Source organism: Megascapheus bottae, chromosome 8 (genome assembly GCF_031878675.1).
Source record: "Megascapheus bottae isolate mThoBot1 chromosome 8, mThoBot2.hap1, whole genome shotgun sequence".
Classification (NCBI taxonomy): domain Eukaryota; kingdom Metazoa; phylum Chordata; class Mammalia; order Rodentia; family Geomyidae; genus Megascapheus; species Megascapheus bottae.
The window spans coordinates 45,048,711-45,156,117 of NC_143516.1; the positions used below are offsets into that span (position 1 = coordinate 45,048,711).

General features: G+C 41.5%; 1 protein-coding gene across 1 annotated transcript; it reads left to right on the forward strand.

The window, feature by feature from the left end:
* The first annotated feature begins 21,604 nt into the window (after positions 1–21,604).
* Positions 21,605–93,142, forward strand: Sim1 (SIM bHLH transcription factor 1). The gene is made up of 11 exons (XM_090337697.1): positions 21,605–22,025; positions 31,138–31,220; positions 34,189–34,278; positions 34,530–34,638; positions 34,784–34,869; positions 35,695–35,894; positions 36,119–36,225; positions 37,245–37,392; positions 63,476–63,644; positions 89,253–89,655; positions 92,409–93,142. The coding sequence occupies exons 1-11, from the start codon at positions 21,851–21,853 to the stop codon at positions 93,140–93,142; spliced, it is 2,304 nt and encodes a 767-aa protein (XP_090193823.1). The 5' UTR covers positions 21,605–21,850.
* The last annotated feature ends 14,265 nt before the right edge of the window (positions 93,143–107,407 follow it).

Consider the following 107,407-nt stretch of genomic DNA (forward strand, 5'->3'; position numbering starts at 1 on the left):
TCCAGATGACCTGGCCGAGTCATTCCACTGACACTTGAGGGCAGAAGGACAGCAGGCTCTCAAAGGTCTATTAATTCCAGCTGTGCAAAATGCATATGCAAGAGGATTGTGGTCAAGTCTAGGTCTGTCCAATAACTTCAAGAGAGAGCAAAAAGTGGTAGAACACTTGTCCTGGGTTCAAACTCCAGTACAGCCAGGGGCAGAGAAATAAAAACAAATGAAGAGATGCCCTGTTAGGAGAGATGGGAGGGAGGAGAAAAATCTAAGAAGTCCATCATGTACAGCAAAGCGAAATATTTTGTGTCCCCTATACTCTAAGCCCTATGCAAAACAATGAATGGTAAACCCATATGAGATCCTCCCCAAATAAAAGCACCCTATGCCAATTTAGTGTGTGTGTGTGTGTGTGTGTGTGTGTGAACTCAGAGCTTTACTTGCTCAAGTCTAGTGCTCTGCCATTTGAACTACAGCTCTGTGTCTGATTTATTCTTCGTAGTTTATTGAAGGTGAGAATCTCATGGACTTTTCTGCCTATGCTGGCTTTGAACCACAATCTCAGATCTCAGCCTCCTGAGTAGCAAGGATTATAGGCATGAGCCGCAGGTGCCTGGCTCTAAGGCCAATATTCTTAATCTCTGAAAGAGATTCGAAGATAAAATTCAAAACTCTAGCCATTTTCCCAAATACAAGAGTCCAGTGCTTCTCTTTTGGAAACAGTATTTTGGCCACATCAATAATCTGAACAGTGGATGCTGTCCTTTATTTACTTGCCAAATGAAGAGTCAGAATAGGGCCAAGGGCAGAGAGGCATAGTGGCAGCTGGGGTGGTGAAGCCACTCTCCACACCTTCCCTGTGCATTGTGACCTCTTGTCTCTAGTGAGCCTCCAGACTATCAGCTTCTTCCTGTTATCCATCCCTGCTCTCCATGTCACTCACTCCAGAACCATTTCTAACTCTACCTGCTGTGCCATGGGCTCTGCCACCTCTTGGAATCCATTCTCCTTTTCTTTCATCCACAGCTACTCTAGCCAGTAACCCAAACTAGACACCCAAAATGGTAGCCACAGGTCTGAGGAGTAGGAGACCAAATCTAATCCAGATGGCTTCTCTGTTCTCTCCACCCCAACATGGTCAGACTTGGAAGAGAGGTATCTGTGAAGGGCAATGGGAAGGTAAATATTTGGTTCTGTTGGGAGAGAAACAAAGATTCTATATCCCCAATTAAACATACCATTGACTACAATTAAACCCAAGGCAAAATTAGAGCAAGCAAAACAAGATCGAGACTTCACCAAAGCCTATGAGAGGCTCAGCTCAATTCCTTGGATTTTTCTTTACGTTTCTCTGCCACCTAAAAGTGACACTGGTCTTTCCAAGCGTCCAGTGAACTGACAGATGATCTGGGCCATGGAGCCCAGGCCACACAGCCTGTGTGTGCCTCATGCACAGCAGATGCAGGGTTGGGGTATCTGAGCGAGAAGGAAAGTTGAATACCCAGGGGAAGGGATAATAGCTGATGCCTTGGGGGTAAAGACAGTTCTTAGGAGCTCCTTGAGTAAACAGGAGGTGAAGACCCATGGAGCCATTGAAGACCTCTGCACCGAGGGGATTCTGTGATCCTCTCATCCAGGAAACGCCATGCTGCCTTGCTCGGTGCCTTCATCCCGTCTTCCAGCGTTTTCTCACTGACTCCAAAGACCAACCTCTCTACTTACACCTTCCTACCTCTCCACTTACACCATCCCAGATCTTTTGGCTTCCCACACCACTTTGCTCATTCCACTGCTCCGGGAGCACTTTGATTGTGGTGATGAATCTCCTTTCCTCTCCTCTCCTCTCCTCTCCTCTCCTCTCCTCTCCTCTCCTCTCCTCTCCTCTCCTCTCCTTCTCTTTTTTTCCCTTGTGGGTCATGGGGCTTGAACTCAGCCTGGGTGCTAGTCCTGAGCTCTTCAGCTCAAGGCTACCACCCTATCCCTGGCCTGGGCACTGTCCCTGAGCTCTTCAGCTCAAGGCTACCACCCTTGAGCCAAGCCCCACTTCCCATTTTCTAGAAGTTAATTGGCCTTTTGTGCCGGGGCTGGCTTTGAACCTTGATTCTCAGATCTCAGCCTACTGCGTAGCTAGGATTACAGGTGTGAGCCACTGTACCTGGCTTCTCTTCTTTTTCTCTTCTCTTCTCTCCTCTCCTCTTCCTCTCCTCTCCTCCTCTACTTCTCCTCCTCTCCTCTCCTGTCCTCTCTTCTTCTCCTCTCCTTTCCTCTCCTCTTCTCTCCTCTCCTCCTTTCTTCTCTTCTTCTCTCCTTTGCTCCTCTTTTCCTCTTCTCTTCTTTACTTCTTTCTCCTTTCCTCTCCATTTGCTCTCCTTTTTTGTCTTTTCTAGATAGTGTCTCAACATATTGTCCAGGCTGACCTCAAACTTGCAATCCTCCATCCTCAGCCACCCAAGTTCTGGGATCCTTGGCATTCTTATTGTCAAGATGATATACGGAGAGTTTATAGTTATATATGTAAGGCAATGAGGGCATTTCTTGTCAAATAGTGTTACCTCTCCCTTGTTTTTTCCCACTTTCCTCCTTCCCCCACCCTCCCCCCCAAAGTTGTAAAGTACATTTCCAACATAGGGTCTTGTGACTATTGCTGTATCACTGGTTCACCCTTTGTCTTCTGTCTCACCATTTTGTTGTTCCCCTCCCCTTCCCCAATTCAGGCCATGACAAAAGCTCAGATATCAAACAGGGCCTGAGTTCTTTTCTCTACTAACTAGCAACTTCTAAACATGTGAAATGCATTTATAAAGTCACAGACCCATAACTTATATGCAGAATGAGTTCAACTTTTTATTTGTTTTCAAAATACAGCACTTGTATTATAAACTCCTAACCATCTTGACCAATGAGGAAAATGTAATATAACATTTAATTGTTCATATAGAGAAAAAATGGCACTGATTTCTAATTACTAGCCTCATGGTTACTGATCTGAAATAGTTAAAGCAGCTCTTAAAGGAACAATGTTTTGCATTCATTGTTCAGAGCTCTATCAGGGTCACAGGAAAATACTTGTAATGAAAATGTCCACCTATAGGTGGCAGACTTGCACTGCTGGCATTCTGTCCTTGAGTGCCCTTGCAAACAAACCCCACTGGGGATGGAGCAGAAAGTGAAATTTAAAGAACAAAAAATTTAAAAAAGAATAGGATTCAGAAAAAAATCACACAAATTGAAAGCTGAAAAACAAGAAACCACACACAAAAATTTCATAGAATAGTTAGATTCATCTGCAACATGTCTTTGTGGAATTAGATCAAATCCGTTTATTCAGAACCTATTTACAGAGTTGCTACAGCATAGCACCCAATCCCTGGGTGGGAATCGGTGGGAAAGAGACATACACCTACCCTGGGACCCATGGGCCTGAGGCCCTGAACCAGCAAAGCTGAAAGTTCAGCTTACCTCTGGCCAAGTGTTGTCCTGACTTGCAAAGACAGACACAGAAGGGCAAAAGCCCCTAGAGTGAAACAGACTGGAGCCCAGCTCTTTAGATTCCAACTCTTGCCTCTGCCACAAAAGGCAGAGAGTGACAAAATGATCTAGGGCTTAAGGGCAGGAGTTAACACATTCTTTGGGGATGTCTCACCACAGAGAAATCTCAGCAGTCTCTCCAGAGCCTCTCTGAGTGCAAGGACCTTGACTTTCTGAGACTCTGCCCCTTGATCCTCCAGGAGATTCGGCCTGATTTTCTAACTTCAGGGCGGGGAGGGAGAAGTAGAGTGAGAATCATGGGAACTTAAGGAAAATAGAAAAGAAATTTAGCTTATTCATTAAGAAGAAATTTTTCCATCATACTTAAAATTCTTTTGGATATAATAATCTTGTTAAATATGCTCTATTAAAGTAAAATACCTTTATGTGAATTTAACCAGTTTAAATATATATAGGATCAGAAAAGCTGTGTCTTCTTTTATCTATTCCTTGCTCTTCGAAGAATTTCCTTCCTTCTATATTATTTCAATCCTAGCCTTAGGTGTTCATATGTATGTGAATAAATAAGTATAAGTGTGTGACTTGTGTTACTCCAGCCCTCCACGTGGTGTTCAATGTGGTATGACCATGTATGGATGTCCCATATGTAAACCTTCTTCCTCTTGTGGATGTTTAGGTTTTATCTGTTTCTCATGAATATAAACAGAAGTTCCAAAGTGAAGTCTTTTTACATATAACTGTGGAAATGCCCATATACACATCTGAAGCATTAGTCTCTAAAAAAAAAACTATTTTACCATAGCAAAGATATGGAACCAACCCAGATGTCCCTCAGTTGATGAGTGGATCAACAAGTTGTGGTATTTGTACACAATGGAATTCTATGCTGCTGTCAGAGAGAATGACATTGCCCCATTTGTAAGGAAATGGAAAGATTTAGAAAAAATTGTATTCAGTGAAGTAAGCCAGACTCAATGGTTTCCCTCATTTGTCACAATCAGTAGAAACCTTGGACTCTCCTAGCAGAGATTTACAATAGAACAAAACCTAGATACATAAGGCCATATAGGAAATTTTTTAGTTTAATACAGTCCTATTTATCAGACCTTTCTTTGATTTGCAGTGCTTCTGGATCATTAATCAGTAAGTTCTTTGCCATGCCAAGCAGTACTAATGTTTCTCCCATTCCTGCCTGTAATGGTTTCATGGTTTCCGGTCCTACATTGAGGCCTTTGATGCACTTTGAATTGATGCTAGTGCAAGGTGACAGATAAAGGTCCAGTTTCAGTTTTCTCCATGTGGATATCCAATTTTTCTCAACACCATTTTTGAAGGGGTTATATTTCTTCCACCCAACATGGAGATTCTGCTTCATTCCAGGTAGAATGAAGAAATCAAGAAAACAAATGATTACAGATGCTGGCAAAGATGCAGCCAAAAGGAACCCTAATATACTGTTGGTAGGAATAAAAACTTGTTTGACCACTCTGGAAAGTAGTATGGAGGTTCCTCAAGAAATTAAACAGAGAATTGCCTTCTAATGTAGCAATTCTACTCCTGGAAATTATCCAAAAGATTACAAACCAGGATATAGTAAAGCTACCAACACAGCCCTATTCATTGCAGCACTATTTACTAGAGCCAAGGTATAGAATCAGCCTAAATGTCCCTCAATGGATGGATGCATCAAGAAAATGTGGTATATAGCACTTAGGACTCTCCTCGCAGATGAATACAATAGCGCAAAACCTAGATACATAAGGCCATAAAGGATGAGGCCAAATGAAGGGTCTCTAAGATATGCAAACAAGAGCTTTATCCTGTGTGATTGTTTTTCTATGTTATTTCAATTTTGTTGCCCTTTGGTTAATCTCATATTGTTACTGTATCTGACTTTGTTATTTGTTTATTTGAAATAGGAAAGGGAAGGGGGAAAACAAGATGATTAGGAGGGGTTGGGGAGAGGGAAATGGGGACAAAAACATGAGAAAGGGTATCAATGTGTCAGAAGTAATGCACCTACTATCTGGCAAATATAACTGTAACCCCTTTATAAATTACCATAAAAAAGAAAATGTGGCATATATACACAAAACAATTTTATTCACCCATTAAAATAATGATATTGTACCATTTGTAAAAAAAAATGAAAGACCTGGAGAAAATTATGTTAAATGAACTAAGTCATGCACAAAGAGACAAAGAACGCATGTTTGCTCGTGTGAAAGTTAGATTTATCTTACATCCTTATAAGTAAATGTGTTGGCTGGTTTGCAATTGTAGAAAAATGTGTTTGCTGAAATATGGTAAATTCAAAAGAGAACTTCAATAATGTAATTCCCTAGAAAGGCAAAGTTCAACAAAATAAACCTGAGGAAGTGGGTATGCGAAAGGGGTTGGGTGAAGTCAAGGTGAGAAGAGTATATAAATGAAGAGGAGAAGAAAGGGAAGAATGTAGTCAAGAATTCAGTGTATCCCTACAATGTAAAGAAGAGTGAAGGAAGGGGTGCGTAGGGGCAGAATGGGTGACAGTGTTGAAACATTGATCAAGATGCATTGGCTTCATAGGCTGCTTTGTTAAAGAAACAGCCTGGTGCCATGAAATCCTTGCACTCCAGAGTGGAGATCCATGGACCGTGTTTCAAAGCCAGCCAGGTCAGGAAAGTCCTTGAGACTCTCATTTCCATTTAACTACCAAGAAGCTGGAAACAGAGGTGTGGCATGCTAGCCTTGAATACCAAAGGTCAGGCACAGTGCCCAGCCCCCAAGTTCAGTCCTAGAACAGGCAAATAAAATAGAAGAATTCAAGTTATACCATATGTGTGTACATGCCAAGAAGAAACTCCTTTATAAAAATAAATGATGTAAATTAAAAATAAAAATGAGCAAGCCAGATGGCTCACTCTTATAATCTTAGCTACTCAGAAGGCTGAGATCTGAGGATTGTGGTTCAAAGCCAGCCCAGACACGAAAGTCCAAGAGATGTTTAACTCCAATTAACAACTAAAAAGACAAGTGAAACATTGGCCCAAGGTGGCAGAGTACCTACCTGATTGTCTTGAACAAAAAAAGTTAAGGAATAGCATCCAGACTCTGAGTTCAAGCCCCAGTAATGGTACCAAAAGCAAACAAACAAACGAACAGGGAAGGGAAACAGAATTTGATCTTTTTGGTCATTTTGGTGGTTCAGAATAAACTCTGTACTCTGGCCCATCCAGCCCTCTGTGAATGTCCTATGTTTCCATGGCCCCTCTCCACTCTAGTGCAGACATTGACCTTGCTATTCCATGAACACCCTTTTCTGGGTCTTTGCTCCAGCAAGCCCCGTCATCCTGGCAATTCCTTGGGTAACTCCTTTACCTCCTTCAAGTTGGATCAAAATGCACCACTGTTTTAAACCTTGAACCAGTCTAACACACTTAAGTAACCTTGCAAATTTCCCTCCCTATGCTTTCTTTCTCTTTTCCCACAGCTCTACAAGCCTCTTACTTGCTGGGCAATTAGCTGTTTTTATTACATTCACTGTCAAATTCCCTCCATTTGAATTTAATTGTTACACAAGTAGGTTTTGCTGTTCCGTTCACTGAAATATCCCAAGTGTCTAAGAGCAGATCCTAGTGCATGATGATGCCTAATAAATATCTACCGTGTGGAGTTCCATCCCTTCCCCGCTGCACTGTGTGGGAACTGTGCCACAGACCTGTGGTTTTCACACTGAAACATCCCTTTCTGGGCAGTAATTATTCTGAGACTTTCAAATGCAAGTTTCAAGAGGAAAAGAAAAGAAAATTGGACACATTTTCTTTTTTGCTGAAAGAATGTAAAGAAAATGAAAACACAATCTAGAGACTGGGAAAAATATTTTCAAATCACAAGTCCAACAAAGGATTTGTTCATATATATATTTGTATATGTATATGTGAGCATATGTGTGCATATATACATATCTGTGCATTCAGCAAAGGTAGGTATATATCACATATATATACATATATATACACACATGTATATAAAAGATTGCAAAACTCAAGTCAAATTAAGAAACAAGTGATTCAATGGAAACACACAAAAACATGAATAGATATTTTTTGACAAGGGAACATAGATGCATGTAAGGATATAAGAAGATATCCAATATCACTACTTACTAGAGAAATTCAGTTAAACCATCATGATACCAATTATATCAGAATGACGGAGCAAACAATGACAACATGAGTGCTGGTGAGGACGGGGAGAAATAAGTCTCATACATGCTGGCGGAGATATAAAATGGCATGATTACAAAAACAGTAGTTTGTCCATTTCTAACCAATAAATAGACTTCTCATATACCCCAGCAGTTGCATTCTTGGTATCTGTCCCAGAGAAATCAAAACCAATGTTCACGCAGAAGCATATGTGCCAGTCCTCACGAAGGCTTTAGAAATAATAAATTCAAACTGGCAACTACCTAAATGCCTTCCAGTAGTAAATGGTCAAACAAATTGTGGAACATACATACCTTTGAAGATTCCTTAGCAACGAAAGAGGAACAAATTATCAATACCAAGAACTAACCTGGATAGATCTTTAGGGCATTTGCTGAGTAAAAATAATTTCAAAAGCTCTGTATTATACAATTTCACTTATATATAATTTATTATTTAAAAAACAAAAAATATGGAGACAAAGAAAAAGAGTACTGGGGCCAGGAGTTTGGCCTAGTGGTAGAGTGCTTGCCTACCATGCACGAATACCCGGGTTCGATTCCTTGGTACCACATATATAGAAAAAAGCCAGAAGTGGTGCTGAAGCTCAGGTGGTAGAACTCTAGCCTTGAGAAAGTCCAAGGACAGTGCTCAGGCCCTGAGCTCAAGGCCCAGGACTGGCAAAGAAGAAAAGAAAAAGAGTACTGGTTGCCAGGGTTAGAGATAGACAGAAGAAAAAGTGTAGCTCTAAGGGGTAGTAAGAGGAAACTCTGCAATGAAAGGACAATTTTGTACATGCCATGCTTATCTGATAAAATATGTGTGCATGCATACACACACATTGGAGTACACACATAACTGGAAAAAATAGCCTGTGTGAACTGTGTCAATGTCAGTTCCTAGTATTTATAAACACTATAGTTACATAAGATGCTACCAGGATAAGGGGTGCCCCATATTTCTCTGTACATTCCTTTGCAACCTCCTGTGAATCCACAATTATTCAAAATGAAAAGCTAAGAGAAAAGGCTCCAAGAAGCAATCCAGAATAGCTCTCAGGAGCCTCTGCTTTCAGTTCACAGATGCTTCTGCATCCTTGCTTGCACACAGGATGTTTCTCCTTTGCTTAGTCAATTGTCAGAACCACTACTAGCTTTCACTGTTTGATTTTCAAAGAAAATCCTGATGCCTCTGTTTGGGTGGTCATTAACCCACTATGGCTCTAAGAACGTGACCCCATTCCCCTTCTGTTTAGAAATGTCATCTGCCTCCTTCCTCACAGAAGTCTGGACTATAAAGTCATAGAACCTCAAGCTCACTTCTGTTATGAAATCAATACAGTAGGGTGGATAAGCCTGGTGACTGGATAGGATGCTTTGAAGTCACTATTCCACTGGTCAGGCTTTATCTCCTTCTAAAAACAATGTGTATGTCCTGTACAAATGTTCTTCTGGTGGCTGATCACTGGAGAACTGACATTTTGCATGTGATGCTCCACTACACTTATTCCTCTCCTCAAATTTCCTGGTAGTCAAAGCATGGGTGATTTCTTAAAAGTTACTTTCAAATGAACAAATAAATTGCTTCATAGTGTTTTCAAAATAAACCTGTGAAGAATTTCTAGAGTTTTCCTTTTTAGAATGGACAAGGAATTACCAAACTATTTGTACTTTCTGATGTCAGATGTGCTGAAAAAATCTGTAAAATACTCTCCACCATGCTTCTTACTTCCCCATGTCCATTCTCCCACCATCTCTGAAATACATCCTCAAAAAGCACACTTGCTGTCATTTCTATTCTTTCAATACCCTAGAATGAAAGGTATTTGCTGGTCATTCACTCAACATTGAAACTCCTGAATGGTTATGTAGAGTGCATCCTGACAAGCCTTCTTTAATATGTGTCCCACAGCAATCAACAATGAAGACAGCCCCAGCAGGACTTGATCTTTGTGTAAACTCCCTCTGGATGAGACGGAGGTGTAAACCAGAGTGGAATTTCAGTCCTTGTCTGCACACATGAGCCACCCTTTGCAATGGGACTCAAACTCTAGAATTTGTCTCAGAAACACAGTGTTCATTCTTGCCTTTGTAGTCAATCATTGACTTGTATTTCCAAGAATGATCCCTTGACTTACTTTTGACATAACTTCTTTTTCTTAGGAAAAAAAGAACTGTAAAATAGTTAAACACAAGGTTTCACAAACCTCTTCTGGTACAAGTTTTTTTTATTATTATTATTTGTTTGTTTGTTGTTTGTACCAGTCCTGGGCTTGAGCTTAGGGCCTGAGCACTGTCCTTGGACTTTCTCAATGCTAGAGCTCTACCACTTGAGCCTCAGCACCACTTCCAGCTTTTTTTTTCTATGTGTGTGGTACAGAGAAATCGAACCCAGGTCTTCGTGCATGCTAGGCAAGCACTCTACCACTAGGCCAATCTCCCAGCCACAAGTTTCTTTTTTTAAACTTACTTTTTATTGGCATGTTTTGGTTGTACCAAGGGGTTAATGATGCAGTCACATGAGCATACAATGTTGTCCAACCTAACTTTTGACCTCTATTATTCTTCCTCTTTCCCCCTCCCCCTTTTTTTGGTACAGGTATTGGGGTTTCAAGTCAGTGTCAGACCACTGTCCTTAGGCTTTTCTGCTCAAGACTAGTGATCTACCACTGGAGCCACAGCTCCACTTCAGGCCTTTTGCTGGGTAATTGGAGGTAAGGGGCCCATGGACTTTCTTGAACCTTGATTCTTAGACCTTAGCTTCCTGAATTGCTAGAATTACAAGTGTAAGCCACCTGTATCAGGTCCCCTCTGACTTCTTAAATCAATTTCAACAAGGTTTATTGCTCTACCTTCACACTAAAGCAGAGCTGAATTTCCGTCCTTACCTTCACAATTGGACTAGGACATGTACCCTCTCTATTTCCACTGGTATCCACCCCAACAGAACTTACCATACATTCCTGTCTTTTTCATGATGACAAAGGAGTCAATATTCACTGGACAACTAACCAACCACTGGACCTGGGACAAAACCACACAGTCTTGGTTTTCTTTCATTAGAAAGGGGAACATAGGCTATTTCTGTTCATGTTTAGTTTTCCTCATCCACTGCAGTGGTCTGGGACAAGAAGCCCAGAACTCTTGGCTTGCTGTCAGGGGCTTAATCCATGCATGGACTGCAGTTGAATGAGAACATTTGACTGTCTGTCAAATGGAACGCACCTCCCAGATTTTCTCCACTCTGTGGTACCCAGCTCTGGACATTTCCCATTCAGTGTTCATCCTGTCAGCTTGTCTGAAAATTGGAGCCAGAAATACCTGACAAATCACCAGTGGCCTCATGGTTACAGGTGGTGACATATCTCCACCGCTGCCTCTGCTTATTCATGAAACTGGAGGTTAAGACTCTGTGTCTGAGATGTAAACTAGGGAGAATCCCACATAAAGCACCAGCGTTGGACAGAATATCAGACAGACAATTTTCAACTAAAAAGCCAGTTATTAGAAGTCATGTGGAGTCAGGAGTTGCCATGGAATCCATTTGTTTCTAAACCAGCTCCTCCTGCTGGAATGGTTTCTCATTATCATGTCTTTCTGAGGAGCAGGGTAGGGAAGGGGAAGAAAGAGAGTGTGCTATCTAATCTACTGTTTTACTGCTGAGATACTCAGAACCCTCAAAAGGAATATGGAATTAAAATCTTAAGAATAAGTTCAGATTAAAATAGAATGCCTGTTGTCTGGTTTGGAGTCAAATGCTCCCACTTCTTCAAGCTTTCTTTTTTTCCCCCATGGCTTTTGCTTATTCTGGGAAAATATATGATGTCTTAAAGTATGACATTTATCATCACAAACAAGTTATTGGATCTCCAGGAGTAAAAATGAATATCAAAACAGATCTAACCCATCATAGGCTGTGCATTTGTAGTTCACTTGTTTTCCTGTTTTCTCCACTGTATCATTTTTACTTAGATTCTTAACCAAGCCATTATGGCTTTTCCTGCAGTGAAATAGCTGCGAGGATGAATCTATCCCCTTGTTTCCTCTACATTTTTTGTTCAAATCATGAGAAGTGATCGACCGGCATATGTGAATCCTTGAGTTGTTTTGGTGGTGATGTCCCCGTATGTTTGCAGGCAAAAATATAGAATTAGATTGGTTGGGTTGACAGAATTTCAAAACACGGAATACTACAATTAACCACTGTCTTAACATACCTACAATATAATTGATTCTAATTAGTCAGGAGAGCTGCTGGATGAACGTCATTGAGATTACATTTCCAGAATGTATTTTCTTTTCTGTGTTTTGCATAGGGATTGTTAAATGTTTTACATGAGGGGGAAATAGTCTCGGTAGGTAACTCCAGAACATTAAGTCTGTGTTCCTGATTATTTCCACTGATCAGGAACTAGTAAGCTCACTTGAGGGTTCCTCCATCTGAGAAGCAAGACATCCCCACTATGAAATGTCCACAATAGAGAAATTCGTTTGAGCCTGAATCTTCCTGACAAATGAAAGATGAATTAAAACTAGGGGCTGCGCATGTGCACCTACCAGATTAGATGAAAACAATTACTGTCTGCTTCATTGCAAGCCCATGGAGAAACAATCACCCTGGCTGGTACCAGTGTAAATGATCACAACTTGCACAGAAAACAACCTAGCAAAGCAGGGTGCAGTGACTCACACCTGTAATCCTAGCTACTCAGGAGGTTGAGATCTGATGATCATGGTTCAAAATCAGCCTGGGCACAAAAGGACCTGAGACTTATCTCCTCTAGAAAACAGGAAGTGGGGCTTGGCTCAAGGGTATGGTGGTAACCTTGAGCTGAAGAGCTCAGGGATAATGCCCAGGCCAAGTTCAAGCTCCATGACCCACAAAAAAATAAGAAAAGAAAACAACCTAGCAAAGTCTCTCAGAAGTATTAATCCATGTATTCTCTGCTCCACCAACTTTTGTCATTGTTGTTTTTGTTTTGTTTTTATTTTATTAAAGAATTTATTAACATTGATTTTTTTTTGCCAGTCCTGGGCTTGAGCTCAAGGCCTGAGCACTGTCCTTGGACTTTCTCAAGGCTAGAGCTCTACCGCTTGAGCCTCAGCACCACTTCCAGCTTTTTTCTATGTATGTGGTACCATGGAATCGAACCTGGGTCATCATGCATGCTAGGCAAGCACTCTACCACTAGGCCAAACTCCCAGCCCCATTAACATTGATTTTTACATCATATTTCAAATGACGTGTTTAACAAACAAATATTCAAGAAGGGAATCTCTATATACAATCACTGACACTTAGATTTTAGAACAGAATTAAAATTAGGCTGAGGGTTTGCATGTCATATATACATATTAATCTATGTAATAAAACATGTCTATAGAGTCATAAATTTTTATGTCTATGTAGTTGTGTTTATATTTCCAATACCATGTCCATAGCATTGAGTAGGCAAATATTGAGTCCTTGCTCTTGTACTGTTTGGATCTAATAGCCACGTATTAAGGATACCATGCACTCCACCAATGTTTTAAACTCCACTTTTTAAAAATTTCTCTGAGGAGGCCATGTACACAGGTAACAATTGCATGCACTTTACTCATTGAAGCATTGTTAGTGATGACTATAAGAAGAAATGCATCCATGAATGTAAGCGTAACCCCTCTCTACACATCACCTTGACAATAAAATCTTTAAAAGTGTAGTCATCACGGAGTGATGACTACATTCACCTTGCATAGCCTTAAAATAAATTTTAGAAAGGAAAGGTTGAAGAGGGTCTCCAAATTATGACAAGGAAAGTAAAGAAGGTTCAGAACAGTGTACAAAATATCCATCTTAATGTTTGTTTGAATATGCATTAAGAAACTCCAGAAAGATATTAAGAAGCTAAGTAGTTGTATAACAGCAGACAAAGAGCCGAAAGATGCCTGGCTTGCATACTGTTTTAAAATTAGATTTTGTTTAGTAATCTGGATTTCTAGGTAAAGAAAATGAGTGAAGCAGGCCAGGTGTTAAGATAAAAAAAAATGATGTGGATAAGCTAATGTGTCTGGATTTTCTGCCTAGCTCTTGGGTGGAAAGAATCTGTAGTGAGAATACTGAGGGACTGATGGATCCCCTACCACAAGCAGAGCTGTTACTTGGATAGATATCCTTGTCCCAAACCATTTTCCTATTCTTCCTAAGGAGACTTAGGAATCACATCTGGGCAGAGGCTTACCCAGCATCCTCTTCCTTTCAGGTGTGCCCCAAAGCAGTGCTCACTTATCCATTCTACAAAACATGCACAGTGCCTGGAGCCCATATGGTTTTATAAGTCATGAACATATTTGCATTTCAATTTATTTGATAGTCAGAAGTAAAAAAACAAACAGTGGAACAGTAAACAGATGATGACTAATTTAGTCCAAGTGACAGCCATCATTTGCAAACTAAAATTTCTAGTATCATTGTATAAAGGAAGAAGCTTATAAAAGAAATAACAAAAGTGCTAAAGGGCCATTGAAGTTATAATGCCATATAATGTAGCATGGTGACGCATAGAGGAGGGAGGACTTACCTGTAACAGAGGAGATCTCCACCTCCCAGGTGAGCTCCATCCAGATGGAGCCTTTTCCTCTGGAGGCAGGTTCCTTGCATCAATACCACCTTGGTGCTTTTCTCCTGCAGCTTTCTGTAAGCCCTAGGAAACCGAATTTGAGCCAACAGAAACATCAGTGCTAACCTGCTGTCTTTCAATGTGTCCTACCTGGTCCTCTGCCCCCCACCCCCAGTCTATGAATATTCTTTCTGGCAACCTAATTTGGAACTCTGGATCATGAAACATTCTAAGGCACCCTGAGCAAATATTTCAGTTTTCTGAGGCCACACTCCCCACAGAAGAGTCTAGCTGGGCTCTAGCTTCTGCCCTTTATTTTGAGTCCATCTTTGTTTCCCTAAGGAAGCAAGAATGCGTCATGTCTAAATACCCACACTATCATGGAGCCATGCCCTCGCAGCTGGACCTCACCTGAATAGCCATGCCCTGGTAGATCACACCATATCCTACATCAGACTACCACTGCGAGGCCAGCACTTCAAATCTTTTCCATCTTTACTGTCTTCACTTCAAAGAATCTGGGGAAAAGCAGCAGAACGTTGGAAGTGCCTTTACAGGGACCCACTCTAGGTCTACTAAATCCTAAACTATGGAAATGTGGCCCTGTGATTTGTGTTTTAACCAACTTGCCAGGGGATTCCCATACACTATCAATTTCCCATGCTAAGGGCCCAGATTTTCAAGAGCAGATAAGCCATGCCAGGGATCCGGGGGAGGGGAGACACAGAATATGCTCTCCAGGCCCTAGGTACTTTGTCTCTGGCCCACATGAAAACAGAAATGGTTCTCTAGGATCCTGGGGAGACAAGGCAGGGGCCAGTGTGGGCCTGCACTACCCGGGGCCCAAGCTCTGAAGACTGAACACTCTCAGTAGGGCAAGGTTTCAAACTGGATAAACTGCAGAAATCAAAGCTGTCCAGGCCTGGCACATTGGGTCACCAGAGATGGTGCCCACTATTAACTGACATCATCACTACTCTGCCCCTCAACCCTGCATATGTGTTCTAGACAGCCTGAAGTTGAGTCTCTCCGGAGGTCAGACTCCTCAGACTTCTCTATCTCCAGTCCAGAAGGAACTCCCGATTCCTATATCAGGTCAGGGCCCATATTCAAAAGCGTCTCTCTGCCCTGCCTCCACTCCATGTTACCTTGTCAATCCTCTGGGCAGGTCTAGAAGTGGATCAACAGTTCTCAAACCTTACCACCAATTCTTCACCCACTTTCTTTAAGAGTGCAGGCTAGGCACTGCAGACATAGATGGGGATGTATTAGGACCAGGAGCAAAAGTTGAGGTGTAAAGAAAAGGAAACCTAAAAACCTAGTCCATAGACTCTGAAAGCTAGAGGGGTGAGAGATTACAAACCTCTCCTTTGGAGATACCGAGGCTGTACAGGTCCCTAACATTTCTCAATACTACCAGTCCTAGACCTAATTCAGTTCCCTTCTTCCCATCCCTACTCCCCTCACCCCAATCCCAACTTAGCCCTGGTGTTACTTGTATTGCCAAGAGTTTAGTTTTCCCTGAAATTCAGGAAGGGATCTACGCATCAGTCTTTCAACCTGAAATGATATTGTGTACCCTCCAAGTGTCTCAGTACTGTTCTCCCTTTCCTTACCAATTATGTCTACCCACTGCTCCCAGCTCCATTCCTGTAAAGAGGAAAATGTGGAAAGTGCTGTACAGTGGAAGGCATCCATCCATTTGGTTTTCTGAGCATGCAGATCTGTTTTCTTGAAGCAACCACTGTAATAAATATTTCATTTTAAAGCCTAAAATTGGTGTCTGCCCATAGAATGCTTGTGCAATGTTTCATCCCAGACACCACATCACAGTTATATTGGAGACTATAGTTTCAACATCTGGACAGAAAAAAATGATTCAGAACATTTAGAGAAACTTACAAAATCCTTATTTGTATCCCTTACACTAATTCTTTATGGAACTAATTTCTTTTAATATATTTCATGATGCAATTCATGCAGATACTTGAGAAACCGCTTATGGAAAAAAAAGATGGGGGATTTTTTTTTTTGTAGAAGTTACACCTTTTAAAATAATCTGATTTGGGGTTGAGAGTTTGGCCTAGTGGTAGAGTGCTTGCCTAGCATCACAAAGATCAGAGTTCAATTCCTTGGTACCACATACATAGAAAAAGCTGGAAGTGGAGCTGCAGCTCAAGTGGTAGAGCTCTAGCCTTGAGAAAAGCTGAAAGACAGTGCTCACAAGCCCCACAACTGGTTAAAATAAAATAAAATATTCTGATTAGAGCAATATTTATAATTATTTCTAAAGTAGTAAGCTTGAACATGTTTTCTGGCTTTTTCCTGGACCTATGTTTTAGGGCAGGCTTACCCCAGAAGGTCAAAGTGGCAAGGGTCTCTGAACATCACATTACACTCACAGAGATGTGTCTAAATGTGATTAAAACGTGGGTCTAACCGTGTATTTAAATTAACTTGAATAGGTGAAAGAAAATTGTCAACATTTCCTGAGACTCTAATATTTCCCTAGATGTCCTGTTCAGTGGTGGTGGGAACATTTAGCTATAACTGAAGAAGACACTGAGGTGGCCATCTTTAAATATTTTCATCTTGATTATGGAAGCGTCCTTTATTGTGACCTTGGCTATTGAGTACAACCTGAGTCTGTGTTCTCTATACATCTCGAATATGTGATGTGAGAGCATGTGCAAGTGTGTGTATGTCCGCATGAGTGCATGTGCATGCACGCACATGCACATCTCTAACAATCTGTCAAAAATGACTGTAGCTTTGACAAGATGTCCAAATAGCTGACAGGAGAGCAGAGTTATTGGGAGATGGGAAGGAGGTTTATGTTTGAGCAATGGTGGTCCTGCCTTAAGCCCAACTTGGCAGTTTATAGAAGGAATCTGATCAGCATTCACTTGTTCTTTTTTTTAAATTTAATTTAATTGTCAAGGTGATGTATAGAGGGGTTACAGTTACATATATAAGATAGTGATTACATTTCCTGTCGCTTTTACAATCCCAGGTTCAGCTAGATATGTTGGCAAAGGTGAGAGGGCCCTTAGAGGTCCCCTCCCCACTGAGCTTTGAACGTTTCTGGCTCTGGCATTTGGTAGTTTCCCAATCCCCAGTAGCTAACTCACCAAGCCCATCAGCCACCATGCTTCGCGACCCGCGACACCAACCGCCCCGGGCCTCCCAGAAGGCAAAAATCCCTGGGGACGCTCAGAGAACAGAAGTGGTCGTGCCCGGAGGCTGTCCACACGGAAACGGTCGGTGGATCCCGGGGTTGCGTTCTGCACCCCTGCCTTGCCGTGGCCTACCCCCTGAAGGTCTGGTCCTGGTGGCTCACCTCGTGGCCCAGTGTTTCCCCGTCTTCTTACGCAGGGAAAGAGGTGGAAAAGGTGAGCCTGCCAACCTCCAGAAAGTTACTTAAAAATCCCCCACGCGAGAGGCGGACGCAGAGTCTCCGATCACGTGGGAGGCACCTGAGGATCTGGCTCACGGTTCAAATCCCCAGCTGGAGGGGCTCGCGTGCAGGGCTGGCGGGAGGAGGAGGGGTGACCGCGGGGGAGGGGCAGGGGAGGGAAGGGAGTCCAGTTCCGGCTCCAACCTGAGTTCAAAGATTAGAAAAACAGGTGTTGAGTCGCTTTGCTAATTCACTCTCTCGGTAAACCGAGGGGGAGACAGATGTGTGCAGAGGATTGGGAGAGGGGGCAGCGCTCTCCCCGGCCATGCATTCGCTTTGTTTAGTGAAGGACTTCTAAGGCTCTGTGGTTTATGGAGAACCCAGTTGCCCAGGGGCTCTGGAGACGCCAGTCAGGGTCTCCTCTGCACCCACTTTTCCGAGAACACGTTCTCGTTTTGCCCATCTTGCTTCTGAGGGCAAGCGATTGCATTTCTTCCTCTTAGGGTTGCATTTCTTCCTCATATGTGAAAACTGGCCCCTCCAAACCACGTCCTCCCCCTTCCTCACAACGAACACCACCAAGTTCCAGACCCTAGAAAAATCACTTCCACCACCTTCTTATTATTGTAAGTAAAAACAGGGTTTACAGCCACTGCCGACTGGTCTGACACCCTCTCCGGACGCTGCAGGGCTGGCGTCTGTTCCTTCACGCTGAAGTGTCATTGCTTAGTCTAGTGGATCCAGCTTCTTCGGAGACCTGTCCAGGTTGCCAAAGAAAAGAGAGCAGGGAAGGGTTTCTCCACACTACCCTCCTTTGTCTTTCTTGAAATAGCTGACCTGAGCTTATCTGCTCTTTTGTGGAATCTTGTGTGTGAGCCACAGCCCTTCTCTGTCTGAGATCTCTTCCTTTCTTGTTTTCTCGTGTATCTTTCCTGAACCAGATCATCCAGAACCATCGAGAGCCAGGTGTCTTAGCCACTGAGGGAAAATGACTTGTCCATGACAGCCCAGTAGCTGGTTTCAGTCTTGAAACACCTACAGACACCGTTTAGTTCTGTTCTCCCTCCTGACCCCCTCTCCAAAACATTCCCAGATGTGTCAATGACCCATCCGAAAGCTCCACTGTCCTGGGAGCTTATTGTCATTGGTGCAGAGAGGAAGTGGCACGTGTGTGCATTTTTCCTTTTCAAAACACCCTCTTAAAGGTGCCCAAATAACAGCAGAATGACACACGCCCCTGTCTGTCGTATTTCAGTCCCACAGGAGATGAGTTTTCACATACTTTCATGGCGAATGAACCTCTCGGTTCCCAAATACACCTGCAGGAGCCGAGCTGGGGCTGGGCGAGAACCCCGCTTCCAAGCGGGTGGAGGAACGGGTCAGAAAGGGGGCAGAATTTCTTCTGGAGGCAACTTCACTTTGGGTTTTCTGATGGTTTTTCTCCTCGTTGCCATCTGTGTTCTTTTCTCAAATGATAGCAGAAGATGGCGATTGAGATTACCGGGTTGAGTGCATTAAAAGGAGGCGAGGAATTGTGACTGTCATCCTGAATCAGGCTCTGTCAAGGAATGTCAGTGCTGAATCCCTGCTTCCCGATACAAAGCCGCACCAAAAAAAAAAAAAAAAAAAAGGCACAGGTTTAAGATAACGGATCATTCCCAGGCCTCTGTCCGCATCTGGATCAACTCCTATTTTGTCCTGAAATGGAACCTCTTCTCTACCTCCCGACCCCATCCCTACTGGCTTCTTCCCAGTAGGAAATCTTTCTATAGGAAACCATTCAGCCCTCAATCAAGAATCATTTTGTGTGTGGTGGTGGGGGGAGGTCTCTTTGGGGATATAATTAAGGCAAGTTTTGGGTCTATGTCTTCTGGAGAGTAATTCGGCATTGCTAGTTTCAGGGAACCATGAAAATAAAGTCCACCACCGGCGCGTCACGGGTCCCAGGATCTGTCCTGGAGAGGGGCGCACCCGCCAGGTCCGCCTTCGGGCCACGCCGGCTCACCGTCCCGGGGATTTTCGCTTCTCCAGCCCGGAGCCCCCATCTACTCGTCCGTCCCGGGTGGCGGCCTCCCCCAGCGCTCCCCGAGCACCGGACTGAGGGTTCTAGACACCCGACCCCAGGGACCTCACAGAGCGCGACATCCCGCACCGCATCCGGAAGGCCCGGGACGTCCGGAGCCGGGCAGCGGCCACCGGGCAGCGTCGACCCCAGCGCCCGGGGGGCTCATTACCCTCGCGGCGGCCGGGCGGGCGGGTAGGCTCCAGAGCCCGCAGCTGAGACGCTGGGGAGGCGAGGGGAGGGGGCGGTGCAGGACGGACACGTCACTCACGCGCATCGGCCAATTATCACCGTGCGCTTGGGCGCGCTAGGCCAATGGTAAGCCAGAAGACCTGTGAGTGGCGTGGCTGGAGGGCGGGAAAAAGGCAGCCCGGGAGTGAAGTTGAAGCTAAACCCTCTAGACAGAAGTTAGAGGGGTGGGGGTGTGAAAGAGTCGGGGGGTGGGGGGGAGGTCTTTCGGCTTCCAATTAGGAATAACACTGGCGTGGTAGGAACTGCCGAGGAGGAGGATTCTAAAAACCGCCTCGCTGGTCCCGTAGCCCGAGGTCCTCCTCCAGTCGCCTCCGGACCCCTCCCCCGATTCCCCACCGAGAAAAGGCAGCCGGGGGAGCGCACTGCGCCTCTCTGCGAGTGGGGAGCGGGCGGCCGGCGAGGCGGCTCGGTCGGGGGGCCCCGTTGGCGTGAGTACCCTTCAGAGGTCCCCCTCGACAGCCCTGGAGGACCGGAGGTGGGTGGTGCAGAAGACCCCGCCGCCAAGTTCAGCGGGTCGGCGCGCGCGGCTCTGCTGCCCCGGGGGGCGAGGCGGGGGGGGGGAGTGCGGGGGTCGGGGCGCCGCCGTCCTACCCGGTGCCCTCCTGCCAGGGGGCTGTCGCGCGTGCCACCTGTTAATCTGGCGCGGTCGGCCCAGCGTGTGGCCGCCCCTACTGAGCGTGGGAGAGTCCAGGGTCGCCACGGTGGGGAGAGGGACGACGGGGGAGGGGTGGCTGGCTGGGTGGGGGGCGAGTCACGAGGTTGTGTAAGTGCCACTTTTTATTTTATATTTTTATTTGGAGAAATCCTTCAGACTTGAGACCCGCGCGGCAGAAAGGTGGCCCAGCTCCGGTGTTGACCAGGTCGGGGTAGGGTGGGGTGTGTGTTGGGGGGGGGGTCCCCCAGTGGTTCCCCGCGACACTGTGGAGGAATTCTGATTTGCTGTGCTGGGGAACGGTGCCCAGCCTGGGCGAGGCGACGGGGACCGGAGACCCCGAGTTCTCACTCGCGGGGCTTGGGACCCCCCCAAAAAAAAAAGGCGTTTGGGTTATTTGGACGACCGGAGGGGAGGGCTGGGGGCTGAGGCTGGCATGGGTGAGGAGGGGCGGATGTTATTTGCCAGGGCAGGAGGGGGGGCGGCTCAGTCTTGTGGATCACTTCTCTATAGCTTAGGAAAACTAACCACACCGAACAGGAAAAGGATTTTTTTTTTTTTTAAAGAGAAAAGAGACCTCCTGGACCCTGGCAGCAAGGCGGAGGCGCCTTGAGCCCCGTCTGGACCCTGTTTCTGTGTTTGTCTTTCCGGGACTGGGGTGAGGGTTTGAGTGATGGTGGGGTCGCAGGTTTCTGACGCCCGGATGCTGTTTTTTCTGCAGGGGTTTAGAAGAGTTCGCCCACCGCCCCGCCGCCTGGCCCCAGCCGGCCCCCAGCCGCCCCATTCGGTCCCCACATCGCCTCTGAAGAGCAAACAGCGTCGGGGATTATTATGCCGAGTTTCCCAGGAGCGGGGTTCTCAGCTGCGAGCGGGTGAAAACGCCGGTTCCCCTCGGGTCCCACCAGCATTTGATGTCACCAGGTCTTCAGGATTGTCCAAATTCTCTTCCATCCGCAACGTTCTTATACCTGCGACTCCGATTTTTATTTTTTCCAAAGAAAAATATATTGTGTGCTGTCCCGGTCTTTTCCTACAATTACTATATTTCCCACTGGTGCAGACTTCAGCCTCTTCCTTCCAAGCATGTTTTACGTTTTCACCAAGTATGATTTCTAGTTGAAAGTTTCTGATTATTTTTTGTTGTTGTTGTTGCACCCGTGTTGGATGATTCTGTGGAGTTTACGTTGTAAGAAGAAAGGGAGAACGGGACACGATGAAAGAAAAGTCCAAAAATGCTGCTCGGACTAGGAGGGAGAAAGAAAATAGTGAGTTTTATGAACTGGCTAAATTACTGCCTCTGCCCTCGGCTATCACCTCGCAGCTGGACAAAGCATCCATAATCAGACTCACCACCAGCTATCTCAAAATGAGGGTGGTATTCCCCGAAGGTAAGTAAGTGCCTTTGCCCGGAGAAAATGTCAAAGGGAGGAGAAGGTGTGGATTTGCTAGGCGGGGGAGTCCAGAAGTTGGCTAACGTGCCAGTATTCCCCAAAGGGAAGTTCAGCTCAGCTCCTTGACCAGCCCTCGCTGAATTCCCAGTTCCTTTTCTAGGCTTCACTAATACTTTCTCTCCAGTCTATCAGATCTGTTTGGTTGGGAAGTAGCCCAACAGTGCTTTTGTCAACACTTCAGATACGGGGGGCTCAATTGAAAGTACTACTAATCCAAACACGCCTTTCTGTTTTATTCCTTCTGTTAGAACTGCAGCCAGCGGGAGAGCAGTAGTGCCGAATTTGGTAGTTTTGTTAGCTATAGCTAGACACATGCACAACAAGCTAGATAAGTTAGATAATAACTCTTCTGTATGTCTGTCGTTCTGCACAGTAATAGCAGGAATATTTTGGAACAAGATGTCCTGAATTTAACCAATCTCCTCAACTTCATATAATGAATTTACTCTAAATTTTTTAACATGTTCGCTGAGTCTTAGGCTAACTGTGGGGACTCAGTGATTTGTAACTCTGGCCCTCAGATTAGCTGTAAAACACAAGGCTAGTCCTAAAATATAGAAAATTAAATTAAGATAGCTGGTCCATTTAGAAAAATCCCTTCTCAGTGGCAGGTTGGCAAACTGAGGCTGGGAGAAAATATTAAATAAGACCTATAAATTAGAATAGCTTGTGGATATGATTTTAGACTGCAGTTAGGTGAGTAAGAATCTACTGCAGGAGGGCCAAGACTTGGCTCTGACTTCCTAGAATCCATCCTGTGAGTGACCATTTGTGCTCCCTTTTCCATTTCTCTGTTCAAATAAATAGATTGTCCAAAAATATTTCAGACCTGCCTTTGCTAGAGATTTGGAAATATGAAAAGGTAATTCCTAGAGAAGCAAATGAAGATTTAAGAGAAAAGACCCTGTTTAATTACAAAGGGGAACTTCTTTCTTATTTGGCCTTGTAGAGGTTTTACCTTGATGATTTTTCTTTTTAATGTTTTGGGGCTAACATCCAAAATCAACAAGATAAAGTGTTTGGAGGGAAAGGAAGTAGTCGCTATTGGGTTTGAAGTTTTGCTTTCCTTGCTCTTGATGTAAACACTTGTAAAAATATCCTCCAAATTAGTCAGGGCCACTAAGGGAAAAACTTCCAAACCAAACTGTAGTCCACTTTGCCCTCAAACTGCAAGTGGTGATAAAGTCAGTTCTTTTTAAAACGGTTCTTTGAGGAGACTCATTCAACTGTGGAAATAGAGAAGGATCAATGTTTTGAGTGCCTGAACAGTAGTTTTGGTTGGTTGTTGTTAATGGTGATGTTTCTTGTGTTTTTAAAGAAGAAAGGAAGGAGGATCTATACACTAAACACCACATTTCCCATTCACACCGTGCTGAGAATTGCTGATGGAAAAATTACCATTAGGCCACACTGCCTTCTGTTGAGAGAGAGAGAGAGAGAGAGAGAGAGAGAGAGAGAGAGAGAGAGAGAGAGAGAGAGAGAGAGAGAGAGAGAGAGAGAGAGAGAGAGGGAGAGAGGGAGGGAGAGAGAGAGATCTCCTTGTCTTTTATACTGTCAGCGCCTACTTTATAAAAATGAAGCTATTGCGAACTCGGCTGGCCGCGCTCTTCCTAACGGGATTATTAGCAGTGATTTGTCAGCTCCCGCGGTCTCAGTGGGCTCCCTTTCTGCGTGATTTCTAGCCGGTCTCATCAATTATCGGCGCCAATGTCGCTGGCTGCTTGATCAGAAACAGCATATGGTGCAGCTTGTGGAACTGAGAGTAATAGCAGGAGAAGAATAGCGTTCAGCGAGCGGGCAGACTCCACACCGCACCTACCGGAGAGCCCGGGGAGAAGCTGGGCCAGGGATCCTAGTCTGCTTAGAACAGGCCCTGGGCTGGGGCTGCAGGGAGAGGATGAATGAGTCTCTCTCTCTCTCTCTCTCTCTCTCTCTCTCTCTCTCTCTCTCTCTCTCTCTCTCTCTCTCTCTCTCTCTCTCTCTCTCTCTCTCTCTCTCTCTGTCTGTCTGTCTCTGCATTCCAGTTTAAGTTGCCAACTTTACAAATTATAAATTATATCACAAAACACAGGAAGAACAAAAAGTAAACTTTCTATAGACAAAGGTCTTGTTTAACAGTGAAGACAGGACCCCAGGTGGTCAGGCTGGGCCTTCTCTAGCCACTTTGAGCTGTAGTTTCTACACATCCCCACCTTTTCCCAAGGCCCGGGCCCAGACCCCTCTGGCTGTTCCCTTCTTCTTGGGTGAGTGTGAGTTTATAGGAGGAGGGGATGGACGATGTGTGAACTCTGGGCACATCATTTATTCCTTCAGCTACTGTCAAGCCCATAACTCACTCTCAGCGTGCACTTGATGAGTTAGAGGCGTTGGAACAGCTGGCTCCTAGGAATAAGGTTTTACGTTTGAGAATAAATGCTTATTTTGTATATGTTTCAAAAATCACAAAGCCCAGCCTAGCCTTTTAAAGTATAAAAAGAAAGGACAAGAAAAAATAGTAACAACAACAATAAAAGTAAAACCCAAAGCAACTCTTTTGAAAGGAGCACTACCAAAAGGAGTGGTGGTGACAAGTGGCAAAGCCAGGCATAACCGTAGGGGTGCCAGCTTTGGGTTCTGATTGAATTTAGGGCAGTGGATGCACAAACTTGAGGTCCAGGGCATACAGAGGAAACTGAGGACGTTTTATGGCTAGCATCCTTTGTTTCATAAATGTGAAGATAAAATTCCAAGCTGTCCTAGCTCATAGTGGGTCTTCAACAGAATTTTGTTTTAGGAATGGAAGAAATTATAGCTACTTCATCATAGCAAATATTCTATTACATGTGACTTGGATTTTGCAAGATATATGGTCTCAGATAATTACAAATCTGGTGACATAGCTGTATGTGTAACACCATTGTCAAAATTTAGCTTTTGCTCACATTTAATTTATGCTACCCTGTAATGCTGTTATATGGCAAACACTGTCACACTTACATTTGACAAAAGGAAAAAAAATTAAATATAGATCATTCCTCTATAGAAAAGGTCCCCCCCCCACACACTTGCTGAATACAATTTTTACCTCCAGGATCTAACAGGCTTTTAAAGGGCATGCTTCAACTTTTACTGTTTTACCTAATTAGGCAATATTAGAGAGAGAGAGAGAGAAAGAGAGAGAGAGAGAGGAAGAGGGATGAGATGATACTTGTATTTAAATAATTAAGGATAAACATTAGATTAGTTATTAAATAGGAAAAAAGGAAAGGGAAGAATACTGTAAAATAATGAAAAGAGCATATGGTCTCATTTATTTATAATATATTCTCTTTTAATATGGTCTTGCAATGGAAAAAAAATGAAGTGTGGAGTTGTTTATCAAAGCCAAATAAATTGGATATTCAAAAAGAGATGGAATGATCTTATTTGTGGGCAAAATAAGACACATTCAACCTAGAAGCACACATTTATTAGTTAACTCTAACACCAGTTTGAGAGGATAGTGATGAGCAGAATGCACAGTGAAAGGATCTGACGTGCTTTTGAATCAATGACTATTCAGAATCTTGGGAACACCACTCTGTATTTCATCATCAAGGTGTCTTTGGAAAGTAAACATAACCATAGAGTTGAAACTAGTAACTATTCAGGAGAGAGAATCTCTTCAAAGGCTAGGAATGATAAAACAAACCCGTTCTGTAACATTTCCCTCAAGATTAAAATTCCTAATCGTTGTATCTTTTGAGGCAGATAACTGGGGGGGGGGGAAAGAAAGATGTTCCCCTTTCCCACGTGGGGTGATGATTTAGGGTTGTTTTCTTGGCTGCTCCGGGAAATGATTGAGCATTAGGTTTCCATGTTTATTTTCTTACAGAAGTTTTTCTCATTTAAAGGCCTTTAAGCCCAGTTTATGGTCCACGCTGATTATCTGTGTTTAATTCTAGTTTTGATGTTCACTAAAAATATAAAGAAAAACAATCATGCAGAGCATTTTCTAGCCAGATTTATGTACTGGAAATTGTATATTCCATCAATGAAAAACAATGCCTTATTTGAGAGAGAAGAGAAGAGAAGAGAAGAGAAGAGAAGAGAGAGAGAGAGAGAGAGAGAGAGAGAGAGAGAGAGAGAGAGAGAGAGAGAGAGAGAGGGAGAGAGAGAGAAACCACAAAAGGAAGGCACTGATAAGTCACAAATCTGAGACTCAAGTTAGGCTAAACTTTCAGAGAACAACCATGACTGTTTAGGGGAGTTTTTTGTTTGCTTGTTTGTTTTGTTTTCCTTTCTGGGGAATTTGAGCAGCTTCAAACTTAAACAAACGGAGATGCACAATGCAACCCCCCCTGCCTGGATTCCCCCTGCTTTTCCTCTGTGGACCCGACTATTTCTCACACAAACAAGGTTTGGATCCCAATAACACTAAATGAACTTAGTTGGACGCCGCTACTAGCCTGGGATTCGTGGAAGTTTTAATGAAAAGGAACGCCAGTGATTTCGGCGTGATCTTGCTAATCAAGAACGCACTACCCCTGCCTCTTGAGCGGAGCAAACTTCCTCCGACCGGAATTCCTCACCCCACTTTGGTGACTGGGGTCAAACCCAGGCCTGCTAGGTTCACCGAGGGACCCGCCGCGCGTCTTTTCCCGCGGTGAGACTCCGCCGCCCACGAGGCTGTCACGCAAGTCCCAGGCTTTGCGGTGGTTCTTCTGGGTCACCCCTGTGTGACAGCAACCACCCTCCTTGCTGCTTGCGCCACTGTCCCCCAGCACGGGAAGTAATCCCACACTTAAAGGGCCTTCAGATCAAATCATGCCTGTCTGGCGAGGCCAGGCGCGGTGCGAGAGTCCGGGTCTCCAAGCCAAGCAAACACAAAACCCGCAGCCTCGGCTGTGTCCGCCTGGACCGCGCGGGTCGCCAGGGCGGTGGGGTCGCCACGTCCCGGTCATGACGGAGGTCCGAAGTCTAAAACTATCTGGCTTGCCCCGTTTGCAGCCCTCGTCCCAGTCGTTGTCTGGGCCGTGCTGAACGCTGCCCTGCCCCGGCCACCCCTCGCTGCGCACGGGGAGTTCGGTTCCCAGGCTCCGAGGCCTCCGAGAAGCCGGGACTGAGCCCGGGGGGTAGGGGAGGGTCAGCGCCGCGACCATAGGTGTGCACCCCAGATTTACACTTACGGGGGCCCGTGAGGGCGCAGAGGCATTGGGCCCCCGAGGACTCCGGCCAGGCGGGTGGGGCGAGGCCTGGCCCAGAGGGGTCGCTGGCCAGGTAGCCTAAGCTGCAAATGAGAGGAGGGGGCCAGTGCGACTGGGTGCCTGAAGGGACTTTCTGCTCTGAGAGAGTTCCTGCAGTCTGGTTCCAGTGGGTGTCACCTGTTCTTTCTTGCTCCCTCTCTTTCTCAAACAGCCCAGCCCGAGACCCGTGTCCCCAGCTCTGCACAAAGGCGGCTGGCCGGGCACCAGCCTGGGGAATAAGTGGACTTTGCATTCAGTAATGACCACAGGCCTTGCAGAATTCAAAGGATTTGGGGGCTTTCGGTAAAGTGGGGGGGGGGGAGGAAGGGAACTTATGTTCCTAGGCCTTCCTCCTCCCTGGTGCTTCTGGGCCTCTGGTGGCCCGGGACCCAGGTTAGCGTTTTAGGGACCCAGTGCTAAGAGTGGGGGCAGCTCTTGCAGCTTCCCCTTTACCTAAAAGGTGAGGAGGCAATGAAAGAGAGGAAGGGAGGGAGAGAGTGGGAGAGGGGGAGGGAGCGAGAGGGAGGGAGAGAGAAAGAGAGAGAATCTGTTCTTTTTCTCCCTGTCTGAGTGTGAAGGGGGGGGAGATGATGCTGAGGGTCTGTAATCTATATTTTGTCAAGGGTATGAAATTCATTCGAAGGAAAAGCGCGATCAATTTATTTTTGCTCCTTGCAATAACACAGCTGGATGATGCTTTGAGCTCCAGCTAGACTGTGGCTCATCATTCATTCGCCAAGAACGGGCCTAAATGGTGCCTGTGGGATTAGGTCAATTTTAGTGGATCTACTTCGCCTCATTTGGTTACTAATTGGTTTCTTGTTTTATAAATCGAAATCTCATTTTCAGGAAATTACAAAACCCGTACAGTCAGTCCATTGAGGTAGTCCTTGGGTCAGGGGGTATTTAAATGGAAATGGCTCAACCCAGCACCAAGGGTAAAGCCGCGGGTGAAACTTGCCCGGGGTTTTCACATGAAATGTGAGCTAGCCCTTTAGATTCATAAGAGATACATCGCTTCTAATGCTACTTATGTAAATATAATAAACCAGACTTTAAGGGAAGGAGGAGGGCTAGGAGAAGCGAAATTTATCTGCGAAGGTTAATGTAGCATATCTTGGAAATCTTCCAAAATAGATTATGTTTTTCTTTGTGTCCGACCACTTTAGCTGGGGAAAATCCTTTTGTCTCAAACTCGATTTCATTCTCTCCTCCTTCTGCGGGCTTCTTTTCTCCTTTGGAAAACCGGGTTCCCTAGGCCCTCGCCAAATTACAAGAGAATCTTTAGATCTTGTGCCCACTGTAATCCCGCCGCAAAAGGAGCTGCTCTCCTCCTCATTTTAAACAGACAATCAAAGGATTTGCGAATTTTCTGCGGTAGGTCAAGTGCAGAAATGGAATCTCAGCTTACCTCCCCCCCACACACACACACTTCAACAACTGAAATTAGGTACTTCTCCAGACACTGAAGGCGAGAGGAGAAGGGGTCCTGGGTCAGGGGTGTCCTCGTTTCTTACTGGGGAGTTTGGGGGGGCGGGGGTCAGGCTCCTGATCCAGGATGTTGGAGCTGGGCGAGCTCAGCCCTAGGCTTACATTTGGAAGTCCCGACAGGTAGACGGAGGACAGTCGGTTCCTTACAAAACATTAACTCAGCCTTAACCGTGTGACCGGGATTCCAGAACACAAAGGAAAGGCCAAGCTGGGTGAAAGCAAAAGCACGGTGGTAGTGTTGGTGGTGGTGGTAGCAGGGAGGGCGAGGGGGGCCCCGGTGAGTCCGCAGCAGGCCGGGCTGCTTATTAACCTGGGCTAGGAGGAGTCTGGTGTTCCCTGCCCGCTGCAGGCTAAATGAGGCCGCTAGCGGACAAAACACTCAGGCCCCTGCCAGCGTTCCCAAACCAGTGTCGGACCCTCCACCCCACCCTCTCGCAGACCCACAACTGTTTAGATGGAAGACATTTATGGATCCATAGTTGGGATCTCGCATCCTAGGTGAAGGGCAGCCAGAGGCCGGTTTCCGACCCAGCGCAGCCCTGGGGCTCACGAGTGGCGGCCACGGGCTGGCCGAGCTGTGCGCTCCGGAGACGCTTTGGGGGTTTGGGGCTTTTGGCCCAGGGCGAAGGGGTCCCAGAGGCGGGCACAGCGGGGTCCTGGGCGCTCTCAGAAAGGCTTCTCTCCTTTTCCGCAGTGGCCCCGGTGGCCGGCACCTGCGGGTGTGGTGCAGTGGGCGAGGGCGTCCTAGCCCGGATCAAAACCAAACAAACCCGGCCCAAACCTGCCCTGGCTAGACCGGGTGGGTCAAGAATGAAACGCAGGTGACAGACGCCGAAGTGTGTACAGGTTGCTGTGACAGGTCCCTCGAGTAAACGTCTCGGGAGGACGAGCGGGCTGAAGAGTCCGGAGAGGAAATCTGCAGAGAGAGGGGGGGGACCCCATTTGCAGGCAGGGGAGGGGGCACCGGTGTTTGCCCAGCGGCGGGGCAATCGTTAGATTTATTTAGACGTGCAAACACCCAGAAAGATCCTATTCGAGCTCATCGCTACTCGTTGCCGGGGTTTTGATCGTTTAAGGAGCAAGACCTTTTTAAAAATACGCCTCGACGTTTTATCATGAAAGATTCTTTCTAGCCCTATATGATAATGAATGAAATGAATATTTGTCATTGTATACATTATGATGTATTTGCTCCTCACGAAACAGGTCACCTTAAAAAAAAACTAGCCACGTTAAAATCCTGTTCAATATAAGAATCAAAAGATTTAACGAAGTAGTTAAAAGATTTCAGCGTCAGCCTTGTTATATGATCTCTCAATATTTAATGTAGGTTTTCACAAATTCCTTCTGGCTTATGTTGATTTCTTTCTGCACACATAGCAAAGTCCATATGTTTTGATCTGACAGGAGAGTCTGAAGTGTTTTATTTATTTGGAGGCCATCCCCACAAAATGGTTTGTGGCAAAGACCTTAGTGTGTAATAAGAAGAATGGGCCGTCTTTGCTAACAGGAGATGTTGAGATATATAGACGAAGTAATGATTCCCTGGGTCTAGAAATAGAATGAAAATATTGCTGAGAAGCGATTCCCACCTCAATGTAGGAACAGACTTCAGAGAAGCTCGGCCGGATCTTTATGGTTTTGTTCCTCGTGTTCTTCTTTTTCCTTTCTTAATTTCACGGGGGTGGGGGAGGGTGAGCTGTGTGCTAGGCTGGTACTTGGATGGGAAAGGAGAAAGAGTTGTGAACGAACCCTCTGGAAGTCACCCGCCACCATTTTTTGCCCCCATAAAGAGGATTAAAATCAGAGGCCGAGGGAGAATGGCTGGGAAGCCACACAGCCAATCAGAAAGGCATCTGGGTCCAGATGGACCTAGGGGGTTGTCTCAGCTCTCTCCCGTCGTGTTTTCTGGGTGTGGGGACACCCTCCCGTTTTTTTTTCAACGCGGCCCATGAAGAAAACTGTTAAGTGTCCCTAGCCTCCATAGAAACACAAATGGACCTCACGGGGTGGGGGGGCGGTGGGTGCAGGGTGCTGACCTTCAGAGCAGGCGCTTATTGGTTCTCCCTGAGAAACTGGGTTGGCAGCTGGAGTGGGGGGACAGGGGGTGGCAAGTGCAATTTCTGCTTTGAAGCCAAGGGGGCGGGGCCAATATTTCCACTCCCGGACACGCCCCCTCCTGTCCCCCAGCAGCTTGGCGCTGGGCAGGGGTATGACCTGGGGGGGGGAGGGTGTGATATACGTGGTACTCCCTAGCACCGGTGGCCTCTGTGTAACAAACCATTAAAACGCCAGCTAGCCTCCAACAGCCAACTAGGTGTGGTTTTGTCACTAAAGACAGTGTGCTTCCACAGGGCTCGGCGAGGCGTGGGGTCACTCCAGTCGGACTAGTCCCCTGGACAACGTTGGCCGAGAACTAGGCTCCCATCTACTCCAGGTACTGACTCCGTTGCAGTTTGAGGGGGGTGGTGCAGAGTTCAAGGTGCTTGCTCCCTTACTGTGTCTCAGGAGGGGAAAAGTAGGGTGGGGGTGGATCTTGCCTAGACATAGCTTACCCTCAGGCCAGCAGCTCCCCCAGTGTTAAAACTTTCAGCTCCTCTGCTCCAGGATGGGTGATGGCAGCTCACTGGGCTGAGAATGAAGCAAGGGGCGGCCTAAAATTGGGATTTGGAAAAGATCCATGAGAGCAAGGCCCCATCAGGGCTCTCAGGCCCAGGGAAGGGGCACTACCGGTCAGTTTTCAGCTGAGGGAACTGGAAAGCCCTGGGCCACAGAGCCAGGCCTGAATTGAAGGCTTTGCAGAGGAAAGAATCTGAATCTGGTAGAAATACTGGTTAGTGCTTGAAGCCCACACATTCCGGACCCAGCTGTGTCTGCAACTCATCTCCCTGTAGTTCTCAGGCTCCCCTGATTCTCCAATGAGCCCTAGCCTCAGACCAGTCCAGACTGGCCAGAGAATGAACTCTCTCCCCTGCCCACATACAGCCCCTTAGGTAATGAGTTTAACCAATGTGGGGCGCCACTTACCTTGTTATTTGCAGTGCACACTGTTGTAAATAGCTTGTTGCCCCCGTATGTGGAAGAACAAATATTTTAAATAGTAAAACTCCCAGTGGCACTTTTAGGTTTGACACTTGTCCCCTATACTGCACCCTCTTTATTATTACTCAAGTCCACTGGGAGCTCCTGGACTTAGAAGAAGCTCAGTGAAATCAGCCAGTTAGCTCTCTCCCTGCTTTGGGCCTGAAGAAATGGCATCTATTAACAACATACCACAGGTCTACAGACTCATTCAGTTCCCTTTTTTCTTTCTTTCCCAGAGACCTAGTAGAATTTATGGGTTTATTTATTTTATAGAATTTGAATTCATAGCTGCTTGTATTCTACATCTTGCATCACACGTGTAGCCCCTTTTTCTTTAGTTAATTTTCATTCGGGTAGGCCTTCCTACTTAGGCCTCTATTGCAGCCATGTTGGGATTACAAGCATATAACACCAGGCTGAGGTTTTTGTTGTTGTTGTGATAAAGTCTTGATAACTTTTTGCTTTGGACTGGCCAACTAGGATCCTTCCCAATCTGTCTCTGGTAACTGGAATTACAGGTGTGAGCTACTATCCTGGCCTGAGACCAATGAGATTTTACTGCCCCCCCTGGACACAGCTAAGTAAAAGTCTGCTTGTACCTGAAGCTTAGCATATGCTGTCCCCTCCCCCAAGGCCTCCATTCAGGCAAAATCTGTTTCTCTAAATTTTCTTTTTTCCTTTTCCTTTTTTTTTTTTTTTTGCTGGTCATGGGGTGTAAACTCAGAACCTAGCTACCCCTGACCTCTTTTGCTCAAGCTAGCACTCTACTGCTTAAGCCATAGTTCCATTTCTAGGTATTTTGATTTATTGGAGATGAGTCATTGACTTTCCTGCCCAGTCTCACTTCAAACCTCGATCCTCAGATCTCAGCCTCCTGAGTAGCTAGGATTTCAGGTGTGAGCTACTGGTGCCTAGCTGTTTCTCTAAATTTTTATCTTGGTTAATGGTGGCATTTTCTGTTTAATATCCTCACCGAAATGAGGAAATCAACCTTTAGCCTTTCTGCCACGCACCAATCAGCATTAAGCCTAAAGCCATTATCATCTTAAGTTAGAGTCTCCCTGTCCTTCATTCCCTTGGTGAAATTCTCAGCTTGAAAATAAAACTTCTACTGCAGCTAGCTCCCTCCTTCAATCTCTTGATCTTCATTCCTTTTTCCTGCAAGTTGTTGTCCACACACTTTGAACCCCTGTGCCCTCTCCCCAATGTCACAGGACATTTTAGTCCTGCTTAGAAACCTCAGATCACTAGACAAGCAAATTCGGATTCCTTGCTGTGCTGCTCTCCAAAATTCCATTAGAATCATTTCTGGTAGACTGAACTCATCATGTCAGAATATACCAGCTCCATTCTCTTCGCACCTCGTGTCTTTGCTACACCATTCCTTCTGCATGGGGTGCTCTTCTTCTCCTCTCTAGTGCTCACTTTCCCTCCAAGGTGCTGTGCAAACATCAACTTCCTTAAGACCCCTGTGATTCTCCATCAGGCCCCTGGTTTCTCAGCTTCAAGTTCTCTTGCCTATTCAGCCTGGTCCATCCAGCATTAGGTTATCTTCAGGCCAGTTGCCCCTCTGATTAACAACTTCTGGAGAGCAGGATTTGACCCATCCTAATTATCCACAGTCTCCTCTGTGGATGCATTCACAGGGATGAAGGGACAGAGGGAAATCTAAGTCATTTCTTCATGAAGAGCCCATGTTTGATGCAACACATACACTGTACAAGATTACTCTATGGACTTACTGCTTGAAAAGCCTCTCCTCCCCTGAAACTCCCTCTCCTGGATTTTTTCCAGAGCCACTGGCCAGCTTCCTTCTGTCTGCAAACTTTATACTGCCTTGTCAACCAGTTCCTTCTCCACTGGATCATTCCCAAACCCTGCTACTCCTCTTTTCACTATAGAATACTGCCATTATGGAGTTCTCCTACACTGAGGCGAGAAGTGTTGATTCTGTCAATGATAATCATCCCAAGAACCTAACTTATCTTTGCTTAAAGGCTATGAGCCACCCCCAATTCATACAGGCCTGTTACAGTTGTGTCTTTCCTTGGTGAGCAACCTGTGTGTTCCAGGGCATTAGGCTCATCTCTTGCTCCCCTGCATCTCTCTCAATCTTCTACATGCCCCAAATGTTTACAAATTTGTAGTGACCCCAAGAGTGGACATTGGTGGCTGGTTCTCCGTCCTCCTCCTTGGCAATCTCTCTCCAAGCCTTCTCTTCGCACTTCTGGCTGAACTTCTTATTATCTCTAATTTATAAACCCTCATTTATCCAGATGGCTCCGAGGTCTCTCCATTAACTCTGCTTTCTGCCTCCCCAGACCCTGGACGGCTTCATCTTTGTTGTGGCTCCGGATGGGAAGATCATGTACATCTCAGAGACAGCCTCAGTTCACCTGGGTCTTTCTCAGGTAGGTGAGTGGTCCTCATTTCCAGCCTGTGGTGTTCCAGCCAGAGCTGGTAGAGGGAAGGGAGGGCATGGTTTATGGAAGAAGCAAAGTGTAGCAAGCTCTACCCTCTGTCCCCATTGCCAGAGGCAGTCCATAGCAGCTGACCTGTCCTCATGGTCCTGCAGACTCCCTGGCCCAAGCAAGCCTTCAGCCTCTTCCTGGGGGGGCCGCTGTATCACCGCAGAGACCCGGTGATCCCCTCCTCTTTACAGGTAGAGCTGACTGGAAACAGCATTTACGAATACATCCACCCTGCCGATCATGACGAGATGACGGCCGTGCTCACCGCCCATCAGCCCTACCACTCTCACTTCGTGCAGGGTAAGGTGGACAGACCGGTGCCCCGAGCCCCTTGGTGTCCATGAGAATCCATGTGGGATTTCTACTTGCAATTCCTTATAGCTGAGAGGTGGTTGCCACGCTGCCAGTCTCACCTGCTGAGCTTCTCTTTGCTCTTCTCTCCCAGAGTACGAGATCGAGCGCTCCTTCTTCCTCAGGATGAAGTGTGTCTTAGCTAAGCGGAACGCTGGCCTCACCTGCGGAGGCTATAAGGTGTGTGGCGGAGCTGGAAGACAGGTGGAGGGGGCGGGGCAGGATACCTGATTGCCCAGCAGCCATCCCCCCCAGTTTGGATTCTGCCCCAGTTGAGTCCCCCAAAAGTTTTAAAGCACCTGCAGGGGTGTTTCCTTAGGGTCCCTGACCTTTGAGAGCATCTGTGGGCCAGGCTGAAACCACCAGGTGTGATTAAGCTGCAGACAGCCCTGTGAGACGAGCTGGCTGAGTTTCCACTGATGGAGATGTCCTAACAGCCGGTTTTGACCCTCAGATAGGTTAAGAACCCGAGCCGTAGTTACAAACTGTGCTTCTTACGTCTAGTGGGATTAAATATTAGGAAGCAGATTGGCGACTTGATTTAGATGGGTTAAATGCTTTGCAAATAAATATGCCTATTATTTTATTATATTACTTCAATTTTGTGTCAGTCCTAGGGCCTGGACACTGCCCCTTAGCTTTTTATCACCCAAGGCTGGTGCTCTACCACTTGAGCCACAGCTCCACTTCTGGCCTTTGGCTGGTTAATTGGAGATAAGAGTCTTAGGTTCTTCTGCCTGGTCTGGTATCAAACCCGGATCCTTGGGCCACCAACAACTTGCGTATTTTTTTAAAGTTATTATTATTGTAGAACAAACTCCTAAGTGAACTCAGTATGGGTTCCAGTGGCTGACCAGTAACTCTGGACCCCGCAGAAGGAAGGGCGTGGTTCCCACAGAGTTTGTGGTCAAGTGGAATCTTCCTGAGATTCCATTCCTTGGCACATTTTTGTGGGTTCTTCCTGATGGGGCCGAGTCTCACTCACCCTCTCTTTATCCACCACAGGTAATTCACTGCAGCGGCTATCTGAAGATCCGCCAGTACAGCCTGGATATGTCCCCCTTCGACGGCTGCTACCAGAACGTGGGCCTGGTGGCTGTGGGCCACTCGCTGCCTCCTAGCGCCGTCACGGAGATCAAACTCCACAGCAACATGTTCATGTTCCGAGCCAGCCTGGACATGAAGCTCATCTTCCTGGACTCCAGGTGTGTGGACGCGGCTGAGCAGGGCTGTTCTTAGAGGAATGGCGGCCTTCTCGGCTCGCTGAGGGGCAGGTTTCCTTGCCTGTCAGGGGCCCATTTTGCAGGTGACTCCACTGTCTGAGTGCCGGGAAGTCAGGGCGTCCCCTCCCCATCTGAGACCACAGGGGAGGTGAGGTAAACGGCCTGGCACTCAGCTTTTTTTGGGGGGGGGGATTGCTTTTCCTCAGGGTGGCAGAGCTGACGGGCTACGAACCTCAGGACCTGATTGAGAAGACCCTGTACCACCACGTGCATGGCTGCGACACGTTCCACTTGCGCTGCGCGCACCACCTGCGTAAGGGCCGCACCCCTCTGCCCTTCTCCACCTCCCCCGGGTCCCAGGGGAGGATCTCAGTCACCAGGCTCTGGCAGAGTAGGAGTTGCCATGGTGGGCCCCCCGCCCCCAGGCCTCCTGGGACCCTGAACCCGGCCTGGCTTCTCCTCACCCTCCCCCCTACCCCCCGCTGCTAACATTGGGGGTGGAGAGGGAACATTTCTGGGCTGTCCCCCCACCAAAAAAAAAAGCGGTTTTATTATGCTACGAATGCTTTTTCACCTGGACACCACATTAAACAAATGCCAGAAACCAACACCAGTGTAGTCCCCACAGGCGAATCTCCTCACCTGTGCTTTGGAGTTTTGAGTTTTATTTCCCGGAAGAGGGAACTTGAAAATCAGGAGATCCCTTGAGCAAACTCCTTCCAGGCTTACTTAGAAAAGCCAATCGGAGAGGCCAGGCGCCAGCGGCTGACGCCTCCAATGCTACTTATTCATGGAGCCTGAGATCTCAGGACCACTGTCCTAAGCCAGACTGGGGGGAAAAAAAAGAAGTCCCTGAGACTCTGACCTCCAGCAAAAAGCCAGAGGTGGAGGTGTGGTTCAAGTGGTAGAGCGCCAACCTTGAGAGAAAAAAAAAAAGTAGCAGCAGCAGCAGCCGTGGCTGCTACAGGGGTTCAAGCCCCAGTAAATCCCTCCTCCCTCAACATACACACGGGAGGGGCGGGTAGTGAAACGAAAAAGCAGTCTAGGGGAGCCTCACAACTTACCAGCGTTTTCCTGGCAGTTGAAACTGAGGTCCAGTGGAGGAAAGCCCATTAGCAGACCCATTAACCCCCTGCCCGCCCCCCTGCGCGCCCTGCAGTTGAACAGAAGGATCGTTTCGACCGGGAGTTTGCCTGTTGTCCCTCCCTCCTGCGGGGCGCCCTTATTAGGGTCCCCAGGGGGTCGGCGCTCGCCCCCCCCACCCCGACGTTGGGGAGCCATGGGGAGGGAGGGGGACTGGCTCACCTCCCCGCGCTTCTGTCTCTCCACCAGTGTTGGTGAAGGGCCAGGTGACCACCAAATACTACCGCTTCCTGGCGAAGCACGGCGGCTGGGTGTGGGTGCAGAGCTACGCCACCATCGTGCACAACAGCCGCTCGTCCCGGCCGCACTGCATCGTCAGCGTCAACTACGTCCTCACGTGAGTGCAAAGCCCGGGACCCCCGTTTCCCACGCCCAGGAGGGGGACCCCAGCCTGGGCTGGCCCGGCCGTCGGACCCCCGGGGGCTGGCGGCGCCGGCGGGGCGCAGGGGGCTCTGTCAGCTCCCCCAAGAGCCTTCCTTCATTTTCTAGGGGAAGGTTTAGGAGTTTTTCCATTCCACTCCGTTCTGTGTGTTCTTCTCTCTCTTAACCTCATAAACGAACTGTGCATTAAATAAAACAATGCGGGGAAAGGGGGAAGAGAGTCAGAGAGAGAGAGAGAGAGAGAGAGAGAGAGAGAGAGAGACAGAGACAGAGACAGAGACAGAGACAGAGACAGACAGAGAGACAGAGACAGAGAGAGACAGAGAGAGAGAGAGACAGAGACAGAGACAGTGACAGAGAGAAACAAAGACAGAGACAGAGACAGGACAGAGAGACAGAGAGAGAGACAGACACAGAGTCAGACAGAATGACAGAGACAGAGAGACACAGAGAGAGACAGAGACAGGGAGACAGAGAAACAGAGAGAGAGAGACAGAGAGAGACAGAGAGAGAGAGATATAGAGAGAAACAGGGAGAGACAGACAGACAGAGACAGACACAGAGAGAGGATAGAGATAGAGACACACAGATTGACAGAGAGGAGAGAGACACAGATTGACAGAGACACAGAGACAGAGAGGAGAGAGACACACAGAGAGACAGAGAGACAGACAGAGGAGAGAGTCACACAGAGAGACAGACAGACAGACAGGAGAGAGACACACAGAGAGTCACATAGAGGAGAGAGACACACAGAAAGAGACAGAGAGACAGAAAGTCAGAGACAGAGAGGAGAGACAGTGAGAGGGGAGAGAGATAGAGACACACAGAGAGACACCCAGAGAGAGACAGAGAGGAGAGAGACACAGACACAGACACAGAGAAAGAGAGAGAAGGAGAGAGAGAGAGAGGGGAGAGGAGGATCCCACGTACAGACCCATTTATGGTTAACAAACAGGACATCTGTTTCACTTTTTCAGATCTGGGGTTTGAAGTTCTTAATTTTAACCAGAGTCTCCAGTCAAAGTTAAGGGTTCTCCGCGAGCGCCTTTCTCCCCGACCACAGCAGGGCGGGAGGCCTCCGAGCACGGGCGCCAGGGCCTCAGAGTCGCTGGGAGCACTCCCGGGGGGCTGAGCCCAGCTCTGGGGTGTCCCTTGAGGGGACGACGTGGCCTCCGAGCGCCGGTGGGGAAAGCACACCTGCCGGAGCCCCCTAAGAAACTCCTGGGGCCCCAGGGGCTGTTGCGGTTTTGTTGGAAGGGGTTGAATCTTCTGGGGACTTGGGGATGGGGTGACTTGGGGACGGGGCAGAAGAGACGGTTCTGATCTCAGAGTTGCTGAGGGGATGGTCTTTGGAATCGCTTATATTGTCGTGGTCGATGAGAACTGGATCCATTCCACCTTGTTTTTAATCGCCAAATTAACCACCTAGTAGCTGGAAATAGGCTTAGCAAGTAAGGCCAATGTGGGCACTGCTTCATAAGGATATATCATTCAATGGACTCTGGAAATGAGTTGGGTTGAGGCGAGAATTCAGCCTCAAGAAAAATACCTGGTTATGATAACCTCTCGCTTTTCTCCTATTGTAGTAAACGATGTGACTATTACTATTGGATTTGGGCAATAGATGGAAGGCTATGTGTTATGCTACAGAGTGAAAACCTATCCTTATTTGGGGGGATCACGGAATGAAGCCATTCGTCTTATGGACATAGTTTATCATATTATTAAATACACATAAGAAGATGGCAGGGCATAACTTGTAAAATAAGTCAGTCTGTAAAGCAAAATATTAAAGGGTGAAAAATTGTGTCTGCTTAGCATGGAAAGAAATCAGACATTCTTTAAGAAGGTGCTTTGTATGTCTGAGACATCACAAGCATTAGACATGCACCCTGTTCTCTGGCGGGTGCCTGTGGCTAGAAATCATTCTTTATCAAACACCAGGATATAGAGTCCCACAGTCCCCTACAAATGATCTGAATGCAAGTTAGACCTCCCAATGGGTAAACTTAATTTATGTTTGAAGTCGTTTTGAAATATTCTGTTTTGTTTTCCAGTGGGGAAGTGTTCTTTTTCCTTCTGTTGGCTTTGCCATTTTCTACACACTTCTTCAGAGCCGCTTAATAAGACCTTCCACTTTACATTCAATTAAAAAAATACATAATTTGTAGAAAGAAAAAAAAGCCTGGCACCTATTTTCTGAACTTTCTGTACATCTCATTGAAAAGAGAAATAAACAGACAGAAGCATACAAGGTGAAAAGCTGAAGTTGATTACTTTTTAAGAGGCCCTGCTCCAGTCCCTGGATAAAAAATTCTTAGAACAATTTTTATGGCTGCAAATGTGGAAACTGCTTTAAATGAAATGCCATCAAGTGGCTTGTGTGTGTCAACAGGATTTTCATAATGAACAGGTTGCAGTTTGTTTGATGTGTATATCACACAGCTGGCAGGGAGTTACTAATTTACATTGTCTTAGCAAATTAAATAGAAGGGTATTGATTCTCTAGGGTAGTAGTGAACTAGCACATGCATTTGTCTTTAGGACTACTTTTCTATGATGTCAGAGAAGTGAATTCTTTCCAAATGCCCCACCCCAAATAATGTACTTAAAAACTAAGCTCTGAAATAATTTGACATGCCATATGTTTTTCAAACTTAAACATTTTTTATGGTCAAAGTATGACTTTGAAGGGAATTTTATGCCATGAAAGGACAGAGTATTTTTAAATAAGCATTGATCACATGAAGGTATGGTTTTTTAAAATTAGGTGTTCATTTTTCTAATTTCTGAAAGGTAAAGTTTATTGCCCACTATTATCTAATAAAAGCAACAATGAGTAGAATTATTCAACAATCTTATTTTAATAAGCACCTGGAAACAGGGAAATGTGGATGATTTTAAAGTCAGGTGGCAAAAGTCTTGATGTGTTTGGCTGGGTTTTGTGAGATATTCTATAAATCCATGGAAGAGGGGTGAGAAAACAAACCTAACTTGTCTCTTAGTTTCTCTGGTCTCTGAGTTTCAGTGGAACTTCTATAGCTTTTTCTTCCCTCCCCACCTCCTCCTCCCTCCAAAAAAAATTAAAACTCAACACAGAACAGTTTGTGATTTTCCTACCTTACACACATACTGTCAGAGTTTTATCTTCCAAGTTAAAAATATCTTATATATCTTGAGTATTCACAGGCTTTGAAGTAAATGCTACATATGGCAGGATTGATCTTGGTTTTAAGAGGATAGATGAATGGAGGCTGTGTCTAGTTTTAGTGGATGTGGGGAAGGTGTGGCAAATAGGGCTGTGTATACCATTCTAAGCCTTGGGTGGTTTTCTTGCATTCATAGATACTTGACTTTGATTGGTGGTAATTATTCATAGTCTGTTCAGATGGGAAACATTAGTAGCAGTGTGAAGAAAATTGAAGTAGTGGAGCACCTAATAAGCTATGAAAAGTAGTTTCAAGGGAAGTGGAAAGTAGTCATTCTTTTTATGATTTCAGGCTTCATATATTAAAAAATAAGCAATATTTCTCTTTGTTCAAAGATAAACCTTCAAAAATGAAGTGTAAACCTTCAATTTTGAAACATTTTAGAACTTCAAAGTTTTCAAACACAGAAGCTGAAAGAACCACACAACAAAGATCCTTATACATATCATCTACATACATCAGCACTGCTACCATGTGCCATGCTTGATCTCCAACCACTTGTTTACATGTCCATTTTATGTGTATTTCCCCCTCACTAGGTAATTTCAAAGTAAGATAAAGACTTCATAATATTTTATTAATACCCCTATTTAGTTATCATGCTATATATATATATATATATATTTATTTATTTTTGCCAGTCCTGGGGCTTGAACTCAGGGCCTGGGCACTGTCCGTGGGCTTTCTCAACGCTAGGGCTCTACCACTTGAGCCACAGCACCACTTCTTTTTTATTGTAATTAATAGAAGGGTTACATTATATTCATTATATATATAGAAGGTACATTATTTATCATTGCTACCCCTTCTTATGTTTTTGTCCTCATTTCCCTCCCCCGACCCCTCCTCTCATTTTCCCCCTTCCCTATCCTATTTCAAATAAACAAATAAACATATATACAATATATCAGATAACAAGGTAAGATACTGTAACAATATGAGATAACCAAGGGACAACAAAAGAGATGAGAAATAACATGGTACATTAAGAACAACAATCACACGTTATATGGCTCTTGTTTCTATATCCTGGAAATCTTTTCATTTAGTGTCATCCTATATGGCCTTATCTAGGTTTTGCCCTATTGTAAACCTCTGCTAGGATAGTCCAAGGTTTATACTAATTATGACAAATGAGGGAAACCATTGAGCCTATGTTCCTGTGAGTCTGGCTTACTTTACCTAATGTGATGTTTTCTAAGTCTTTCCATTTCCTTACAAATGGGGCGATGTCATTCTTTCTGATGGCAGCATAGAATTCCATTGTGTATAAATACCATATCTTTTGATCCAATCATCAACTGAGGGGCATTTGGGTTGGTTCCATATCTTTGCTATAGTAAATAGTGCCACAGCACCACTTCTGTCATTTTCTGTGTATGTGGTACCAAGGAATGGAACCTGGGTCTTTGTGCATGTTTGGCAAGCACTCTACCACTAGGCCAAACTCCCGGCCCCTATCATATCATTTATAATGGACATTTGTAATGTTCACAATTACTATAAGTCAAAGTTTGCAAAGATATGGTAAGCACTAGTTTCCTGATGTCTTAAAAACAATCTGCTAGTAACATCCATCAAAGGCCTCATTAATGTAAGATGTCAAGTATACTGATTGATAGATAATATTTGGTGTGGGGACCTCTATAAGGTGTAGTTCTCAGTGTTAGCATATTTTAAAGTAGGTTTCTCCATTGATCAAGATACACTGAGCTCACAAACTGACATGTTGAACAGAAACTTCTTTGTACAACTACTGCAGGACAATAAAATGTACCAACACATTTCTATGAGAACTATAAACAATTTTGCAATTCTATTATTGTGCCTGGAAAGTCAGAGATTAATTAGATTTAGTGATTGGCAGATTTAGTATTTTGGTCCTTTATTTTTTTGTTTGTTAGTAAAGATAGGTACTTTTTGTATTTTTCTCTCTCTTCCTCCCTCTCCCTCCCTCTCTCTCCCAGTCTCTTTCCCCCTCTCTCTCTCTCCCCTCTCTCTCTCTGCTGGTACTGTGGCTTGAACTCAGGACCTCATACTCTTAACTGGATTTTTTTGCTCAGAGCTGGCTCTCTACCACTTGAGCCATACTTCCACTTCCTCTTATTTCTTAAATTGAGGAAGGAACACTCCGTTAATGGAAAATGTCACATTATGTTGCACATTGATTTCCAGAGAACGTAAAAGGAAGTAACACTTGAGACCTAGTAAATGTTCCTTTCCTCTTTTCTGGTTCTAAGAGATTTTTTTTTTCTATTGTAGTGTATAGTGGGGTTACAGTTATATTCAACAGATAGTAGGTACATTTCTTCTCACACATTGATACCCCTTCTCATGTTTTTGTCCCCATTTCCTTCTCCCTACCCCCTCCCAATCATCTTGCTTCCCTCCCTTCCTTTGGTTATTACAAATGAGGAAAACCATTGAGCCTGTGTTCCTTTGGGTCTGGCTTACTTCACTTAATATGGTTTTTTTTCCCCAAGTCTTTCTATCTTTTGAATTTGTAGAAATGTCAGGGCAAAGGTGAAACAGCACAGACATCCTTCATATCAGAAATGAAAGGTGTCCATATTGGAATTATTGTTGTAATGATTATGTTTTGTTTTTGTTTGCATGTTATTGTATGTTCTCACAATTATTGTGAGAAATACTGTCATTTCACAATGGAAAAGCATTTAAAACTGTTAACATATTGTGTGAGTATACTTATACTTACTGCAACAAACATTTAAATAGGCTCATAGGTGTTTGTTTTTCCAAGTATACTATGGAACTAAGCGAATGTAGGTGTTGCAGGGTTGGTTGCTAGTGGTATATGACTGGAATGTCAGCTATGAGGAAGGCATAGGCAGTTGAATCATGGTCAGAAGCTGGCCTTCACAAAATTGTAAGACCCTATCTGAAAAACGAGTAAATCAGCCAAGTGCCAGTTGTTCCCACCTGTAATCCTAGCTACTTAGTATGTTGAGATCTGAGAATGAAGGTTTGAAGCCAGCCTAGGCAAGAAAGTCCATGAGACTCTTATCTCCAATTAACCACCAAAAAGCCAGAAGTGGTATTGCTCAAGTGGTATAGCCTTGAGTGAAAAACCTAAGAGACGGCATGCTGGCCCAAGCCCAACATCAGCATAGCACAAAACAAAACAAAGAAACAAACCAATAAAACAACAACAAAAACTAAAATAAAAAAATGTTGGAGGAATAGCTAAAGATTGGTGCCTGATCGGTGCAATGGCTCCAAATTCAAACCACAATAGCAAAGGAAAAAACAAAAACACCTCAATCACGTCTAGATACAACACTGCAACAAATTTATTTCTGAACTCTATTTAACATTTTACATTCTTATTAAACAAAAGCCTTAAACCAAATCCCAGGACATTGATAAGCCACTTTATGCTTTTTCACATAAATAACCTCTTGTGGCATTAGCCTACCTGGTGTGTGTGTGTGTGTGTGTGTGTGTGTGTGTGTGTGTGTGTGTGTGTTGGCCCTTTTGTGCCTTTCAAGAAGAATGGAGCACAGTTTTTGGTAGCAGAAATTATCCATAGGAATTCTCCTCAGTGGTTGGGATGGGAGACTTCCCAGCATTCTCTGGGCTGCTGCTCTATCCTCCGGCCTTTTTAGTACTACTGCTCTTTGGCTGCTTCTTCTACTCAGGCAGCTCTGGTCCTGCTCCTTTCTTCATTATTGTTTTGAGTGGTAGGGCATTGACTCATAGAACTTTCCTTGGGGTCCCCAGTGATGACCAGTGAGGGACTAAGTGTCCAGCCTGACTCCCCCTCCTGGGACTCTTTTACCTTGCCTGTTGGGAGGAAAGTGTTCTGATCTTTGAGTCATGTCATGGAAAAGAATGAATCACTGCCTCATTTAAAGGCAATGTGGTATTGCGAATAGATGGAGAAATTCAAATGAGGCTTTAGTTGAGCTCTAGGGAAATGTGGTTTTCTCTCTCCTGACTTGTCTATTCATTTGAGGAATGTTGTTGTATTTGGTACTAGATGTGTGTGTGTGTGTGTGTGTGTGTGTGTGTGTGTGTAGTATACAAGTCTTTATGTTTTAGTAAATGTATGCAACTGCTTTTCCCTTGTGCAGTGTTTCTCTCAGTGTACTTTTCTGGCTTCTGCCCTTTAACTATGAATGAACAGGTGGTGCTAAAATTTTTTTGCTGGCTTAAAGCATGAATGTTTGTGCTTTAAGCAGTCATGTGAAAAGGATTGATTAGAATTTAACTGAAATCTGATGTGCTTGAGTGCTTGTCAATAGAGAAACAGAACACTCTGCCTTGCCTCGGGATGATTTCCCACCTCATTTCCCTTTCCCCCATTGCAGGCATTCCAAGGTGCTGGCAGCATGGAGAGGGTGAAGGCAGAGCGGAGTGAGGTGTAGGATCCAGCTTTTGCAGGATACTAACAGTGTTTGGGCTTGGGGGTCTGGCCGAACCTGAGTCATACCACCTATGACTTTTACTCCACAAAATGATGTTATAGTGGGATTGTGATTTTGTTGTCATATAAAGACCCAAAGAATCCTTCTAAGCAACTTGTAAAGGCAAACCATGAGTTTTGGCATCAAACTCCAGAGTTTGGATCTTCATTAGAATCAAGATGGTCACAAAGTATCTGGGACACTTTGCACACATCACTGTATCCATTTGACCCATCTGTGAGATGTAGACATTTATATTCAGCTTTAGAGATTTATGGAAGAATAGATGAGTGAACACACAGAGAGCAAGGGAGGGAGAGGGAAAGAGAGAAACAGGCAGATACAGAGAGCTAGCACAATAGCTAGCAGAAAGCTTGGTTGTTACTATTAGCATTTGTTGATTGTAATGCCAATTAAAGTATTTTGGGGAAAAAAGGAGCAGTTTTTAACTTGAATTTCTAAATCCTCACACCCACAAATTTTGATACTTATTTTCTTCTTCCTCCTCAATTCTTCAACTCAGTAGGCCCCCAGAACTGAATGAAGTCTTTGCCTGTGGTGATTTCCAGCAGTTCTGTTAAGATCTGGATTTTTCCTGTGATCACCATGTACTCTTCAGGGCTCTGAGCTGTCTATGTAGAAGGATGTTAGCCAGAGTTTCCCCCAAATCTCTGTTTGGGCCAGGGATGGTTTAAGGTTCTTTACACAAGGTATTTTTCCAGGGAAGAAAAACATTTCTAAGAAGCAAGGCTTTTAGGAAATTTCTCATCATTGGGGCCAGTAACTTGTCAACCATACTTAGGTTACTAACTATAATTAAGTCTATAAAACATGAAACACTGGCCTTTTTGATGGTATTCAGTGGAGCTTTATATCTCATCGTTATGCATGGACTGAGCAAGGCTGTATAAGAAGCAGAAATCTTGGTGCCTCTTGAGCAGATTATGGTTCCCTGGCAAAATAGAAGAGCCTTACTTGATTATGAAAAAAGCCAGGTCAGCCCATATCAGAACAGTGAGAGTGCTTGTACTATTTGATAAGGACGCGAAACTCAAAGGAGCTGAAAGTGAGGATGCAGGTCTCAGGAATGGAATGGGATTTTTAAGCGTTGGAGACAAGTAGGATCTTCTGATATGGACGAAAGACATGTGTCCATATGCCTCACCATTCACTCTTTAGTATATATTCTAATACAATTTGTGTCATGTTCAAATTAAACCTAAGCTCACTGCTTTTGTTGAAGCAAGAATTTTCTTTCCCCTCTATGTGTGTGTGTTGTATGTGTGGTGTGTGTGTGTGTGTGTGAGAGAGAGAGAGAGAGAGAGAGAGAGAGAGAGAGAGAGAGAGAGAGATTAAATAGAGATAATAATCTCACGACTTTCCTGCTTGAACTGCTTTCTAAAAATTATTTTTGTTTGTTTGTTTGTTTGTTATTGTAGAGTTGATATACAGAGGGGTTACAGTTACATGAATCAGGTAATGAGTACCATTCTTTTTGAGCCATGTTGTCCCTTTCGTCACTCTCTCTGTTTTCCACAGTTCATTTTCAACATAGTATTTAGTGAATACCACTGTTGTATTTGTTCACCCATGTTTGCCCTTTTCTGTGCCCCTCCCAACCCTCTCCAATACAACCAAACAAATGAACAAGACAAAAAGAAAAGAAAACAAAAACAGCAACAATGGCAACTAAAAATGTCTCTTGATCCCCTTTCTTGGAGTTCATTTCATAAAATATTATTTTATATGATCGTATACACATAGGTATTGAGCCTTTGTCACCCACTCTGCATATCCTCCTTTGATCTCTGTGCGTGAATGTCTAGAGTCCTGTATAATTTATCATGTCCCAGTGTGTGTATACATAGATATGTGTATGTATATATTAATCATTCAGTGTGTTTACTTGTAGATTTATAGGCACATTCTAGGTAACACAAATGAGGGAAATCTTGCAGCTTATGTTTATTTGGCTCTGGCTTACTTAACATAATTTTTCCAACTTTTTCTATTTCCTTCTGAATGGTACAATATCATTCTTTCTAATGGATGAGTAGTGCTCCATGGTTCCATATATATTTCATATTTTCTTGATCCATTCCTCCAGTGAGGGCCATCTGGATTTATTCTATATCTTGGCTATGGTAAACAAGGCTGCAAATGCCTGAGCTGGTTTTGAACCACAATCTTCAGAATTAAAAACCTCCTGAATAGCTAGGATTATAAGTGTGAGCCACTAATGTACAATTTCTTTCCTTTTTAACTGACTTGCTTTGCTGGTACTTAGCATGTTTCATCAGGACTGGAAACTTCCTCCAGGGCTCTTGTCTTTCCTAAGTTAGTACTGACATGTTTTTAAATGTGTTCACTCAACTTTGATCAATATTCTGTAAGTACCTATCCATAGGTGAACCTCAGATTTTAAAGTGTTTAGAGATATCAACATTCTAAATCAAATGTAAGTCCTGAAATGAGTATACAATACTACTGTATGTATGCTAGTTTTACTTTAAAGTTTGTTTTTAGGGAGAAAATCCTTAGGGCAAAAGTTTCAATATGACTTCTTGCAGATTTACAGAGCCAAGTGGTCTTGTTTGACACCATCATTCTGCTCTTGATAGAATATGATATAGTCTAACCTCCAGATTTCTTGGTTGGATACTTTAATCTCTGAGGAACATAGGGATGGATACAGGGTATCTGGAAAATGTGTTATGAAACACATGCAAAAAAGCATTTTGCTTGAGTCTGTTGATGTCCACTGCTGTTTTTCACTAGCATTATGACTGTGGGACAGTCCCATTTCTGGGGGCCTGGGTACTGTCCCTGAGCTTTTTTGCTCAAGGCTAATGTTTTGCCATTTGGGTTACAGCTCTATTTCTGGGTTTTTGGTGGTTGATTTGAGATAAGAGTCCCAAGGATTTTCTTATTCAGGCTGGTTTCAGACCATGATTCTCAGATCGCAGTTTCCTGAATAGCTAGGATTACAGTTGTGAACCACTGGCATCTGGGTAATTCTTCTATGGTTTAAAAATCTGTAATATGGAGGTAATATAGCTGGTTCTACCTCAAAGAATCATTCTGAATATTAAATGAGAATGTGAGGTTAGTGGTACTTTGCCAACACAAAGTGACAATGCATAAATACAAATTACTAGGTGGTTATTTTAGTGAAGTAAAATGCTTTCTTTTAGTAAGCCTGGATATGCAGGTCTTTGAGCTGAAGGAAGAAAAGCCTGATCCTTAGGAAGGTAGGAGAGTAGCCAAGAACAACAAACCAGAAGTCATTCTGATGTATCTTAAAGGGATTGTTAGCTGGCTTTCTAGGTTCCTAGGTCTAATAGGTCTTTAAGCATTTATAAAAGATTAATTCAGCATTCTCATGTAGCAGGCACTGCTCAGTAAAAAGAAGTTTGCAAAAACACCAGCATAAGCAAATGTAGCTTGGTTTCTCTAAGGCTGATGGCTAATTCAGCTTCACTGAGGGAAAATAGTTCCATCCATGGTAGAAACAGAAGGGACCAATGTGCCTGGATCCTGGATTGGTCACTTCTGGGAAATGAACTCTGACTAGGTGGGGAAGTAAGTGGAGGCAGTGGTAGGAGCTGGGGCAGGGTAAGGAAGTAGCTAATTGGTGGGGGTCAAGGAGGTTGCGGGTTGGCAGCAGAGTAACTGACCATAAGTTAAGGAGCTCAACTTGAAATTTCAGGGGGACATTGTTGTGGGTCGTCCCCATGTCTCTCACTATTTCAGGGAGGAATTTGTCCTGTGGTTATGATGTCGAGCTGATCTTCTACTCACATTTTGATTTTGATATTTTTTAATTGGGTATCTGATAGGATTCTGAATCTCAGTGAATGTTGATATTGAATAATCATTCTGGATCTGTATATCTGTTATATTTCTTTGAAAATGCTGCTTACAGTTTTAGATTTGTATTGTAACATTAAAATTTTTCCCAGGCTGGGTATGTGGCCAGTGGTAGAGTGCCTAGCATGCATGAAGCCCTGAGTTCAATTCCTTGGTATCACACATACACAGACAAAGAAGAAATGGTGCTGTGCTCAAATGGTAGAATGCCAGCCTTGAGAAAGCTCAGGGACAATGCCCAGGCTCTGAGGTCAAGCACCAGCACTGTAAAAAAAATTCCCTAGCAGGGTTAATTTGCAGGCATTGCTGGAATTTGATCATAAGGAAGAGTGGCCACTTAGCTGCTCATTCCCATGCTTAGCACACTCACATTTGAGGGGCAGCTATTTGGTGTGAGAGACTAAGTTTCGTCAAGTGACTTAGTCAGGGCCACACAGTTAGCTAGAGTGGGCCAGAAGGCATATTACACTGGAGTCCTGACTCAAGGGTCTACCTTGTGTCTTCCTTCTTTGACTTCAAATGAACCCTTGTGTTGGAGAATGCCATGGGGAATTGTTATTTCTATATGTTAAAGCAGCCCAACGTTGGTGATTTTGTATGATTACCCCTGGTATTTATGAAGCAATTTGTGACATATAGTAGGTATTTTGCACAGGACTATGGAAAGGGTATTCTCTTGTTCAATAAGGGGTCTGCACAATGTGAGTCAGTTTCTTCATTGCTGTGGTACACTTGGGGCACATGGACTCTCTGATATCTTCACATCCCAGACTCAATCCTAGCTCATCAATGTATCAACAATAATATCACTTCTACAAAAAGCCATCGATTAGTGTTCCCTATAGACCATTATTTTATTTAGACCATCTAATATTTTACTAGGATTTAAGTGTGAATTGCTGTACTGTCATTACAGGACAGATATTTTTCCTTTGATTGATTGCTAAATGGACAGGGGCTGTAAAAGGATCTCTGCTCCTCCCCCCACCACCCCAGGGATTTCTTGTTCAAACAGAATTTGTTGTATCCACATCAGTAAAGCCATGCTAATATGGGCTGCTGGCCAGATCTTGGAAATAGCCTCATTATATGGAACTGGATGTCATCATGGTACCCATTAAGGTGGGATTCTCTCTGTGTTTGTACTTTGAAATCCAAGTCCTTTGTCACCTTTTTACATCTCACCAAGAATAGCAGCCTTCTTCAGTAAATGCAACCTTAGAATCTGTTGGCTCTCATCTGTCTCATGCTACTGAAAACCATTACAAAAGTAGAATCCTTGGTTGTGAGCTTGCCGAGGGGTTTGTGGCTTACTGCTGTTCTTTAGTCATTCATTTTATTCTCTGAGATTGTAATGATTGTAACAGATCCTGGTGATTGAAGGAAGAAAGCCAAGAGATTCTCAGCTTTCAAAAACTCCCTCCTAATTGAATAGCTGTCCAAATTTTTACATTTAAAGAGATTCAACAGAGTTCTTCATTTTAAATTTTGCATGCATTCCCATTAAACATTTTTACAAGCCAACAATAGGCTAATAGTGTTGGAAGTCACAGTACTTAAGGTTCATGGTGGAAACCTTAACTGGAGTCCTGGCAAAGGCTAGCATTTGCTATGCTGGATTTGGTAATGGACCCCTGCAGGTTTACAGCTCAAAAATGCTACAAGAATGGGGCCTACAAAAGGGGAAGCTGAGTGGTTGTCAATTTCACTCTTCTAATTACAGCACTTAAAGAAATAGCAAAATGCAGGGTAGCATTTTATTGGGAAGGCTAATTGAAAACTAAGGGAAACTATTTAGAGATGTTACATGGTATCTCCCTGTATAATCTCTCTTCTGTTTATGTGTCTTCTTAGTGGACTCAACAGGACTTTCATTATAAGCAAATGTCTAGCATTAAACTCAGCTTTTTTTTTCTTTCTTTCTTTTTTCTGTTGCTGCAATTAAGGGGATGGTTAGAAATATTTAGAGGGTGGCCTGACCACTGGCAAGCTGTGGATGTTTTGTTCATTTGCTCAGCAGGTGTCTCCCCAGTGTCTCCTGCTTGCAGGCCTTGTGGGAAGGCGACAGTGTAAAAGTGGAGACCATATCCCTGCCCTCATGGCTTATCAGTGTTAGTGGGAAGAACCGGAAATGATAAACAAATAATACCACATAATGTCAGAAAGTGACAGGACACAATTAAGCAGGACATAGATACAGATGAGTAATCATAAACCTCTCAGAAGACTTATGAAGGAAGATAAAGAGTTCTCATAAACTTTCTGATAAAGGGATGCAAATACAAACTGAGGAGAAAAAATATTATTGATCCAAGCACCAGTGGGTCACACTTGTAATTGTAATCCTAGGTGCTCAGGATTGGAGTACTGTGATTTGAACCAAGCCCTGGCAGAAAATGTCATCAGACTATTTCCAGGCAACTCAAAATCTGGAAGAGAAGTTGTGGCTCAAATGATGCAGTGCCAGTGTTGAGCAAAAAAAAATCTAAAGGATAGCACCCACATCCTGATTCCAAGCTCCAAACCAGCACACAAAAACATACACATATGTTATTTAAAAGTAATGGCATAAACTAATTACATAAAGGGTTTCATTGTGATAATTAGATACATGCATAGAATGCACTTTGATCAAATTCACACTTTGAAATTATTTATTTATTTATTTATTTATTCATTTATTTTGCCAGTCTTGGGCTTGGGCTCAGGGCCTGAGCACTGTCCTTGGACTTTCTCAAGGCTAGAGCTCTATCACTTGAGCCTCAGCACCACTTCCGGCTTTTTTTTTTTTCTCTATGTATGTGGTACCGAGGAATTGAACCCGGGTCTTCGTGCATGCTGGGCAAGCACTCTACCACTAGGCCAAACTCCCGGCCTGAAATTATTTTTTTAATATGATTCTTTTATCCCTCTTTCTCCTTCACATATTTAAAGTCTCTAACTAGGTTTCATTTTGCTATGTTCATATATACAAATAATAGACTTTGATAATAATCATCGCCATAGTCTTCTCCTGTCCCTCACTTCCCATTTGCCAATTCTCTGCCAAACAGCTTATTCTCACAACCATGTATTATTTTTATTACTACTACTACTACTACTACTACTACTACAATTTTAGTTCTAGATTTTGCATGAGTCAAAACATATTTGTCTTGCTGAGTTTGTCTTATCTCACTCAACATGATGACTTCCAATTCCACCTAATTTCTTCCAAATGATGCAGTCTCATGCATGGTATGGAAAGACTTCTGGCTGGCTTAAGAATAGGCTTTGGGAAGAGGAGAGGATAAAGGCAGGAAGAACAGTGGAGTAATAATTGTAATCACCTGGTGAGAGAAAAATGAGAGCTTGGAAGAGAAAGGTAATATGAAGGCATCACATTTAGGATAGATTTCAAGGCAGAACTGGTAGCATTTGCAGACCACTGGAGATGGAGTGTGAGAAAGTGAGGAGTCAGGAGCAGCACCTGGAGTGGGAACCTGAACGACCAGTGCATGGTGGGAAAAGCAGCTCAGCAAGCAGTGACAGAAGTCAGAGTTGTGAGGGATGTGTCTACTTTGAAATGCAATTTGATGACATCTGTCAGAGTGGAAATACAAAGTAAAGAGCTGGCCTTAGGTGTCTGTGGGAAGGTGGGCTAAAGATTAAGGGGTCATGTACTAGGTGCCAGTGGCTTATGTCTGTAATTCTAGTACTCAGAAGGCTGAGATCTGAGGATCACAGTTTGAGCCAGCCTGGGCAAGTCCATGAAACATTTTCAGTGTCTCCCATCTTCTCTGTGATCAGACCTCATTCCTTTGGAGTTTCTCATCTAGATAACAATTACTCTAATTTCCTTAATTAGAGTCTGTCTGTCCCCATATCCTCAGGCTTGATCAGCACCACCTCATACTTCATTAAAAAAGCAAATGGCTGTGTCATGCAATCTGCTCAGAAGGCTGAGATCAGAGAGATCGGAGGACCACAGTTCAAAGCCCACTGTGACAGGAAAGTGCATGAGATTCTTTTCCACATTTCATCAGCAAAACAAGATGGAAGTGGAGCTGTGGCTCACGGGGTAGAACACCATCCATGAGCAAAAGAAGCTCAGGGACAGTGCCCAGGCCCTAAGTTCAAGTCCCAAGACCATCACCAAAAAAAAAGAAGGCAAATGGTTGATATCCACCTGCAAGTAAGAACCCCTTGGGGCAGAACCCAGCAGGTTGTATCTTGCACTTGTATTTTGATGCAAGTTGCTTTCCTGGAAGGAGCTGATGGACTGAATCAAAGAGAGAGGGCAGATGAAACATGCTTAATTATCTGTCTCTGGGTCAACCATGTAAAAATCAAAGAAATAAATAGATTTTAAGCTCAGCCCATAGACCACTATTGAGATATCATCACAGGAGACAGACAGGGAAGTTTCTTCAGTACAACAAATTCTAACAACAGGCAGCTACTCATCCTGTCCTTTGCAATGGGTTCTATTGGTAACTGTGCCATATTTTGAACTCTCTCTGACTCTTAATTATAGAAAAGCATTTTTAGCACTTTAGTGGCCAATCCAAAATCCCTGGCAACCAGAACTTGTTTTGATTCAACATAAACTTAGTTATCAGTCAATTTTAAAGGACTCCTGTAGAACATGATACTAATGATGAAGGTAGAACACTCACAGAATTGTGAATTTTTATTCATAAAAGCATCTCAAATTTACTTTAGCCATTTAAATAATAGAGTTTAATGTATATTTAGCCAAGCATTACTGGAATGAAGGCTTAAGAGATTAGAAATACATGAACCCAATTAAAGAACATGTCTCTGAGATTTGATATGGCATAGGTATGAATGAACTGTTTGCGTAGCAACTGTAAAGAAACCATTAATGATTATGTAGAAGAGGTTTAATCAAGAATCAATGTTATAGGACATAATTAAGAATATTTAAATTAAACAAATGATTTGTATATGGGAAAACTGAATCACACCATCTTTTTTTGTGGTATCTTTTCCTGGGGAGTTCAGAGTCTAAGGGTCTACATCTGTATAATCTACAGAAATGCCAGCAGCTTTTTATTGGGTGGAAAAGGACTGAACCTCAAACCATGCCCTGAATATGGGGAACTTGAGATTATTGTGGTGTTGGTAATTGGGTCTATTTTACCAATGTGGTGGGAAAATTAATTTTGATTAATTTTGTAGCTGTTTCTTTTCCATTGGGAAATTTGTCTGGAGCCAAGAAAGAAAGAAAGAAAGAAAGAGAGAGAGAGAGAGAGAGAGAGAGAGAGAGAGAGAGAGAGAGAGAGAGAGAGAGAGAGAGAAAGAAAGAAAGAAAGAAAGAAAGAAAGAAAGAAAGAAAGAAAGAAAGAAAGACAGGCAGATATGCTCCTTTTACTCATTCTGCCTGCAGATGTTCTTAGGGTTTAGGAATCAGCTTTGCTGATCTGAAGGATCTGAAGAGCCAGATAAAGTTGTTTCTGTGAGAACAGAGTCTTAGCCACAGCTAAGGTCTGAGGTCACAGAATGCGCCATTGTGCCTCTGAAGAACTTCAAGAGCTCTGAATGCACGGCACATTGGAAAGGCATCAGCTTGATAAACATCCACATAGGGCCTAGTGTGAGGGATGGACAGACAGGTAGATAAGTTGGATGGAATCATAGAATATGGAAAAGAGAGGCCAGAAGAATGCATGTGTATTATTGACTCTTAGTTGAAAGGTTTTAAAAAGCAACAAAAGTGGACTAATACGAACATTGCTTTTTCTTTGTTTATATTTGAGTCCTTGCTAGAAGAGCTCCATATTAAGGGGTTCATGTGGAGAGGAGAATGGTGTGTGTGTGTGTGTGCGCGCGTGCGCGCGTGCGCGCGTGCGTCCAGTTCTAAGGCTTGACCTCAGAGCCTGAGCTTTTTGCTCAAGATTTGCATGCTACAACTTGAGCCACAGCTTCATTTCTGGCTCTTCAGTTGCTAATTGAGGATAAGAATCTCATGAATTTTCCTCCCCCAGTTGGCTTTGAAGCATGATACTCAAATCTCAGCCTCCTGAGTAGGATTGCAGATGTGAGCCAGAGGTTACCTGGTGAATGTATCCATGTTTTGAAATAGGAGACACATTCTGTCTGTCTGTCTGTCTGTCTGTCTGTCTGTCTGTCTGTCTGTCTATCTATCTATCTATCTATCTATTGGACTAGAGGTTCAACTCAGGGCCTAGTGCTATCACAGGGTGTGCTCACTCAGGGCTGGTGTTCTATTGCTTACTTAGGCCAAGCTTCTAGTTCAGTCTCTCCCTCTTGATTTCAAAATGTAATAGTAGACTCCATGCCTAAACCATCCATTGCTTATGAGGTGACATCTGCCTCACAGAGATACATGAAACCTTCAACATGTAGGGGAAAGATGGTTTCTAGCTAGAGGCATTCTTTTTATTTTCAGCTTGGCAAAGTTATTTTATTTTTCACATATATAACATATACTCTCATGCTCACTTCTCAAGAATGTTGCTGAGATTCAGGAAGTGACCATGTACAATGCTTACAAATAGGAAGATCGCAAACATGAAAGTTATTAGAAAAGGAAGGACTAAAAGCTATCATTGAGTTGGGCTCAGTGGCTCAAGTCTGTAATCCTAGCTACTCAGGAGGCTGAGAGCTGAGGATCTCTGTTCAAAGTAGAGGCATTCTTTAAGCAAAATCAAAAACGGGGAGAATAACTCTTAGAACATAAATCTACTTTAAGAATGAGATTGTTTCAGAGCAGATTAGCCTAATTTTCTGGCAGATTGCTTTAGTGAATGAGTTCCTCACAGTATGGAGTTCTCCTTATCTCTCTGTGCCTGGCTCCAGGAGAGTCTGAAATGGAAGCATACAGGTCTCTTCGCTGCTGACCTTTACCCAGTGACAAGGCAGTCTCTCTGCCAGAGTGTAAAGAAGGTCATGCATTTGTTGTAACGGTGACTCCAGAATCCAATCAAAAAGTTTAGTGTAAGGCCCAGTCATTCTTACTTAATCCAATCACAGTTTAATTCAATCCTCTTCTTATTTCAATCAGTGCCCTTGGAGCCAAATCAGTTTTGTGTTTTGGTTTCCACATTTTGCTTGCATAATTTGATCATCTTTAGCTCAATTGGGGAATCTGGCAGCATCATTTAAGAATAGTCACTTAGCATCCAGTCAACCAAGTAGCTCCCAAAGTGATCACAGATCCCAACAAAAGCAAAACTGCGTCTGTCTAATCTTTCTAAAATGAAAGGGGGAGAAAGTGTGTGTGTGTGTGTGTGTGTGTGTGTGTGTGTGTGTGTGTGTGTGTGCGCATGTGCACTTGAACTCAGGGCCTAGGTGCTCTTCTTGAGATCTTTTGGACAAGGCTAGAGATCTACCACTCAGCCACATCTCCACTTGCTATTTTCTGGTAGTTAATTGACCATAAGAGTCTCATGGACTTTCTTGTGCTGGCTGGCTTTGAGCTTTAATCTCAGATCTCAGCCTCCTGAGTAGCTAGGACTACAGGCATCAGCCACCAGCATTCTCATATGGGGTTTGGTGAAGAAAAAAAAAATGTTACAAAGAATTGTGATTCAACTTGAACTGATAAATACTATTGATTGCTTCATTGTACATTCATTTCAACCCATATAAAGGTTACAGTATGTTAATATGGATGTTAGCATTAAGACTATTTGAGGTGGAACATAAAGGTACTATTAATACATTTCTCTGAAGCTGGGTGGTGTAACCTCTGGTGGTAAAGATCCTTTCAGTTAGCGTTGGTTGGGTGTTGCCCCGAGCTTTTTCTATAACAAGATGGATTTGACCTCACAAGTGGTTGTGGCATGATGTACAATTTTTTCTATTGGAATTTGAATTATTCCAAATATGTACATGAATATTATACAGTTGGAAGTCGACTCTGATGGTTTACGCTGCAAATTGAATGATTTCTGATCGTCCATAATGGTTTTAAGAGGATTACTTTGGCCTATGCAAATATGGGTGAGACTAGCAAGCTTCGAGCCTTAGGAACTGCTATTACTCATGTCATATTGCTTTCAGCACTGAGGTTCCTAAAGATGTCTGTAGACTTTGCACACATCTTTCAAAGGAGAGAAACCTGAATGTAGATTGTTCTCACTACTATTTTGAAAAGGATGCCAAATGGTATATGCCATAGTTGCCCTTTCACTGTGTCAATTATGTCTGGAAAACAGCTTGCACTGCCCTTAATAATATCACCTGTGGAGCTCCAGACTGACGCTGTGTGGCCCTTCTCAAGGAAGTGCTGTGTCCTTTGTTTATTAAAAATCAGTTAGGCCATGTTTTTCACAGTGTCCATTTTAAATCACTGAATCCTTTCTGACTTTAACTTACTGGAGAATCCTTTCCTTCTTTCCCTCCCTCCCTCCCTCCCTCCCTCCTTCCTCCTTTTTCCCTGCATTCCTCCCTTTCTCCTTCCCTTCTTCTTTTCCTCTCTCCTCTCCTCTTTTTTCTACATAGCTAGTGCCTACTTTTCTTTCTTTCTCTCTCCCTAAAGTTCAAATTCTGTCAACTGATTTTTATTTTCTCCCAGTTCATGGGGGAAGCATGAATTGAATGGCTTCACTAGGTATACAGGAACTTTGAGGGTATATGTAAGGCCAGAATATACTTCAAAAAGTCAGGATGAGAAGCAGGCAAGGTCTTCTGTGTGCCTAAGTTTGGAAAAAGGAGCTGGACATGCGATTGGTAAATGCGATTTCCATCGGCATCCAGCCCAACAAGCTCTACAAATGAAATGCTTCATTTCATAGCATTCTAAAACAAAACAAATGCTTTGTTCTTTTTGAATCCATCATTTGGAGCTGCTCTTGGCAGCACATCAACCACACTTGAAATGTCACTAAGAAAGTGTATATGAAATGCTTTTCATCCCAACGTATCTGTAGAGCTATTGGGGTATTGAACAGTGAAACAGGAAAGCTGTATTCCTGTCAGAATTATTGTGTTTCACTAAAGGTCTGCATTTGCAAACTTAACAATGAAGAACTTTTCTTGATAACCATTTTGACCATGCTGTACATTTTGTAGGTTGAAAAATAATATAACAAATTAAGAGAAGTTTGGAAGTGAAAGGGTAAGTAATAGAGCACAAAGAGGTGTTTATGATGAGCTAAAAGGTGTTACAGTTTAGAGGTTAATAGATAGTATGGCTATTGTGAATTCCCTGTGTGCTAGGTATTGTGCTATGGATTTTTCATACACTATTCAGACTAAATTTATCACATCCCCATGACTGTAATTACAGAGTGGAAAGCCTAATTTTCATCTTCCTGACTTCATAGTCTTTGGAGAAATTTTGATGGAATACATACATATATATGTATGATTATATAATGCTTGTATGATTGTATATATGTATGATTGTATATATAAATGCTTGCATGAATGTGTGTATGCATATTTATACTGGTTCTTAGGTCTGTCACAGTCCCTGAGCTCTTTTGTTCAAGGCTAATGATCTACCACTTTACCACTTTGAGATTTCGCTTCATTTGGTATTTTTATATTATTTGAGGAGCACCAAATGGTTACTATTTTAATCAATTCATCAACTCTCCTTACATTTAACAGCATTTTCATGTGCATATGTGGAATTTTAAATCTGATATTGGCTTTAAAATCATATTTAGACATTTAATTTGTAGTTTTATTGCTGGAAAAAATATAAAAACTTTTGAAAGACTGAAGGAAAAGCTTCTTTCCATAAAATAATTGCAAATATTTACAGGGTACACTGTGATATTTTAACACATGTATATGATATCTACTGTTCAAATAACAGTAACTGGGATTTTTAAAACTCTCCTTATCATTTCTTCCTTCTACCTTCCCTTTGGCACTATTGGGGTTTGAACTGAAGGCTTAAGCTTGCTGAACAGGTGTTCTACCATTTGAGCTACCTGTATGGCTTGGGTTACAGGTTCATGCTCTCATGTCTGGTTTATTGATTCAGTTGAGGTATCATTAAGTCCTCCCCACCCCCGACTGACTTTGAATTTTAGTACTCCCATCTCCACTTCCCAAATATCCAGGCTGACAAGTATAAGCCATTGTGTCAGGATTTCCTTACCATTTCTTTGAAGCCCTTGAAATCCTTTCTTCTAATCCTTCATAAAGTATCATTTATTAAAGAGTATGAATATTCTCAAATGTATGCTTCTGTAGCTTTGTGGAAAATTATTTTACAAATGTTTTTCAATTTTCATTGCAGAAGTTGTTTACTCCTTGGTTAAAGCTAAATTTTTTTTATACCAATGAACAAGGGGATTGCTTTCCCTAGATTTCTCTTCTTATCAAGTTCATTATTTTTGTGTTAAAAATGCTAAACTAATTTTTATATGTTGATTTTTTATTTTTTTTTATTTTTTATTTATTTATTTATGTATTTATTTTTTTGCCAGTCCTGAGCTTGAGCTCAGGGCCTGAGCACTGTCCTTGGATTTTTCTCAAGGCTAGAGCTCTACCACTTGAGCCTCAGCACCATTTCCGGCTTTTTTCTATGTATGTGGTACCAAGGAATCGAACCCGGGTCTTCATGCATGCTAGGCAAGCACTTTAACCACTAGGCCAACCTCCCGGCCTGATTTTTTTTTTTTACCAGTCCTGGGCTTGAGCTCAGGGCCTGAGCACTGTCCTTGGACTTTCTCAAGGCTAGAGCTCTACCACTTGAGCCTCAGCACCACTTCTGGCTTTTTTCTATGTATGTGGTACCGAGGAATCGAACCCGTGTCTTCATGCATGCTAGGCAAGCACTTTAACCACTAGGCCAAACTCCCGGCCCCTATATGTTGATTTTTGTATCCTGAAACCTTCCCGAATGTATTTATCAGTTTTTTCAATGATTTGGTGGAGTTTTCAAGTTTTTCTCTATTAGGATCAAGTGCTCTGAAATAGGAATAATTGATCTTTTCCTCTTATTATTTTTGGATCTTTTATTTCTTTTCTTTATTGCTTTTGTTAATATTTGCAGTACTGTGTCAACTCTTGAGTGTGAAGGTGGGTAGCCTTACCTTATTCTAGATTTCAGAAGAGATGCTTTCAGCTTTCCACCCATCCTTATCCTGTTAGCTGTGGGTTTGTCATACGTTTTGTTGGAATATGTTCTTTCTATACTTAGTTGAGAGTATTTATCATAAATAATATTTAATTTTACCTAATAGTTTTGCTGCATCAATTGAAGAAATGGTCATCTAATCCTTGTCTTTGTCCTGTGACTGTGATGTGTTACACGAGCGATTTGCATGTGTTGAATTGTGCCTGCATCCGGGAATAATTTCTACTCCATCAATGTATGTGCTCTTTCTCATGTGCAACTGGATTGGATTTGCTAGTGTTTTCTTTTTTCATATATTTTTTACTGTAATTAATAGAAGGGTTACATGATATTTGCCAGATAGATGGTGCATTAATTCCCATACATTGATACCCTTTCACATGTCTTGGTCCCCATTTCCCTTCTTGAGAATTTTACAAGTGTGTTTAGCAGGGATATTGGTCTGTTGGTACGTGTGTGTGTGTGTGTGTGTGTGTGTGTGTATACATTTTCTTCTCTGGTTTTGGTACCAGTTTCATAGAATGAGTATGGAACTATTTCCTTGGAAATATTTTTCAATAGCTGAGATGCATACCTTCTGAAATATAAAAGTGTAATAGAGAAAAACAAATCTTTATTTATGAAGCTTTTCCTTCAGTCTTTCAAAAGTTTTTATATTTTTTCCAGCAATAAAACTACAAATTAAATGTCTAAATATGATTTTAAAGCCAATATCAGATTTAAAATTCCACATATGCACATGAAAATGCTGTTAAATGTTGATGAATTGATTAAAATAGTAACCATTTGGTGCTCCTCAAATAATATAAAAATACCAAATGAAGCGAAATCTCAAAGTGGTAAAGTGGTAGATCATTAGCCTTGAACAAAAGAGCTCAGGGACTGTGACAGACCTAAGAACCAGTATAAATATGCATACACACATTCATGCAAGCATTTATATATACAATCATACATATATACAATCATACAAGCATTATATAATCATACATATATATGTATGTATTCCATCAAAATTTCTCCAAAGACTATGAAGTCAGGAAGATGAAAATTAGGCTTTCCACTCTGTAATTACAGTCATGGGGATGTGATAAATTTAGTCTGAATAGTGTATGAAAAATCCATAGCACAATACCTAGCACACAGGGAATTCACAATAGCCATACTATCTCTTAACCTCTAAACTGTAACATCTTTTAGCCCATCATCGTCAACACCTCTTTGTGCTCTATTACTTACCCTTTCACTTCCAAACTTCTCTTAATTTGTTATATTATTTTTCAACCTACAAAATGTACAGCATGGTCAAAATGGTTATCAAGAAAAGTTCTTCATTGTTAAGTTTGCAAATGCAGACCTTTAGTGAAACACAATAATTCTGACAGGAATACAGCTTTCCTGTTTCACTGTTCAATACCCCAATAGCTCTACAGATACGTTGGGATGAAAAGCATTTCATATACACTTTCTTAGTGACATTTCAAGTGTGGTTGATGTGCTGCCAAGAGCAGCTCCAAATGATGGATTAAAAAAAAACTTGACAAATTATTTGTTTTGTTTTATTTTTTCCATATATTTTTATTGTAATTAATAGAAGGGTTACATTATATTGGCCAGATAGAAGGTACATTAATTCACATACATTGATACCCTTTCTCATGTCTTGGTCCCCATTTCCCTCCCCCAGCCCCCACCCCTGATCTTGTTTTCCCCCCTTTAGGGAAGGGTTTTGTATAGCAAGTTACTTGAGTTTATTAGGGAAAACAATCCTTAGTTATTCTTGTTATCTACCTCCTCATCCATCTGTGTGATGTTCTAGGCAGTGACCCTTGAAATATAATAAAATAGTTCTTGTTTTTTAGGAACTTAGACTCCATGGGGAAGGACATAATCACTTGAAAAATAGTGTTAGAGAAGCAAACAAGCAAACAAACAAAACCCATAATTTCTGGTTTCTACTTCCCTCAGGAACCAGCCCTAGTCTTTTTCATGAGGCCTTCTGTGTATCAGTGTCTGCTTAGCCTCCAGGGGACAGCCCCATATAGGAGAGATCAATTCATACTCATCAAGGATAAATTGGGTGATAATGGTTAGTGAGGAAAGACATCCCAGAGACAAGTGGGATCTGAGCTGGTTCTGTAGAAGAGTAGTTGTGTAGGGATGTGTTCAGGGAAGAAAAAAGTTAAAAAAGTATAAGGTCAGTTGGGGAGGATACTAATTGTATAAAGCAAGGGCAGATAAAAGAAAATGTGTGTTTTTCAGAAAAATGGATGGGAGCTATAATATGGATGGAGGACTTTGACTTTCTGACTGAAGGGTGTTCTTCATCTCAGTTGTCCTCAGAAGGTAGTTAGAATAGTTCAGCAAACAGTGACACAATCAGACTTCCTGAGCCTGGAAGAAAACAGGCATGTCTTCCTTCTAAGTGTTGTTGCTCTTTCTGTGGCTAAAACTGCTGCCTGCAAGGGGGGAGCTGGTGGGATTATGCCCATGAGCAGGGACAGGGCTGTCATCTGATGCCCAGGGCTACCATTTGTAATGTTTTTCCTAACATAAGCTCTTTATCCCTTCCAAACCATGCCCTGGAGTTAGTTTAGAGGCCTATTTCTTTATTATTTCTTCCCAAATGCATTATAATTAGAAAGAGCAAGATTATAGATGGCTAATGTATTCTCACATCTTCACATAGTACCTAAACTTAAAAAAGTGCTCAGTAAATGAATCTAGTGGTAAAATGTACCCTGGTAAGGAGCTGGGAGTTTGGCCTAGTGGTAGGGTGCTTGCCTAGCATCATGAAGATCCAGGTTCGATTCCTCAGTACCACATACATAGAAAAAGCCAGAAATGGTGCTGTAGCTCAAGTGGTAGAGCTCTAGTCTTGAGAAGCCCAAGGACAGTGCTCAGGCCCTGAGACCAAGCCCCAGGACTGCCAAAAAAAAATGCACCCTGATGACCTGTAGAAAGAATTTTTAAAGCCTAGTTATGCTTATATTTATATATTAACTACATATAAGCCTGGTGATGCTACTTAGCCAGCTATAAGAATGTGTCTAAGGTTTATCAAGATAGTTGATCTTAGAACCACTAATAGAAGGATTCTTGCCAATAGGAAGCATGAGCGGTCTGGTTGTCTGTTGAGTTCTCCTCATACAGGAACCCTTTTAAGCAAAAGCTCACAGGAACTGAGTTAAAGGTTACTTAACAATAATGAAAAAATAAAATACAGACTGCTTCATGTAATATCATGTAACTTGGTTTGGGTGTGCATGGCAGCCACATTCACAAACATTACTTAAATGTTACATTTTCCAAGAATAACCCAGCCACTGTGAAAATGAATTATACAGCTAATGTTTGCTTGCTTCCCTTTTCACATATGGATGGCTGTCATTCCTGATGAGAGAAGGCATGAATCCCTTTCCTGCAGTGGTTAATTAAGAGTTTTGCTCTCCCTCTCCACAGAGACACAGAATACAAAGGGCTGCAGCTCTCTCTGGATCAGATCTCAGCCTCCAAACCAGCCTTCTCCTATGTCAGCAGTGCCACACCCACCATGACTGACAGCAGGAAGGGGACAAAGGCAAGGCTCTCCAGCTCAAAGTCAAAATCCAGGACTTCTCCATACCCTCAGGTGAATGCTTTGTCTTTGTAACATCTCTCTTTTGTGTGTATGCACAACTGAGCTTGATCTGAGAGTTGAAGAAATATTCAAACTGTTTGGAATTAATCATCTGGCTTTAATAGATTCAATACATCTATAAATCTGGAAGGGTTTCCAAAACCGATTCCTTGAAAAGAATAGCACTAGTAGAAAAATAATGGAAATGATTTTGTGGCTCACTGCATTTATATAAAGATCATGAAAGTCTAGTTGTGAAAACCACAACTTCTTTGCTGTTTCAAGGGCATTGATCCTAGTCTTCTTCCCCCTATAATGATAAAAAGAAAGATACAGCCATCATGGAAAAATAGAGAAAAATAGAGCTTAATGCAGAAACCAAGAAAGAAGAAAGCTAAAAGGTGAAAGCAAAGAATGAAGGTTGTATTTCACTATGGACTTTGAGCATAGATTGAGTATTTGCTTGGTGGAATCAGACAGGAAGGAGCTTCTAGATGGGAATAATGGACTGAGAAGCATTCTATTCACATCTTTGCAAGGTAGTGAGATGAAACATAAAGGAGGGCTTCTAGTAGCACTGCAAAGTATAAAGAAAAGTCCTCGATCTTAGAAGGAAAAATGTTATCATTCTCATCCATCATGCATACAGAACTAGACTGAATCAGGATTTGTATCTGCTCTGGCCTCAAGGAAGTTGGGATAGGAGAGTGGATTTCCCACTGCTGATATCTTTCTTGGGTGGGGTGGGGGAGGTGTTGGTCCTGGGGCTTGAACACATGCCTGGGCACTGTCCTTGAGCTTCTTTTACTCAAGGCTAGCACTCTACCACTTGAACCACAGCTCTAGTTCTAGTTTTTTTCTGAATACTTTATTGGAGATGAGTCTCATTGACTTTCCTGCCAGGTATGGCTTCTAACCATGATCCTCAGATCTCAGCCTCCTGAGTAGCTAGGATTACAGGAGTGAGCTATCTGTACTGGGTTTAACTGCTAGCATTTTTTTTTTTTGGGTCACCTCTCCTCCATTCTTTTTTTTTTTTTTTTTTTTGCAAGAGTATCATGTCAAACTTCCTGAAGTTCATGAGGGTAAACTAAGAGATGATTCTGGGGATAGTTGAAAACCAAACTGGCTTTGGAACCATTTACTTAGTCAACTCTTTTCCCTGCTTGTCAGAGGAATTTTTTGTTGATACCTACAAGCTTATATTATTTGAAGAAATCTTCATTGACCCAATGGTTAAAAAATGACGCTGCCAGCTTATCTGTTAGGAGTAATGTAGTCCTTTGAATTTTGGATATATTTCTCATTTGAAGCAGGATAGTCATAAATTAAATTTGCTGAACATATATATGTCTAGTAAAGGTGATTTTCAAATTTTATTTACTTTAGATACTCATCCTGCTAATGTCCTGTATGGGCCACTAACACATGTGGATCAGGGACAAAGCACACACCTTTTGCTTTAAAAGTGCCCGTTGGTGGGCTGGGAGTTTGGCCTAGTGGTAGAGTGCTTGCCTAGCATGCACAAAGACCAGAGTTCAATTCCTCTGTACCACATACATAGAAAAAAGCTGGCTAAGTGGTAGAGCTGTAGCCTTGAGAAAATCCAAGGACAGTGCTTAGGCCCTGAGCTCAAAATAAAAAATTTTTTTAAAAAAGTGCCCACTGGTTTCAGCAGATAAATGAAGAGACATTTGCAATGAATTGTCAAGTTATGAGGGTGTTCTCCATAGAAAAAGGCTGACATTCAAGAAAAATTTAGCACTATTTCTACTGGAACAAAGCAGCCAAGGAATTCATCCATCTTGTGTTTATCTCTATCAGAAATTTTATTTTATTTATTTATTTATTTATTTTTTGCCAGTCCTGGGCTTTAGCTCAGGGCCTGAGCATTGGCCTTGGACTTTCTCAAGGCTAGAGCTCTACCACTTGAGCCTCAGCACCACTTCTGGCTTTTTTTTCTATGTATGTGGTACCAAGGAATCGAACCCGGGTCTTTGTGCATGCTAGGCAAGCACTCTACCACTAGGCCAAACTCTGGCTTCTCAGAAACTAATATTTGATACTAATTCTCATTAGTGGATGACTGACCTAGTTTTGATAATCATTGCTCTTCTATGTTTTGAACTCATCAGTCACTGGCAGAATGTCTGCTTTGGAAAGATGCTGCTTATGATCCTTGTGGGTTTATGTGTTGTGTAAATGGGATTTGACTAGAAAGTAGTATATTAAAATGCCCTGGAGTTTTGCAGTACATTTCAAATTGGTAAAGTATAGAATAAAGTAGTACGTAAAAGTTAATGGATACAGAGGGCTTTGTGAGTGGATTGGTAACATGGACTCCAACCTGGCTAAGGAAGGTATGGGGAAGTTGTCTTTGAGGATAGGGGTTCAGGCATTTGGGGATGAGGGCAAAAAGTGGGGATTTCAGAACCTAACACATTGTTGGTGTTACTGTATCTTTGAATGAGGACTGGTAGTAAGATGTTGGAAACAGATTAGTCCCAAATATATATTGAATTAAAAGAGTTTAATTCATTTTGCAGGGAATGAGTGAAGAGTTTTGAATAGGATAGGAAAGGACTAATCTAGTGAAACAAGGAAAACTATTTAGAGAACTAATTGTAATTGTTTCTGAGGTACATCTATGAAGATATAAATTAAAGTTCTTTCCTCATCTAAAAATAATGTAAAGGAAGAAGTAGATAGAAATCTTTTTACCTTTGGCTTCTTGTCCTGTCTTGTTATAAAGTGTTATCATTACAGAGAATTTTTTTTTTTGGTGGGTTATGGGACTTGAACTTGGGCATTGTCACTGAGCTCTTAAGCTCAAGGCTACTGTCATACCCTTGAGCCACAGCACCACTTCCAGTTTTCTAGTGGTTAATTGGAGATAAGAATCTCATGGACATTAGTGCCCAGGCTGACTCTGAACCTTGATCCTCAGATCTCAGCCTCTTGAGTAGCTAGGATTACAGGCATGAGCCACCATGCCTGGTTCAGAGGATTTTTTTTTTTTGCTGTTGTGGGGCTTGAACTCAGGGCCTGAGCACTGTCCTTGGACTTTTCTCAAGCTAGAGCTCTACAACTTGAGCCACAGCACCATTTCCAGCTTTTTTTTTTGTATGTATGTGGTACCGAGGAATCAAACCCAGGTCTTCATGCATGCTAGGCAAGCACTCTACCACTAGGCCAAATTTCTGGCTCTCAATTTTTTTGTTTTAACTCAGAGCCTGGGCACTGTCTCTGAGCTTTTTGTTCAAGGTTAACATTCTACTACTTTGAGCCACAGCCCCAATTCCTGTTTTCTTGTGGTTAATTGGAGATTAGAGTCTCAGGGATTTTTTGCACAGGCTGGTTTTGAACCCAGCATTATAGAGTGATTTTGAAATGACTTATACAACTTTCTTTCAATTGTTTAACTTATGTTGAACTCCCTCATATGAATTAACAGATATATAATACATTTCTTTTTACTGACTGAATGAAGAAAGTTTTATTTGTACATATTTAACTTTAAATACTTCTGCGTATTTGTACTAGAGTTTGAACTCAGGACATGGGAACTGTCCCGTAGGTTTTTTTGTTTTTTATTTTATTTATTTATTTTTTCATTGTGATTAATAGAAGGGTTACATTATATTCACCAGATAGAAGGTGCATAACTTCACAAACATTGATACCCTTTCTCATGACATGGTCCCCATTTCCCTCCCGCCCTCCCCCCCTATTTTTTTTTTTAATTTAGCCTGATTGGTGCTTTACTACTTAACGCACAGCTTCACTTCTGTCTTTTTAGTGGTTAATTGGAGATAAGAGCTACATAGTCTTTCCTGCCTGAGCTGGCTTTAAATTATGATCCTTAGATCTCAACTTCCTTACTAGCTAGATTACAGGCATGAACCACCAGCTTGCAGCTCAAAGAAGTCTTTTCTTCTTTATTATTTTTGTGAATGCACATTTCTGGCATAATAATACTCATCAGATTTTTCAAATGTCGCTTTCCATAGCCGAACTGACTGAGCTCAGAAGGCACTATTTTGTGCCTCTTATTTGTTAAGCAGATTGTGATTTAATAGTTTGTGTTTGCTTAGGGTATGCTGTTGTTTTTCTTTACAAAAATTTGTAGCAATGGGGATTGAACTCAGAAAACCATACTTTCTCAGCAAGCAATCCACCACTGGAGCCATACCTGATGTCCTTTCTGACACATGGGATCATTCCTCAGTTTGCTTTGTTGTTGGTATTCTTCTTTACTTTTAATAGTCCCACTCATCCAAGGCACTCTTCTGCTTTTACAATGTTCTTCCTTACTTCAGTGCAAGTTAACATTCTTAAAGTAGCAGCTGTTTGCTAAGACTCTGTGTGTGTGTGTGTGTGTGTGTGTGTGTGTGTGTGTGTGTGTGTATGTGTGTGTGTGTTGTGTGTCCCAGTCCCGGGGTTTGAACGCAGATCCTGGGCACTGTCACTGAGCTCTATTTTGCTCAAGGCCACCATTCTACACTTAAGCCACAGCTCCATTTCCCGTTTTTGTTTGTTTTTTGATGGTTAATTAGAGATGAGTCACACAAACTTTTCTGCCTTGGCTTGCTTTGAACTGTGATTCTCAGAATTCAGCCTCCTGTATGGCTAGGATTATAGGTATGAACTACTAGTGCCCAGCTTAAGATAGTATATTATTAAATAAAATGAGATATTCTGAAGATCCACGGCAAAAATATCTAAAACTTTTAACATCACAAATACTAAAGTGGCATCATGAAAGGCAAGTATTCATGTGAGCCCCATGAAAACACTGAGTAAAATCCAGTTATAATTCTATGATTCTCCTGAGCACCATTAGGAATTGATTTTTGGCTATAAATGGGACATTTCCCAAGGTTTCTTGTCTAATTTTAATTTGTTGCAAAGGGAAAGAATTTGCCTGTTACTCTTGAGCCACTTCTTGGAGATCTGAGAAGAATTCCAAATCTGGAACTTCCCAGTGCCAAAGCCATTGTTCCATGGCTTCTCTTTAGTTGGTGTGATTGTGCATAGGAAATGACACTGTTGAAAAGTGGGTGCAACCCAGAGGCCCCTCAGTGGAGGATTAGATCAACAAGATGTGGTATTTATACACAATGGAATTCTATGCTGCCATCAGAAAGAACATTGTCCCATTTGTAAGGAAATGGAGAGACTTGGAAAAAATCATATTAAGTGAAGTAAGCCAGACCCACAGGCTCAATGGTTTCCCTCATTTGTCATAATTAATATAAACCTAGGATTCTCCTAGCAGAGGATTATAATACCTCAAATCCTAGATACATAAGGCCATATAGGATGAGGCTGAGTGAAAGGACCTCTAGGATATGGAAACAAGAGCCATATAATGTGTGATTCTTGTTTTTAATATACTTTGTTATTTCTCAAAAAAATAGTTTGTGTTTGCTAAAGTCATTTTTCCCCTTGACTATTGTATATTGGCCATATATAGAAATTTCTAACAGGTATCTGATGAATGACAAACAGCAACATTGCTTTTTGAAATTGTTCAGGCATCTTTAAATGAACAATCAAGACATGCACTAATTAAAATTCACTACCACAACCCAGACTGCAGAAATAAGTGAATAGGTGAATCTCCAGGTCCCTTCCTGGTGTCAGATACCCTTAGGAACGATTTTAGACTTGATTGTATTATAGCTACGTAATGAATTACTCAGCCACCTTTGTACCCGTGTGTATTACATGAGACAGGAGAGGTCAAAATAGAATTGTTCTGGATGATTTTGGAAAAGTTGTTGTAAGACATACTACATTATAAGAAATATTAGTAATCTCCAAAGATAATCCATATGTCCATATAGATATTTGCTGCTGTGCATCAGTACTTTTACTATTATGACAATTGTTGTTTTATTGTAACCAAATTTATGTTCATGAAAATAACCACTTTTTTTTTTGCCAGTCCTGGACTTAAGCTCAGGGCCTGAGCACTGTCCTTGGATTTTTCTCAAGGCTAGAACTCTACCACTTGAGCCTCAGCACCACTTCTGGCTTTTTCTAAGTGGTACCAAGGAATCGAATCTGGGTCTTTGTGCATGCTAGGCAAGCACTCTACCACTAGGCCAAACTCCCGGCCCAAATATTTTTTTTTTTAAATTTTTATTTGCCTGTCCTGGGGCTTGAACTCAGGCCCTGAACACTGTCCTTGGGCTTTCTCAAGGCTAGAGCTCTACCACTTGAGCCTCAGCACCACTTCCAGATTTTTCTATGTATGTGGTACCAAAGAGTCGAACCTGGGTGTTTGTGCATGCTAGGCAAGCACTTTTCCCACTAGGCCAAACTCCCGGCCCCTTAATAACCACTTTTTTTTTTTTTTTGCCAGTCCTGGGTCTTGAACTCAGGGCCTTGCCACTGTCCCTGTACTTTTTTCCTTTTCAATGCTAGCCCTCTGCCATTTGAGCCACAGTGCCACTTCCAGTTTTCTGGTGGCTAATTGGAGGTGAGAGTCTCAGGGACTTTCCTGCCCAGGCTGGCTTTGAACTGCAATCCTCAGATCTCAGCATTCTAAGTAGCTAGGATTACAGGCATGAGCCACCAGCACATGGATCTACCTACTTTTATGCAACTTGTCATCATTGCTCTGTCTTGGAAGTTATCTTGCTATTGTTTGTTCAAGTCCACCAGGGATAAATTGCCTCTGGAGTCCAGTACTTCCTTTTCAACTTCTTATCTTAATATAGTCAGAGCACGCCATCCTATTTTATGGTATCATTCTGCCTCTTCTTGTCTTTTCCCTCATCAGTAGTAACTAATACACTCACTGCATCATTTCCTAATAATCCTTACATTACACTCTGCAGGCTTCTGAAATCTGAAAGCAATTAATCACTTGCTTCAGAAACACTATAATGCTTACAGATCTTCCCTACATCTGTTACCTTAAACAATCCCATAGAACCCTTTTAATTTTCATTGCCAGCAATCTGTTTCCTTTTGGCGACTGTAGAACCTCTCTCTGCAAATGTCCTTTTTGGCCTCAGATGTATGGCAGTGATTACTACTTTGAGAGTCAAAGTTTTTAGTGGCAGAGAAAAGAAGTAGCAATTCGTTTTTGTTTTTTGGTTTTTTTTTTGCCAGTCTTGGGCTTGGGCTCAGGGACTGAACACTGTCCTTGGACTTTCTCAGGCTAGAGCTCTACCACTTGAGCCTCAGCACCACTTCCAGGTTTTTTCTATGTATGTGGTACCTGAGTAATCGAACCCAGGTATTCATGCATGCTAGGCAAGCACTCTACCACTAGGCCAAACTCTCGGCCCAGCAATTCGTTTTTGTAGGCAACCTGTTTCTTTTTACAGAATGCTTGTTTCATTGCCAACATAGCTATCCCTTCATTTCATTTTACATATTACAGAAAAATATGTAATCCTTGACCATTAATAAAACAAAAACTCCAAATGTATTTTGCATAAAAATTGCATCCTCACAAGAAGTTTGTACTGCACCAGCTTGTTCTATTCCTGGACATGTATAAGTTTGGAATTAGTATCCTACAGAAGTAAAAGGAGGTCTTTTTAGATAATCTTTGTAAAAGGACATGTGAATATTAACTTTAGAAATACAACTATTTTTTTTTCAGTTGTGGAACTTGAACCCAGGTCCTGGGCACTGTCACTGAGCTCTTTTGCTCAAGGCTAGCAGTCTACCATTTTGAGCCACAGCACTACTTCTAGTTTCCTGGGGTTAATTGGAAATAAGAGTGTTACAGACCTCCTGCCCAGGCTGGTTTCGAACCATGATCCTGAGATCTCAACCTCTTGAGTAGCTAGGATTACAGACATGAGCCACCAGTGTCCAGCTAGAAATTTTTTTTGCTCAACAAGATGAGACCTCTGTGCTTTAAGTACAATCTTTGGCTTTTACTCACTCTTCCATTTACTTAAAGAAAATGCTAATGTTGAGTCCTTATGAAATTATATCCATGTTACAGTAGTGCAAAACCTAGATACACAAGGTCATATAAGATGAGACTAAATGAAAGGATCTCTAGGATATGGAAACAAGAGCTTTATCTTGCATGGTTGTTGTTCTCAATACACTATGTTATTTCTCTTCTCCTTTGTTGCCCTTTGGTTAATCTCATATTGTTACTGTATCTAACTTTGTTACCTGGTATATTGTATATACATTTGTTCCTTTGTTTGAAATAGGACAGGAAAGGGGGGGAAAACAAGATGATTGAGAGGGGTTGGGAAGAGGGATATGGGAACAAAAACATAAGAAGGGGTATCATGTGTGAGATGTAATGCACTCACTATCCGGTGAATATAACTGTAATCCCTCTATATATTACTTCAATATTAAAATAAAATGAAAATAAACCATCAAAAAAGAAATGATATCTGTGGATTAGATAAAGAGATGAAGCTAATTTTTTTTGGAGAGAAATTACCCGATGTGGTCAGCCATAGAATATCAGGACCACAGTTTCTGCCTTTTTTATCCTGTAGCACTTCAGTCCATCCTTTTATTCCATAAATTCAACAATGTTGGAATCATATCAAATACCTTTTCTGACCACAATGTTGGGGAACTACAAAATCAGTCACAGGAGGAAAATTGAAAACTATTCACAAGTTAATGTGAACCTTCAATAACCTACTCCTGAACAGCTGATGGACTGAAGTAAAAATAACAAGAGGAAAAAACATATTTGAACAAATGAAAACAGAAAAAGGACATGCCAAAGCTATAGGATGCAGTCAAATGATTGTACTAGGGATATTTACAAATGTAAACGTTTTTGTTATGGTGGTTGGCAGTACTGAGGATTGAACTCAGAGTCCTATGCTTGCCAGTCAGGCCCTATACCATTTGAGTCATACCTTCCACCCCTTTTTGACTTGGTTATGTTTGAGCCATTGCCAGGCTGACCCAGGCTGAGATCCTTCTACTTCCCCATGTTATTGAGAATAATGTGTAGGCCCCATTGTGTGCAGTCATTATGTTTTCCCTGAGCCTGGGATTACAATCCAAGTGGCTAGAATAATAAGCTAGAACTACTCTACTAGGCTAAATATAAACATTTTAATAACAAAGAATAAGGGTGGAGTATGTAGCGCAGAGATAGAGTGCTTAACACTGAGCTGAATCCCCAGTACCAGAAAAACAAAATACAGAGGCAAAATGACCTTAATTTAATTTAATTACAGAAAAAGTAAGATAAAAAAAACCAACTAAACACAAAGTTAGCAGAAGGAAAAGATTAGAGCAGAAGTAAAGGAGGTTCAAAATTGAAAACAATAGTAGAGATCAATTCAAGAAAGTTTGTTTTTCCACCAGATTAACAACATCGACAAAGCTTTAGGAAGTATTTTAATTGCCAAAAGTTCTTGAAAGTGTTAAAAATTGAGCTGCCCTGTCATCCAGCAGTCCCCAGTCCTTGATATTCACCCTCAGGAAACAAAATCAGTATCTAACAGGTATTTATGTTCCCATATTCATTGAAGTAGTTTTCCCAATAGTGAGTCACTGGATACTAATGGATGAGAGGACAAAGACAATGTAATATAGAATTGAATGTTGCTCAGTCATAGAAAAAATAATGAAGTCATGTCACCTGTGGACAAATTAGGAGTTCATCACAGTAAATGAACTATGTCAGACAATGGAAATACTGTGTGTGTTCACTTATTTATGGACCCTAAAAAGACAGAATCATAGGAACAGAGTAGATGGTTTGCCAAAGTTATGATGTAGGGACTGGGGAGATGTAGTCTAAAGGGCAAAATAATTTCAGTTATAAGAAGAAAAATTCTCTGTCAGGCACAGTGATGCATGCCTGTATTACCTGTTATTTGGAGGCTGAGATGAGGAAGATAATGGTTTGAGGCCAGGCTTGAAAAACTAAAAATTATGAGATCTCTCCATCTCAATCAAATGCTTCATTTCAAGGACATAAAGCTAGCCACAGTGGTTCATGCCTGTCAATCAAATTTGTAGGATGTATAAACAAGAGGATTGTGGGCCAGGGTAGCCAGGGAAACAGGTAAAGCATTATCTGAACAACAAAAAGGCAAAAAAGTCGGGAGATACGACTTAAGTGATTGTATGCCTGCCTACCAAGGACGCCTTGAGCCTCGAGTTCAAACACTAGTACCACCCAAAAGAAAAATAAGAAAAGAAAGAAAAATAAGATGGATACATTCTGGGGATTTATTTCAGAACATAGTTACTAATACTTTATTGTGTACTTGAAATTTCTGAGAGTAATGTTTCCATCTCTCTCTGTCTCTGTTTCTCTCTGTCTCTGTCTTTCTGCATCTCTATCTCTCTGTCTCTCTCTCTCAATCCCTCTCTTCCCCCCCTTGTCACACACACACACACACACACGAAACTAAAGGAGGTGATCAGTATGTCAGCTAATGTGAGCTAATGTGACTGTGCTAATAATTTTCAGCATGTATTTATATCCAATCAACACTTCGTATACGACAAATGTGTGATAATTATCCTTGTTGCTGAGGCCTCAATTCAGTATAGCTGGGGAGAAGGTTCTAGTGTGTATTGTTCGCTACATAGTTTATGCTCTTTTACTTTTCCTTAATTTTACAGTGCTTAGCTTAGAAGAAGAAAAGGTAGACCCATTCTACCACTTGCAGTCAGCAATTTGAAATGAATTGTCTTGGTGGAGGTTCTTCAATTTTCATTCCCCCACCCACAAAGTCACAAGTCTGTTAGATCTTCACCCGGTGCAGGCAGAGCCCATCAGATTAGCTTGCCAGCTTGCACCCAGCTTCAGGACACTGCCAAGTGTAGTTCAGAAAGCCCTTTCTTTGTCTCCACCTAGAATAAAGCAGGGAAGGCCAAACAAGACTGAAGTCCAGGGTTGGAGCAGGTGGCACCACTTGTGCCCATATAACTCAAGCCCATCTAATCTGCCACTTACATGTGGAAAATCAGAGAGAGTGAGTGCATCCGTCAGCAAAGGGCTCATCGAAGTGGTGCTGGCTCATGGCCGAGGCCTATCACACAAGATAATTACCCTTAAAACGAATGCTACTGGTCCTGGAAATCCAAGATTTCCCCAGTGAGCTGAAGCTCTTTCTACATTGTCTCTGCAGGTTTGGCTATTCTTGCTCACTTACAGCTGAGGATGCCATGAGGTAAAGGATTGAATTAAAAGCTTACAGCATACTTGTTATTACCCGGCCACCACCTCCACATCAGTGGGAAATGCTAACCCATCCTTTTAAGACGTCACCTTTGGATTTACAAAAGGGATGATAGTAGACTTCATGGTTTTGGAACCATTCTCTCCATATGGACCCCCATAGGAGATTCCTGGTCTGGTGAGAGGATTCCCTTTTAGCCGCACATCACTCTGACCGCGAATGAGATGTCAACTATGGTTGTTTTTCTGAGAAAAAATGAGTGAATGGAATCCCAGGAACATTTTTATAACTGTGGGGGATGGATTAAGAGAAGGCCTAGGACATTTCAAACCGTATTTGAGGCATAGTAAAATAGCTTACCATGTTTCTAGTCTTATAAAGTACATCAAGGTATCTACATGTGTGGACAATTTTTTTTACAATTTCTTGCCAGAATATTTTTTTTTGGCTTCAATAACAAGAATATGAACTAAAGTTACAAAACAGCTAAGTAGTAGGAGATACTATAATTGTATCAAATCAATAAAATGAGTGAATTTGATTTTTTGCAAACCCATTCTCTCTTCTTGCTTTTATTTTTATTATCTCTAAGTAGCTGCACAAAGGCATTTTGATTCAGCTTGTCAGTTTATGAGAATAATGAATGTTGATCAGTGAGCCCATTTATAAATATTGACTGAGGGAAGTATCAACTTTATGCTATTTCTTAAAAATGAAGAAATAAATGGTCAAAGCATTTTATATTACTTACTGTTGAACTTTTGAGTCACTATTTTCTTTCCAGTTATTTATAGTATTACTGGATATATTTGCTACTCATTTTCTTAACTCTAGAATGTCACTTGACATTGCTATGTTTTCAAGAAAATATTCTCTTTGCTCAGGGTCTGATAGCTCAGTAATCGCATACTTGCCTAGCATGCACAAAGTTCTGGATTTTATTCTCACCATCAAGAAAAGAAAAATGAATATTCTCTAATCTTTCTTGAAGTATATTTACATTTTTATTACTTTATTTAAAAATAAAATTCAAAAGGTTATACAAAGGAATTACAATTTAACATGTCCATTTAAATGTCCAATCTTCCTTGACTTGAACTGGCTTTAAAAGCTCCTTTTGAGCCATATAGAATTAAAGTGAATTAAAAAAAAATATCTCAGGAGGATTCTTCTCCAATGCTAAATATTTGCCAAGCTTGTGTAGAAATGGCAATACATCCAACCTTTCTTGGTATATTTTATATACAGAATATCTTTACTATTTATTTATAAGCCAATAAATTAGAAAGGGAAGCAGCCAGAGGTTTCTTTCTTATAGGACTTCAAAAATGGAGTGCCATACTTTCTACTTTACATTCTCTTTACAATTTCAGTTAGTTGTTTTCTAGGACCTAAAATTTCTCAAATTACAATTGCACCTTATTGTTCAATTTCACGATTACAGGCTCATAGGTTCAGCCTGCCTCTCAAATGAAAAAATTAACTTGCATTACTGTCATTAAAAAAAAACATTTGGTTCTGCCATTAGGTTTATTGTTTACACTTATGCTTATCCTTAGGAAAATCCTTGGTCATATCCAATGAGTACAAACCCAGGCCATTCCTTACAGTAAACAGGTCTCCTGTTTGAGGCCAGCACCCAGCAGTGGGGGTTATTTTAATGGACATGCCGTATTACTTTAATCTAACTCTTTCACCATCTGTTCTTCCCATAACAGTGAATGAAAAAAAAGAGAACATATTTTATGTTTCAGGGTTACATTAGTAAAAAAGTAAGATAAAAGTGATTTAAAAGCATGCATATGTTCTTCGTACAAGGCACAGTCTGCATCTGTGAAGTTTTTTATTTTTTCTCATGGTTCAGACACAAATCAAGAGGAAAGCTGCTTTGGCTTGATAGAGTGAAAGTTTTTTCATGGAAAACAGGGCTTTGCCATAAGAGAGTCTCTTTCTATATTTTACAGCTTAAAAATGATATAAAAAAAAACCCTCAATGAGCTGCCAGAACAAAAATAGATAAGGCTAACATCTATTGTTGGAACATCTGGCACGTTTCCTGAGTAGATTGTTGCTGCACGTCCACATGAATGCAACGCACCTGTCTGGAAGAGGCCTCTGAAGCAGGAATGATCTTAGGCTTCTTGTTATTTGAGGAGGATCTGTGGGCCTAATAGTGCTTGAAGACTGTGTTAGTGGCTTAAAGGACATCCCAGTGTTGTGTGGAGTTGACTAAGGTGGGAAGCTTGGGAAAAACTCTCCTCTGTAAAAACATTAGCTGCAGGTTCTCTAAGTACATTGAGTTAGTAAGTAAGGACAGGGCTCTTCTTTGTTGTCTTTTGTCTCAAATTTCATAGTTGTGCTACTTTGCACAAAGCTGTAGCCACATTTGTTATGACTAAATTAATAACAGTTTTAGGATGTTGTTGACATTTAATAGAGTAAGTTCTGGTGAATCTTAGCAAAATAGGAACAAATAATAACTATTTTCTAAGGGTAACTATTGTTTGCTATGGGTATTAGCATATGCAAAACATGAAACAAATAGAGTCTGTCTGTCTGTCTGTCTGTCTGTCTTTCTGTGTGTGTGTGTGTGTGTGTGTGTGTGTGTGTGTGTGTGTGTGTGTGTGATCCTGAGGCTTGAACTCAGGGCCAAGGTCCTGTTCACAGATGTTATTAACTGTTGTCCTGAAATCTCAGTCTCCTAAGTAGCTAGTATTACAGTCATGAGGTATAGGCACGTGGCTAAATTGTCTCTTAGTCATAGTTCATTTCCCTTTCTTAAATAAGGTATGTATAAATGAAGAGAATATTTTTCCTTCTTTCATCTCCTGGTATACTTCCTCTCTTTCAGTCTTTGTCATCTTCTCACATTAATATTCTATGCATTTTACATCCTTCCTAATGTGAGTTCCTTAAAGGTATGACTGCATTTTTCATATCAACTGCCTTGAACATAGACGTATTTAGTAAATACTAGAGCAAATCATTGCAAATAGTTCCCTTCAGGTACATCTGAAGCCTTCTGGCTCAGGCCTTTCATCTAATGGGGTGGTCAGTTTATCCAAGCAGGCATGGTTCTCTTATAAGCTGAATGTTTTGTAAGAAGAGGAGCATTCTTCAATGGATTTGTTTTAAAAGTTGCAAACATGAATGCTAATTTTGTAAATTAAATATTAAAAGCAGACACTAGGTTTAATTAAGACAAAAGTATTCTGAATGACACCAAAGTTTCTTTTTAAAAATACTTTTTGTTAGCTTTAAGTAATTATACAAAGGAGTTGCTATTCCAATGTGCCTTGATCACAACTTTCGACACCAAATTTTCAAAGACAGGAAAACAGAGATTTCTAAAAAATTAACCAAAAATTCATCTTCCATGAGCTTTCTTTGATGAATGAATATAAACTGATTAAAATTGAGAACCAAGTCATTCAGCTTCTCAGCTTTAAATATAGCAGAAAAGGTTCTTGCTTTTTCAAAGGAAGAAGAGCAGGTACTTTAGTAGCTCATGAAACATGTTTTGTATTTTACTTGAAAATACTACGGGACCAGGAGGGTGATCTAGTGGTAGAGTGTTTGCCTCGCATGCATGAAGCCCTGGATTCAATTTCCTAGAACCACATACACAGAAAAAAATAGTGGGATGTGGTACTGTGACTCAAGTAGTGTTCTCCTCCATCCTGAAGTCAGGTCCTGGGCATACCCTGGGTTTATTTTGCTCAAGACTAATAATGTTCTACCACTTGAGTCAGAGGTCTCCTTCCAGCTTTTTTCTTTTTGTTTTTTAGTAGTTAATTGGATAAAGGTCTTAGGGCTTTCCTGCCCAGGCAGACTTTGACACAAGATCTTCAGATCTCAGATGCTGAGTAGCTAGGATTACAGATCTGAGCACCAAGGCCCAGCAGATGCTCGCATTTTACAATGGACAGTGACAGAAATTCTTTGTTTCTCACTGAAATCCTGAAAACCAGTCTCTACTGTTGTGCAAGGCCCAAGGAAAGATAATCTTGTTGCAAAACACATCAGGTGACAGGATATTGAGATCTTCCATGTTCTTTGCCCAGAATACCTAGTTGATAACTTGGAACTACAGTTTATGTAAAAAATAGTAATAACTATTAATACGAGCAAAGATACTTGAGCAATTTAAGCTACAGCTTTATTGGAGCATGTTTCTCCTCAAGGAAAAAAGTGTTGTAATTTTCCTAAAAGGATTTGTGTCCAATCGTTCTGTAAAAGTGAAACATACATTGACTCTATAAGAGTAATTGATTTTGACAATGTATGTGAAGTAATGCACCCTCTATCTGGTGAATATAATGTAACCCTTCTATTAATTGCAATATTACAATAAAATATATGGAAAAAAGAGTAATTGACTTTGAAATGATTGAGTAATTACAGAAAAGTACAAGACTATGATGGTGTATTCCTGTGTACCATAGCTAGGATCACGAGTGGATTTCCTAAGGACTTTATATAATCTCAGCACAGTCATCAAATTTAAGAAGTATAACATGAAAATACATTCTAATATTATCATACAATGTAAGATTTACCCAGTAATGTCCCTAATAACATTTGTTGTTTTCATTCAGTACATGACTAAGGCCAGGGTTTTAGATTGCATGTACTTGTTATGTGTCTTAGTCTTCTTTAAGCTCAGAACTTTTTGTTATGTGTTACATGTTACTGAATTCTTTTTTTCAGTACTGACAATTGAATTCAAGGGCCTATGCTGGTGAGGCAGGCACTCTACCACTCCAGCCACACCCCTTGCCCCTTTTTGTAGTGGTTATTTTTATTTTTGAGACTCTATTTGCATTGATTAGGGTTTCTTTTTTGGCAGCCCTGGAGCTTTAACTCAGGACCTGAGCACTGTCCTTGGGCTTTCTCAAGGCTAGAGCTCTACCACTTGAGCTGCAGCACAACTTCCAGCATTATTCTATGTATGTGGTGCCGAGTAATTGAACCCCTGTCTTTGTGCAAGCTAGGCAAGAACTTACCAGTAGGTGAAACTCCTGGCCCCAGCACTGCTTAGTTTTGAGGGTCTCACTTTATGCCTGACTACCCCAACTCTAATTCTCTTACTTATCTTTCCCCCCATAGCTGGGATAACAGGTACATGCCATGACATCAATTTATTGATTGAGATGGAGTCTCTCTCACTTTTGTACCTGGGCTAGACTTGAATTTTAATCTGACACTCTGCCTGCTATGAGATTATAAGTTTTTTGAGGAAGAAAGCTCAGTTACCCTTAGTGTTATTATTGGTGGCACAGTGGTTTGAACTCAGGGCTTGGTGCTTGTGAGGCAGGAGCTCAACCACTTGAGCCATACCTCCAGCTGAACTTCAACTAACTTAGGGAGTTTTTTTTTTTTAAAGTTGAGTTTGTGCGCTGCTTCTTCATGGCTAGAACACTCCAATGTAACATTTTGTCCTTAGATAATCTATCATACCAAGGCATGTAATGTTCATGTACTCTGAGTTGGTCAGAGAAAGTAATTTTGACTACTTGGTGAAGGTTCTTTACTCTATCATTATTATTATTTTCCCCTGCAAATTAAGAAGCAATCTGAGGATGGCAACTCTTTAAAAGTATATAACATCTCATTCCCTGTAACAATTTCCTTCCTGGGAGCTGGTAGTTTGGCCTAGTGGTAGAGTGCTTGCTTAGCATGTATGAAGACCTGGGTTCAATTGCTCAGTACCACATACATAGAAAAAGGAAGCTGGAATTGGTGCTATGCCTCAAGTGGCAGACCTCTAGCCTTGAGAAGAAAGCCCAAGGACAGTGCTAGGGCCTTGAGTTCAAGCCCCAGGACTGGCAAAAAAGAAAAGAAAAGAAAAGAAATTTCCTCCTTAGATTTACCATCTATGCTAATTTGCATTCACAGAAATCTTTAAATTAATCACAAAATATGTATTTTCTAATTTAAATATGCCTTCCATGCTTACCAGCTGACATTCTTCTTTATTTTTTCGCATTTTATTTTTTTATTATTTAGGTAATATATAGAGGGGTTACATTTACATTCACCAGATATTAGGTGCATTTCTTCTCACATATTAATACCCCTTCTCATGTTTTTGTCCCCATTTCCGTCCCTACTCCCCCCCATCATCTTGTTTTCCCCCCTTCCCTTTCCTATTTCAAACAACCAAATAAACATATATACAATATACCAGATAACAAAGTCAGATACAGTAACAATATGAGATTAACCAAAGGGCAACAAAGGAGAAGAGAAATAACATGGTGTATTAAGAAAACAACCATGCAAGATAAAGCTCTTGTTTCCATATCCTAGAGATCCTTTCATTTAGTCTCTTCCTGTATGACCTTATGTATCTAGGTTTTGTGCTATTGTAATCCTCTACTAAGAATGTCCTAGATGTGAAATAATTATTACAAATGAGGGAAATCATTGAGCCTGTTACTTTGGGTCTGGTTTACTTCACTTAATATGATTTTTTCCAAGTCTTTCCATTTCCTTACAAATGGGGAGGATGTCATTCTTTCTGATGGCAGCATAGAATTCCTTTATGTATGAATACCACATCTTCTTGATCCAATCATCTACTAAGGGGCATCTGGGTTGGTTCCATATCTTTGCTATGGTAAACAGTGATGCAATGAACATCGTTGTGCTCGTGGATTTAGTATGTCCTTGTTTCTGCACTTTTGGTTAAATGCCAAGGAGTGGAATTGCTGGGTCATAGGGGAGCTCTATGTTTAGTCTTTTGAGGGACTGCCTTACTGCTTTCCATAGTGGTTGAACGAGTTTACACTCCCACCAACAGTGTAGTAGTGATCCCTCCTGGCCACATTCCCACCAGCATCTGTTGTTATTAGATTTCTTGATCATGGCCATTCTAACTGGAGTGAGGTGGAATCTCACAGTTGTTTTGATTTGCATTTCCTTTATGGCCAGAGATGTTAGCATTTCTTCATGTGTCTATAGGCCATTTTTATTTCTTCTTCAGAGAAGTCTCAAGTCCTTGGCCCATCTTTTAATGGGATGGTTGTTTCTTTGAAGATTTGTTTTGGAGAGAATCTTTGTATTTATTTATTTTTTTAGTTGTAGATATATTTTAGATATGAGGCCTTTGGACACACATTCTTCTATAAAGGAAGATTTCTCTTTTTCTCTCCTATTTATCAGTTTGTTTATTTGTATGAATGCATTGGTGATACCTATTTTGTTTAATGGATTAAAATTCACTGGTTGCTATCTTTCTTTCCTTCTTGTTTTACTGTATTGATATTTATTTATTTATTTATTTATTATTATCAAGGTAATGTATAGTGAGGTTACAGTTACATTTACCAGATAGGTGCATTACTTCTCAGACATTGATAACCCCTTCTTATGTCCCCATTTTGTCCTTATTTTCTTTTGTTTAAATTTTTCTTTTTTGAAGCAATCTCATCATTGTATTTTACTAGCACACTTTTCTGTTTTTGACTCACTAAAATGTTTCAAATTCTTCTTCATCTTTCATACCCCATCATTGGAATCAGCAATATCTCCAGGAAGCTCTGATTCCTCTTATTGGAGAATGGTATTAAGAAATTAAGGTCTGAGGCTAGAAGCATGGCCTAGTGGTAGAGTGCTCACCTAGCATACATGAAGCCCTGAGTTCAATTCTTTGGTATGACATATAGAGAAAAAGCCAGAAATGGCTCTGTGCCTCAAGTGGCAGAGTACTATCCTAGAGCAAAAAGTATCCAAGGACAGTGCCCAAGCCCTGAATTCAAGCCCCAGAACTGCCAAAAACTAAAACAATAAAAAAGCAACTAAGGTCTATGTATTAAGTATGCTTGTATTACTGTCATATCTTTGTTTCTAGGCTTTTTCAGTGGAAGATAGATTTACAATTCCAGTCTCTATCCTTCTATTTTCTTTTTCGTCACCCTCCCTCCTTAGGTTATTAATTTATTTGTTTTTTAACTTCTTCTTTGAGTTCTTTTCATAAAAGTTAGAAGATACATGTATGTTTTACTTGTTCTATTTTTACATGAACAGCAAATTAGATGTGTGATATATATTATATATGCACATATAATATATAGTTTATTATATTTTGTTTTATATACAAATCATTTGTAATTTATAATAAATTTATAATTTGTGATATATTGTACATAATAAATTATATATTACATGTGTAACTATAATTTTGGTGTTCTTAGTGAAAAATTACATATGTATTTATAGTAAGGTTAGTCGACTAGTACCTGCATTTGAACATTTAGGTGATTTCTACTATCTTGATAATGCAGATGTTGTTGTAGGAAACAACTTATGTATGATTATTTTCTAACAGTTGAGGTGTATTTCTTGGATTTCTGTTTTAGAAGGAGTAAATGTTCCTGGTTGTGAGGCATTGCTAGATTTCTTTAAACAGAGGCTGTACCAGTTTGTATTCCCACTGCTGCCTGACCCCATGCCAGGACATGGGCTAGCTTCAAAATTGTTGCTAAGCTGATGGTCCACACATCATATCTTAGTGCTGTTTTAATTTGCCTTTAAGATTTAAGATTTTGATTTTAAGAAGCCTTCATGTGTGTAGAGGTTTTGTTTATTTGTGGAGAAGGATCTGTACCTTTGTACATTTTCTTCCTCCCTTCCTTCAATGGACTATCATCTAACTTTAGAAAGGAGAGGAATTCTGACATTTCTATGCTACGAGATAGATAACCTTGAGGATATTGTTCTAAGAGAAGTAAGGCAGTTACAAAAAGACTAATTTTGCTTTCTATATTCTTTGTCTTGCCTATAAGTTCATGAGGGGGAGAGAGGTCAGGAGGGGAGAAACTGGGAGAGCATGAGGAGGTGTCACTGTTCAACAGGAAATGTACTCATTACCTAACTTACGTAACCATAGCCCCTCTGTACGTTACCTTTAAAAAAATTAAAAATCTTAACAAAAGGATAAATAATGTGTGCTTACACCTACATGAGATAGCTTGAATAGCTGAATTTATAGAGATAGAAAGTAGAAAAATGGTTTCCAGAGGTCAGAGGGAGAGGGGAGGTTGATGTTCTTGTTTAATGAGCTCACAATTCAGTTTTCCAAGGTGAAGGTTTCTGGAGCTGGACAGTAGTGATGGTGAATGTGTGTAATGCCACCATGCCCTTAACCGTGTGCCAGATGATACATCCTGAGGAAACAATGAGAGAGGACCCGGATGTGAGGATAGCTGTTATAGACATTGATGCACAGATATTTGAATATAGTTTAATTTTCCTGGGATAAGTGTTTAGGATTGCATATGGCATGTGCACGTATAGGTTTCTAAGGCTTAGTAGCATTGTCTCTGGAGTGGCTATCTCCTTTAACAAGCCCATCAGCAGTGTCTGAGTATTCTAGTTACCCCGTATCTTTTGCCAGTTGCATAGAATCACTATTTTTAATTTTAGCCAGGCTGGGATGTGTGCTGTGATATTTCACTGTGTTTTGGATGGTTTTAATTTGCATGTCCCTTGGTACTGATGTTTTCAAACATCTTTTTGTGTGATTATTTGCCATCTGGATATCTTTACCTATTGTATTTTAATTGTTGGGTTTAGGGAGTTCTTTATATATTCTAGATATTTAGTACTTCATTAGATATGCAGTTTGTAAATAGGTTCTTGTTTGTAGTTTGTTACTGATCTGAATAGGATCTTTTGCAGGACAAGATTTTACAATATAAAGTCCAACTTATCATTTTTCTCTATGTGCTATTCAAGTCTCAGAAATTTTTACTTTCCTCTTGATTTTGAAGATTTTCTCCTGCTATTTTTTAAAAAAAGTATTCTAATTTTGTATTATATGTCGAAGCTTGTGATTGTTTGACCTATTTTTTTAAGCATCCACTACTAGAACTAAAGTCTACTTGCTTTTTTGCTTATGGATGTGTAGCATCACTGGTTGTGAAAACTTACTTTCCTTCGTTACATTCTCGAAAATAAGGTGAGAATAGTTGTGGGTTTTCTTTTTATTCTGTTCTATCCATCTGTCTACTTTTCCATAAAGACAGATCTTTAGCGGCTGTATAGTAAATCTCAAAATTGGGTACATCGATTTTCTAAATTTAGTTTGTCCTTAATTGTTTAAATAATTTTCTCCTTTTTATTTAAACAATTCTAATTCATTTTCTTTCTATGTAAATATATAAAACCTTTGTTTAATCTTTCTAATCTTTCTGGTATTTTTATTTTCTGTAATTTCAGTCTATAAGATGCTTTCTAGATTTTCTTCAACTTCTCCTATTAAGTTTTCAACCATGTCTATTTTTTTATAACTTGTTGTTATAATAGTAGTGATAATAATAGTAGAAGAAATTTATTTTAACTGTACTGGGAACCCAACTGATTGTCTTGTTCTTGTGAAGCAAGAGGCCGACCACTGAGCCACACTGCCAAACCTGTGGTGGGTGTTCCTTAATTTAAAACTTTTCATTTGCAAGTTCTTGATTTTTGATTACAAGCGTGCCACATGTGTGTTTTTGTATGTGTATCTGCAAATGCTTTATGAGGTAATTTAACCCAATTTAGACTGCTATATTTTTTCTTTTATAATTACTTGATGAGAATTTTTATTGGCCTGGGCTATTTGCATTTCCATTTTTGTGTTTTCTTTTGACTTGAGTTTTATATGAAGCTTAATTTTTTTCACTCTTCCTTGATGCTTCATTGCAAGAATACCTTTTTCTATCAGTTTGTAAAATAAGATTATTATTTTTTTAATGAATGATGGTGTGGTGAAAGGGGTAAATTAGGAGAATCATATTAACATCATGTGCTTTATGTTTTTATCTATCTAATAAAACCCTACATTTAGGGCCTGGAGTTTGACCTAGTGGTAGAGTGCTTGCCTAGCATGCATGAAGACCTGGGTTCAATTCCTTGGTACCACATACATAGAAAAAAAGCTGGAAGTGGTGCTAAGGCACAAGAGGTAGAGATCTAACCTTGAGAAAAGTCCAAGAACAGTGCTCAGGCCCTGAGCTCAAGCCCAGGACTGACAAAAAAAAAAAAAAACCAAAAAAACCCAAAAAACCCAAAACCCTACATTTCCCTCTTCTTTCTTTCCCTACACTGCCATATCTCCGAGGAACAATTGACTCTATCTTCATGTGGAAATGACTCCTTTCGAAGACTGTCATTTTAGTTTCAGAACCTTTCTGATGACTGGCAAACCACCAGATTCTGACTTGTGTTTATATTTTGGCATTTAAAACTGCATTTGCCTTTCTGAGAGTGATGTAAAAATTTAAATTATCTTTAAGTAGTTGTGAAAAGGGGTGATTAAAAAAAAATCTATGCTTAGTCTTTGTCCTAAAGTTGACAGCCTTTCCTCTAAGTCTCTTCAGCCTTCCTTCACACTGTCTTCGTAGGTTCTCCATTTAGAAGTTCATAGCAGCTACTGCTGGACTTTTACTTCTGAAATACTTTTAAACGTATAAATAACTTGAAGTAGGTCATGGTTCCTGCCTCCTGATACTAGTGATGCTGAATCACATGTGATATAATTTGTGCCTGTTGACATTTCGTAGGTTTTGAAAAGAGGGAGTGTCGGTCGATGCAAGGTTCAAATGGCTGTCATCACTCTTTATGTTCAAAAGGATGAGGTGCTGTCTATATTCTAGAATGTAATACTGACCAAAAGACATTGTGCCATTTTCATTAATTTGTGTACTAATGGGATACTCAGGGAAAATTGGCACTGTAGTCAAATCATAATTTGTGTTCTGACTTTCTTTTGTTAAGACAATAAAAATTCTTTGACTTGGATTACAGTTATCAGTGATTATCTATCTATTTAGAGATATAGTCAGAAAGCTGGCCTGCAGCTTACTGTGTAGTGCAGGTTGGCCTCAAATTCAAGAACCTCCTGCTTCCAAAGTGCAGGGACCACAGGTGTGAACCACCTTGCCTGGTTATAATTGTCTTCTTCCCTAAGTACCCTATGCAGACTAGCAAAGAAATAATGATTGAGTATACAAAGAATATCAGGAAATTAGAAACTGTCTAATCTAATCAATATATCATTTTCAAGATGACTCTGTGAAAGACATAAGCTTTAACTCAAGATAATCCTGCAGGGGATAGTAGGAATGGGCCTGGTTACAGGTTTGCCTGTCTGTCCATCACTAATAACTCTTCCATTAAATGACTCCAATTCTGTTTTAGCATTTGGAAACTTACTGTCATCATGACATCCTTTTCTGCCCAAAGAGAAAGCAGAAATGGGGCTGAGAGAAAGACTACGAGCCTTTTTTTCAGTGCTGACTCGCCATCCTGGCTCTGCACTTCCTGCATAGATTGGCTAGCTTTCTTCCACTCTTTATACCCTCTCTTTTTTCTCAGTTATTTGATGAACACCTGAAATCGTTTATGCTGAGAACTGAAGTTGTCACATTCTCAAAAGAGTTAACATCTAATACAACTCATTTTAAAGGAGTGATGGTGCATGGGAGTATGGAGGGTGCACAGTGATTCATGTCTGCAGGTTTGTTTGTTTGTTTTTAACAACAACAACACAAAATCCACTAAAATTTTAGATTATGAAAGCAGTATGAGGTCTGAGTCAACTTCAAGTGAGTATCTCTAGGCAGTGTATTTACTGTTGTCGTTTCTGGGGTATGAACAAGGGGCTTTCCTTTTCAACTCTTCTTTCCATGCTCTTGAATTTCCCCTCCTCTAGGGCAGGGATTCTTTGTGTTGAATTTTCTTTGTGAGGACAGAATGTTCTTTGCACTCTCCCCGTGTACACTCAGGAAGGCTTTTCCCTCTCAACAGGGATCAGAAGTCTTGACTTCCGAGATACTTCAGAAATAGGCTTGGTTTTTCACCTTTACAGAAACAAGCTGCAAGCGGGCAGTTCTTAGCGTGGAACAGCACTGATGCTGTGCCACTCTAAGGCAAGTGGCCAAATGGTGGATGGTGCTGGTGGAGGGGACATGTGTAGAACTCAGATCCCTCCTCAGTATGGCTAAGGGGTGCCACGCTTTCTTGCTTTGAAGAAAGGGGAAGTGTTCTCTTATGCAAAGGCTGGTATTTTGTTTTTCTAATTAAAATTTACAGACCCTCATCTCAAGAGGCTGAGATCTGAGGATCCCAGTTCAAAGCCAGCCTGGTAGGAAAGTCATTGAGACTCTTGTCTCCAATTCATTGAGACTCTTGACTCCAATTAAGCACAAATACACACTCACACACACAGCTGGAAATGGCTGCTGTGGCTCAAAATAGTAGAGCACTAGCTTTGAGCACAAAAGCATAAAGACAGTGCCCAGGCCCAGAATTTAAGCCCTAAGACCTACACATACAATTCCAACCCCCCCAAAAAAAGAAAACTGCAAAAGAATAAAGAAAAAAGAAATAGAAAAGTGGAAAGCAAAAGCAAAAAAGTAAAATATAAGGCCTTTTTATTGGGAAAAATTTAAAATTAGAACATTTGGGCGATGATGAAGAAGTTGGGTTGAATGCTGGTTCTTATTTCCAACTAACAAACACTGTGGCCTGGGACAAATCACTTTCCCTCTCTGAGCAGCAGCTCTCCTATGCATGCAAAGGGGAAAGCAGCTATGGGGAGTTTGGCCTAGGGGTAGAGTGCTTGCTTGCCTAGGGTACACAAAGAACTGGTTTCAATTCCTCCGTAGCACATACATAGAAAAAGCCAGAAGTGGCGCTATGGCTCAAGTGGTAGAGCTCTTGCCTTGAGAAAGTCCAAGGACAGTGCTCAGGCCCTGAGTTCAAGCCCAGAACTGGCAGAAAAAAAAAAAAAGAAAAGAATAGAAAAGAAAAAAGAAAAAGAACTCATGGACAGCACCCAGGCCTGGAGTTCAAGCTCTATGACAAAGGGGAAAGCAAAGTTGTCACTAATGTGTTCCTAGAGGAACGTCCTGGGCTAATTCACAGGAGCACTTCATCTAGAGACTGCTGCTTCAATGTTTGCTATTATGATGATGATTACTATTGTGGTTAAAAATAATAATTTTTACCAGCTCTGGGGCTTGAACTCAGGGTCTCACACTCTCTTTTGCCATTTTTGCTCAAGGCTTGCACTCTACCACTTGAGCCACAGCCCTACTTCCAGCTTTTTTTTTTGGTGGTTAAATGGAGATCCGAATCTTACACACTTCTTCCCCCTTCCCTCCCCCAGGCTTGCTTTCAACCTTGAGTAGCTAGGATTACAGGAGTGAGCCACCAAAGCTTGGCTCACTATTATTACTATCATTGTTGCTGTTGTTGTTGTTGTTCTCCAGCTTTTGGTGGCCACTAGGATTCTCTATGGAGACATCATCTGATTTATTAAGTCATCCCAAGTTGGGAGTCGGGGTGACTCTTATTTTGGCAGCCGCAGGCCAAGAGGACTTTAGGGGGTGCGTGCTTGGGGCGTGGGGGGCACACGCAGGGCTGTTCCGTGTGTGGCTCATTTACTGATCTCTTCCCCTCTCGATTTCAGTACTCGGGTTTTCCCACGGAACGCTCTGAGTCGGATCATGATAGCCAGTGGGGCGGGAGCCCCCTGACCGACGCGGCGTCCCCGCAGCTGCTGGACCCTTCGGAGCGCGCGGGCCCCCAGCACGATGCGTCCTGCGCCTACAGACAGTTCTCAGAGCGCAGCTCGCTGTGCTACGGCCTGGCGCTGGACCACTCCAGGCTGGTGGAGGACCGACACTTCCACACCCAGGCCTGCGAGGGGGGCCGCTGCGAGGCCGGCAGGTACTTCCTGGGGACGCCGCAGGCCGGGAGGGAGCCCTGGTGGGGCTCGCGTGCAGCCTTGCCCCTGACCAAGGCCTCCCCGGAAAGCCGAGAAGCCTACGAGAACAGCATGCCGCACATCACCTCGGTGCACCGGATCCATGGTAAGAGCAAGAGCACGCCCGGATCCTCAGCAAGGGTTGCAGGGTTGCAGGGTCCGGGTAGCTAGAATGAATCGGCCTGGAGTGACTAGCTGGAAGGGGGCTCTCCTTGTGAAAATCAGAAACTCACTCCAACGGAGTGATAAAAAAAACCAAGGCCACTCTGGTGAAGTGCATTCAGCTGGGTAACAGCTGCAGAAGACAGGACAAGTGACATAAAGAAGATTCTCATCTTAAAAGTCATGGCAAAAAAAAAAAAATGTGCCGGGCTCCCATGGCTCAGGCCTGCCATCCTAGCTGCTCCGGAGGCTAGGATGTGAGGATCTGAGGAAAGTCTGTGAGACTCTTATCTCCATATAAGCCCACTACAAAGGTGGATGTGGAGGAGTGACTCCAGTGGGAAAGTGCCAGCCCTGAGCAGAAGAGCTCAGGAAAAAAGCCTCCAGCAAGGCACTGAGTTCAAAGTCCCCAAACCAAACTCATGAAAAGTAGAAACCAAAGTGAATATGTTTCTGTTGAACTTGCCACCTATATGTGTGCATGTGTGAATTATGTATATATGTGTGCACGTATGCACACGCACGCACGTGTATATGGGAATGCATGTATGTATGTATGTATGTATGTATGTATGTATGTATGTATGTATGTATGTGTGTGTGCCTGGACTCAAAGGTGGAGGTGAACGGTGGGCTCACTGGGTTGTAGCAGGGTTGACAGCAGTGAGGGTACTGTTGATAGACTGGCAAGGCCAGTCACTTATACCATAGATCTTCAACCTCTCCGGGCCTTGATCGTGCCCCTCTTGCTGTCCCTCCTCATCATGACAACCGCAGTGGTCCACAGTGAGGATGGAGGACATTTAGAAACCACAGAGATTTTCACCTTGGGATTATTATACAGCCTTTGCAACACATGGAAACGGGCCCTGGAGTGAGCGCTTTGATCACTGGTAATGCTTTTTCTTTGTTCATTTCAAAGTAAACTGGAGAAGCCACCCTGCCCATTTCAAGTGTGGGTCCAGGCAGCTCTTTGAAACCCTCAGTGCTTCATTCGAAGTCAGTGGCATTCAGATTGATCTGAAGGCACTTGATTCACTCTCCTTGTTTTTAGGATGAGAAGTGAGCTAGACTTTGCTGGCTCCATTGGTCAAGTCTCCTGTCAGATGCCACCCAGATGCTGATGGCCTTCCGGGAATCATTTTAATTGGTTTCCATTCTTGCTTTTTTATATTTAATTCTTCAGTTTTTACTTTGAGTAAGCAGGCTATTTTGAACTAAGAAACATAGTCCAGTAATGGAAACCCAGAGCAAAGGGTAATTGGTTGCCAAAGAAGAGGGGTGGGGAAAATCCTTAACCTATGTGGTATGTGAGAAATACTAGAAATAAAATAAGAAGGGGAGAGGAAATGGCCGAAAGCAGCAGTGGTGTGATCCAGAGCAACTCTGTTGCATTAGGAAGTTTTCAGCTTTTCTGTGTCCCTGCCCGATTTCTCTTCTTGCTTTTTATGTTGGTGTCAGACTGCTTTGAGACTAATTTGATTTGTGAAATATATTTTGATTTGTGAAATATATTCTTAGGGCCCTGGCACTATTCCTAAGCTTTTTTTTTTTCTACTCAAGAGTAGTACTCTACCACTTGAGGCACAGCTCTACTCCTGGCTTTTTTGATATAAGAACCTCAGACTTTCTTTCCAGGGCTGGCTTTGAATTATGTTCCTCAGATCTCAGCCTCCCGAGTAATTAGGATTATGATTACAGAGCCACCAGCACCCAGCTATCATTCACTTACTCTTCATATTGCTTCAGAAGCCATCTGCAATACCTGGGTTTCCATAAAATGACCTCAGAAGCTGGAATGCTTACCCTATCCTTTAGTAGTGTTCATATTTTGTTTGTGACAAGATAGATCTATATCTATGACTATCCAGTAATACACATATACATATGTAATATATGTATGTATTTAACCTGTGATTCGCTAAAAGTTAAGATTAGGGCTAGTTTAGATTCATTAGTCAATGATAGTCACATTTTCAGTGATTTATGTAGAATGGAAAAAATGGTTCCATCTATTCTATTGCTTTTTTTTTTCAGATTTAACTGAAAGCATTTTCCAGGAATCACATTAACCAACATTGCTCTCGAAAATACCATAAACCCATTTCTATTTCCTTCCTTCCTTCCTTCCTTCCTTCCTTCCTTCCTTCCTTTCCTTTCCTTTCCTTTCCTTTCCCTTCCCTTCCCCTCCCCTCCCCTCCCCTCCCTCCATCCTTCCCTCCCTCCCTCCCTCCCTTCCTCCCTCCCTCCCTCCCTCCCTCCCTTCCTTCCTTCCTTCCTTCCTTCCTTCCTTCCTTCCTTCCTTCCTTTTCGTTTGTTCGTTCGTTCCTTCCTTCTGCAGCTGGAAAGGTCCAATAAAATGCAGAGATAGAGAAATGAAAACATTGCTAATTTGCTATTTGGCATTCACAACCCATAGAAAGGCTTATTGTCTAAAAATGTTTTAATAAATCTTATCTGTACTTAATATCCACCAATTTTATTTGAGATCAACACAAGTTCCAATAAGTCAATATTCTGGCATCTAGGCTTGCATGTAACTTAAGTTTTATGTTTAAAAATAAAGGTATATACTTTAGTAGGGAAAGAAATACGTGTGTGTGTGTGTGTGTGTGTGTGTGTGTGTGTGCGCGCGCGCGCACGCAAGTATGCATGCATTTTGAAATGACTTACTTGTTGCATTTTCCTGATTTTCAGGACGAGGTCACTGGGATGAAGACAGCGTGGTCAGTTCCCCAGACCCAGGATCAGCCAGTGAATCTGGGGAGCGATACCGCACGGGGGAGCAGTATCAAAGCAGCCCACAGGAACCCAGCAAAATTGAAACTTTGATAAGAGCTACCCAGCAAATGATTAAAGAAGAAGAGAATCGATTGCAGCTCCGCAAAGTTCCCCCAGACCAATTGGCTTCCATAAATGGAGCTGGGAAAAAACACTCCCTCTGTTTTGCCAGCTACCCTCAGCCCCCAGCAACAGGTGAAGTCTGCCACAGCTCCACCCTTGCCAACACATCACCATGTGACCACATCCAGCAGAGAGAGGGAAAGATGCTGAGTCCCCATGACAATGACTATGACAACAGTCCCACCGCACTGTCTCGGATAAGTAGTCCCAATTCTGATCGCATTTCAAAATCCAGTTTGATCCTAGCGAAAGACTATCTGCATGCAGATATGTCTCCTCACCAGACAGCAGGAGACCACTCTGCTGTCTCCCCAAACTGCTTTGGCTCCCACCGGCAGTATTTTGATAAGCATGCTTACACATTAACTGGCTATGCCCTGGAGCACTTATATGACAGTGAAACCATCAGAAACTATTCGCTGGGCTGTAATGGCTCCCACTTTGATGTAACTTCCCATCTAAGGATGCAGCCAGACCCAGCACAAGGACACAAAGGAACATCTGTTATAATAACCAATGGAAGCTGATGTTTTTTTTTTCCTAAAATGTTTTGTTCTTCAAGGGTCTCTGAAACATATTTATAGTTTAATGCCCCATTACCAGCACTTACTACACCACAGATTGTCAAGAGAGGATAATTTAAGTTCCTGGGTATATGACATGTGTTCCCATGAAATCAGAGAAGAAAACATAGCACTAGCATTCAGGGTTAGATGCAGATGATGGAGATAAAGTGACTACATGAATAGCCCCTCCATTTATGTGGGAACTAGGATTGATATGTGTTTGAATGGAAAAATACTCATGTAAATCGAGGAAGCATATATGCCACATGAAAAGGCTGAAGAATGGCAATGTTGTATTGTAATGATCCCATTAAATTCCTTCATACACATCATTCCCTCTTCACAAATGCTATGTGCACTTTACATGCAGAAATAGAGAATATATAACAGAAACACAACTAACCATGCACAAGTAGAGAACCTATGTGATAAACACACCAAACCAGGACACCATTCCCTAACTACTAGATGAAGCTTCTTAAACAAAATGTCCCTTCTCAAAATAACCAAGGAAGAAATACATGTCGCAAACGGGCGGACTTTGTGGTTTCAAACCAGTCATCTCATTGGGTTTAGGCATAAATTAGAGAAATGGTTCTGGCTGTGGTACAAGAATGTGTTTCACCTGGAATCCATTATAAGTAATCAGGAAGCGATGCATTTTCACCTTACTTTTTGAGGTAGACAAGGACCAGGAGTCCACTGTCATAGCACTAAGGGGCTTTCTAAGTACCAGCTTTGAAACGGTAGGAAACACATCAAAAGTGTGGTGTGCTCAGCGGAAACTGGTTTAATGAAGAAGGAAAGGCCAGGGACGGAGAAGGATGAAATGATATCTCAAAACAGGCTCAGAATTAAGTAAACAACATGTTTGAAGCTTGCTTATAAAACCAACAGAGTAGAAAATTCAAACCAAATTCCCTAAGAAATAAAAAAAAGCTGCTAAGTGTAGAAATAATGAAAGCAAACCTGTGAAGTGTGTGACATGACAGTTGGGTAAGTGTTTGAAAACATGTCAAAGCACAGCTGTGCCGTGCTGTCAGCATGTGGAAAGCCTCAGGAGAGGGCTAAGATAAAAGCATGGGCAGACAGGCAAGTGGCTACAGGGCATAAGAGGAGTACTCTTATGAAAAGAACAAGCAAGGTTTCTTTTCCTTATTGTTTGTTATCAACAAATTTGCTTTTTGTATGTGTGCTAGGTAGCAGAAAGACCTATGACCTGCATGCCAAGATCTCTGGGTTCTGGGCTCTGACTTGGCCTGTGAATTAATCTTGTGATCTCAGATGTGTCACACAGTGTGCCTGGACCACAGCTCTCTGTGCTGAAAGGGAAATCCAATGGCCTATGTCTCTGTAGTTCATTGGTGCAGCAGAATTCGAAGTTGGAAATGACTTAACTCTCTGCACTGAGTTGTCAAGACCAGTTGTTCTTTTGCTGCATACCTGCAAAAATCTACATGGTTTGTAGCTTAAACAGGTATGTGGGCTCTTTTAGGAAGGTACAGTAACAGTTAAACTTCTCTTAATCAGCCAAAATGTAGATGGTAGATAATATGGAGGGGAAGGAAGAATAGAATTCATTTAATGCACTATTCTCTAGTAATCAAAGAAAAGTGACACAACTGATTAGAGAAGCTTCATAGAAAATATTTTGCAGAAGTCTTAGGTCCGAAGGCCTGAAAGTTTGGCTTTGTGGTAGAGTGCTTCCTTTGCGTGCACAAAGACCCGGGTTCAATTCCTTGGTACCACATACATAGAAAAAAGCCAAAAGTGGCACTGTGGCTCAAGTGGTAGAGCTCTAGCCTTGAGAAAATCCAAGGACAGTGCTTAGGTACTGAGCCTTAGCCCAGGACTGGTTAAAAAACAGTCGTAGGGCCGAAACTCTTGCCATGTTCAAGGAAGGGAATGCCCTAGAAGAATTAGACTAACAATTTTGAAAACAGAACACAGCATTAGACACTCAGGGATTAATACTATTTTCCTCATTTGATACACTTATTTGGAAGTCTAGGTGATTGATAATCTGCATGAAAATAATTTGAGTTGAATACTGCTTATCTGTACATAAGAAAAGATGCTACATAGAACCAATCATTTCTTACTGTAGCAGTAACACTTGTCAATATAATGCCAAAAGAACTAAGAAAGGTAATAGTTATATCTACATCACAAATGTTTCAAATACAATAAAAAATAATTTTCAGCTAATTCCTAAGCAGTCCCTTGAAACAACTATTTATTCAAAACCTCTGAAGCACTTAAAATAGACTCTGATCAATTTGCTATGTGAAGCAAGGTTTTAAGAATGCTAAAGGTTTTGTAGGAATCTACAGACAGATAAATGTTTCAAATACATGAATGTCTGATGAAGGAAAGGAAATTTGTGCAGATGAGCTCTACTTATAGAAAAATTTCCACCAAATGTGTCAGAGATAGACACAGTAAAAAAAAAATGGAACCAGGAAGCAAAGTAAAGGAATTGCTATTAAAGACTGCTATTAAAGAAAGGATTTTTATAGGTAAGCTAATTAATAGGAGGAATAAATTATGGATTCTACAGAAAGGGGCTCATCCAGAGGAATAAAGTTCCTTAGGGTGGTATAGCAGTTTTTTTGAGCTGATCCTGAGGGTTGAACTGCAGGGCCTGGGTTCTCTCCCTGAGCTTTTCTGGCTTTTGTTGTTGTCGTTATTGGTTTTTTTTGTTGTTGTTGTTGTTCAAAGCTAGTGTTCCTACCACTTGAGCCACAGCTCCACTTCTAGCTTTTTGGTAATTAACTGAAGAGTAGAGTCTTAAAATCTTTCTTGCCCTGTCTGCCACTGAACTGTGATCCGCAACCTCCTAAGAAACTAGGATTAGAGGAATGAACCACAGGTGCTCAGCTAATAACCACGATTATTTATTTATTTTTTGCGAGTCCTGGGGCTTGAACTCAGGGCCTGGGCACTGTCCCTGAGCTTTTTTTTTTTTTTTTTTTTTGCTCAAGGTTAGCATTATACCACTTCAGCCACAGTGCTACTTTGGGCCTCCTCTGTTTATGTGGTACTGAGCAATGGAACCCAGGGCTGCATGCATACTAGGCAAGCACTCTACCACTAAGCCACGTTCCCAGCTCTGACTGCTATTTTTAAAGGAAAGCAAAATTAACTAAATCACGTCTTGGCTAAAGATTTTGATGGAGTGACTTGTCTTGCTGAATGTCAGTTTTGCAGCATCAATCTCATTATATTACATGTAATATCTTCTAGGTTTCCAGTATTATATAGCTTACCTTTATTTTTTTGCAAAATGGCATGGTTATTATGACAATGATCAAAGTGAACTGACATTTTTATGACAACGTAATTTTTTCCTATTCACGTAGATGTGTAAAAATGTGTTCATAATCTGCATTGTTTTATTCTATGCAGGAACATACTTCTTCATAAGGAAGATATTATTTGTGTCTTTTAAAAATGTGGCATGAAACTAAATATGCTCCCAATAACTTAATTGGTGGAAATCAGACTAAAGTTGGTTTTAGTTTGAATCCACCACTTCTATAACTTTGCTTAAGTTCTGAAAACTATGAAATTTGATTGAAATAGAGCAAAGGATGCTTTAAAAACTTGCCATGGGGTTTCACACAAACATTACATCCTATTATACTGATACAATAGCAATTATTGAAAGTTACAAAACTCATGCTTTCTAGTAAGAATATCCTATTGCTCAATTTTCCGGCTTGAGCCAATTAAAAAATTTGGATGACCAAAGAAATAAATGAATATTTCTCCCATTGTCCTTGGTAAAACTCTGTTAAAGTTGTTATGGAGGTGTTATTTTAAAATACATAACAGTATGTTCAGAGTCATCCAGGTCAGACACAGATGTGCTTCTGCTCCACCAATCCTTTGAGTTAATATACTGAGTATATCATGCTAGCTTTCTAAACTGTCATTTCTTGGTATCAGATAATATGACAATGCTGGTGTGACACAATGAGACAGGATGCAATAAATGATTTGCCTTCAGTGTTTATACAGAAAAACCACTTATTATTTCCTGATTATATTTTATAGGGCCAGAATATTTCCAGTGAGGACTGTTCTTAATTCTATCTACACCCTGCTGCCACATGCTGCCTCTGGGCCGAGAATACCTCTTAAAATGTACTTTAATGGAATCTTCCAGAGAGGGATAATATGTTCCACTTTTCTTTCTGTTTTCAGTTGGAGGATGAGGATCAATGCTAATACAAGATCATTTGGAAAACATGCATAGCTATTTTAAAATAGCATGAAAGATGCTCCCCACCCTCAAGATCTAGACCAAATAAATTTGATAGAAGAATACAGCTATAGAGACCCTCTGAATATGGATTTGCTATTTCGCAGTCCATCCACCCTCTCTTTTTCAAGAACAGGGCATTACCAAGACACTAGGTGGAATGTATTAGTACCATTCATTGGGCTGAAATTTGGAAAATTGAGTATTTGGCCACTTGGGAGTCAATCAACTTGTTCATTGGAATAGATGCTTTAATACAGTCCTCTGATTTACAAAGCTTGATTGCCCAGATCACGCACCCTACTTGATTCAAATCATATTATAGATGTACATCTTGTTTCCTGAATGACTGAAAGATCTGAAATCTTGTGATCCTCCAATTAAGTGATGTAACTTGGAAAGGTCAAGTTTTTGTGAACAGGCATTTAAATCTAAGGAACCTCTAGTGGCTAGTTCTTTATTGGAAACATACTGTGAATAAAACATCATTCTAAATCTTAAAACAAGTGATAGAACAGCTATGGATATATGCAAAAGGTGTCCTATGTAGAGGATGTTCTTGGGGGAAATTTTTGTGTAGTGCTCATTTCTTGTGCACAAAGGTTGTACGGGTAGTGTTTAAGTGTTTAAGATGAGATTGTACTCATCTCCAAATAGATGTTTGTTCAGAGTTTCTTCTCTAAGACTGCAGAAGCCCCCCCCCCAGCGCACACAGAATATGGTTTTTATATCACCTTGGGAATTTATAGAATGTGCTATATCCAGTTTTATATATGCATATATATAATAGTTCACACAAGAAATCCTAATTGGTAATTTTAAACTGGACCTTTGTAGTTTTATTTATTGCAATTTTGCTGCATGGGACTTAGCCTTGCTCTACAAACCTGGATGGACAAGTTTGTTCTGGGACACATTTCATAACTATTAAATTTATACCCAATAATCCTGATGTGTTTACATTCTGAAAGAAATGAAATTGGAACTTTTGGAAGTACTGTAATGTTTTTTTCTTTCTGTTTTGTTTCTCCAAAGGGAAATATTTCAAAAAATGAAACATAGGAGTGGGAACTTCAAAAAGAAAAAGATGAAATATTTTGTTTGTTTTTTGACTGCCATCTATAAAAGGGATTATATTTGTGAGAAAAGATGCTGATTGCCAATATTCCAATAACCACCTTGCAATGTATAGTTTTTAGTGACATTGTAGTATACAGTTGTAATTGGAACTTTTACTTTGGAATGTAAAGTAGAAAATACTAGTTATGTCAATGATATCTTGCAAAGTGTTCCTCTTTATAATTATTTATATTGTAAATAGCTTTCTGAAGTAAATTTGAAGTTAATGTGCATAAAATGTATTTATTATGTGAGGGAATTTTTGGTTTAAAATATAGTTACCAATATGCAGTTTGAGTCTGAAGTGTTCATTGAAAGGAAAATATAGCAAAAAAGAAAAAAATCCAATCCAACACAAAAAAATAGAGCCTTGATCTATCAAGAAATAAGAACCATTCGAATTCTAGAGTATGCTGGAATGGTAAACCCCCATGCACATGCATGCACATACATGAACACACAGAATACACATAAGAATTAAGAATAGAAGTGTACACATGTGCAGAGTAACTAGTAAGTCTGTTTCATATTAGACACTGGAGTGTGGTTTCTCACTATTTCATCAGCATATCTTAAGCAGGAATTCTTTCTCCCCTTTGCTAAGTAAAAATTGGAAGGTATATTCTTAATGCCTAAAGGAAAAGCAAGCCTACAATATTGAGATGATTTAGTTTGCTGCCATTCAAAAGCACATGAAAAAAAGCACATCCTGAATAATTTTTTGTTTTGGAATCCAAAGTATTTTTAAAATTTCAAGTTAGGAATTAAAGTCAAACAGAAATATATTTTTAGGAAATTTTTTCTTGAGAATTTTCATAGTGCTTCTCACACTTTTCTTTTCTTTGTTCCCCCTTTAGGAATTTATGATTTGCCTTTTAGTGTGTTCCAGAAATTGACACTGGCCAATTCAACAAACCTACATAATATCATTTGAATTTTCAGTTCTTTTTTTCTTACAGCCAAACAAAATATTCACATATAATGATCATTACTACAACAGTTATCAGATACCTCCCAGCATTATTTTTTAACTTCGCTTTCTTTCTTTCTTTCTTTCTTTCTTTCTTTCTTTCTTTCTTTCTTTCTTTCTTTCTTTCTTTCTTTCTTTCTTTTTCTTTCTCTTCCCCCCTCCCTTCCTCCCTCCCTCCCTTCCTCCCTCCCTCCATTCCTCCCTTCATTTCTTCCTCTCTTCCTCCCTCCTTCCCTCTCTTTCTCTTTTTTTTCTTTCCTTTATTCTTTCTGCAGTTGTGGGACTTGAACTCAGGGCTTGGGTGCTGTCCCTGAGCTCTTTTGTTCAAGGCTAGCACTCTTCCACTTTGAGCCACTTCAGGTTTTTGAGTGAGATAAGAGTCTTTTGGGGACTTTTCTGCCTAGGCTGGCTTTGAACCGTGATTCAACCTCTTGAATAACTAGGATTATAGGCGTGAACCACCAGCACCTGACCAATACTTTTCTTTTTTTTTCTTTGTGGGACGTGGGGCTTGAACTCTGGGCCTGGGTGCTGTCCCTGAGCTCTTCAGCCCAAGGCTAGCACTCTACCACTTGAGCCACAGCGCCACTTCTGGTTTTCTGGTGGTTAATTGGAGATAAGAGTCTCACAGGCTTTTTGTGCCAGGACTGGCTTTGAATCTTGATCCTCAGATCTCAGCCTCCTGTGTAGCTAGGATTACAGGCGTGAGCCACCATGCCCAGTTAACATTATTCTTTAAATACTCACTTTAGTGTTTTTCTCCAGAAATAGAATTTTTTTCACCAGTTTAAATTTTTTTTCAAGATAACTGCACTTCAGTTTAATCCACAATATTTATTATAATGTTATGGTCATCAGTCTTGTGACACTGTAACCAATACCCTAGAAAATGAATTTGCAAAGAGGAAAGACTTACCTGGGCTTAGTTTTGGAGCCCAAGGGTGGCCCAGTGCATCCTGGTGGAGAGCAGGGGTGGTGGAGCAAACCAAGCAGGAAGTGAAAATGAGGAAGAGACGGTGCACCAATGAGGAGCTTTCCACCCATTTGGCTCTGCCTCTTCAGGCTCCCCTCACCTCCCAGTAGTATCAGGCTGGGACTAAGCCTTTCATACAAGGGCCACTGAGGGATGTTGAGACCCACACCGTAGCCATGGTCTACTGCCTGGCCCAAATGGGTGAGGGATCAATTTTTTATTTCATTGCAAGAGTGTTAGAAAAAGGAGCATAAACTGGGTCTTTCCTTTTGTGTGTTTTGATGATACAGATTCTTTAGGTAATCATAAAAAAATGACATATTGAACCATCGTGCATCCAGTACTAAACCAAGCTCACACTGACAGAGAAGTGTGAGAGGGAGACCTATCTTCACAGAGAGAATTAAGATCGAATCCATCTCATTATCGAGTGGACTGAGACCTAGAGTGATTCAGTTATCTAGTCTTAGAGGTAGCTTATGCAGTGGTCTCCTATGAAATTTGGCTCCAGACAAATTTACTCTAAAACGTTGCCTTATTTTATTCGGGGTTTTATGTAATAATAGTCATAATAGTAGATTAACAGAAAGCCAACTGTCTAACTGCTAGTAAAATAATGTCAATAATCCAGTCAAATAGTGTCTCCAAATAGTTCCATGTATGGTCTTGGAGAAAGATGGATCAACCTGTTTTCTACCAGCCTGCCTGCTTGCCTTCCTGCCTCCCTGCCTCCCTGCCTCCCTCCCATCCTGTCAGTTGTGGGGTACTTGAACCCAGGGCTTGGGTGCTGACTGCCCCTGAGCCTTTGTGCTCAGGACTAGTAGTGTACCACTTCGAGTCACAGATCCACTTCCAATTTTCTGGTGGTTAATTGAAGATAGGCGTCTCACAGACTTTCCCATTCTGGCTGGCATGGAACTGCCATGCTCAGATCTCAGCCTCCTGAGTAACTAGGATTATAGGCGTGAGCCACCAGCACCTTCCTTCTTTTTATTCTTCTTGACTTCTTTTCTTTCTCTCCTCTTTTCTTTCTCTTTCCCTCCTCCTTCCTTCCTTCCTTGCTTCCTTCCTCCCTCCTTTCATTTCTCTCTCCTTTCTTCTTTTTCTCTTTTGTGGAACTGAGTACTGAATATTGAATATTGAATTCAGGGTCCTGGTCTTGGTAGCAACTGCTTGAGCCACAACACATTTTTTTTAAATTTTATTTTTTATTATGAAAGCAATGTATAGAGGGTTGCAGTTATATTTGCCAGATAGTAGGTGCATGACTTCTCACACATTGATACCTCTTCTTATGTTTTTGTCCCCATTTTCCTTCCCCCACCCCTCCCAATCATCTTGTTTTTCCCTCTTCCCTTTCCTATTTCAAACAAACAAATAAACGTAAATATAATATGCCAGGTAACAAAGTCAGATACAGTAACAATAAACACATTTGCTTAATTTTTTTTAAAGATATTGTCTCCACTAACAACTTAGGCTGTTTTCAAACTGTGCCCGTCCTATTTCTGCTTCCCAAGTGTCTGGATTACAATTGTGTACCACCACACTCACCCTCACATTTTGACTTTCTGGTATTAGTTTTAAATAAGCTTGATATGAAGTCAAGCTTAGACTGTAACAAGCTTATAGACAAATTATTCTAACAGGTTGCCTATGGTAGTTGACTGTCTTTAAGGTCATTTTTCAATTAACAAAATATAAATGGTTTAAAGAGAAATTAGAAACTGTGTACTTTCTCAGGTTCAAATCTAAACAGAAGGGCTTTATTTTCATGCTAGCCAATAAATACTGTTTGGTTTCATGGAAATTTTACTTCTTGGGTGGGGAAAAATCCCAACCAAAGTTCACTTAACTAAGAACTAAGAAGTGTCAGCAACAACTGTATTATTTAAGGGCCTTCTGCATACAGATTTTAAGGGCTTGTTGAGCTGACCAGATTACATGCATTCTTATTTGAAAGGAAGCTACCCACAAGCTAGCTGGGGAAAGCTGTTCTGGAAAAGACAGGTGACTCTTATAAATTGTCTTCAAGAAATGGTGTGTTCCTGCTGAGATCAGTCTGTCTCGCTTTGCCTTCTGATCATGGCACAGTGTTCAGTGCCAGGGACCCAGGCAGCCTTCCAGCTCCATGTAGCCATTTTTGGCCACAAGCCTTTCTATCTTTGCAGTGCCAGAGGGTTGACCGTCTGTAGTACTTCTTGGCCTTCTTCATAATTAATGCTTTACAACTTAATATGCATTGTATTTACCAATGGAATTAGATCCAGGGTGAGAGAAATATAAAACAGTCCCTGCTTTGGAAGTTACTAAGTAATCTCTGCTTTTTTCAGCTCCCCCCAGGTCAGGCTCCTGTGTGGGGAGTAATTCCATATGGGAATCTTATTTGAGTGCCATCTAAGTAAATCTTAAAGAAAATCTTGGCAGTATCTATAGAGCCATAAGGAAACCATTCTCAGTTTCTGGTAAGGATTTTCTGATAGTTTTGTTTGGTTATATATACTTACAAAATAAAAAGCCAAAGACTCCTTTATGGATGCAGTCTCTAGGGTTTACAGTGATGGATAATTGGAATCTAATGCGAGAAGAAATCGTTCAGGCAATAATTGAGGCTTATTATTCAGTGTATTTCCACATCTCTAATTTCCAATTTCAGCACCAGGTCAGTCACATGTCCTATTAGTGAGGCTAGACAGGGCTTGTCTAAGGTGCCATGCTAAAACGTATTTTTTAATTTAAAAGGTCAGAGGCACATTTCCCATGCACATTTGCAATTCTGTTATATAATTAAAGACTGTCCATTGCTAAGTAAAAAATTTCAGGTCAGGGAGTCGATGAGGCTCATGGCAGCAAGTTTTACACTATTTACAGACATCTATAGGTCACACCTGTTTCTTGTTTAAATACTTGCATCTGCTGTATAATTAACCTTGACAGTTTTCCTACATGAAATTAAAATATTCAGAAGGCATATTTAATGCCTTACCTTTGAAATTTATTTCCTTTTCATGGATACTGCTGCTATTCAAAACATAATAAAATGGTGTAAAAATTCTGCCACTCTTCTAAATCCTCTTTAATTGGTTTATGGTTAGGTTTCCCTCTTTAGAGATGTGATATCAGATTGCATTACTGCCCATTTTTTACATTTTTCCCAAAGATCTCCAAACTTGCAGATATCCTATCATTTTATTTTGTACACCAACCTTAAATGATAAAAAAAAGTCCTATATCATTCTCACACATACCAAAATTAATGATAGTTTGTCACCTCATACATGGCACTTGTCACGAAGCTTTGTTTTTTCAGTGTTTACACCATTTAACTTCTATTTTTGGTTTCTTTTGTTTGCATAGGTTAATTGCATGCCAGTGGATTTCATTGTGATGTGTTCATACATACATACAATATACTTTAATTATGTTTGTTTCCTTCTATTACCTTTTTTATACCCAGCTTCTCCCACATTGCTAATGGCCTGCATTTTACTTTCATATCCTTTTGTGTTTTCTTCTACATTCCACAGATGAGAAAAAACAAACACACAAGCGTTGTCTTTCTGAGGATGGCTAATTGTTCTTAACATTATTATTTCCAGTTCCACTCATTTTCCTGCAAATGACATGACTACTTTTCATAATGCCTGATTAGGAATATAGGCCATATATTCTGTATCTGTTCATCTGTTAATGGGCACTAAAGAGGCTACAGTTACATCAGTATTCAACTTTCTTTTATGGATTAAAGATATTATGCTTTTTTGTGGACATTCCTAGTCTTCCATTCTTTTACAGTTCTTTTCACTCTTCCTCTCTTTTTGACTCATCTTAGATGCTCCACATTTAAAAATATATCAGTGTCCTGTATAGAGATTGTTCCTTCTTCCCATCCCTCCCTCCTCTCTCTGTTGTGCTCTCTTTCTCACTGTTGTTTTTCTCTCTGTCATGTTCTCTCTCTGTCATGTCTTCTTTCTCTCTGTCTCTGTCTCTGTCTCTATCTCTGTCTCTGTTTCTGTCTCTGTCTCTCTCTCTCTCTGGCTACCAGGAACCCACTGCTGATGAGCTGCATTTTTTAACATTTTAGTTGAAGTTTTCAACAATATCACAAATATACCAACTACTACTGGGATTTTATTGTTTAAATGGGGAAGAGAAAATATACTTAGTAGGCAACCAAAACTCTGAAAGATGTAATTTCTTTTGGTTAAGTTAAAACTAAGATTAACTACCGATCACTTGATTCAGTCACAGAGCTTTCTGAACTTCCCCAAATAGTTTGCTATCTCTTCTTAAAACTTCAGAATGTACTTATATCTTCTCCTTTTTTCTTACCTCTGTGTCTCATGGAAGTCGATTTTCAATTCTATTCTACAGCTCTTCTTCCTGCAACACAAGGTCTATTGCATCTTTAATCTTTCCTTAATTTTCTCTCTTCACTGGTTCTGTTGCTTTTCTTTCTGAATATACATTCATCTTTCAGTTTTTAAAAGATATCAGAAAGCTAAAAACAACCCAAATAGTCTATCTCATATCCTATTTTTCTGTTCCGATTATCAACGAGTTTTCTGGTTTCTTGTTGTTTTATATGAATTATTTATTCTTTACTTCATTCTTTATACATTCTCCCAATCTTCTAAACTATTTGTTAGTGAGCACAAGCCAGTTTCTATTCCTCAAAGCATTTTACTCTCGACTCCTTTAAGTAGTTTTGGAATCTGGTCCCAACCATTGTTTTCTAAACAGTTTCATATTCCTTTTCCACACAATCAGTCATGTCCAGTCTTGGGGAGGTAGCACAGGCCAAGTGAACACCCCCAGATGCACCGTCAGACTTAGCTTTCTCTAAAATTTCTACTCCTTTTCATGATATGACTTGGGGAACTCTGGTTTACTCTTTCCCCAGGTAGATGCCAAGGACCCATAGCTGAACAGCTGTGTGAGTCAGCCCTTGTCTAGATAATGCTTGCGTTATAGAGGCCGTAGCATCCAGCAAGTGCTCTATAGATGTGAAGTCGGTGTGAAAGACCTCTGAGAATTGGGTCATGAAGTCCTCCTCCACCCCCACTCAGACCAGTCAGCAGTGCACTGACACATCCACACACGGCATTGAACTAGTCACTGGCACTCCCTCCTCTCCCCCCAGGCCCTTGTAGATTCTTACCAAACAGTGTGGGTTGTGGAGGTGGTAAGAGAAGCTGTATGCCCTTGACTCCTCCTTCACTCTCCTAGATGTTGTCCCATGTTGAAGCTCTCCCCACCCTTCTCCCCCCATCTTGGAACTCACTTTTCTTTGAACTCTACATGTTCCTTTTTCTTTTTTCTTTTTTTTTTTTTTGCCAATCTGGCAACTGTACCCTCATATTTAGTATGTCTGAACTCTTCCATTAGCAGCCAAGGCTCTTGCTAGAAAGATAGTGCCTTGTGCCTTCTGATACCTGCAAACCCTGTGTGATGTCTTGATAATTGAATTTCTTTGTCCCACCTCTGCTCCCCTCCTAGATTTCCCCCTAAATTGTAGCATACTTCATACATATTCCTCAGGTCTCTAAGTTGTATTTCAGGATAGTACATAAAAACTTTTGTTAAACATATTTTCCCATTGTTTCATGAGACAGTACCACAAATTTAATTTTCTTACTTTCTCCTTGAGCGTTTCTTCCTCTTCTATACACCAGACCCTCTATATTATTAATAGGATGTTTTCTCTGAAGAATATATGTCATTTTTCAGCTTTAGAAATCTTGTTTGAGCTGGACACCTTAGTTCATGCCTGTAATCCTAACTACCCCGGAGGTTGAGATCTCAGTATCACAGTTCAAAGCCAACTAGGCCAGAAAAGTCCATGAGACTCTTACCTTTGTACACTGTAGAAAGGCTGGAAATGGAACTGTGGCTCAAGTGGTAGAGGCTTATCATTGAGCAAAAGAAGCTTAAGGACAGTGCCTAGCCCTTGAATTCTCAACCTAGGACCAACACACACACACACACACACACACACACACACACACACTTGCACATGCATACACACATGCACATACTTGTTTGTATCTATAGGAGTTTAATGCAATTAAACCCTTTAGCTTTGTATGTACTTTACAACTTCCGCTTGGCTCTCTCTACCTGTCTACTTGGACACACTGTGTTTTGGCTGTACTGAGGCTCGCACTCTTCCAGGAATGTGCCAGCCTGTGCTGTACTAGTCCTTGGCACTGGTTGCTCTCTGGAATGTTCCATGGCTATTCTTTAGGGAAAATTCCTCTCTACCTTTCAAGGCACATAGTTCTCATGTGCTGCTGAAACTCAACCTGACCCCCTTTGGGAAAAGATTATACTTCCTTCCTGGCTTCCCACAATACATGGTTTATATTACTGTGTATGAGATGTAATATCTATCAATTGTACCATGAGCTGTAGGATTTGAAAAATTAGCAAAATATTAATTTAATAATTAAAGTAACAGGAGATTAACACTGATATAATACCCAAACATATACTGAAATAAAAAGTGAAAACTTGAAACTTCTTTTTTTCCCCCCTTCCACAAAGTATCATGGGCATGCATTCATACCAATTTGAATATCCTTTCTTTCCTTAATTGTGTCTGTTTGTTAGTTTTTTTGGTACCTGTCCTGAGACTTGCCTTAGGCCCTGGGTGCCGTTCCTGAACTTCTTTTGCTCAAGGTTAGTGCTCTCAAGTGAGGTCACAGATCTAGCTCTACTTTTTTTGGGGTAGTCTATTGGAGTTGAAAGTCTCATGGAGTTTACTGCCAAGCAAGCTTTGAACTGTGGTCTTCAGATCTCAGCCTCCTAAGTAGCAAGGATTACAGGCATGAGCCACTGGTGCCTGGCTTCTTGATAGCATTTTATTGTAGGGTTGTACTATAAATTGTTTATTAA

Coding starts and splice junctions, on each gene's coding strand:
- Sim1 (XM_090337697.1), top strand. CDS start 21,851: ATGAAAGAAAAGTCCAAAAATGCTGCTCGGACTAGGAGGGAGAAAGAA. Junction 34,279..34,529: donor TTCACCTGGGTCTTTCTCAG/GTAGGTGAGTGG, acceptor TCCTCTTTACAG/GTAGAGCTGACTGGAAACAG. Junction 37,393..63,475: donor AGCGTCAACTACGTCCTCAC/GTGAGTGCAAAG, acceptor CCCTCTCCACAG/AGACACAGAATACAAAGGGC.